This window comes from Eretmochelys imbricata, chromosome 13, assembly GCF_965152235.1.
Source record: "Eretmochelys imbricata isolate rEreImb1 chromosome 13, rEreImb1.hap1, whole genome shotgun sequence".
Lineage (NCBI taxonomy): Eukaryota > Metazoa > Chordata > Testudines > Cheloniidae > Eretmochelys > Eretmochelys imbricata.
Genome location: NC_135584.1, coordinates 4,688,304 through 4,831,190, shown reverse-complemented (window position 1 = coordinate 4,831,190; position 142,887 = coordinate 4,688,304). Strand labels below are relative to the sequence as shown.

General features: G+C 49.0%; 2 protein-coding genes across 2 annotated transcripts; both read left to right on the top strand.

The window, feature by feature from the left end:
• Positions 1–4,568: 4,568 nt before the first annotated feature.
• On the top strand, positions 4,569–40,211 carry SAMD10 (sterile alpha motif domain containing 10). The gene is made up of 6 exons (XM_077832483.1): positions 4,569–4,659; positions 9,051–9,053; positions 20,219–20,397; positions 33,001–33,169; positions 38,928–39,068; positions 40,189–40,211. The coding sequence occupies exons 1-6, from the start codon at positions 4,569–4,571 to the stop codon at positions 40,209–40,211; spliced, it is 606 nt and encodes a 201-aa protein (XP_077688609.1).
• Positions 40,212–87,191: 46,980 nt separating this feature from the next.
• Positions 87,192–134,515, top strand: ZNF512B (zinc finger protein 512B). Its single transcript, XM_077832118.1, has 16 exons — positions 87,192–87,315; positions 96,452–96,531; positions 98,180–98,308; positions 102,083–102,255; positions 102,445–102,698; positions 103,475–103,546; positions 105,765–105,899; positions 110,815–110,939; positions 114,186–114,278; positions 115,216–115,314; positions 116,577–116,747; positions 117,798–117,989; positions 126,514–126,615; positions 127,930–127,992; positions 132,983–133,081; positions 134,222–134,515. Exons 1-16 carry the CDS (start codon positions 87,192–87,194, stop codon positions 134,513–134,515), a joined length of 2,205 nt encoding a protein of 734 aa, XP_077688244.1.
• The last annotated feature ends 8,372 nt before the right edge of the window (positions 134,516–142,887 follow it).

Sequence of the window (142,887 nt, the reverse complement as noted above, 5' to 3'; positions counted from 1 at the left end):
CCAAGGCAGAGCTTCAGAAATGGCCCCTCTCTCCAAGTTTGGTAGCACTCACTCTCCACTGCAGGCTGGGAAGGGACAGCTCACGGGAGTAAGGGTCCAGAGGAAGTCCCCTCCCTTGCAGACTGGAGACAGGGGCAGCTGCTGGAGCCCACCAGGGAAGTGGGGAGACTGGGATCATGGGGGGGCTCTTGGAACCTGCCAGGGGATTTGGGCTCTGGGTGACTGGGTGCAGGAATGGGGATCTCTGGGAGTCTGCCAGAGGGAGTGGGGAACCTAGTGGGGTCAGACCCAAACCCAGGATTTATTCTTTGGCCTAAATATCAGGAGTGTTTTTTTTTTTCTTCTTAATTTCATGATCTTGGAGGTTCTGACTCATGACTGTGGAAATGCTGGGATTGGCAGTGCTGATTACCTTGCCCCAATAGAAGTGGCTTGGAGCTGAGACTCTGGAGGAGGAAGAAGAAAATATGAAAGCAATCATCCAAAATATCTTGATCAGCTCACTGCTTCCTTTTTAAGATGGAGGAGGGGATTTACCTAGATACTGAGCCCTGACTGCCTGCGACATTTCACTGGAGCAAACAGAGCCATTTGCTTTACTGGAGTGCGAGAATGGACTGAAAATAGCAAACTTCCATTGAAAAAAATCATCTAACTTTACAATGTCCAGAATTATTATTATTATTATTATTATTATTATTATTATTATTTTATTTATTTGTTATTATCTGATTCTGAATTGGCACCTGTGAGAAATGTATTTTTAGGGTCAGACTTCCTCTGATCGCTCTCCTCTCGGAGCAAATGCTTACAGTTGAGTTACTCGGTTTTATATAGGAAGTGTATAAGAGACACTTCACCGCTGGCAGGCACCTGGTTACCCCTGGGTTATAAACCCCAGGGTTAAAATGGAGTTAGGTTTATTATACAAGAGCCCAGAGCGTGTGCACGCAGAGCTCTTGTTCCAACAACTGTTTGCGTCTCTGCACTGCACACTGGCCCTTCGTTTCAGCAGCTTCCTAGATAAGGAATGTTGCGGAGAAATAAAATGAAATTACAGGTTAGTGAAATGCTGCTCTACCGAGACACAGTCCTGGACTGCAGCTGAACCTCCCACTGACGTCAAGGAATTCAAGAAAGGACCCTAGGTTTGCATTGCATAGACTGGAGTTCCAAGCCCTGTGCCCACAAACTTGTTAGAACTTCCCCCGAGACCCCTGATTGCTGCTAGAACAGTATGAATTCAGAACAGGGAAGCACTTATTTCGTAATAAACACGGTTGGGCTTGGTCTGCAAACATTTTTCCAATGGCGTTAGCTTCTTTCTCCCCAGATCCATTTTTTAAGCACAGTTTTCTTGGAAGACTGTGGACATGGTGTACAGACAGAGCCTTAAACTACTGGGATTTAAAAAGTAATAGATAACAGGGTCTCTAAACAGAGGGAGAGATGTTTACAGAAAGCTTTCTTTACCTATATTCCCCAACAGCATTACTCGCAGTGGGAAAGGAATGCTGGTAGCAACCGTGCTAGTGTAGATGGGATGTCAAGCAGCTATTGGGACCTCATCTAACCTGGCAGGTGATTAGAATGGCCTTTGCTACTGCTCCCAACATTGCAATCTCCAGTTCAGCTCTGTGTGTAGGAATGATGTTTGGAAACTCGGGACAACCCCTCCCCGCCCAAATCCTAGGCCCTGATCGTGCAAAGACTTACACTCATGTTTAACTTGACATTCGCAAATAGCCCCACTGACTTCAGTGACATCACACATGAAGCTAAGCACGTGCATCGGTGGTTGTAGGCTCAGAGCCCGCATGTGGATAACAGTTTCATGGTTTCTGAAAAACAAAAAAAGTTCTGTTTCTGAAAACCAGAACATTTCCGCTTGGCAAAGCTGCCGCGGTGGCTCATGGAAATTGCCTTGTGCCTCCATTTTTCTCTGTAAGATGGGCTCCCTGGTTGGACAATGTCTGAGGTGAAGGGTGGGGCCAGTAGAGGTCCCCAAGCCAAAGTCAGGGTTGGTGCTGGTTGAGGTTCTTTGGGTAGGGTTGGGTCCCCCAGGGCTCACTGGACAAGGGTTAAAGCTGGGGCCAGTACAGGTCCTTGGGATGGGGCCAGTAGGGGGCCCTAGGTTATGGACCGGACCGGAGGGTTAGGGACGGGTCTAGTAGGGCTCTCTGGGTTAGGGACAGTGGTTGGCTGGCAGGGGGCCTGTACTCAGACTAGGCTGAGTGTGGAGTATGGTTAGGGTTGGGCTCTGTTGTGGTCCCTGGCTATGTTTAGGATAGGGGCCACTGGGGCTATTTGGCCAAGGTAGTGGTGGAGGTGCTGTTGATACTGGGGCTGGGGCCAGTAGGGCTCCCCAGTCGAGAGTTACATTTGAGGTCAGTCGGTGGCTCCAAGCTAAGGTTATGGTATGGCTGAATACGTGGCTCCAGGCAAGGGTTTGAGATGGCTGGTGGTTCCAGGCTACTGACAGGGCTGAGGTCTGATTGTTGCCCTGGTCATGTGGCATCAGTCGCTGGCCTCAGTCTGGGGTTGTAGTTTGGAACAGTTGGTCAACCTTTGTCAGGGTTTTGGTTGGGTCCCCTTGGTAGCCTCAGCCTAGTATCAGGGCTGGGGTCGGCAGGTTTCCTCACACTACACTTAGCGTAGGGGCTGGTTGGTGGACCCTTCACGTGCGATTTGGAGCTGGTGGATGATCCTGGTCTAGCATTACTGTTGGTAGTGGTGCGGTTAGGGGTTGGGGTTGGGCAGGTTTGACGTCTCTGGCTCATGTTAATACGATGTCATATTTATTAATCTCCGTGTAAAAATTTGGAAAGTGCTGAGGGGTCTAATCACGTTTTAAAAAGTGCCTTAAACACTTATGGGCATAAGTCCCATTGATCTGGATGGATCTTATGCCATCATGAGATTGGTTTATAACCAATTCTAATAAAAGCAGTGGGATGCAGGTTTTCGCAGTATCCCGGTGCTTTCCCAGGGCCAGTATCACTGATTCGCAGCTGAATTCAGAGTACCCAGGAAAACACAGTGAAAGCTAGAAACCTACATGCCAGAAATACTCAGTTCTTGTTTTTATTACAGAGGCATTTGTGAAATATTTCCCCCCTTCCAGCCGCTTGCAGGATTCCTTTGTTGCATAGATCAGAAGAAACTATTCACTCCTCATTTCACTTCATAGCACCTTGTCAAGGAACTGCGGAAACTTCCAAGTCTGTAAATCCTGTACATCTTTCTAGATCTGGAGGGAGAGAATAGAGGCTTTGTGCCGTGAAGAGAATGGGCTTTCTGATAGGGAAGGGGGTTTAGTTTCCAGCACATCTGAGGATTAACTGCCAGTGTTTTGCACGGCCATGCTATTTTGTACCAGGCGGCTGGATGATTGGTTTTCACACACACACACCCCCAGGCTCGATGGGGAAGAAATATTTTGTTTCGATCTTCCTATCTGCCTCCCTCGCGGTGCACCGCCCCGCTTGCCGAGCACTCATCGATGGTGAACCGACCGGGCTTCCCTAATCATAGGCAAATTAGCGGATGACCTGTCCGACCGTCCCCTCCCAGGACGCTACCACAAAGGTCCTGTCCTTCCAACCGGCGCCTCCCCGCCCAGGTGGAACCGTGGGCGGAAGGGAAGTGGGTGTATCTCTTCCCTGCTGCAGGGGACTAATGCCTGGGAGCCCGGAGAATACCTGGGGCTCGGTTTTGCAGCTGTTGCCCTGAGGGGGTCAGTCGGGGGCAGCGGCGCACGAGAGAGGCGAGAGGGGGCTGCTCAGCTGGACACGGAGCAGCTTTCCCTTGTCCGCCCGGATCAAGCTCAGAGCCAGGATTAAACCAGCCGCGGCGGCGGCACGTGTGGCCGAGTGAAACCCACCAGCGCCCTGCAGAGCGCGCCAGGGAAGGGAGCGCACAGCCGCAAAGGAGACCCGCCAGACGCAGCGGGCCTGGGGGTGACCATTGCACCGCTCCCCCGATCCCCTCCAGCCCGGGGGGACCCCGGAGCAGAGAACCCAGGCGCCCGAGGGGAAGAGACCCGGCCGGGCGGCCCCCTGACCTCTCCGGATCCTGCGACCAGCTGTTGACGGACTTGCAAGCGCAGGGGGAGGGCGGCTGCCTGCGGACCCGGCGCCGCCGGCCGAAAGGGGCGAGCGGGCGCTGAAGGACGGACTGGCTCCCTTCGCCCAGGCTCCTCCCTGAGCCGGATCGGCCGAGGAGCCGGGGCCAGGAGGCGGCTGGGACATCGCCCCGGCGGGGCTGGGCTGGTGACCTTGCTGGGATGCCGGCGCCGGTGCCCCCTCCCTCCAGCCAGCCGCGTAGCGGGGCTCTCACGCCGGGGACACAAAGGCGAGGCGGCCGGGCAGCGACCGGGGCCGGGCAGGCGGATTCTTAGTGCCCGAAGTGGGATCCCCCTGGGGCGGGCGGGAGAGAGAGAAGCCGGCGCCCGGCTGGATGCCCACACGCCCAGCGGGAGGCGGCCGCGGCTGGACTCGGGGCAGCGGGCTAGGTCCTCCTCCTTCCCCAGCACGGTTCTCCTTCTCCCGCTGGGAGCCGGGCGCCTGATGTTCACCGACCTTCGAGCCAAGCTCAGCCCCCCGAGAGGCCGAGACGGGGCTCTGAAAAGGAGCTACGGCGACCCGAGCGAGATGGACGGTAAAGAGCGATGGGGCGGGCGCTGGCTGGCGGCGCGCTGGGTCGAGCTGGGGATGCTCTTCCCAAGCCACAGGCGCCGCTTGCGAGGGGCAGGGGGTCGGCGGGGGGCAGAGCCCGGCCTGGCGCTGGCGTGGGCTCTGGCCCTCCGCGGGATGCACCAGGTGGGGGGCGGTTCGCAAGCTTTCGACCCGGGGTGTTTTTCCCCCTCCCCTCCTTTATCTGGGCCTCCAGACCTTGCAGGGGTCGGTCCCCTGTGCAGCAGGAGCCCCAGCAGAGCAGGCTTGTGGGGGGGGGGGGGCGAGGTGTCTTGAGCTCTTTCCGGGCGCTCCTGGGTTTGCAAGACTGAACGAGGAGGAGTAAAGGCAGGATGAGACGGGGCGGGAGCTGGAAGCGCGGGCTGCGGCGGGCAGGGGCGTGAGTGCCAGGGAGGGAGGGAGGGAGGGGCCGGGGCTTAGCTCAGGCGTTAGGGTGCTTTGGTTGTGGGCGGGACCCCTCGGGGCGAGGGGGGGGTCAGATAGAGAAGAGCGTGTCCGCTGGAGCGATACGGACCCGGGGGGAGAAAGACTTCAATCGCCTTGCGGTAGAAGGACAATGAGGGAAGCAATTGTCTAGGCTCGGTGCGCTGGGCTGGAAGGGCTCGCAGAGGACATCCCCGGGGACCGGTTTCCATGCACAGTGGTCTCTGGCTCCCCCCGGCTGTGCTTTCACCAGACTCTGGCATCCATCACATCCAGGCGGTGCAATTTCCAGGAGCTGCCCTACGCCCTAGGTGCTAAAAGTTCGCCTCCCCTTTACAGCCCCGAGGGGGATGTGGCAGCTTTATCTAACCATCCGCGCTCCTTTGTCTGGGCCCGTCTTGCTGCTCGGAGTCAGGCTTGTCCAGGGCATCTTCCACCTGCTGTCCCCATCTCTGCATCTCACCCTGGCTGACCATCCTTAAGACAAGTCACCCCTCTGTAACAATACTTCCCTCCCTCTCAGCGTGTTGAGAAGCTAAAGGAATGTTTGTAAAGTGCTTTGAAATCCTCAGATGAAAGGTCCCTGTAAGTGCCGATGAAGTGAGCTGTAGCTCAGGAAAGCTCATGCTCAAATAAATTGGTTAGTCTCTAAGGTGCCACAAGTCCTCCTGTTCTTTTTGAGCATTATTTAGGACTCCACACAAGCCCAGGGGGCAAACACTGTTCTTTCAAAAGACTTTGATCCAGAGTCTAGATCAGACCTCCCTAATGCAGCAGCCTAATCATTGACTTCAGGCAAGGAAGGAACAAGACCTCTGGGCTAAATCCTGACACATACTGAGCACTAGCAAATCCCATGGTCCTGAGCGCCTGCCCGCATGTGACCCTCCATGCCTAGATTTTCTGTGGTCTTGCTCTAGGTGGAATGAAACACCAATTTTCCTGTCTGATTGTCAGGGCCTTTGAAATATTATACATACAGATACATTAAACAAAGGGCCTGTCACTCAAACCCAGCACAGGCAACTCATCCTGGTAGTGCCTGTCTCCACTTGGTGTGCCCACGTACTCGCCTTCTAGTTCTGGCCTGGTGGGAAATCTTCCAAAATTTGCAGCTAAATCAACCTTTGGGCCGGATGGCGCTCATTTCAGCGAGCACTCACTTACAGGCACAGTCCTGTTCCCTTTTGTCGTCATTCCTTGCATTTCACCTGGCTCCTAGCTTTAATTTTCAAACCAAAACCAGGAATTCAGTGCAGGAAACAGAATAAAGCAGGTGCAGTTTGTTTTCTTTCCTCTCTTCTTTCTTCCCCCTCAGATGAAATAGCAGGAAAAGGCATCGACCTGATGCCTCTTAATGTAAATTAATTTTAAAAGAACAAAATAATATTTACAATGTAAATATTCAATGAGAGAGCTTTAAAGGAATGGAAGCTTTAATGGAATATTGAGATTAGCATAAACCAAGGCGCTGATATACACTTAATGGGCCAAATGTGTCCATGGTGTAACTTCATTGACAATAGAAATGAATTGGTTCATTGGTGTCAAGCCTTCCCTTTAACGGCGTGTAATTTCACTGAAGCCAATGGGGATCTCTGGATACAGCGGAGGGTAGAATATGGCCCATATGTTGCACTGAAGCTTGGACTGGGGGTGGGAAGGCCATGTCATAATTTGGAGGCTTAGTGATCCAATGTGCTATGAACCACTCTTCTCAGGGGAACCACGTCACTCACGCCCTAGTGCCCAGGAATTTTTCCCAGAAAGCCGAGTAGAATTCTCCATCCTTTACAGCATTTTAAGATCAGCTGAAGGGGAAAAGTAAAATAACATGAAGGCCAATTTATTTTGTGGTTCACATGGTGAAGGTGTCGAAGGCCAGGCATGACCTCTGGGACCCATTCCATGAGTGAATAATGTGATTTATTCACCCAGTCCTCAGAAGCCCCAGAAGAACCTTGATTGTTTTTTCTTTCCCCGCTGCAAGCAATGAAGGAAATGCAATGGGCCTCTAGTTAATCAGAACCACAAATCCATCTTCTTGATTGCAGGCCAGTTTCTTGCACCATTAGGTGCTAAATGTCTCTTTCCCATGGGGAAGTTGGAAATGCAGCAAAATGACAAACCGTTTTTATTCGTCATAAAGCACACTTCTCTAAGGCATTGTATGAAGCTTAGCATTTCTGTTACTGGGTATAATCTATTGTAGGTACTTATGTGACCCCCATCTCCATAGTATCTGTGCACATCACAATCTTTACTCCTCACAGCACCCAATGAGATGAAAGTGCTATTATCGCCATCTTACAGATGGCGAACTGAGACGCCAAGAGACTAAGTGATTTGCTCAGAGTCCTAGAGGATGTTGTGGCTAAGTAGGAACTGATCCCAGGTTTCCCACAGCCTAGCCTAGCACGCTGACCACTGGACCATCCTTCTTCTCTGAGGAAGTTCAAGATTTTGGGGCCAAGATTTCCCAGAATGGTGTGTGAAAGAGACATTTGTGCACTCCTAACTTGCACACGCACGTATCACTTCACACAGCTGCAGTAACGGAGCACACAAAGTAGATGCAAAAGCTGTACCCTTGTGTTTTGTATGAGTTTGAATTATTTGCTTTGGGCTTTTTTTTTTTAAATAAGAGACTCTGAAATAAATTTATGGCCCCATATTTAGGCCTCCTATTGACATTTGTCCCAGGCTGTAAACCCCCGTGAAGTCTGGCATGGTTCAGAAGGACTGGCAATTGAGAGGGAGAAAAGGTGCATCAAAGGGCCTATCTCTGGAGGTGAAGGGAAGATTGGAATAGCAGGAGTGTCACAGGTCAAGACTGAGGTGCACTGGGTATGGAATAGCAGGGCTGCAGTACGTGTAAGACTTATATGCCTTTCCCCAGGTATTAGCTCTTCCTTTTCATGAACAGCAAAATCACTCACAAATTTTAAATGGAGCTTATTTCCCTGAGGCAAAATTCACCTCTCTGACTTGTGTGCTGATGTTCTGCTTTTCTAGATCTGCATAGGGAGAGCTGATCCCTACAGAGATCTGCCATTTTTATTTTGCACTTAACAGGCCCCTATTCCCATAGTATCTGAGTGCCTCTAATCTTTCAAGTATTTATCCTCACAACAGACCTGTGAGGTCAGGCAGATAAGGCCACTTTATAGCTGGGGACCTGAGGCTAAATGATTTGACCAAGGTCACATAGGAAATCTGTGGCATAGCAGGGAACTGAACCTGGGACTCTCCGAATATGTCTACACTGCAATAAAACACTTGTAGCTGGCCTGTGTCAGCTGACTGGGCGTCAGCTGTGGGGCTATAAAATTGCTGTGCAGACATTGAGGCCCCGGCTGGATCTTGGGCTCTGGGACCCTCTCCCTCCGCAGGGCTCCAGAGGCCGGGGGCTAGCCCACACCTGGATGTCTACATGCAACTTTATAGCCGAGCTCTGCAAGCCTGAGTCCCCTGACATGGGCCAGCCGCAGGTGTTTTATTGCACTGTGGACATATCCTTAGGTCCTAGGCTAGTGGTCTTACCACTGGGCAATCTTCCTCTTTGCCAGGTGATGGGAATCTTGCTCCTAATTTGTATGCTTTAGATATGAATTTGGCTGCTTGAAATTTCTCTCGCAAGGGTGGTTGGTAACATCTGCAAGTGGGTTGGCAAAACTGTCATATCAAGTCTGTTCCAAGCAAATTTACAGCAGCAGGTAGCGATCAAACTGCATCGACTCAAAACACGAGGCACTCCCTTCCCTGAGACACTGCCACTGTCTGTCTGTCTCATTCAGTGCTTTCAGGTCCTGGACTGAACAGTGGGATCTATTGTGGAGGACTCAGAAATCATACATTTCCCTCTCCTTTCCTACCCAGTAGTAACTGGTGTTGCATGAGCTCAGGTAACATCCATTTTTCATCAACACGTAGCTAGTGTTAAAAGTGACTTGGGGGGGGGGGGGAATTGAAGCTGCTGTATATTTTGAATGAGTTGAGTGAACTCCATCTTCCTGTGCTGTTCCAAATGGCAGCTCCCAACCTTCTCCTAGCCAGACTCTCGCCCATTCTGAACCCAACCCAGATGCATGCACGGTGAAGAAGCTCCCTAGGCTGTGAATGTATATGCAATGCCTATGTTCCTATCACCCGTCACAGAAAGCAACAGCTGCTATAGGTTTCCATGCAGCAGGTTAGCCTTGTTCAGTCTCTCTGGCCTTTCCAGCATTAGGGGAGAGGCACTGAAATAAATCAAAGGGCAACGAGAGAAAACTAGGAAGCAGTGGGAGATCAGCCAGTGTTTTTCTGTTCAGAGCACACATGCTAACCTGTTAGTTCTTTGTCCCCAGACTTCACCTATCTTCTAGGAAGATTTAGAACAGGCTTATCTCCAGTCACTGCTGGTGGAGGCTGAAATGCTAGAGGGATGGAATGAACCAGGTTAATAAAAAAATAACCCTTTTTCTTCCTGGTTCAACGCTGCTATTAATCACATCAGCTTGGCCTGGTAAGGAAAACGCAGCAAGAGGATACAAGAACCAGTGCTATCTAGAAATTCAGTGAAACCTACTCTAAAGGAGGGAGTGTTGTCTAGTGATTAGATTGGGGGGGCCAGGTCAGTACTGGAATTCAGGACTCCTGGATAGAGCTGGATGAATTTTTTTTGGAGAATAGTAAATTTGCTGAAAAAGGCATTTTTCAGGTCACCAAAACTATTCATGAATTTGGATCAAATTTGACAAATAGTTTCATGCAGGGAAAAAAATGTGAAGTGGTTTTTTTTTTTTAATTTGTCAAAAGTTCATTTTGAAATGAAACCTTTTGACTTTTCTTTTCAAAACGTTTCATTTTGACGTTTTTGTTTCAAAACAGCATCAAAACATAGCGAAAGAAAGAAAGAAAGAAAGAAAGAAAGAAAGAAAGAAAGAAAGAAAGAAAGAAAGAAAGAAAGAAAGACTCAGAAATGATCTGAAACCAAAACTTCACTTTGGGTTAAACGAAACATTTTGTTCAATCTGAAACGAATTTTTTCAGATTTTTTGGTTCAGCCCCAAACCAAGACATCAGTTATTTGCTCACTGCTGCTGCTGCGTTTTGCTCCTAGCGGGTTAAGAGGGGTGAGTTCTATCCCCTAGAGCAGAAGACTGAAAGTCAGGAGTCCAGGGTTCTAGTCCCACCTCTGCTCCTGAAGTGCTGTGAGGCCTGAGGAAAATTACATAATCTTCCTGCTTCAGCTTCCCTCTTTGTATTTAGCTCCCAAAGGTGTTGCAATATTTAATTAATGTGAGTCAAGTGTTTTGCAGTCTTGGGCTGGAAGTCGCTCTAGAAGTGCTAAGTATTATTATGATTACAAAAAGACAATAAATCAAAGAGAATAATTTACAAGGTTTTTTACTGCCGCGTTTCATTGTAGGCAAATAATTGGTTGACGGACCCCAGCAGAGATGTTTTGAAATGGCAAGACCTCCATAAAGCGAGGAGAGATCCCCTGCTCCAAGGCGAGTGGCAGCAAAGGAACAGATCAGGAGTATGATTTTTCTAGGAAAGGAAGCATGGTGGGAAACAGGTAGGCTTGGAAGAAGCATCGACTTTCCATAGCTGAAGCCCAATAGCATTTTAAGATGAGGAAGGCAGGACAGTGAGATTGTATAGGAAGAATAGACCAGGTGAGGTAAGTGTAAACTACGTGTGGGTAAGTGGAGATGCATAGGAGGCAGGAACTCCTGAGCTGTCACTCCATCTCTGACATGACCTCCCTCTGTCTATGGCCTTGGACACCATTTTATCTGTGAAGTGAAGCTAGTGATATTTGCCTGCCTTACCAGGGTGAGGGGTCTGGGGGAGGATCCTGAGTATGTAGGAGGCCCTCAAAGCAGGGAGTGTGGCCAGGCTGCAGGAGGTCCATACAGGGCAGCCGCCCCCATATGTGAGTGAAGAACTTGGGCTCTCTGACTGCTGTGGAGTTGGCTGTGGGCAGAGGGATTTGGGGTAAGAATGGGAGCAGCACAGGTGTAGCAAGTGATCTGGCCTCGATGTGCAGGAGCACAGGGGACATGGGTGTCCCATGGCACTGGGTTGGTGGAGGAGAAAGGTTACATCCCTCTGAACCCAGCTGAAGTCCCCTGGCTGAGGCTCCCTGGCTGTGTCTACACTACCGACTTCTGCTGGCATAGCTGTGTCGCTCAGGGATGTGAAAAGACATGACACGTTCCCCCTTCCCCCCCGCCCCCGCAGACCGGCAGAAACCCCTCATGTAGACGCAGTTATACTGGCAAAGCTCTGCTTCCAAGCTTGTTTCACTTGGGGATAGGAGGATGGAATTAGCTATACCAGTAAAAGCATAGCTTGGCCAGTACCACTGGGTCCACACTAGGAGCACTTTGCCGTTGCAGTATGCCAGTCACCCCATCCCGGCAAAGCACACCGAGTGTAGACACAGCCGCAGGCTCTGCCCACGGGTCCAAGACTTGACCTGGTGCTTTGGGGATGAGAAAGAGATGTGCTGGGTCATCAGGGAGACGGGATAAGCTCTGTTAATACAGGCGAGGGAGGCAGAAAGCTGAGAAGATTAACGTCTCCTACCTTTTTCTCTCTCTGTGTTTCATACATGCCTGCTAAGTAAAGAAGCCAAAGTCTTGCAAGCAGTGAGTAAAAATGATGACTAATACTTCCCATTTCTGTAGCACCTTCCATCCCAGCATCTCACACTGCCCAATTCGGACGAGCCCTTGCTCAGAGCTAGGAGGGGGAAATGCCCTTTTGCTCTTTGCACACCTGGACACTCCTAGTATTCCCGTGAGTGCAAGGACTGCTCCAGTTTAGTGGCGGGACCGAGGGTGCATTGCTACAGTGCTCGGCTCCTGGAGGCATTGTGTTGCACTGAGAAGGTCTCCCTCTGGGATGGTGAAGCTCTACGCTGATCCCCACCATAGATGCTGGAACTAAGGGTGCTGGGGGGGGCTGCTGCACCCCCTGGCTTGAAGTGGTTTCTGTCATATACAGGGTTTACAGTTTGGTTCAGTGGCTCCAAGCACCCCCACTGTACAAACTGTTCCAACCTCCCTGCTTTCCGCCCACCCCGGGCTCCATGGTGTCAGCACGCGGCAGCCCAAACCAGTGAGGCCGCACCACTAGAGCTGGGCAGAGCACAGAGATTCCGTCTCCAGGAGGATTTTGCAATTTCAGAATTCGATTTCATTCTGATTTGGAACGAAACCTACACATGTTTAAATTCTCCATGGAAGCCAAATTGCCCAAAGAGCTGTTTGTGTGTGGATCTCTTTAGAAACTGGAAATTGAGGCATTTTGAAAGGAAAAATTGAAATGTGGATTATGTCAAAATGGGACATAATCAAACTCACCTCCTCCCCTTTTGTTTGCCTCTGAATTAAATGTTGGTGAAATCCATATGATTTAGCAAAGCCTTCGATTCGGGGGGGCTGCGTTTTTCTCATGGAAAACTGTTCCAGCCCAGCGTTCCTGATTCAGCTCTACACAACACCCCCGGGGAGTCAAATGAAGAGCGGAACATGGGGAAACGGAGGCCCAGAGATGCTAAGTGACTTCCCCAGGAGCATTCAGCAAGTCTGGGATTGAGCCAGGAACAGAACTTGGGTCTCCTGTAGATTAGCTGAGGCTTTCCTAATTCTCAGATGAGTTCCGCTTTGCACGGGCAGTTGATGACCACTGAACTGTGACATGCAGGATTGCCACAGGCCCTTACCCTTAATTTTATTTGTTGATTTGGGTTTCTACTGGCAGCTTTGTCTCCAGTGTTGAGCTGCTGAATAGTGCTCCGAACAAGGCTCCTTCCCCTCTTGGAGAACACTTTCACCTCCAGGTATTCAAGCCCGTTGAAATCTCCACTTGACACAGGATTAGAAGGGGCAAGCGGAGGAAATGACAGGCAGATACTTAGGTCTAGTGCTAGCGGGTTAAGCCCTTTTCAAAGTAGTTTACATTCTGCTCTTCTGTGTCACTCCTGGCCATGTAAATGAAGGAGCTTAGCGAGAGGGCTGGGGGTTGTGGGATAGAAGACGGGATAATCTAAGGACAATGACGTGGGGGGAGGGGAGCTTTGGCTGGGCTGTCAGCAGAAGAGTGCTGGGTATAAAGAATGCCAGGGTCTTAATCCTCCTCTCTGCATTGCTGATTGGCTGGGTCGCTGCCCAGCACGCAGAACAAGCAGAGGGTACCGAGTGCTGCATATTGGCAGGAGGGCTGAAGCGCTGATCAGCAGGAGTCGGTCAGGTATGGCAGAGGGCTGAGGGCAGAAGGGACGCAGCTGCGCTCAGGACAGCTCGTCCTGAGCACTCGCCCAGCGCTGGCTCGCTCCCATTCATCCAGCCTCTTCTGAGGCTGCAGCCAGGGTGACCATCCCTCTCCCACGGCGCCGACATACAGAGCCGTTGTGGTGCACCTCGGGAAGGCTGGGTCTGGTGAACCTGAGGTGCAAGGGCCCAGTTCCCTGTTGGTGTAAACGGCTGGTGCTCCATTGAAGTCAGTGGAGCTCTGCTGACTTGCACCGGCAGGGAGATGTGTCTGAGAACAGGAAGGGATGGGGTCATGCCTCTTTGTGTTTGCAAAGATGCCTCTGCCCACCTCCGTACAAACACTGGCTCTGGAGAGGGGGGCCCAGGGGCAGCCAAAGCAAAGGGAGTTATAGTCAGTGCAGAAGGAGACAAAGGCCTGGCTGATTTTTGAATTCCTTCCTTTAGGGTCATCGTAGGAGGAAACCAGCTGATGCTTTTGGTTTTGTGGCTCTGCTAGCGAGCATTCATCTGTGCGTAATTATTACTGTATTTACTGTAGTGTATGAGAGGCATGGATCAGGGCGACACTGGGCTTGGCCTCAGTACTTGACTATGCAAAGACAGGAAATCTCTTCCATCGCCACCACTGTGTCCCGGTACAGTCAGGGGCTCAAAGGAAAAGCTAGGGATGGCTTAGCTGCTGGACCCTTCTATGGCTTGCTGATCTGCTTGTACCTTGAACCCTCTTGCTCTAGAAAGAATGGACTCCGGCCCTTGCTAAGCGATACCTTGACTTCTGCTTCTGTGCTGCAGAACTAAGTGCTGTTGAGTAACCAGAGAGTTGAAACCTGAGGGCTGGTTGGGAGAAGGGAGCAGAAGGTTTCTAAAGAACTGCCTCCGAGCTCTGGGATAATATAACTGGAGCATAAACCCATCGGAGTGCTCGGTATGCTGCCTTTATTTGGAGCTCTTTCATTTTTTGCCTTTCTCGCATCTGCTCCCTGCTCTCTGACACCATTGACTCGTCTCAGACCAAGTTTGAATACAGCTACCTGAGCTCCTGTGAGAGCCTCAGATACTGGGGGGACGGATGCAGAATAATGACCTTTGGAAACAGGCCCCTGTCTTTCAGCTTCTGGCCAGGACCAGGAGTTCTTTAACATAGCAGGACCCCTGCTCCCCTGTGTACCCCTTCTGTACTACATGCCGCATAAATGCAAGTATTTGGGAAGGCGGATGCTAGTCCTTCTGCGGTGAATCTGAAGCCAGCTTCTCCCTACACACCCAATTTTATATATGTAAATAACACACACATTGCGGGTATGTATGTGAATGGCATTACACGGTACATGAACTAAACTGGAGGGTTCCTGCAGTAGAGCTGTCTATCTTCAACAGCCTCAGGGTAACAGCAGGACCAGCTGCTAGCTAATAATGGGCTCTTCAATTTAGCAGGGAAAGGTCTAACACAATCCAATGCCTGGAAGTTGAAGCTAGACAAATTCAGACTGGAAATGAGGCGTACATTTTTAATGGTGAGAGTAATTAACTACGGGAGCAATATACCGAGGGTCCTGGTGGATTCTCCATCACTGACGGTTTTTAAATGGAGATTGGATGTTTATCTAGGAATTATTTGGGGGAAGTTCTCTGGCCTGTGTTATACAGGAGGTCAGACCTGATGGTCAGCATGATCCCTTCTGCCCTTGGAATCTATGAATTACGGGCCCATCAGCAAAGGAAGTAAACAGCCAAACATGGCATGGTGTGGAAATAGAATCTACTATCCCCCTAATGAGGGCGCGTAAAGACAAATGATACTAGACCGAGCATTCCATCTGTGGGTGCATCACGTCTATTATATAATTCTTTCGCTTTTAAAAGGGGAAAACCCCCAAACTCTTGTCAATTGGCTCTTGGGTTTCTGAGTGCAGCTGGTAACCTCTATCACCCTGGCTTGGAATGTTCAGCCACCAGCCGGGCTTTAACTTCTGTGACAGCCATCTTATAATGCTTAATAACCTGTGGATGAGGTCAGCAGTTACCTTTCAGCTCTTCTTTAAGAAAAGGTCCCCTCCTGTCTGTGATGTCAAAGTCACATTACACGGCACTGGCATCAGAATGGTGAAATAGCCCTTTACTTCTGAACCTCTGCACTTCTTCAGAACAGCCCTGTGAGCTTCTCATTGTTCCCAGTTACTGATTCCTTTTGGTATTTACCTGTGACTGGCTTCTCCAGCAGACCCCTCTTTGCAGTGGGGTGGCCTCTGTTGCTAGGCCCTTGCACGGATCTGACTTAGCTCTCTCTAAGTACCGGCATGGCCTCTGAGCACCAGGTTTCGCTATGCAGTTGCATTTCCATGGAAGACTCAGCTCCATTTGTTATATTCAAAGAAGAAGTAATCACAAGAGAATTGCTGCAGTGGTTTACCAAGCAATAATCTCATATCAAGGGCTCTGGTGCCAGGTGCTCTCATGACCCTGGGCGTCATCAGAACCTTCATGGCATATAGAGAGCAGATATATTTAGCAAGCCCATTCTTAGATCAGGCCAGTTTCCCATTCCGTTTTCCCTTATTCCCTTAGCTGGTTTATGTCGTAATTAATTGACGAGGGCTTTTCTCTATTTCTGAAAATTAATGAAGGGAGGACATTCCCTTTCAGAGACCCATGGTCCTTTTGAGCTGTTGGGTCATTTAGTTCCTCCCTTGGGGACCAGTGTAATATTGCTTTCCACAGTGTGTTCCCTAAAGGTTCCTTAAGTCAGATTAAAATGTCTCAGGCGATGGCATTTCCACCTCGTCCCTTGGGAGACCGTTCCACAGCCTAATCGCTCTCACTCTTAGGAAATGTTTGATATTTCTCTCTCAAATTTCCATTGCTGAATGTGATCCCATTGCTCCCAGTACTACTCCTTGGATAGGTTTAGTTCTGTACAACGTATCATTTGAGTGAGGGGCATTTTCTTAGATTTCCGTTTCCTGTTGCACAAGGGTTGATTTTTCTTTTCAAGTGAGGGCTCTCCCCTAGAGATCCCAACTATAGACATTAGCGCCCAATAGTGATGGTTTTTCTTTAAACCTTTAATTCCTACAGTGCATCAGGTATCCTTAGAAAGAGGCTTCTCTGTGTGTGGCTTCAGATTGTTCGTTGTAGTCTAAACAGCGAGATCTTAGTCCCTGCTTTGTGGGATCCACGTGGCTTATGCCAAGCCTCCCACCTTTCATCTAGAATAGATGAGCTTGTGTCTCTTGTACTGATACTTTATTCTTACAGAAGGATTCATTTTCTTTCCCCCCAAAGGAAAATGTTACATTTTAATTGGAACAAACGGAATAGCCCAAGCTTCTGAGCAACCAAACGGTCAATATCGAATGAGCACAATTACTTTTCTTTCTCACCATGGTCGTGCCTGGGCAGATGTGGGCAAGCTCGCACACCTACATGTGGTTATTCACCCACACACCCTTGTGTACATGTGTAAATGTGCAAATACACCCTTGTGTGCATGTACTCGTGTTCCCAGTGCATGCACACACACGCACACACATATGCTGGATGTGAATTCACATTTGCGTGTATCTGTTCAAAGTTCACATGTGTGCGTGTGCTCAGAGCTGTGTAAGTGATCACACATTCACAGACACACGGGCATTTCTGTACACGCTCTGATTGGTGTCTCGTAAGGATTTGGAAGAGGAAATGGGCAGGATCTGCTGGGCTTCATTATAATCTCAAGAAATCTCCTTTACCCCTGAATTGTCTGGGGATAGGAGGGCGTGGATGGAATTTTATCAAAGATCTCCAGGGGATGGATTGACCACTCCATAACACCAGTCTCACTCTAGGGAGGCAATGGGCCAGATACTCAGCTCTCATAAACTGGCAAACTGTAGCATTGTTGAAGTCAGTGGAACGACCCCAATTTACAGCATTTGAGGACCCGGCCCAGTGGATTCACACTGGCATAAAACTGGTGTAGCGAATTGGTGAATCAGATCCTGTGTGTCTCGCTGGCTGGAATATTGGTGTCAAAGCAAGATTCGCGGGTGCTAGCACTGTGTGGGCAAATGTCTCGGGCAGCTCTGTTCATTTCATCAGAGCAAGCTGGCATAAGAAATTGTCGTTGCGGGCTGTTCACGTCTCTTTGAAAAGAAAACAGGAGAATGGTGAGGGCAGGAAGACATTTAAACAGCATTCAGGGTATGACCCAGCCTGGGAATGGGTCATTGCTATCCCCAGAGTCTCCTGGTGTTGTTAACAAGAGCACGGGTTAGGGGCTGAGCCAAGAAGAAGAGTAATGTTTGTCACTTCTCTAGCGCCATCGGCCAAGAATTTCAAAGTGCCTCAGTTGAGGAATCACCTCACTGACTGCTGAAATGCAGCCACCTCAGAGGTCGCATGGACGCTGAAATGTTGCACAACAGCTTAGGGCAGGGAGCACAAAAGGATCCTGTAGTCACTTGAAATTGCAGTCGGGGGAGGTGTTTCAGGGAAGTAGAATATAAAAATCCGTGTTGGCATTTGGCCAAAGGATCGTGCTTTATGTCCCTACTCCTAACAACCAGTGCCAAGGGATCACGAGAGGCCATGCGGCGTCACTCAGGCCCATGGCTTTAACCTCATCCTGAAGGCTGTGCCTTTGCAGTTTGTATCGTGACCTTCGGCTATGATAATCTCTATGCTTCAGGCAAATCCACCATGCACCCAGAGTCGGGGTACGTACAGCCCCATGCATGAGCACCCTCAGACGATACATCCCTAAAGCCTGTGCCCAGGTACCCAGAGCCAGCGCACTCTCAGACCGCACCTGCCATTCCTTCAGGTCAAGGGGCTTCAGCCTGCTGCTCACAGCCTTTCGCTGGCTCACCAGTGATGAGAAGCTTGAGACCTCCCATCGTAGCCAAAATCTCTGCACAGGTTCCTCCATCAGGTGTTTTCCTTTGAAGGAAAACTGGGCTGGGCTGTAGGAAGGGAGGGGCTGTGGGGACTGGCATCAAGTGGTTGGGGTCCGGGGGGAGGGAAGGGGGGTTCGCAGCAGGACTGGGGTAGTGCCGGGAATGCCCACAGCGCAGACCCACTGTTACTCAGGTCGCAGAATCTGTTGCCATGGTAACAGCAGCCATCTGAGCAGACAGGATGGTTTCACAGGCGCGAGGTGGCAAGAGGCAGCTCCCCCGTCACTCGCGAGCCTCCATCGAGCCAGACAACACAGGCTCGTCCTGCTCTACCCACCAGGCCCCCAGCCCTCCTCAAGTCCGGCTCTGGGAACGGTCATAGCACTGAGCATTGGATCCTGGGTTACACAGACCCTGTCTGGCAGTTTCGGGAGCAGAGGTGTACGGCTGTTGGACACCCCCCCCCCCCCCCGACACCCTCCTCTTTCCGTCCTCCTATTTTTACTTTCTGCCCCTCTGAACTGGAGCGTGGTTTCCACGGCTCACGAGCCCAGCACGCAGCCCCTGGGATGTTGCCTCCTCAGCATTTTTGGTGCTGAAATGCCCCTGGAAAAGGCGCCAGGATTGCCCAGCAATGGTCCGAGACACTGCACCTGCCCCGCTCCGAGCCCTGGCATGTGGGCTTCTCACTGCAGAGCTCTCGGGCATTTCTTCATGGTAAGGTACGTCTTTGCCGGCAGTGCCCGGACTGGAGAAGTGTTCGGGGAGCCATACGGCAAAAAGGCACTCGGTCCCCTCCCCCCACACAGGAGAGGGGCAGGCCTGGCCAGCCTAAAGCTCAAGCCACAGCCGGAGGGTCCTGTGCACACTCAGAGCTCCCCACTGCACCTCCCCCAGGACTGGCAAGGGAAGCAGCTCTTTGTTCAACCTCCTCTTTGCACCTCCCATCACAGTATGGAGCCCCACGGACCAGAAGGCCAGTGCCAGGAGTTTAAGGCCCTGTCGCCTCTAAAGGGTTAACGGGTCCTAGCGGGTCACATGGCTGCTTGAGGCAAACTCCCCTCCAATAAGCCTTCATTTGCTGGGACACTAAATGTAATTGTATTGCCTGTGTGGGGCGGTTTCAGGCCCAGGGGACCCACTTAGCCAGCCCTAGGCTGCGGGGGAGGGGGGGCTCTATGTCAAAGCCTCCAGAATCAGCGCCAATGCAGCACCTGTGTCCACACCAAGCGCAGCTGAGTGAGGGGCTTAGCATCCCACATGCCAGTGGGAGACGAGCTCCAGAGCCAGCCCATTTCCTAACAGAACTGGGATTTGCGGTCGGAGCTCCTGCAGCCCGGGTGCGTGGGTCCTCGTCAGCGGCTGTGGCCCCATAGGGTGTCATTGTGCATTTAAGTACCTGCGACCAGCCAAAGCTGGTCACTGAGAACTGGGGCTGATTTCCTGCTCCTTCAGAAGACATGGGATTGCTGACATGCTGCAGCTGCTCCCTGGGCAGCCCACAGACAAGCTTCCTTCCTTTAGAATGGCCTCACCTGCTTCTTATTGGAAAATACCCCCTGTCCTCCCAGCAAGCCCTTCTCCTGGCCGCAAGCGCTGCCATAGCAACAGCCCTCTCCTGCATGGTTGCTCAATGGAGTTTTGCATCTGTGATGTGTAGAACAGACTTCTGCCACGTCAGCTAAGAGCAGGTAGCAGTAGTAGGCTGTTGTCCTCTAGTGGACCAGCCACCAGAGGGGAAGGCAACACAGGCTTTGCCAATGTGGTGCACTTCCCCATCCTTCCCAGATCCTTCGGCCTCAGGGGCAGAGAAGAAGACTGGAGGATGTGAACTCAGTCCTGTCTCTTGAGCAGCAGCGCATAGTGCAATCTGGGCAGCTGTGGGAGGACGCTGGTGCATGGGGTATGTTTGTTGTCTTTCTGATATAATCGTTCTCCTCCCCAGCCGCAGCCGCGCACTTCAGCTTCTGCCGGAACCTCCTGGAGCACACGGTGTCGGCCGAAAACCTCAACTACCGTCTGCAGCGGAACACGGGCAGCAGCCTCACCTGGCACGACGGGCGGAGTCAGAGGTCAGCAGGAGGCAGGACCGTCAAGCTCCTACAGCAGCCGGGAACCGAAGGCTCACAGGTACCCACCTATCAGGAGTGTACGTTCCTCGCCTCTTATGGGACGCTAGCCATGTCTATGTGCACTGCTGAATGGCCCTTTGTGTTAGAGGGGGCCATTCCAGCATATTTCCAGCATGCTGTCCCCCTAACCCCCACCCTCTGGCAGTGCATGAGGTGTCAGAGTCATAGGCTCTGGCTTGCTCTGATCTCCGACCTCACGCTCCTTTTGACTGCCTAGCAGGGAAAGAGAAGGCCTGTTCTCCCAGACTGGTCCTGTAATGTGGTGAGAACCCTCCAAACTGACTGATTTTAAGGGGAGTGTCTCTCCCGCGGAGCTCAGAACCTCGCAAGAGCAGGCTCTTGGTTTTGCTTTACGTTCTCATGATGACTTCATAACCTGCAGAATTTAAGAGATGATTACTGAAAGGAGATTTTAAAAAAACCCACCTTGTGGAAGGAGTAGGGGTGGGGAGTGGAACTTGCCTCCCCTTTCCCCCGCAAGCATTGTTAATTCTCTTTTTTTGCAGGGCTTTGAAGCTGAAAAGAGAAGAGGTACTTTGATTAGTCAGGCTGCACCTGCCACTGGAGTTCAGTGGCACGTGGGTGCATCAGCAGAGTGCATGCTGGTGTCCTGCACTGAGCAGACGTGGTGACCTGGAGTGAGCATGGGCTCTCTGTTGTACAGACCGTGCTGCAGCGTCCCCTTTGGGTATGTCCATAGTGCAATTGGAGGTGTGATTGCCGCTCCGGTAGACATACCCGCCCTAGCTTCAGTCTAAGTGGGATGGATACAATAGCCGTGAAGACACAGCCACCCAAGCTAGGAATGCAAGTATGTCCCCAGGGTTCCAGGCCGGCTTGGACGGCCTGAGCTGCCATGTCTTCGCTGCTATTAGTACCCGTGCTAACTAGATTAAAAGTAGTGCAGGAGAGAGCTGCAATCACACACCTCCAACTGCAGTCTAGACTGGCCCTAAAGCCTGCTTTGTGCACGGCATTCAGTACCTGCCACTGAAGCCGAGGGGGTGTAATGCTAGATCTCTGCAGCAGAGATGAGCCTGAGCTACAGAGTCTGGACCGAACTCCCCCAAAGTCCGGGGGTTTGGTTCTGGCCCCATCTCTGCAGTGACTGCCCCGGTGTTCTTTCTCCACAAAGCTGCCATGGGACAGCTCACTGCATTTTGCTCCAGCCAGGACTGGGGGCACCTGCTGTTCTTTCATCGTCAAAGGTCTCACTACAGTCCTGATTGGCCTGTTGTGGCAGGAAGTCAGCAGGTGAACCCACAGGGACATTGTATTTGTTATTACAAGCTATTAACGATAAGGCACTAGTCAGTGCTGCCTCGTCACTGGAGTATTTCCAGGGAGGGAGGCAAAAGGTGCTGACATCAGCAATTCTGCAACATCGGTTCTTTCATTTCCAGTGCAAACTCCTGTTCATCAGAGGCTGAGTTAAGGGTGCCAGAAGCATTTCGCTTTGTGTCTCCAGCTCAGCGTCTCTCTGTGCAGAGAGACGAGGACCGTGTCTCTCTCTGTGCTGAATGTCTCGGCCTCTGATTTAATTCTGCAGCATTAGAAACCAACCCCACCAACTACAACCGGGCTTCAGAGTAATAGCCGTGTTAGTCTGTATTCGCAAAAAGAAAAGGAGTACTTGTGGCACCTTATAGACTAACATTTATTTGAGCATAAGCTTTCGTGAGCTACAGCTCACTTCATCGGATGCATACTGTGGAAAGTACAGAAGATCTTTTTATACACACAAACCATGAAAAAATGGGTGGTTACCACTACAAAAGGTTGGTGCTTGAGGACCATTGAAGAGCTGGGGAGCCTTGCCATTGACTTTGAATCAGACCCTAAGAGAATATGCAGTGCGCGCGTCTGGCTTTAAACTTGCAATATCTCATTCCAGCTGCGTGTTCATCCTGCCTTCTCCTGGCCAGGGTGCCGCTGAAGTTTAATTTCCTTTCCCCGGTGTTCAGTACGCACTGTGAGTGCAGGGGGGACAGTTCAGTGGCTCCCTCCCCTTTGTGACATGAGTTTGGTGGGTTTCAGTCAAGTGCCCACAATCCAGTTTGTACTAACAGGGCCCACTTCCACTTGGCAGTGTTGGCAGAGAAGTCAAGGGCTAAAGGCTTGTCCATAAGGCAGCTTAGTGCCTGGGAAGCAGGGGTGTGGATCTCCAGCACGCTAACTGGCTGCGCGGACCCTACTGCCATGCACTGAAAGGTCCTTAGGGCACTTTGACCCGCTGCTGCTTGACGTGGGAGTTGGTGAATGTGCGCTAGGGGACTTTTAGTGCCCAAGAGCAGGGACCACCTGGCCGGTCAGTGCGCAGCAAATTCACACAGCCTCAGCTTGCCACGCACTAAGTCTCTGTGTCCATAAACCCTAGGTGACCCATGGAGCTTAAACTCCCGTTTCAGCCTCCCAGGCAGCAGGGCTGAGTCTCCACGGACGGGCAGGCCAGCCTGAGGAAGCTGCCCTGCTGCAGTCTGTGCTGAGCCCATTCTGTGGACAAAGAGAATCCACGCAGGTAGCTGACCCATCCTGCCCAACAGTGACCACTCTGCTCAGGACCCACAGCTGCATCCATGGACTGGCAGGCTCCTTTCCCCTGATGGAAATGTAATTTGCTCATAGGGGACAGGCAAAGGTCTCAAGCATTGGGTGAGATTAACAGAGTCTTGATGAGAAAATCTCCAGCCCATCCAGCTGGAGCTCTGCAGTGACCAAGCTAGAGACGGGTCTGATGGCTGCAGCATGGGTGGTTTTATTTTAGTCCCTGCAGTGAACCCAGGGTGGCCTCCGGAGATGCTCCCTGGAGGGCATTTTTCTCTGGGATTAGAAAAACAAAGTAGATCTCACTCTCTCCCTGTGGTGATCCACCTCTGGGTCCCTGAGTAGTGGTGACCCACAGACTGTCAGCTGGGGCAGTGGCTCAGTGGAGAAATGCAGCTGTGGTCAGCAAGGTCTCTTGCTAGGAGAGAGGAAAATTTAAGTGACTTACCATCAGAAAAGGACCAGGCAGCAGCGAGGGCTGCAGCCCTGCCCTATGAGCCCTGGGTGCATCCCCTGACTTTCCCAACTCTGTCCCAAGCAGCCATCCTTGTACCCCTTTCCTTGAGCACCTGTGCAAAGTGATGGGGAAGTGGAGCTGGGGTTGAGTCCTGGTTCACTGGGGACTAGGAAGCAAAGCTGCTGCCCCTGTCACACAGTCCCATCAGAAATGGGCTAGGGCATCCACTTGGTTTTTAATATTAACTGCTTTGAAGCTTGTCTTCTCTCCCTGCTGGCTGACTCCAAGTCCCCAAAGCAGGGATTCAAGGTGAGAGAGGTTTCAACTTTTGCTGTCCCTGCAAGCAAGAGAAGCTAATGAAGAAAAGCCTGGTGAATTAATGCAAAGCGATTTCACTGTATTCAAAACCCTTGCCTCGTAGCCCTTTCACATGTGACCCATAGAAGGAGGACATTAAAAGGCATCATACCTTGCAGATGGTTCCTTGGTCTCTTCCCAGTAGAACAGCCTTTAAGGCAGCCTCTACCTCGGTCCCTGAAACACTAGTGTTTGATATTCATGGCTGTGAGTTTATCAGAGAGACAGTTTAGTTCAGCCAGCTGGAAGAGGAGCCATTGATTCATTACACTTCCCCATTTACCACCTTCAGGAGCCCAGGGACTCATGCTGAGCTTCCAGCTGAGCAGGAATAACAAGAGAGAGAACCTGCAGATGAGTACGGTTCGGGGTGTGCTGTTCCCACCCTTACAGCCTGGTTCTCTGGACCCCAACTATAGCTTGAGGAAGTCCCATTGTGACTTTACTGCTCAGAACTGCAGCTGCCCAGGCCAGCAGAGAGAGTCCAAAGATCACTGGGGTGGGGAAAGGAGATTTGAAAGATTCTGATCTGGAGCAAGCAAAGGAAATATTTTATTATATGCTCTGAAAGAGTTTCCAGGTGCAAGGCTGCATCTGTTTGGCTTAGCGGTCACGTTCAAGGCAACGAGGTGTAATCTCAGCCAATTAGGGGGAGAGGTGATTTCAGACAGCTTGCCAATTTGTGAAAACGTGCTCAACCACCAAGAGTTTTGCATGGCTCACTCCTGTCTGGGGAAATTACGGGTTCCTAAGTGCCTATTACCCCGTGGGTGGGTTATTTGGATAAGTGGTGCTGTGGTCTCAGCACTGTTTCTTTGTTTGGTTTTAAAGAGCCATTGTTATGCTCGGGCACTTTGTTTTCCTTTTCCCATCATTGCTTGTTACTTGGATATCTGTGGGCAAATAGTGGTGTTCTGCATTAGAACCAGCCCCTGGTGTTCCATGGTGCATGAATGAGAATGAACTGTGGGGACTCAGGCTGATTTTGGCCATAATGAGGAAAGGCTCCATACAGGCACGTAACAATCTCCTTCCTGCCCATGGTGCCGTTGAGCTCACTGGAAGATTTGCCCATGTAAGATCACAATCTTGTGAGTCCTCCACGATGGGGAAGAGACATGCAAAGACGTGTGTGGCACTTAAATGAGCAACTTGCTTAACACATGGAACCGAATCCTGGGTGTTTTAAATAGCATTTTGCATCTTTGCTAATTCCTACCCCAGTGAATTCATTCTCCCAACAGCCCTTTGAGGGAGTAAGGGTTGTGACCATTGTTGTCACCAAGACACGGAGAAGTTAAGTGATTTGCTCAAGGCCACAGCAGGAATCCAAATCAGAGTCAGGATTAGGACTGTGAATTCTCTGGCTCCCACTCCTGTGCTCAAACCACTAGGTCAGGCCTTCATCAGAAAACATGTCAGGTGTTGGAGAGAAAATGTTAAAGCCCAAAGTCCTTCCCCTCCTCACTCACCTCCCCGGAATATGAACCTTTTGAATATGTCTTGTTGCATTAGTTTCCGTGAGTCATGGGATATCCAACAGAAACTCTTTGTGACTCCTGGGCCAGATTTCTGAAGGGTCTCAAAGCGTACGTCTACGTTATGCGTGCCGTTAATGTAACCTCATGCAAAGTGGGTAACTGCATGTGCAAATGCCAGTTCTGGTAACTAGTGTGTGCAGTTCCCCAATTTGCGCTCACAAAAATCATGGTAACAGTGCACACAAATGGAGTGTGTATTTAGGCTATTCAGTTGCTATTCAGATTCTTGGAAAATCTTTCCCTCCTGTACACACAGCACCAACACTCATGCATGTGCCCACACACATCTGAGCTATTTTCCCAAAATTCCCCCAAAAGATCTCGGGAGGGATTCTCCCACGCCTTATAGCCCCTGTATGATGTAGTGGTGTACTGAGGCCTTAAACACTTCTAAGATGGCCGGGGGGAAATTCTCCTGGTACAGGCACTGTTGGCAGCTGATGGCTGCTCTACACAGACCCCCCTGAAGTGCTGATGGGCACGGCTCAGGATAGAAAGGGTCATGTCGGACCCACGGCCATAATGCTGGGGGGATTCTGGAGCAGTGCTGTGTTGCAGAGCTGTAACTTAGCCCAGCCCTCTCCGGGGTCATTTTTGCCTTTGACTAATCCAAAATCAGGAGGAAGGAAAGATGGCTTCCCCCACCTGCCCCTGGGCTGTATCAGTGTGCATTATGCCACCTGGAGGCACAACACATCATCCCGCCCCCCAGGGCAAAGCTGCCGTTCAGCCTCATCCATCCTTGGATGCAAAATTTGCTCGAGAAAAAGCTCCACCCATCTGAGCACTCCTTGTGCATCCAATTGCCAATGTGTGAAGGGGGTGGATTTGGGGCATTCCTACTCTTGTTATCTCCAAGACGAAAAGTTGGCCGCACTCCAACACCTGCGGCTGCATAGAGGGGAGTCACAAAGGAGAACATTTAAGGTCATGGCTGATAAAAGGTACCAGATTGTCAGCAGGGACGGGGCAGCAAGTTCGTGTCACAGCTGCCCGTGGCTGGCTGGTGTTTGCCATTGCAGGGACATGGGACTAGTTTTAGTAATCCTGGAATGCCCAACTTCCTGGGCACTAATTGTCTCTCTTTGCCTGCTTAATTAGTCAGTGTTCACACAAGGAAGTTGATACTGCACATTGCAGTACAAACGCAACTGACCTTCTGAATCCTGGCATATTGCTACTAGCCACTTCCAAACACCACCCCCTACTTCTTGCTTACCTCGAATATGCCCCAGCCATATTCAGCATGTTTTGGCCCTTTCCTGAGCCGCAGTGGGCATTGGGGAATTCAGCTTCCTTCTGTCTCAGAAAAGCTGAATCTCAACAAAGACTCGGAAAAGAAAGCTCTTCCTTTCGAAGAGATGAGGACACGCAAAGGAGGAGGTTCCCTGTACAGAATCCAAACCAACTGGAAGAAGGGTGTGGGGTGGATAAGATCCTGCTTATCTAGGAGCAGGAGAGCAGTTCTATGGTCCTTCTCCCAGCTGCCCCCCCGACCCGCATGTCATCCAATGTGCTGTGACACATGGAGGGGCCGAGAAGTTAAATAACTCGTCCAAGGGCAGGTGGTAAGTGTGTGGCAGAGTCGAAAGCACAATCCTGATTCCCAATTCCCTGCTCTAACTACTGGCCCACCCTTCCTCCCTAACACAGTGGCTAATAAGAAACATGTAAAAAATTCAGCCCTGGGCCATATGGGCAGTGACTGGGACCTGTGATCATTGGTGGAAGCTGTTTCTGAGCACGGTTTGACTCAGTGCTTCTGTGCAGAAAGGGGTCTTCTTATGGCCCCCAGCCCAGGTAGTTCCTGCAATGAGCTCTCCCAGAGCCCCATTGCTGTACTTGTGGGCTGTGCCAGCCTCCAGCCAAGGCTATTATTACCTTCCTTTTCAGGAGCACTAAAAAGTAACTGTGGACTTTAGTCTCCCAGGCCTATTTCCCCACCTAATTCGGCTGACTCCTGACAGGACGAGAACTCCCGCTGGCCAGAAACATTCTCCGTGAAGGATTGGAATAGTCAGCTCCCTGATACTGCTGCTCATGACATGCTATTTGCTTTGTACTGAGCTTAATCCAGGTTGCAATGGCCTTGCAACGCTGAAGTTTCTGTAAAAATCAAATGGGAAGAAGAAAACTTTACCACAACTCCAGAGCCATCTGCAGGCTTCAGAACTTGGCCAGGGCAACGAAGACACATAATGTGCACCCAGGGCCAATGCTCCAGTCCCTGATGGGACATTCTGGTCTGCATGACATAGCGCTGTTCAGAATCAGAGTGCATGGGCCAGCTGCAGGAGGCAGCTTCTTCGGTGGGAGAGGGGAGACCATTTCCCAGGTGGGTGAAGGCGAAGGCAGGAATTCGGTGCCACAGGAACCCCAGTGAGGAACATATTTCTGACACAGGCTGGGAGGCAGGTTTAACCTTATCACATTGCCAACAGGATGAGTTTGAATCTTGGACTTTGTTTGCTGTCGAGAGCCCGCTAGAGTCAATGAAAGCGGGGATGCGCCACATTCCTCTGGCTGCACTGAAGCCATTGACAAGCCAGGTTCTACTGAATGTTGGCTGGAACACCATGAGAGTAAGGCCCAAAACTACTTGGGATTCTGGGTAAGGGAAGGGATGTGCCTTTCTGTCCCCCCATGGGGCTCTACAGTCTGACTGCTTTTCAACGAGGCCTCTTCCCATATTGACCACTAAGAGAAAAGCTTTGAGCAAGGTTGACAATGACTAAGGCTGACAGGTAGGCCTTTGCTCTGGCGTGGCACCGAGGGTCACTGAGTGCTGAGCCCCGTGTTTCTCCATAAGGAATCCCATTTAACAGCTGAGGAAAGCAAGGCACACAGCGGATGAGAGACAAACACCTGTCAGGGATTGTCTAGACAATACTTAGTCCTGCTATGAGTGCAGGGGACTGGACTAGATGACCTCTCGAGGTCCTTCCACTCCTATGATTCTGTGACTTGCCCAGGGTGGCATGGCCATGCCAAGATTCCAATCCAGGCTCCTGGCCTGATGCTCTTAACTACTAGACATGCAGCCTCTAAAGAGGGGGGAAAGAAAGTGGATGCTCTACGGTTCTCTGCCTCCTAAGGTAGGGAGTTTATTGATAAAGGGTTTCTGTGGGGATATTTAGGGGATCCACAACTGGGGTGGGGTAGAGGGTGAGTGGTCCCCTGGAGTCCCTGTTTTGGTGGGTTTCCAGTTGTTAGCAGCCTGACTACAGAAAAACTCTTCTCACCAGCAAGCCGGCAGGTCCACCAGGACCAAAAGAGCCTTTGCTGAATCTCAAGCTGTTCTTGTACTCTTTCCATCCTCTTTAGAACAACAGGGTCCAGGTGTAAGTGATGCCATTGCACCAGCCCAGGCCATGTGCTCCTAGCGCCATCAACAGGGTTTTTGCGTTTTGCTGGCGGTAACTTGCTGGTGCCTGGTTGACTACCGTGGACCCTAGACAGGTCTATTAGCCCACTCATTTGCAGGAGCTGTGAGCTGCAGATGCAGTTCCGGCCCCTTTCTTTCCGTTGCATAATGTGCAATGCATCTGTCCCTTCACCTCCCATTATTGGCAGCTGCTTCTTTCCACACTGAGCAGTTTAAATCAGACCAGTCCCTACAATCTGTGAGGGTGGCCCCCTTGCTCTGGAGAGACTAGCAAGGAGCTAGTCACATGTTCCCTCACTCTGACTCTTTGTGAGTGTCCGAAGCCTGGGATGACTTCACTCCCAGTGCAAGCGGGATAAAGAATTTGGGGATGAGATGGAGACCGAGAGATTCTTGAAGCCAAAGGGGGACAGCAAGGGCCGGGTGGCAAAGGACGGTGGGCTGCAGCTTCCGTACCCATCTCATGAGCATTGCAAAGCACAAGGCGGTTTTATGTGGCGGGAGGGGGTTTCTAGGTAGCTTTAATGTCTCAAATGTTGGGCTTAAATTCTGGGAGGACCATCCATGGAGCGGGCTGTGAAATGTCGCTCGAACTCCCCATTTGAATCCCTTGGCAGTATTTGGACCTCCCAGTCCGGTGCTGGGTATGTGCACTAAAACCACGGGACTGAGCACCCGGGGGGGGGGGGAAGTCCCAGCCTGTTGTTATTGTTTCCAGGTCACACGTGGTGCCACACACTCAGCCCTGCTGCTTTAGGACAGCAACTGGGGAGTCTTGCGCCCTGGCTTTGGGAGCCAGACCCTCTCTCAGAGAAGGGGTGAGTGTGAGGGCTCCTGGAGGTCTTGCTACCTGCTGGGTGGAGCTGCGCTCTGCTGAAAAGTTTATGGAAAATCCATAAGAGAGACTCTTTCCTGCATCAGGGGATGAGCCAACCTCTAATTGCCAGGGCAGGGAAGTGACTTCCCCATGAGCAAGCGGCCCCCATGGATGGGGTTTGCACCTTCCTCTGATTCATCTGGCACTGGCAGCTCTCAGAGATGGGATGTGAAACTCGGTGCATGACTGCTCTGCTCCGGCAATTCCTACGGGGACAGCAAGGCACCAGGCACTGCTGGGAAATGCCCTGGCTTGCTCAGTGGGGCATGTAAGCATTCAGGTCCCCTTTGGTCAGGGCTAACGTCTTGTGATTTGGAGATTAACCCTGTCCCCTAAATGATCCTGCCACTACAGTGACCCTGCACCACTGCTTTTCCTCCCCACTGGACCTAGGGAACACACTGGAGAGGGCGGCTGATTTTGCAGCTGATCCCCTGGGTGGGTGCAGAAGGTCCTGGATGAGCCCTGTAACAGCTAGACCTGGGAGCTCATTGCTACTTGCCTTTGGGTGCAACCCTCCCCCCCCCCGCCCCGGGAAGGGAGCTGTGGAAGGAGCTATCATCTCCTAGTACTATGTGTGACTGAGGCTTTCAGGGCAGGTGGAGGCAGGGGGAAGGAATAAATAAGTGCTTTCTGGCCTGTGCATTAGTGCGTAACGGCCCTGAGCATTCGTTGTAATTGGATTCCTAACTAGCAAAGTCACGGCTGGCTGGGGCATCTTCACAGAACGGTTCCCGGGAACGTCACATACGCTCTTCTGTGAAAGGGAAGGAAATAGCCCGTGACAGACCCCCCTTCCATCCCCCGTACCCCCATCAAGCCCCGGTCACAGAGATGAAATGAGAATTCAAAAAGATGGAGCTCTCCTGTTTATCCAGGGGAAGATGCAGCAGCCATGCCGGCATTAAATCACACACAGCGGGGGAGTGGGTGGTGTGACATCCTGGCACCCCCTTATTCACCATTGTCAGGTAATTAGGATATGTTTTGTACGAAGTATGCCTTGTGAGGTATCATTCTCAAAGTCTTGTCTGCTGGACAGTGATATTTCATTGGATTGTATGTGTTATTGTAATATGTGAAGTTATGGAGTTTGGCTATGTATGTGTTACCAAAATATGTTGGAGGTTGAAAACACCCACAAGCAGCCTTTCACGTACAACAATAAAAAGGCCAAACAATGTTAATGGCTTATTGAGGAAATGCACACAAGCACAAGGATTACCCCAGAAACTGGGCACAATAGAAACCTCTCAGAGATAGCACTACCCAATGGGAACTGTCTGACCCAGGTCACAGCAAAAAAGCTTTCCAGCAAGGGGAAGAAGATATAAAAAGGGGGAATGACATTGTGATGGTATCTCACTCTCCCTACAACAACACACCTGGAAACACCTGAGGAACAAAGACTGAACTGGGGGAAGTGAGGTCCCAGGCTAAAGGGATTTCTAGCCTATGTATGAAAACCTGGGAAACCGAGCCAGCAAAGCCAAGGCAGCTTGTGCCTTAAGAATCTGCCAACCTGTTTATCACTCAGGGTGAAAATTTGCTAATTCATATCCTACCTATCTAGTATGTTAAACCCAGTTTGTGGTTTTGTTTATTTACTAGGTAATCTGCTTTGATCTGTTGGCTATCACTTAAAATCTATCCTTTTGTAGTTAATAAATTTATTTTGTGGTTTAATCCAAACCAGTTTGCATTTGACTAAGGTATCTGGGAAAAATCTCCGTTTGGTTACCAAAAGTGTGCACGGTCTTCTTCACGTTGAGGGCGAGGCGGACCGGGTATTAAACCAGATTTGGCCAGGTTTGACCAAGGCAGGACGGTACTGCTCTGAGTCCTAGGCGGGCAAGCTGGTAGTTAGAGAGCCTGCATGTGACTGCAGCTGGGCATGTCCCTACCTGTGTAAATACTGGTGAAAGTGCAAAGCTTGGAGGGCTTTGCAATTTGTCACAGCAGCACAGTGTGAGAGGAAGCCCAGGCTGGTGGGTCAGAGGGCTCAGTAGTACTCCAGTTCCAGATAGCATCCCAGGGGAAACCCGTCACAGGTGGCTCAAGGACCGGCAATTGGAGAGATCGCCTTTAGGCCCTGGGTTGCTGGTTCTCATCCACCAGAGGTCGATGCTGATGATAAACTGTCTGCACCCTGTGTCAGGAGTTGGGCGGGTCTCAGCCCCATCCTCTCTGGACAGGTGCCTCCCGCAAACAATCCTCACCACTGATGGTGATTGGCAGCCTGCAGGGGAAGGTGCTGGGACTGGTGGATATGGAGGGAAGAGAGATGACAGAGTTATTTTTTTGGGGGAGGTCAGAGTATTGGCTTGATAGGCTTTGTGGGGCTCAGGTTGCAGTTACTCTTGGGAGCCTGCCTGCGCTTTTCTCTCCTCTCGGAGGCTCTTGTTCAAGAAACGCTCTGGCGAAAGAGCCTCCGTGATTATGGGTGCAAATCGGACGAGTGCACCTCCGAGGGCTAACGAGGCTGGGTCACGCCTCACTCGCCACGTGCAGGTGCATTTACCCCGTTTGCCCATGCAGCTCCGAGCACGTTGCTGGAGTGCTCTTGCAAAGACTTTTTTTTAAATATAGGTGCAGCTGGGCCTTGACTGTTTGAAAAGCAGCAGTAAGTTGTGAAGGTGCTTACTGGCGAGCAGCTGAGCACAGGTGCTATCTGCCTGTGCACTGAACGAAGACACGCGGTGTTTGCATTGCTCCTGGCAGTACCTCTCAGTCAGGGCAGTACCATGAGCGACAATGCTTCTGAGACAAATGTTGCCATATTGTTAGTATTAGTCTGTATGTAGGCAACCTAGGAGCCCTGTTCTGCACCCCATTGTGCTAGCCACTGTGCATACAAAGAGGGAAAGATGGTCCCTGTCCCACACAGCTTACAGTCTAAACACAGGATGAGGTAATGGGTGGAGAGAGCAGATGTGGGGAGGACAGACTGACAGGGAAATTATCCTGATTAGTACAGTAAGCAGCAGTCATAGCATGCCCATGCAATGCAGCATCCTTCCTGAATGCCTGCTTTCTGGGAAAGACAGGACAATGCAGGAGTAGAATATGCAGCTGGGGTGTGGTCAACAGGCTTGCCATGGATCCGAGTTCTCCTCTCTCCCTTCTGCAGTTGGTTTGTTAGCTTCCGTCCATGTATGGTTTCCTACAACTCGCCTGTGGCTGCTTCTGGACACGCCAATAAGAAAAAGACCATTAGGAGGGTTAGGATGATCTTACAAAGTATCTTGGGCAATGTTATGCAGGCATTCCTGCTACCGACTGTGGGGTTCTCCCTTCCAGACTATCCAAGCACCTCTCTTCTCCAGAGATGTTTCAGCCTGGCCTCTGTTCATCCCATGGCTGAGTTTTTTCTTCCTGGTGGTACTGAAGTCCATTAACACCCTCCCCTTTCTCTGTTTCCTGCTTCCAAACCTCTGTAGAGTCGTCCCTGTGATCACTATGGCATTTACCATACCAGCCCCACGCTAGGCAGCCTTACCAAGCCGGTGGTGTTATGGACCCAACAGGATGTGTGCAGATGGCTAAAGAAACACTGTCCCCATAACTATCTCATCTATGTGGAGGCCTTTTCCCATCACGCTATCACAGGTACAGTAGATGCTCCCTCTCCAGCTGGTACTAATTGAAAAATGCTGATGATGAGTAAAGACTTTCAGTGGTTGTTGCGTACAGGTGGTTTGGTTTATTAACAGAACTAGCCGAATGTGATTCACGTTTCCCCAACACCTCTCCCTCAAGACAGCTCAGTCCTCACCTGTAGCTAACACCACACTCAGAGCTAGAGGGGAGCCTTCAGCCAAACCCCTTGATCCAAATACCATTTCAGGGCCCAGGAGTTTGGAATCAACCCCCAGATCCGAACTCTGCACGAGACCCCTACCTCTATGAATCAAGCCAGAGTCATGCCTCTGTAGGGTAGGGTGCTGGGCCCAGCTCTGATCTGTCTGCACCCAAAGCCCAGGCCATTTAAAACCCTAGCTTACACTGCAGGGGGACTGTCTTTTGACAGGCAAAGTTGGTCTTTGGGTCCCATGAGGGCTTTGACATCCCTGATTTAAAGGGAAATTTCAGCTACTTTTCTTTCTTTAAATAAGTTTCTCTCCCATTTCCCTGCTCAGGCAGCCATGGGGAGCATGAGGAGAGGCAGCAGCAAAAACTGCTTCACACTCCCACCCCAGAATGCTAAGACCAGCTCTAATCAGCCGACTTTCTTCCTGGCCCTCTGCTAACCAACACCTGGGAGGAGCTCCTTAGCCACAATCTCTTTAAGCTGACGGGTTCTGAGAAGGGCTAGAGGCTTTGTCAGGATGTCACAGCAGTCTTTTAAAATAAACTGTAAGGCGAGATCTTATGTTCAAGTATCTGTCTAGGCACCTGAAGGTGACATCGTGAAAGACGGATCTTCCATTGTTGTTTGCAGTGTAGCTGTAGCCGTGTTGGTCCCAGGATATCAGAGAGACAAGGCGGGTGAGGGAATATCTTTTATTGGACCAACTTCTGTTGGAGAAAGAGACAAGCTTTCAAGCTCCACAGAGCTTTTCGTCAGGTCTGGGAAAGGTGCACACTCCATATCTGATCTCCTTCCTCATCCTCAAAGGAAACCTGCACAACACCTTCAAAAGACAAGCCTGGGAGCTTACATTCATAACTGTGCTAGACATTAAAAATCATGGACTCAGTAACAGACACTGGATTTATGGCTCATTATAACAATCTGTATAACACACTAACCCTCTTTGTCCTGCATCTGCAGAGGTGTTAGCTGCCCACTTCACCTTGAATGGTCTCTTGCAACATGTGTTAACTCCTTAAGTTTAACAATCTGTTCCACTGTGACCCTCTGAGTACCTTTCCCAGACCTGAGGAATTGCTCTGTGTAAGATCAAAAGCTTGCCTTTTCAATCAACAGAAGTCAGTCCTGTCCTCTTTAGAAGTCAGGACTGTCCTCCAGACAGTCCTCCAGAAGTCAGGCTGTCCTCTTTAGAATCCTTTCACTCCAGAGTCTGAGTAGCTAGGTTCTCCACTGTTGTATCTGAGCACCTGGTAATGAGTCAGAGACTTTTATCCCCCACACCACCCCTGAGAGGTAGGAAAATATTAATCCCAGTCTGTAGAAGTGGGACTGAGGCTAGGTTCAATTAAATGACTGGCCCAAGAGTCAGGCATTGAACCCAGGTCCTCTGAGTCCTTATCTTGTTCCCTAGTTACTAAGCCATTCTTCCTATCTGCCTTGCTGTTTATTGCTCTGCTCAATGCAGCAAGTAGACTCATCATCTCATATAATATTAATAAGGAGCCCTGATGTGACCAAAAAAAAATGGAAGTGGCTGGAAAAGTCAGTAGAAATGCAGAGATGATTGAGGATTAAATATTAAACAAATTTCCTGTTCCTCATAATATCAATTTCCTACCTCATCATTTGTTGCTGATTGCATTGCATGCCAAAAGCTGCAGGGTTAGACATGGGAACTTGTTCACCTTTTCATTCTGCAGCAGCCAAGGAAGAGGCTGAAAATGCCATCAAAAGCCTTTAACCCAATGATACACCAGAAAGTAGGCCCTCTGCACCTCAAATATGAGCAAAACGTGGAACTAAAGCTAAGGAACATTTTGCAGAATGTACATAATGTGTGAATGGGACAGTTTGCTCTGTTCTATATATTCAAATTCAGTTTACTTAGGTTTAGGTTGAGTTCAGATGCATCTACAAGGCAAATCATGCCTAGGTGGTGTATTAGAAATCAACAGTTGCAAAATCTCATAAGCTGTTCTTGCAAGAACGTTGACCCAAACTATCAACTATGATAATATCAGCTGGATAAAAATCTTAACAAATTGTTTTTTGCAAACAATTTCAAAATGTCTAAGTTGTTTCTGTTTTGCAGCATTCAAAACAGACCTATTTTTTTCATTGTCTGGGATTTTTAAAATGTATTTTGGTTTGTTTTTGCAAAACATTTTAATCTATTTTCATCAAAACCAGTTTTCAATACATAAAAATATTTGGATAATGCTTTTGATAAAGTGTTGTGAAAAATTTTGCAAAAGAAGACAAGCTTAAAAAAGTCACCAGCTTTTTGTGAATTTCTTTGTTTTCTAAAAAGGGCCATTTTTTGTTTTAAGAAAAATAAATGAAGCCAGCTCTGCTGATATCCTGATATTTTGCCCATCTCGGAAGACGTAAATCTAGTGAGATCAGCAGTTGTAGTAAGACTTCCACCATCTTCAGCAAAAATCTCATCAGCGACTGTTCTCGCAAGATTTTGCTACATCCAAACAGAAACCAGAAAATACCAGAGACCTCTCCCAGTTCTGGATCCAACCTAGAACCAAAGCCCTAGGCAGTGGGTTAATATGTGAGGATCCACCCACTTCTCCCTCAAACTCTCAAAGGCTTCAGATCTGAGATTCTGCTACTGTCCTATGTCCCACACACACATACTATAGACAAAGTTCTGCCCTGGAATGCGTACACATGAATCCCTTTCATTTCAATGGATTGCTAAATTAGCATTACCAAAGGAGGACTCTAATCAGCTGATGAAGGTTGTAGCCAAGCTGTCACTGGGAATAACCACAAAGGCCAGGGCTCATTAGTTTGTTACAGAAAGGTAGTCAACACCAGCTCTTTCCCTGCTCCAGAAATAACAACAAAGCAAAGCAATAACCTAGTTCAAGAAGTTTCATTATAGTAAATACCTGCCGTTCTCAAGCGGTTAAAGGGTCTTTGATCTTCAGCCTCATATTGCACAATCTACCCACATTATGCAGGTATTGGTAACACTGCACATCTGGCCAGGTGTTATTGCTTACATATGTATTTAATATCGAGGTACCTGATATGGTCACATAAATTACACTTTTTTCAGGTGTTAGACTGCAGCAGAGTATCCTAAAATAGTAAATCAGGGGCTGTTTGATCTGAAGAACAAAGGGATGTTTGTAGAAGAACATCAAGAAAGACAGTAAGCGAAGCTGCAGAATTAATATTTTAAAGTTTTCAATTAGCCAGCTGGGTGTTGGTAGTCAAAGTAGTGTCCGCTCCACGGGTGTGTCTCTCTGAGAGGACACCCAGAAAATGAATCAAGTCCCCACAAAGCAAACATAATTGACTCAGTCCCGGCCTCTTTTTCCTCCCTCTCTACCTCACACAGAACCACTAGTCTGCAGCCTGCTTTGTGAGGCAGAGATGGATAATACCATGCTTTGCCAGGAGAAGGCAGCGGGGAAGGGAGCGAGTGAGATGGGAAGCTGTATGCCTTTGTCTCATGCCCTAGAGGAATGATACGGCTCTAATGTAACAGCTCACCCAAGTCCTTGCATCGGAAATAAAGGAAGAATTAGCAAATGTACTCTGGGAGGCAGGGACAAAAGCTGGCTGTAAAACCCCTCTTCTGATAGCCCCTGGACTGGAGGAGAATGGCTGTGACTAAAAGCGCTGATGAGAACGTTAATGTGTTCTGATGGGTACTTCTAATTTAACTCCTCACATTGCCAGTATACCAGAGAAGAGCGGAGCCGGGGCATTCCAAACAATATGTCCTAATGCAGGAGATGGAGCTGACAAATAGAAAGCTCCTGCCTTTAGGGATTACGTGATCTGAGGGGCAAGCCCTTGACCCAAACTTTAAGATTAGGGCTCCCACCATGCCACTGTCTGACAACTGAGAGTTGTCCTTTTCAGGAATGCCAGAGGATGGTGAAGGGTGCCCAGTGACTGTTAGGTTCTGTTTGATTTAGCCCAGCCCTTAACAAGCAGGGTGAGTGACTAGATCTTTTGCTGAGACAGAAGATGGTCCTAGCCTTGTGTGAGTACTCGCACAGCCCTTGCAGCTGTGTCGTGGGAGAGCCCCGCGGGTTACCCTCTAGGGCAGGCTCACTGAACCCACAAATGGAATGTTTACACTGAGTGGCAGTACACACTGGCAGTTGTGCATTCAACAGTAAACCCCCTGCTGGGAACAAGCATGCCAGCATGGCTTTATTTGCAGAAAAACACCTCCCCCCATTCCTGATTTTACTTTCCATGACCACCTGGAATAGGCCCTAGGTACAGCCCAGGCTCCTGTACTCCTTGCACGGGGCTCTGAGCAATAGAGCACTTACTGCCGGCCACAGAAGTCATTTTGACAGAGACATAAATCTTGTCAGTGCCGGACTGAGACTCTCCCCATGAAGGGAGCTGGGGAGAGTCATCAATATACAATTCAATTTCCGAACAGTCTTACTGGAGGTGCATTACGATTCAGCCTAAGAACATGATAAGGCAGCAGCTAACACTACATGTGTGCATCTCTGGTATAATTCTTTTGTATTGTAGGGTTGCTGCTGAGGCTGTTGCGTAGCTGTGTTAGGTGATCACTGCTGGAGGGGGCTGCATTTGTCACCATTTCTTCCCCTCCGCCCTTCTTGCCTTTCTGATGAACGGAATTCAGGTTCTTATTTGTTCTGCATTTGGGGGATGAATTTTCAACATGCCCCTCCCCATTAGCAGATACAAATGCCAGGTTATATGTGTGGATGTTTGATGTTTTCAGCTTGATCATGTGGCCGTTACTCATGGGGCACTTTTGAAGCCTGTTTGGGTACCTGGCCTCACTGTGCTAGGACTCTTCCTGATGGCTGCCTGTTGGAAGCATGCACCTTTTGACCCAAGTGGTTAGCCAAAAATTCAAGGTCTTGTGGGCTGTTCCAGTTAGGAGGAGAAATTGGTGATGGAATCAGGTGATTCTCTGATGCAGTCCTGTTGATTTGCATAGAATGTACAAAGTCCTGTTTCCCTAAACCAGCAGCAATCAAATAACAAGAGATGGCGTCTTTGTTCTGAGCCCCTTTTCCAGCCACCGCTTAGCCCAAAAGCTCTCTCTTAGCTTTTCTCAGGGCCACGTTGCTAGTGCTTTTTCTGACAGCGTCCTTGGCTTTCTGCTGCTTCTCACCCTGCTTCTCTGGTCTACTTCCTGTGTCTCTGAGACACCCAGACACCCACAGCTCCACCAATCAATGCCCCAGCCCCTGTGTTTGCCATGACAGTTCCCAGGGAAACCCCTTGGGCCTCAGACTTCAATTTTTACTCAAGCCTTGCCAAATGCCTGTTTTGGGTGGTGGCTCCTATTGTTTCAGCTATCTGGTTATAGGAAGGAGTTTAGTGGCTTTTTTACATCCATCCTGGCAGCTGCTACACCCACCAACTCCAACAGTGGTTAACCCAGCACCTGCCTATGGAATCTGGCCGGTGTTCCCAGCGCCTGGCTTTCCTAAGCACTCACCATTTCACCGCTGACGCGAGTCAGAGCTATCTTGCTCCGTCACTCTGAATGAGCGCTGTCTCTTCGCTTGCGTTCGGCAGGTCGGGCACTGTTGCGGCTGAACGCAGAGAAGCTGCAGCGTATGGGCATTATTCACGAGTCTCAGCGGCAGGAGGTCCTCCAGCAAGTCCTGCAACTCCAGGTGCGGGAGGAAGTCCGGAACCTACAGCTGCTCAGCCAAGGTACTTGGGAGGGCGAGGAGGGGCTGTGAAGCAGCAGCCATGAATCCTTTGGTGACTGCAGTGGTACGTGCCTTGCTCTGCCGTCATTGGGTAAATGCCAACATTCTTGGGGCCTGAAAGGGGAAAAGGGTCAGATGGCTTGGGCTAGGTAATGGATTGTGGCATGTTTCGTCTGTAGGTCACCGTTTCGAATCCAGCCCGGGTCGGCTCTGACTGACAGTTGTTGTGGCCAATGGCTATGTGGTGACCTGCATGCAATCGGTTTGATGATGTCAGTTCCCTGGGGATAGGTGACCTCCTCCCAAAAGCAACCCCCATTAAGTACTACCTAGGATCCCAGGCATGAGAACCATTCTTCTGCCCTTGGCATCGTCACTGCAGAACAGGGCTCAGCTACACTGTGGAGCTTCTGCTTTCTTGGAGATTAGCAGAGAGCATCAGTCAGCTCCTTCCGCTGACACAGGCAATGCCATTGTTCCTTTTGCAACACTGTCTTAGACCCAAGCCACAGCCGGGGACCCTCCATGGTGCCTTAGCCTGCTCTCCCAGGATTTCTCAAGGCTCAAGCCCAAAATGAGGACTGCAAGGGAATAGAGGAGGAAACTTGAAACAATACAGGACTGAATTCTCTGACGCTGCTTCCTTTAGGGCCATATTCCCGACGTAAGTCATAGCAAAGCTGAGTCTGAGCCAAGGGCCCCTTCCATTAGCACTGAGGGACAGCTGGCTCTCTGGGGTGCAGCACGGCATTTGTGGCAGCTGTAAAGAGGCAGCGAAGTTCTCTGTGCTTTGCAGTGGGCACGCTCTCTAAGGCCTGGTCTGCACTCAAAAATTAGGTCAGCCCAGCAACATCGCTCAGGGGTGTGAAAAATCATAGTTAAGCCGACCTAGCCCATGGTGTAGATGGGGTAGAAGAATTCTTCCGTTGATCTAGCTACTGCCTCTGAGGGGGTGGATTACCTACTCTGACGGGCTCTTGGCATAGGTGGTGTTTACACAGGAGCACGATAGTGGTGCTCCTGTAGCCATTCCGCAGTAGAGTTTCAGGTGTAGACAAGCCCTAAGCTATTGCACTGCAGGCTTGGCGTTCATCCTCTTCTCTCTTTCCTCCTTATTCCAGCTTCTTTTGGAAACGTCTCCTAGCCGACCCGTCTGTTCGGCAGATTGTTCCAACACTGTGAACCGAGCACCTCTGGGATGGACTGTGGACCACAGATATGAAAACCTGAATCGCATGCTTGGAATATAAAGAGACAGTTTCCAAACCACTCATGGGTCTTCTCTCCCTCCCTTCTCTCTCTCTCTCTCTCTCGGTCTCTCTTTTATTAATATTTTCCTGTGCAGAGATCAGACATTTTCTCCAGCAGACATGGCTGACAATTAGAGGCAAACTAGGAAAATGGTCACCAGGACATGTGACATGCTCCCCTCTGGGATCCAGTCAATCACAGGGGGAAAGACCTCAAGATGAATGTGGTAGCTGGAGACAGTTCATTTTAAGGTCATTCTTAGGACTAATGACATGGTCATTCTTGGGACTAATCAAAACCATGCACCGTGAAACCACATGTGCCCCAATGACATGCTTTAACCAGGAGGGCCTCTGGGCCCAGCGGAGGCTGCAGATGTCCCCAGACTCTGCTAGTGTCAATGCCTCAGAGCTTACTGGGGAAGCTTTAGTTCTCTCTTCAGACTGGGCTGTCTTCCAGTGTCCTAGGAGATAACGTTAGCAGCAGCAAATAAGATGACTGGACAAGCCAGAAAAACTAACGGCAGAGCCAAACCCCCGGAGATTGGCTTCGCTTTGTGAATTAAAGAGCTGAGTCACTGAAGCCAGAACGCTTACCCATAAAAGAGAACATGCAGGATCCACACACTCGATAAGGTCACTGTGACCTCTGAGAAGCAGCACCAGGAAACATTCATTGGGCTGGCCTTGTCCTCATTTATGGGAATATGGAGGAACCCTGATTAGTTGGTCTGCTTTGGCTCCACCCACCTCTGTGACTGGTTTCTGCACTGCCGATGCAGTCAGAGCCGAGGGAGAACAGGCAGTCCTCTTTGTAAAGCTTAGAAATGTTGGCTGAGGGAAACTATGCTGTGGCCAAAGGCCTTGCCTGACTGTCAGCCTACAAAACGGCAAGCTCCTAACAGTTCATGAAGCTCACACTGGCTGTATTTATAATGCGGTGGAGCCTCCGGGGTAGTTTGGTGCAACAGGATGTGGTGGCAGGACTGGGCAGGAGACTGGCTTAAGGGCTGAGAATCAAGGGTTCTTTGATGCAATATTCCATTGCTTTTGTGTCCTCTCATACCCTTCATCTAGAGAACTCCTTATAAAACCTCCATGTTTGTTTATATTTTTTTCCCCTGGTTCATTTGCATTTCGACCTTTCACCCAGGGTTCTGTTCTGAATTCTGATTCTCCACCGCACACAATAATCCAGGTCTGAAGCCTGAACTGCTATCCAGGAGCATCCTGGCATTGCTGCTGCTTGCCCTGGCTCATGAAATGCAGGCGCCTTTCTGGCCTCCGTGACATGATTAGTACCAGCAGCACTCCTTTACCATCACATCTGGCCCCCTCCTTGCACACCCCACCCTGGTAAGGCAGGCATTGCTTCTGCAACAGTTGGCTGATATATCACATTTCACAAACTAGCAGGCAGGTAAGAAACTGTGAAACAAACCCTGGAATTTTCATCTGCGGGGTCTCTCTCTGGTATGTCTCAGACTTTCCATTCTTTTGTAACTTTCGGTGAATATGGCAAACCTATGCACCCAGAAAGCAGTCAGAAGTGTCATCAGTTCCTAAGTATCTGGGCCCAGGGCTTCTCCACCCACATTTGCTGTACACCCTCAAATTTCTCAGGCCAGAAACAAAAACCAAACAAGGCTCGTCTTATCTGCCCATTGTCTTATCTAGAGCTGGACAAACTATTTGCAGTGAAAAATTTATCCTATGAATCTAGCTGTTTTTTCGGTTAACAAAGGAATAGGCTTTGCTTTTTTGTATGGATTTGCCCATTATTTGATATTACTCAGCAGGTGATTTTGTAAACATTTCAGGTTACGCAGAGCAAGAACCAATAGTTGGAAGCAGAAGGTAGATAAAATTAAAACTGGAAACAAAATGAAAAATGTTAATAGCAAGGGTAATTGACTTCTGAAATGGCTTACCAAGGGCTGTGGTAAGTTCTCTGTCTTTTGAAGTATTTAAATCAGAATTGGATGCCTTTCTAAACAAGATGCTCTAGTTTAACCACAAGTTATTAAACTAGATGGGTGAAATATTGTGGTCTGTGTTATGCAAGAGGGCAGACTGGATGACTGTAGTATAATAGCCTCTTCTAGTCTTCAAACATATGAATCAGTCAGAAACAATTACTTTGAGTATTCACATAGCAATATCTGTGTGATTGGTCACTTAAGTCACATGGTATTCTTGCTGCATCCTGATTGGATGACTCATGAGCAGGTATCCTAGTTTTTGGTGATTGAAAAACAAAACAAAATTCTCTGATGAAAAAAACCATAAAAATCCACATTTTTCTGCGATTAAAATGAAAAGTTGAACTTTAGTTTCCCTAGCCACAATATATAGAGCTATCAGTTAAACACAATATTTTATTGATATATTTACAATTTTTAAGCCGACAGGGCCGGGCCCTGCCCATTCTCCTGATTATCTGAATTTTTGATTATCCGGTCTGGCTCCTGTTCCAATTAGATGAGATAATCGGGGTTCCACTGTTTATGTTTTTATTTGTTCACAAAATATAAAAACTAAAGATTCTCTGTAAAAATGCAAATTCCACATTTTTCCATGGCAGATGGTTTTCTAGGATCCCTGCTCATGCGTAGCTTTCAAGCTGGTTGCGTGAACTCTCCTGATCCAAATGCTACGGAAAGTACTCCTTCATAGGCGTATCCACAATTACTCTTTCCATGAACATCCTTGGGAATGAAATAGGCTTGCACACATCATCCCACAAAGGGCTAAAATAAGGTGTGAGTACCTTCAAAGGAAATTTGTGGGATTTATACCTAGATAACGCTTATGCCTCATTCACCCAGCTCTGGCCCTGTCTCTGTGCAAAGCAAACGGACTTGCACTTGAGCCCTGTTGACTCAATGCAATCAGAGTTTGCTAAGAGGCTATTTTTTCTTTTAAACAGCCCTGCACAAAATACTCAGAACGTCTGCAGCTTAAAAATAGACTGGACCAGCCTGTTGACTCTGTAGTGATGCAGAGGGCACCTGTATAGATGACATCCAGAAAAGCAGCACACTTCAGAAATGTCACGCGGGGGGAGATGCAGGCGGGAGGGACTTACAACTGTCTCAGAGTGCCCCGTGTGATGGGCAGGGGTGGCTGTGGGCATCTCAAAAGAAAGACTTGTCCTTTTAATTTTTGACTGTTTAAAATCCAAAACAATTCCACAGAAATGCTACAGAAAGGAGAATCAAGGAGCCTGTAATCTTTGCCCCTGTGGGAGTGTGGGGTTTATGTTTGCTCATAGTTTAACAGTTCAGTACAGCTAACAACACATGGGAAATGAAAGGCCGCCAACTTGAGTGGAAGCTGCATTTCCAAAGTTAATGTGTTGTGGTAAGCAGAGTAGGAGAACCCAGTGCTGCACCCACTGATTAACACATCCAACAGTGCGGGCTGCTAGTTGGCAGGGAGCTGGCAGGGACATGATCCCCTGAGTGTCACTAAAGAGGAGAATGTGATGCATTGAAAACTGTGTTAAAATTATAAACAATCACTCTAAATTCTGAGGGGGCTTCTTGGTCTTGCTTGCAGGCTAGGGGGCTCTGTAGGGAAGCGTGTGATCTGGATCTTCACTCATCAGAGTCAGTCTGCAAAGAGCCAGGCTAAAGCAAGATGGGTTGAGTTGTGCCTTGCCATAGGGAGCAGCCTGCTTTGTCTCTTTCTGTTTTTGGTTCTTAGAATATCATAGAATATCAGGGTTGGAAGGGACCTCAGGAGGTCATCTAGTCCAATCCTCTGCTCAAAGCAGGACCAATCCCATAAGAACATAAGAATGGCCTTACTGGGTCAGACCAAAGGTCCATCCAGCCCAGTATCCTGTCTGCTGACAGTGGCCAATGCCAGGTGCCCCAGAGGGAGTGAACCTAACAGGTAATGATCAAGTGATCTCTCTCCTGCCATCCTTCTCCACTCTCTGACAAACAGAGGCTAGGGACACCATTCCTTACCCATCCTGGCTAATAGCCATTAATGGACTTAACCTCCATGAATCCCCATCTAAATTATCCCAGCCAGGGCTTTGTCAAGCCTGATCTTAAAAACCTCTAAGGAAGGAGATTCCACCACCTCCCTAGGTAACCCATTCCAGTGCTTCACCACCCTCCTAGTGAAAAAGTTTTTCCTAATATCCACCCTAAACATCCCCCACTGCAACTTGAGACCATTACTCTTGTGTGTTAGGTTCTGAATAAAGTAGTGTTCCAGCAAGAGTATATTATCTTTTTATCTAATTTCTCTCTATGTATGTTATGAACATAACAGAGACCATTTAAGTGTCACTGGAAGGGAGCTGGAGATTCTCATGTGTAAGGAATTGGAAAAATTAAACCAGGTTTTGATGTTTTAGCCCAATATGGTGCCTACACCGCAGAGGTGCACCCTGCAAGCCATCACAGCACTGCAGCTGGCAATATCAAGGGTATCACAGAGGTGCAGCTAGCAGCTGAGAATGTGTGCAAATACCCAACACCCATCTGCCACTCCTGCACTCTCCCCAGAGCAGAAAGATCACTGCAGACTATAGCATTGCAACAGCTGGGCAAATACTGCAATTTTAATTTCCGCTTGTTAAAATGTTTAAATGAATTTGCTTTGGCTGCATGTGCCCCTTTTGTGTCTGCTCCCCGTGGATAGTCTAGCAAATAAGTTTACTGGCAGGAATGTTTGGGAATTTCAGCAAATGTTGTTGATTATTCAGAGATCATGAGTTTCAGACTCCTATTTACACCAGAAACTTGACCTTTCATTTATCCAGTCAGGGACCAGAAACATACCATGTGACCTGTGCCCAATCAAAACCACTCGATCACTAGTACTCTCTGTTAACTGCTCAGGGGGCGCTAGAGACAAAGAATTATTAGTGGAAATTCAGTGACTAATTCTGATTAACAAATAAGCTTGGGAAAATCACAATCTGTTTGTGGACAATTTGCAATGAGAAAAAGATGTGGAATTAATTATTTGTTATGAATTATTTGCCCAGTCCTAGTAACGACTGTGATCACTTACAGAGCTAGTGTTTTGCACTCACTGAAGTCAATGATAAAGCTCCCATTGACTCACTCTGGTTTCTCTTCAGATCGTATAAATCTTTAGAGGTGCAGTATCAGGGCCTGTGAACATGGAGGTCTAGCAGTGTGGTGTTAAAATACCATATGAAGTTGTCCCCAGTCAATGATGATGACACTCCGTGAAGCTATATGGCCCATCAAAGTTGGCCAAGAGAGCTGTCTTATTTGCTAAAGTAATAGCAACAGCTCACAGAAATCAAAAGAGTCGGACAGCCTTTGAAGTCCCCATTACTCCATACCTACTAGCCATCGGTCAGAAAGGGGACTAACCCAGTGATGGGTCCGGTAGGAGTGAGGCACATTAATGTCCCCAAAATCCCAGCCAATTTTCAGTTTTACATCTATGTGCCATAGAATCCACCTTTCCCCCCCTGCGTCTGGGGGAAAATCCATTCCTCACAATGCAATGAAGCCATGAAAAGTGGACTGCTTTGTATGCTCATAGTCATTCTATGAATGTTCACCAAACCTCTTGCAATGTGCAGCAAGGAGCAATCCTGTGTTGGCCAGCAGATGGATTAGACGATCCGACAGCTCCTTTACAACCTCTAATTTCTGTGACGCTCTGCAGGGCTGTTAAAGAGGAACGCCAGTCAAAGGGCCTGATTCTCTTCTCACACTGGTGTAAATCAGGAATAGCTCCATTGCAGCCCAATGGAAAGTGCTCAGATACTATGGTGATGGGCAGCAATATAAAACCTTCAGATAAGTTCCATGAGAGGAAAATTGGGCCCTGACCCTACCCTACTGAACAGGTGAGCTCCCTCCAAAAAGACATGGAAGATCTCCAAGCCCTGCATCTTCCCTGAGGCCTTCAGCATGTGAACAGTCAGATCTGTCTGTGCTTCTGCGTCTCTTTGCGTCAGTCACGGCACTGCTGTCCTGCACAAGGCCAAGCGGAGGATGAAGGGTCTCGTGGAGGGAAAGGGCTTGGAAGCTGTAAGCTCTTTGGGGATATTGTCCATGCAATTTTAATCAAAACGTAGTATTTTTATGTTAATTTGTTAATTCTGTTCTACTCTTGGCTAACCCCAGCTCAAGTACATTGGCCGGCCTGCCTGGCAGGAAATGGACTGAGGCTTGGGACTTGGGATTTTGACAGGAACTCATGTGTGTGTGTGGGTGGGGAGAGGGCTGCAGGGGTTGATTAGGATCAAGAAGGGAAGCTGTGTGGGGCCGGAATGTGTGCCTCTAGTCGGAAGTACTGCAGGCCCCAGGCTCTTATTAATAATGCACAGAGCAGGATGGCTGGAGCTTCTTGCAGGTCCCAGGCTGATTTGCTTCAATTGCCTGGTTTACTTAGTCATATTAACATTAGCAGCTTCAACAGAATCTTTGTGGGGGGCTCGGCCCCCTCTCGGCCTCCCACAGCCACCTGCCGCTGTCTCAGGTCATCCTCGGGGGACGGCAGCCCCCCCCCGGAGCAGCCGATGACTGCCATGGCTTAGAGATCCAGTAAAGGGCATTTTGGTCTCCGCAGTGGACTCCGTACCCCTGCAGCTCAGGACGGAAAATCTGATCATGGAAGCTGGGTGCCACTGCTGAGTCACAGCGCCCAGGCATTCAAAGCCCAGAACGGGGAACCGGGCTCCAGCAAGGACTCGGGGTGCTGGGGGTGCTCAGTGACCATAGTAAGGGCTCTCCTGGGTCAGCTGGCTGAGAGCCCACATTCGTGGTGTCAGCTGAGATCTAGCAATGCTCCTCAGCACAGTGCAGGTACAATGGCCAATGAGCTGTTGGGCCAGAGGGGCTCCCCAGCTGCATGCATGGCCGGTCTCCTCTGCAGGCAGGTCTCTCTCTCCCTGCCTGTATGGAAGAGATGGAGTGACCCTTCTGGAGCACTATAACCCCTCCCTTGCATGCCCCTCTCGAACCCCCGTCTGCCAGAGTTGGGGGATGGGAGCCAGGACTCCTGGGTTCTATTCCTGAGGCTGTCACCAGCTCGCTGTGTGGCTGTGAGCCAGTCCCATTAACTTCTCTGCACCCTTTTGTCCAGATGGGCACTGGAGAGGTGCGTGGTGCCACTTTGGGGTTTTAGGAGAGGTGTGCCCCATGCAGAGCATTGGTGGTGGGGTATGATCATGTTCGGTAGTAAGCGAAAACCAGAAATTTCAACATACTGTACCAACAACTGCTCCAAATGTTGGGCCCAATCCTGCCCTCCGTGTGCAGCTCCTTTAACTGCACAAGGCATGTGCATGGCTGGCTGAGAACCCATCTGGCTCAGGGGTCTTACAGTGCTGCCAACCATTGCAGTTTTATCACAAGTATCATGATAGTTTGTGGGCAGGGAGGTGTTCCTAGCCTCAGTTTGCCAGAAGCTGGGGATGGGCAACAGGGGATGGATCACTTGATGATGACCTGTTCTGTTCATTCCCTCTGGGGCACCTGGCATTGGCCACTGTCAGAAGACAAGATCCTGTGCTAAATGGACCTTTGGTCTGACCCACTATGGCCGTTCTTATGCATTTATTTAAGTCCCTGCTCCTAGAGGCAAGTGACGGTGTGAGAATTCCCCTGAGTTTCTAGCCTTCAGGGTTGCCTTGAAAATGTTGAAAAGATGACCGGAGTGTCCCCTAAAGGTTAAAAAAGCAGAAGGCAAATAGAAAGATCCCAAATTTATGATTTAAACAAAATCTCATGACTTTTAAGTTGATCTCATGAAGTTAGAGGGGGACAGGTTCATGGGTGTTAATGTCTGAGTTTGGCAAGGCTGGTATTAGTCGTTCTGTCTCCATCCATCTGAAACCTCTCCTCTCCCCTCCAACTCCATGGGAGAATCCGAGAGCTCAGCTCCCAAGCCCTGCAGATCCCTCCATCTGCATGGGGGCCTGGTGCCATCCCACCTGCTCTGGGGACCCCTACGGGTTTTCCCCCGGCTCCCGGGTGGCCCTTCGTCACTGGAGCTGAGCCCCTGTGTCAGGCAGCCGAGGGAACCCCTCGGGGTTGGGTGCACAGACCAAGCTGTGCCGCTCAGGCCCAACTCTAACATTCTGCTTTAGGGTGGGAGGAGGCAAGATCCTCCCCAAGTCTAATCCCCTAATCGCTAATGGCTGGACCATGGATGCACGCGGCGCAGAGACTAGGGTGTTCCAGACTGCAGGGATCTTTTCTCCAGGTGGATCTGGCTCTCCCCAGCTCCCACCCTTTTATGCTCTTACCCACATTGTCCTCAAGGCCTGGCACATAACCACACGCTGTCCAAATAAGACAGGGTCCTTCCAGGGTATGTCTGCACCGCAGACATCTCTGGAACCAGCGCTTGTGAACTCAGTGTTTCCAAGCCCGTGCTTGAGCATCCTCACTGCATGGTAAACTTGGGCTTACAATTGCTGGACCTGTGGGTCACAGCTGTGCCAATGCATCCGTACGGCGCTACGCAGACCTCGGACTCAGGTCTTGGGCTTGTGCTGCATCCACACTGCAAAATGATTGGACCTGGACGTGAGTCACGATGGGACTCAAGCTCTGACCCACCCCCTGAGCAGGGTGGTAGGCTCCGGGTCCTGGGTTCTTGCTGACCCAAGTCGGACTCAGGGGGCCTGGGCCTGGCCCTGGGTCACAGCCCAGGTGTCATGTGCAGTGTAGACATACGGTTCCTTCATGCTTCCCAGCCCCTCACTCTTCTGCAGAGGCCACTAAGCGCATCCCTCTCAGAAAGGGGTTCGGCAGAGCTCCCAGCCCCAGCACCCAGTGACTGGATGGTACGCTGGGCTTGCTCACCTCCTGGTGAGGTGCAGCGCCCTGGGAACACCAGCCTGGCTAGCCAGCCATGAAGAAATGCTTCTAATTAGCTCTCCGGCAATCCTTGTACAGCAGCTTCGTCTTCCACAATAACTATCCATTTCAAGCATCCACAGTGGTTTCCCTAAGTAGTCTCCCCTAAATCTCCCTAGGATTCCATATCAGCAATAGGGCAGCTTAAGAGAGGACAGCATAGCCCCCTGGGAGGCTAGCCACCTTCATTAATCGGCCTTGTCGCGCATGCCACCAAGAAGGGGGATTAGATCTGCACAGAGGACTCTCCCAGGCACCCAGATCCTGTTACGCTCGCCAACAGCTTTGCTACATGCTTTTCTGGCGTGGGCCAGTTTGGTTCTTCCAACGTGGTGTTTTAATGAGGACACCGGTTTTGCAAGAGTCACTGAGTCCTGCAGGACTTTTGAAGGAAAGCTGTGTCCTTTGGTGTGATTGGCCAGCAAAAGGCTTTTACCCAAGTCTAACCGCATTTTCCTCTTCCTCATCAGTGTCTGTTCTACCAGGAGGAAGAGGCAGAAGTCAAGGAGTCAACGGCACTGGCAGCAAAGGGCCAAAACCCCAGTGCTTCTGCAGTAAGTTGTGCTAAGTATGGCACCTCCCAGCCTGCTACGGTATTTCAAACTAGACAAGGGAACTAACTGCCCATCCCTGCGCCCATGGAAGTCACTGGGGAGTTCTGCCATTGACTTCCAAGGGAGATGGGGCATATCCTAAAAGAATAAAAGTTACGGGGAGACCTCTTGGGCTTTCCTATTTGAATGCCATTTCCCACTCTGTAAGTGAATGGAGGAGGCCTCCTGCTGCAGTTTGAGTCCAACATCACAGGGACAAGAGAGGTTCACACTGAGAGAGCCAGATGTAGGGAGTGCATCTCTCATGTGACCTTTGTCCTGCCGCATGGCCCTACTCTTGCTGTCTCCTAAGCAATGCTGCACGTGATGTAATGGCAATCATGGTCTTGGCTGAATGTACTTAAGAGAACGTGGTGAGAAGCAAGGTGTCTGCGAGTTTTCTCTCTTGCTTTGTGGTACCCAATCCTTTTCCTAGGCTTTGAATGTTGTGTGTAGGATTTGTTAATTTGGTTTTGGTTTCAGCAGGGTATTGGATTAAGAGATGGACAATAGCTGGAATGCTTCTTTTTATACCTGACACAGAGATCAGGAATAAAAACTGGTTCTTACATTGAACAGCTTTGGTTTGGTTAATTGCTTTGCCAGATGGTGCTTCGATCTCAGAGGCCAAATTCTGCTCTCAGTTCCTCCAGGGTGACTCCAGTGATTTCTGTGTTACTCTGCTGTCACCAAGAGGCGTTTATCATCCTTCAGCTTGGAGTCGAAGTTCTGATGCTGCTCTGGAGGCAACTCAAGGCTCAGATCAAACACTGCTCTGCCAATGCGGGGAAATTTGGATGCTGGTCCAAACCAAAAGACCACATCCAGGCTCCCCTCTTTCTCAAACGTTGGTTGGGTCCTGATCCCACCCCAGGGGCTCAGTTAATTTCTATTTGTGTTTGATCACCTGCAGCGGGTTGATTGGAAGAAAACCGCCAGCCTCCATTTGTAGAGAGTGGCTTTTCTGCTTAGTTGCTGGCAAAAACAATCTGCAGTCTGAATTTCCTTCTCTGCTTACTTTTGACCTTTTCAGAAATGCAGCTGATATTGGCTCCTGCCACCTCTCTAGCACTCCCCAAGGCAACAAGGCTGACTGGGTTGTATTTATTTATATATTTATTTATTGGTATTCAGCTTCACTCTGTGCAGCCTGAAGATCTCAGCAGGACTTCTCACAGCTGCGGAAACTGAGTTTATTAACAAGCTGCTGGGCAGACACCACCTGAACAGCCCACATGTTGCTCTGAGGTGCGTCAGGACCTAGCAGTCAGCAGCCAGCAACATGCCCTTAGTCATCCCAAGAGACGTCAGTATTTCCTCACCGTGATCCTCGTTTTACAGGGATGAAATTGAGGTGCCTTGGTTCATGCAGGGAGTCAGTTCCCTGTTGCCTCTCTTTCTTCCCACACTGTAATTTATAAAAACCCAATGAAGCTTTTAAACTGAAGATCAAAGCTAAATAAAAACCAAAGCATTGAAATTCTGTGGACAAATGCCCCGGCTCCATTCCCTGTCCACTGGCTTTTTCTCATTCTAAATTTAGCCTTCAGCCCCCCAGAAAGCCTCTGGCGGAGGGGGCAGTTCTTTCCTCAAAGCACAGGCTCAGAGAGAGTGGGTTTCTAAGCTGCTCCAAAACAGACCGTGGCCAAGCCAGCATCTGAAAGAGAGAAGCATAAAATTGCAGCTTCAGTGTGTGGATAAAGAGCTAACAAAACAAGCTAGAGCTCTGTGAAAGTTAGAAAAACACCTCTGAGCTGGGTGCAATAAGCTGCAATGGAAGGTGCGGAGAGGAAGAGTGTGAAAACTTTTCAGCTAAAGGAGTGCAGGGTGGGTGGTGGCAGCCCAGGGAGAGTTCAGAATGCAATTCCTTCTTGAGAACAGAATGGTTTTCCAGACAGAGAGCGTGAGTGATGGAGTTCATGGGGGAGATAAGTGCATAAAAGGTTTCAAGTACGTAAAAGGGTGTTACAAGGAGGAGGGAGAAGAATTGCTCTTCTTAACCTCTGAGGACAGGACAAGAAGCAATGGGCTTAAATTGCAGCAAGGGAGGTTTAGGTTGGACATTAGGAAAAACTTCCTAACTGTCAGAGTGGTTAAGCACTGGAATAAATTGCCTAGAGAGATTGTGGAATCTCCATCATTGGAGATTTTTAAGAGCAGGGTAGACAAACACCTGTAAGGGATGGTCTAGATCAGGGGCAGGCAAACTTTTTGGCCTGAGGGCCACATTCAGGTTTCAGAAATTGTATGGAGGGCCGGTTAGGGGAGGCTGTGCCTCCCCAAACAGCCAGGCATGGCCTGGCCCCTGCCCCCTATCTCCTCCCCCAACTTCTCGCCCCCTGACGCCCCCCCCCCCACAGACTATTGCCCCATCCAACCCCCCCTGTTCCCTGACGGCCCCACCGGGACCCCTACCCCATCCACACACCCTGTCCCCTGACTGCCCCCAATCAACCCCCCTGTTCCCCGCCCTCTGACTGCTGACCCCTATCCACACTCCCACCCCCTGACCACCACCCCAAACTCCCCTGCCCTCTATTCAACGCTCCCTGCCCCCTTACCGCGCTGCCTGGAGCACTGGCGGCTGGCGGCACAGACAGGCCGGGCTGTGCAGCTGCACTGCCCAGGAGCTCGCTGCCCACAGCATTGCGCACACTGGCGGTGCGGTGAGCTGCGGCTGCAGGGGAGGGGGAACAGCAGGGGAAGGGCGGGGGGCTAGCCTCCTGGGCCAGGAGCTCAGGGCCGGGCAGGAGGGTCCCGCAAGCCATAGTTTGCCCATCTCTGGTCTAGATAATACTTGGTCCTGCCATGAGTGCAGGGGACTGGACGAGATGACCTCTCGAGGTCCCGTCCAGTCCTATGATTCTGTGATAACTGCCGTTCTTGGGCATGGACGATGGCCCGCATTCTGGAAGAGAGGTCAATGTCGGGCGCCGAGGTCAATGTCGGGTGCTGTGTCTGTGCATCTGGGCATGTTTGCATGCACGCGCCTGGGCAGCAATCAGCAAAAGCAAAGCAAGCAGCTTCCTGGGCTCCTAATCTTTGGGAAAACCTGACCCCATGTGAAAGCTCCGCAACACACAGGTAGTCTTATTTCTGTGCCTGGTTGCCACGGTGATGGGCAACTTTATATCAATACCTAAAATAGATGGATTGATCAGATCTCCCTCTCCAGCAGCGGAAGCAGATAAAAGGAAGCAACTTGCCAGCAGAGCACAAACACATACATACACAGAGCAAAGGAGTGGAAGCAGGAAACAAGTCATGGGCTGAGTTTTCAATCCTGCTGGTATTTAAGGAACTTTGAACATTGTAAGGCTGACTGTATACACATGGGCACACAGGTATGTATCCTCACAGTCCAGGCACCCTGAACTCCACGCAGATCCATGGTTTCCCCATGGTATTTAGCAGAAAAGTTCCCTGGGAAAACAATCACATTCCCCAGCTGCAAAGTGAATTAAATATACACGTTGAATAAAGAAACAGGCCTGCTCTGTCAGGGGTCCGAGTGATTTCTGATCCCTTGCACAGCATCTCACTCATTCATTTTGAACTCTCTTGCACCCACGTGTGCACACGCACACCCATACCCAGCCAGCCTACTGTCATCTAGCCCCGCACCCCCCTCTGGGTATTGCAGACAGACACTGGGAGCCTGGATTTGTCTTAGACACAGTAAACTCAGACACTTCTACACAAGCACCATTTTCTAAGTCACATCACTTGAGCAATGTGACCATTATCCTTGTTTGTTTGATGGCTCACGCTACGCTTAGTGCTGTATGAGACAAAAATAAAAAGGATGTCTGCCCAAAGAGGCTACGCCAGGAAATCCAGAGCGTAAGTGACTTCAGGTTCTTTTCTTTTTGTGACCGTTACTGTTATTATGAACATGCAACTGGTGGGCGTGGCAGAAGAAATGAGTTATTAACAGGGACCTGAATAAGAAGAGGGTGGCGTTTTTGTGAACCAGGCCTGGGAGGTCATTCTCTACCTTGGGGACAACATGGAGAGGGGAATGGAAGAGGGAAGTCCAGGCTGGCATCGTTGGAAGAGCGTGGTGGGAAGGCAAATTGAAAAAACCATACAACAGGAGGATAGCATGAGTGGATAGAATCATAAGACTATAAGGGACTTCGAGAGGTCATCTCATCCGGTCCCCTGCACTCATGGCAGGACTAAGTATCTTCACAGCTGGAGCTGTGAACATCAGACGTGGCTCAGTATTTCCAGCAGCCCGAGGGACGTAGATCTAGGGGTTTGGGCTCATTACAGAGGTCGCTGGCCTATCAGAACACCGCTCATTCCTGAAATGGAGTAGGGCTGCTCGGCGGGCTGGGGGCTGGGATCTTGCACTGAGAGAACAACCAAACATTCTGGCAGAGGGAATGGCCAGGGTAGCCTCATGGGGCCTTCCCACACCCACCTGGGGAGCCCCCCCGGTTCTGCAGACAAAAACAGCAGTTGCGACCAGGTAGTTGTAGTGCTCCGGTCAGCCTGCACTGTTTCTGTGATCTCTTGTAACTCTGGCTCAGACTCTTACCTACCCTCCTCCCCAGGGTAACTCCGCTGTGTTTTAATGCCCTGGGTCTCCCCGTGACCGCTGCCCTGGGTTTTTGGACAGTGACATTACCGCTGTGTCTGGCCCGTCTCTCGCTGTCGGTGAGCATTGCATCATTAGCGGGAGATGCTGCGCTTTGATTTGAGAGCCCCTCCGACAGAAAGAGGAGTGACTGCATCGTTGCTGGGTTTGGCTTCAGGCAGCGCTACCAGCTAATCTCAGTCAGTTACCCTCCAAACACAACCTGGACAGGTGGCTGCTTGTTTCAAAATGATGCTTTCCCCGTGCGGCCTCTGTGCCTGCGTTGTTTCAGTTTGTGACCCTGGGACAAAGAGCCCGTGGTCAGCACCAGCCAGCTGGAAACTGGTAGGGAGCAGCAGGGAGACCAGCATGCCCTCCGCTTCACGGCACATTGAAAGCTAAGGGCCCAGCCCCACTAGGGGTCATTTAGAGACCAGCATGTCTGTTCTATCCCGTAGGTGGCAGCAGTGCGCTTCTATTCCTGCCCTGTGCCGCATATTGCCCCGTGGCAAAGTAGGGTGACTAGATAGCAAGTGTGAAAAACAGGGATTGGGGGGTAATAGGGTCCTATGTAAGACAAAGCCCCGAATGTCGGGACTCACCCTATGGCAAAGGGCTAGGGGCTTTCACTTCCCCAATCGGTGAACACGGGGGGGTGTGAGGGAGTTTGTTTTATCTGCTCTTCTCTTGCCTGTAATTTCTTCCCATCCCACACCTGGCTGGGTGCCTGGTGAGCGCTGTCTGCGTGTGCAGGGGGCGGGCCAGGAGTGCGACACTGGAAGCCACGCTGGGGCGGGTAGACGCTCACCACGCCCTTAACATGTTCAGCCCTGCTGCACCTGGCGGAAAGGTCCCAGCACTGAGGATCCAGGAGGCGCGCGCGGGAGCTAGTGTCTGGGACAGGGCAACTCTTCCCTGGGGCCAGGGGAAGCCAGGCTGCCTCCAAACAAACATTGAAACCACTCTGCTGTCCAGGCAGATCGCAGCTGGATCAGCCTGGCTGGGGTTGTGGGGACAGCTGGCTGGGTTGTTGTGGGTCCATGCTGGCGTATAGTGGCCTGGGTCACCCCGGCTCACTGATCCAGCCAAAAACCAGAGAGATGCAAGGTGGACCTAACATGACCCAGTCACTGCTGAGGGGCAGGCATGTGGCCTTGCAGGACACAGCACTTCCTGACAGGCAGAGAGCCTGACACCAGCGATTTCCCTGCCCTTTCTGGCCTTGATCTTCTAGCGCTGGTGCCCTCAGGGCTGGGGTCCCCCCAGTGGAAATAAATCCCAGGGGTTTATGCTGGGTCAGCTTCCAAGCTGGCAAACGGTGGCCCTGAGGGAGTGCGGGCGTAGCAGGCCCTGTAGGCTCTGCCTCCCGCCATGGCCAGCCTGCAAAGGGGCTGATGCCCTTCCCCAGCTGGCCAGCTCAGGCCATTGCCCCGGGACCCGCTCTGCTGTCCGGAATTAAAACACGCTGCCCCCAGGCCCTTTGAAGGCCGTGGCCAGGTTATAAAGCTGTGTCCCAACAAGCCAGCCGATTACCGGTCCCAAGCAATGAAATGCCATTGCAGGTAAAGCACGGGCCGAGCCTCTACCTGAGCCCTCGTCGGGCTCTTTCTGCTCCTAAGGAAGAGTCTCAATACCGGCCCGCCCCAAAGGAGTAGCTGGCAGGTCCCCAGTGAGGAAATCCTGCCTCAGTGCTGGGGGCAGGCACCCCCATTAGCAGCCAGGCTCCTTCCTTTTCTGGAGAAGGTGACTGTGGTTGGAACAGCTCTGGCGCCATCTAGAGTCCCCTGGTTTCTATGGCCCCTTGCCAGCTGCTTTCAGGCGTGGATACGGTGAATGGCTCCTCTGGTCCCTCTGGCGGACCATTTTCTAGCAACTGCCGGAGGTCGGGGGCCCATCATGACCCTATAGCACTACCAGCCACCTTGAAACTGCTGACCACGAGGTGTGGGTCAGTTGACAGCAGATGCTGGCAGGGTGCCACCCAGTGGCTTCATTCTTGGCTCTCTGGGGACCGCAATGGGTGATGCTGGGCGATTGCCTGGCCACCGCATGAGGTTGGCGCGTGGAGCCCTGCAGGGTTCTGGTCTGTCCCACTCCCCATGCCCCCCAGGCACCGTGTGTGCGTGGCCATGTAGGGAGACTGCCAGGTATTCTGCCAGGCCCAACGGTATGTCTTCTCTTCGGGCACAGTCTGTGCCACCTTGCTTCTGCCCCAGTGCCTGACTGAGAAGTGGAGATGAGCCTCTGGAGGATTTGATAGGGGCTGTGTCTGTCTGTCCTCTCTACTGAGGGTATTTGTCCTTCCTTATTAAAGAAGGTCTCCAGTTAGGGCGCCTCTGTGTCCACACTTGTGGCTGGATTCCCAGGTGGAATCTGCACCCAGACGTCTTTTTCTCTGTCTGTCTGGCCCAGAGCTCGTGACCTTCCCTCTCAGACGTGGATTGAAGCAGTTACTCATGGCTGTCACCTCAACATTGAAGCACTGCTCTGCCCTGTGCCTGATGCTACTAGAGATCTTGCATCAGGACTGCTCAACCCACACCCTAGATCCTCCCAGAAAACTTCTCCCCCTCTCTTATCTCCTGAGGGGGTAACAAGTCAGCAGAGCCCTCCTAATCCTCTCCCAGTAGGGATCAATGCCTGATAACACAGTGGGCTGTTTCAGGCAAACACTGCCCACCTTGATGCCTGTTTCAAAGCTTCAGAGATACCACCATAGGGTCCTGAGGAGCAATGAGAAATATAACCCCTCACCAGCTATGGCAACTACTGTAACAGCATCATGAACTCACATTTGTAGACACATTCTGCCCTGTTGAATGGCAAGTATATCAGCACAGCCCCAGGCATAGACATGTATTCCCAAGGTCATGAATCCCCTTTGTGCAAATACTATGTGAATGGAGAGCATGTGCACACTCACACACCCTCCTTCCTCCCACCCCCAACTCCTCAAACCCTTCTATATTCTTTTATTTTATATTTTTGGCATGATGCCTCTGCCATTGCTCAGCTTTCCCAGAGCAATAATAATGACTTATATTTATCTAGCGCTTATCTGCCAATAGCATTACAGGCCCTGCACCAAAACCAACACACAAGCCAATGAAAGGCAGATTAATAGGGCTCGAATTCATGCAAGATTAAAAACAGACAACAATTAAAATAAACATAAAGCACCAAAAATCAAATCAAATCAATGCCGTGCGAAGAAAGACTTTGGCAACAGAAAGGCTTTTTTGAAAACAGAACATTTAAAGCTCAGCCTAAAACAAACAGAACTGGAAATGGTAGATATTGGGGGCTGTTTGACTTTGCATTATATCTGATTGACTTTTTCTGCTTTCGGCTATTTTTTGTAATAAGCTGGAAAATGCACCATTGCATCAAATCTAATGGCTATCATTTTCTTTTCCCTAAACAATAACAGTCTCAGTAACAACGCTCAGTTATAAATTGTAAAGCTATCATGCTGGGTTTTTGAGCAAGTAAAGCAATGCAATTACATGTGCAAAATAAATGCCTAATTTGCACACATAGTTACCAAGATTGCCTGGGCAAATTGGGTATCTGCATGCCTTACTTGCCTGCAAATCTGGTTGATTATGTCTCAAATTCAGCAAACACTCACTCGCCAGCAAAACACTTAAGTACCTGCTTAACTTTAGGCACGTGCTTCGGTTCCAGTCACTTCAGTGGAGTTTAAGCATGCTGAACGATTTGCTGAATAGGGATGGACATAAGTGTGTACTTAAGGGCTTTGTTGGATCAAGGTCTGTTAGTACCTGGAAGACATTCCCCAGCAGATTAGACACCAGATCAAATTTAAGGTTTGAATACCTAGACTTAAATTAAACAGGTCTCCACAGGAAATGACAATCCCATACTTTACCTAAACAAAACCATGTTCTTTTCATCTGTATTATCCTTCTTGTAAAGGAATTTGTACACATGCAAAAGCAGTGGGGAATGCAAGGCAGCAGGAAATAATATAACAAACTGACAGGTAAGAAACAATAAAGTCAATATTACAGTATCACATGACAGAACAGGAGAGCCCTCCAATCCCCGCAATGCATAGCATGCATCTGTACCAGACAGGTAATTCTCTTTGGTGGTAAACATTTATATATAAGGAGAATCTCCTCTGGGGAAAAAGCCAATCCCTACTCGCAATCATTTTAAGGTATTTCTTATCAGATGGTGAACACACTGGAAAACCCAAAAGGCAGAAGCACGCATGAAGCATGTGCAAATCCACCGTCACCAACAAAAATACTAAATGCAGATCCTAAATGCAGATATTGATTTTCTTTAGAGTTCTTGAATACAAGGACAGCTGCAGTTGTGTATCTAAATAACCAGAGCGTGGGGCAGGCTTTAATGCTTTTCACCCATAAGCAGATCTCAAAGCCCTTTACAAAGTGAGTGAGCAACATTCTCACATCTCACAGATGGGGGAACTGACAGGCCAGAGCTAGAGTTTGTATGGAAAAGCTCCAGCTGCACTTTAATGATCCGATCCAAGTTACACCGTGAAGCACTCATTCCCCTGAAAGACAAAATGTATTCACAGAAGGGCAGCGGAAGGGCTGGCTTCCCCCACATCACTTGCCAACGGATCTGAAACATAGGAGTATCCTCTACGCTGATGACTGAAAATGAACATGTGCAGGGTCAACCAAATTCACCAGCCATCGTAGCAGAGCGTAGTCAAGTGGAGAGTCGAACACACTTTGCTACCATACAGCCAAACCTCAGTGGCCCCAGCCATAACAATGACAGAACCATATTAAAACATGAGCTTGGAGACAGTCCCCTGAGAACCCTGGGCTCAGGTCTTCAGAATTGCTCATGCCCCTTTCATGCACACCACATCTGAGACATGTGAGCAACTGTGGGGGTTGTGCTCCAATAACCACCCATGAGCTGTCAGCAAGGTCGGAATGTGGAATTTACTGCTTGAGCTAAAGGAATAATTCTGTTACCCAGTAGCAGTAGTAGGCTGTCATCCTCCAGTACTGTAGCCACTGGAGAGAGAAATAGCACACATTTTGCTAAGGCAATACACTCACTCTTAGGCATGTGCATGCAGAAACTTTGGCTTTGATGTGCCTGGCATCCAGTGCTCCTGGGCACGTCGGGTGCACACAGAAGTGCCTATTCATGCTTTCATGCACATTATTTTTATTTTATTTATCTATTTGCATCATGGTAGCACTGAGTGGCCTCAGTCCGGGAGTGGGTCCCACTGTGTGAGGTCTCCACATACAGATACCTAGAGGGCTTGCAGTCACTTTCTGATGGCCAACACAGCCATTTCTGTAATGCAGCCACAGCCTGACAGTGAATCCACTGAATGCATCCGATGAAGTGAGCTGTAGTTCACGAAAACTTATGCTCAAATAAATTGGTTAGTCTCTAAGGTGCCACAAGTCCTCCTGTTCTTTTTAGTGAGTCTCAGTCTCTCTTTTCTCTTCTTTCAGGGCTGTGACTCTGGTGGTTCCATCCTAGTCCTGAGTAGGCATTTCTCCACATCACAGAACTGCCACCCGATTCTGCATACCCGGGGCCCTTCCCCTAGATCCAGACTGGAGCGTTACAACACTGGAGTGAGGGCATTGCTGCACCTCGCATGGCTGCAGCTCACGCTGTGCTGGGATCCTGTCAGTCGCATCTGTTCATCAGCAACTACCTTCCAAAGGATCAAGCTGCACCATCCTCCACTTCAGCAATGGGAGCAGTCACGCCGGTTCAGTGCTGATAGGATGGCTCCATTCTCCTTTACTCACGGCACAATGGAAAGAGGCTTGATAGACATCCATAATGGAGACTAGCCTCCCCAGGGGATTTTACTGGCCTATCTGTCTTAGGGACATGAAACTCCTTGGAATGGATTTCACCGGAAGCCTTACAAGTTATAATGTCCTTGCTGGTATTTCCAGGCCTAATCAATCTCGATTCCTTGCTAATGAACTCAGAATGGTGCCGGGATGGATCAGATGCCATTCAGGACGAGATTGATAATATCATTAAGACTTCCTCAAAGGTCCTTTCTTTTTTACCTTGTTAATGAAGCTGGTGCAGGGGAGTCCACCACGCAGAATGCATAATAAGGCTTGGCCTGCTGAAGAGGGACCCTGCTGTTAATGGGACACAGAGTGGTTTCAAACTCATCAACCTGTCTGCGTGGCAGGGATAACCTCGCCCGGGTGGCTGAACGGAATAGTTTTTTCACAGGGGTGGAGTGGAGCAGGATCTGAGAGGGGAAGTGGCTGAATCTTTTGCTCTGTACACAATACAGCAACATGAAGCAGCCACACGACACAGAACTGCATTTACTAAACAGATACAAACCTGGAAGGCCAGGTTAGGTACGCACTGTTCTCTGGCTGCTTTCTGGAGGCCTCTAAAACCACAGAACCTGGTGAACTCCACTGGAGGGCTCACAAACTATTTAAAACAATACTACCCTATTCATAGTCGCTACAGAGGCACCCATAGGCATCTTACTGTTCTGCTTACAGACCTTAGGCCAGGAGGAATCTTGCTTATCAATGGGGATTTCTCTCAGCCAGGATTAAATTATGCCTCACCCTGTGTGGTGGTGTAAGGATGGAAGTGGGTAAAGGAAGTTTGGCTCTTTGCTTTGCAGCGTTCTGGTTGGACCCTACAGAATCTTGGCTCTTGCACTCCTGATGCACAAAACCACAGGGAATGAGGCCCTGATCCTGCGACGGGACCCAGGCAGCCAGAGCCCTGTGGCAAAGCAGGACCCCCTGAATCATGATGACAGCCAGCGAAGAATGCAGTGTTGACTGCCCCTCACATGGCAGAGAGAGGACTGGCTGTAATAAACAAAAAGAGGATTCTTTATTGAGGTCACTGACCATGGGCAGGGCCCTCTAGTTCCTTCTAGCTAGATTCCCCAAAGAGAAGGGTGGGAGCAGGGACAAAGTGTTCACCCCCCTCCAACTCCCATGCACACCTTCACCAGCCAGTGTGGAAGGGTGGGCAATGGACTGCTAGCCCCTCAAGTCTTCCTTGGCTGCCATGCCTCTGGGAGCAGCAGCCAGCATACAGAGTAGCCTGATCCCCAACATGAACAAGTCCTAAACCCAGAGGTCTGAATCCTCTGTTGCACTGAGCCAATGCACAGTGCAATTTAGTGGGTGAGAAATGGTAGTTTTGCTTCCTGTGCAGGCTAGAAAACAGCTACAAAACAGCCCACGCAAATCAGAGCTGCCTCAGGGCTGCTCCAGCTAAAGCCAGCAGGAACAATCCCTAGGATTGTTTTGCTGGTCCAGGATCACTGGAGCTACACAATGGCTCCACCTCCTCCCACCCCGATGCACTTCCTTCCCACCCTCCCAACATGTGCCTACGGGAGTGCGGAGAGGAGGTGACATGAAATATTCCAAATTAGGATTCTCCCCCCCACCAGTAGAATCTCAGCCACCTATTTAAGAATCTCTTTGCACTGCTCAAGTAGCCAAGGAACCAGCCCACAGTCTTGCAGGCGTTGGGAGGTGTTTTCGGAAGGGATGTGGGCAAAATGGAGGAGCTCATAGAAATTAGGGACCAAGTGTTTGGGAGGTTTTAAGCTATCTTGATAGTTTTGGAATAAAAATTCCAGTAGATGTGGATGGTGAATTAATGGGCACTAAGTAAGGGGGAAAGTTTCCTTAATTGGAATGCATCGAAGCAGGGATAATTGTTTCATCAAGGTTGGGAGTTTTTTTTTAAAGGAGTTCCTTCAATTTTAGACTCTCATTTTCAGCTCCTAATTGACCATGCTGAGAGATTTCTCCTTTGAACCATTCTAATGAGACTCCCAGAAAGTTAGCAGGTTTGCAGAATGAAGTCGCATGAATAGGAATGAGAGGCGGTCAGGACCGGGAGAGCTCAGCATTCTAGCTAGAGATTTCCATCCAGGTAAACTATAATCAATACACACAGATCAAAACAGGCATCTTTGGGGAGATCTTGATTTTACTGGGACTGCTCTCAGGGCAACATAGGACTTACAGTGAGTCTGGGGGAAACTGAGGGGAATCTGGCATTTCATCTTTACCACCTGCCCTGAGAAATTTCACAGTCACTTAAAAAATGTAAAATAGGATCTGGAAGTCCAGTGGGAAGTATTTGAAATAAGTAATTCAACTGGGTGGCCATTTATGGGGAGCGTGGTCTCAGCCCCGCCTGTGACATGCCTAATTTGACTTCCCAGATGGGGAAAATGGGTCATGTAGCTCTATCAGACATCTGGGATAACTGCTCGAGAAAGCTGTCAGAAGCAGAAGGCTCCTGCAGGACACCCCTGAGACCCTGGGGGAGCAAAGACTTCAGCAGGTAGGACTGGGAGTAGCTTGAAAGACTCCAGGCAGGAGGTCATGGGAGGGGCTTGGTGAAGAGTGGGATGGGATGAATATACAAACTTTGAGGACTTTATTATGAATGGTCTGTGATAATAAACCAGGGTATTATTGGCCAAGGGAAAAGCCTGTGTGGAGTTCTTAAGGAGGCCTGGGGAGAGGGAAACTGAGGCAGGGATGCCTCAGGCTACAAGGGAGTACTCTGGCAGCAGGGATCCTGTTACATCAGTCTAGGAAGGACTTTTGTTTGGGGCAAATTCACCCTGTGCAGAGGGCCAACAGAAGGCCTCTTCATCAGTTAAGTTCCAGTTAAGCCCTCATGATAGCATGTATTTTGCCTGTTAAAAGACTTAATCCTAGTTCTCCAGGAAAGAATCAAAGACATCCAGCCTCGTGAGGCTTTACTCATTTGGGGGGGAGGGGGGAGCAGAAATTTAATTCACATAATTCCTCTCATTCTGGAGACAGGAATACTCCTGAATCAGTAACTGAGCCCTGGATCTGGCCCACAGGGCAGGAACAAACAGGGGCCTCTGATGATGAGAGAGAGAAAGCAACTCCATTTTACCTAGACTAATTCTAAACCTGGCTAAGAAGTCAGAGGTTCCATGTGCCCTTACGATGCCTGGCCGAGATAAGGGGACTGTGGTGAATGTGTCATCACAGTGCTGTGCTATTTTAAGAGCTGTCTGTGATTTACAGTAAAACCTGAAATTTTCCTGGTGTAACTAGGTCAATGGCTCTCAAGTAAGGGTAAAGAAAAGGTAAAAGAGGGGAACCCTGTCTAGCACTTCCAACTAGCACAAGCCACTTGACTAGCACCCATTGATATTTATATTGCTTTTCGGGTTGTGATATATAATCCACTGAATAAATTGTGGGCCCAGGCTTGTATCCTTAACTGCCATAAAGAGGTATGGCCACTTCATCCTGCTTCCAGAAGAGGAGCTCTTTGTGGGAGGAGCTGGTTAATCTGGATACACTAGCCCCAAGAGAGGGTAAATATTGTTCTTTAAGATGCTGGATGTAAGTGGTCTATTCTTGGAGTTCAGAGGGAATCTGAGGCCAGGGGCCTGCAGGGCCATCTTAGGCCATAAGGGGCCACACTGGGACAATAGCTGCCTACACCCACATTCTCAGAATTGTGCCCAGCTGTATGTGCAAACATACACGTGAATTTGCAGGCCAATGTTTATATTCAGTTACTGATGTGCATACAACTGTAGCAAAGTTTTGCCTGAATAAATAGACACTGAGTTTAAGTCCCACTGAAAATGTGGCCCCTTTACGATTAATCTAAATGTTTTTTTGCGGAGTTCTGTGAAAAAGCAAATCCGTTGGTTGAGATGCAGCACCGTTGCCAGTGGTCCGAGAGGCTGTCGTATGCCGGAGGCATGCACTGCGGTGGTGGGATGGGTGTGTATGTGAATGTGTGTATGTACCCTGATTCATGGTGTATATACCCAGTAAATAACACCCAGAGCTGTTTCAGAAATGCAGAGAGCGGCTTCTCCCATTCAGTCCCAGTCTCTGGGGCTTACAGCCTCCCGTGAGCTCCTGCTGGCATTTTACTCTGTGAAGAAACTAGCTTTGCCTACCGGCCTGGGTGCTCCTGCTCCCTGCCCCCGTGACTAACCAGAGCTCCAGAGGAGCAGCTGCTCCCAGTGTTCGGTTGCTGGCAGGAACTCTTGGTGCATGCCACAGGACCTCCCAACTGTCACCAAAGATAATGGAGCGCTCGCCATGCAATTCCAATACGGACCTGCACCCTGCTGTTACTGCGTGGATTCATGCCAGGGCAGGGCCAAGGCAGGCAGCAGACAGAGTGACGGAACTGCCTCCAACCTGTGAACCCTCCCTTCTCTAACCTGCCTGTAAGTTGTCATTCTAGCTACATAACAGCACACATCTTCTCAGCTGAACCACCATACCTGGAAGTGATCTTTTCAGCCAAGAGTGACAGCAGCCAGACGCCGGAGGGTGAAGTCTCAGTGGGAATCCATGGGTGTTCTACACAGTTTCCGGGGAAGGGGGGTGGGGGTGCAGCATGGGGCCACTTGCTGAAGTCAAGGGGAGATTTATTATTGGGAGGCAATGTGACCTAGTGCCTAGAGTACTGAGACTTAGAAAACCTGGGTTCTTTCTATGCCTGGGTCTGCCACTGGTCTGCTGGATGATCTTGGGCAAGTCACTTCCCTGCCCTGTGCCTCAGTTTCCCATCTGTAAAATGTGGGGGGAGATAAATAATTTTGTTCAAATGTTTCTATGACGTATTTACCTATTGTACTTGAGACAACAATTCTCGAGGAAATATTTTCAAAATATTTCATTTTATTTCAGTAGAGAAAAATAAACTCTGCTCACTTTCACTTTTTTTAAAAAACTTTCTTCCCCTGGAAAAGGGGGAAGGGAAGTCTAGAAGTAAGGTAAAGGGGGATGTTTGTTTTGTTTCCCTCACCCAAGCCAAACAATTGTTCAGGGCCAGGGAGGGGAATCCAAATTTTTCTTTTTGAAAGATTGTCCAAAATTAAAAATAACTTCAAAGTGATTTTTTGGGTGTGTGAAAATGTTCATTTTGGTCAAAAAGACATTTTCCATTGGAAGACAAAAGTTTTTTGGAGCGCTTTTGACCAGCGGTGGTAAAAACCTTCCCACCACTGAGAGAGAGAACTGCTTCCCCAGGGTAAGGGTGGAACCCTCTTGCTTGGGACCTTCATAATTCAACTGGATGAAGCACCAGGAAACATACGGGACAAACCTGAAGTATCAGGCTGCTGGACAAGGTGTGGCAGAGCAGATCAGTGCATTTCCATCTCCAAGCTCTGTGGCATGCACAGACAGAGGAGAGTTTCTGGATGCCTTTGACACAGGGCTAAGTGTATTATGCGTTTAATGAGCACCGGGCAAAGATCACTGCATCATAAATCTTGATTAAACAACCGCACTTCCACCCACCCCCCTTGGAACAGTCAGCACTTGATTTACCGAGGCTGCCGGGAAGCTGTTGAAGGAAGCTCAACAGCACGAGCTTGGCAAACATAATTTATCCTAACAGCTTTGGCTTGATTCATTTGTAGGAGAGAGACGGGGCCGTTCGTTTCCAAACAATTATCCAAGCAAAGGGCAGGACCAGCTAACCTTCCCACCAGCCCTCCATAAGTCAGCCCTCCCCGACCTGCATATCCACGCACACTGATGCTCGGGTAGGCCAAAGACTCCTGGCCTGCAAGGTGGGCAGAACCCACTAGGTCACGAGCCCGGAGACACAGACAGACATTATGTGGCTGACCGAGAGGCCGAGTTTTGTGAGCAGAATCACAATCCTGGCTCCCCATGGTCCATGAGGACGGAGCCCCTTGCAGACATGAATTTTCTCAGGGAAGAGGTGTTTGTTGTTTTTTGGGAGGGGCAGGGAGAAGCTGAGGAAAAACGAGTAGCATCTTCAGCATCCCCCGTTGGGATGATGTTTCGTACGTGAGTGTGTAGAAGTAAAGCTTAGAGCATCTGCCCCATTTGATAGAGGTGCCTGTGTGCTAACTATAGGGAATTCCAGATCTCTGCATTCTGGCTCTGCTTCCACTGCCCACTCTCTTTATGCCTTTTGCTGCCAACTGTAGACTTCAGGTGATATTTTAAACAAGTTGTGGCGTGCACTTACCTGGCTTGTGTGGGTAACTGAGTACCAGTCCCAGCAATTGTGCATGTCAGGTGGGTAACTGTGAGCAGAAACTCAGGAACTGCATATGCAAATCAGATAGCTGTGCAATTCTATCCCAGCAATGATGTGAGTAAAACTGGTGGGCAATTGCATACTATCTTATTTGCAATTCTGTCCCTTTATCGTCTTTCATGCTCCCCATAAGCATAGAGCAGCCTCTCATTTCATATTCATCAAGCTCCATCACTTCCTAGCTTTGTAAAAATGCCTCTAACCACATCTGTCCCACAAAGCATTCCAACTGTAATGCCATGTCCCCCCTTGGGTTCTGCATTGCACCTTATCATACCAGCTTTTAGACTGTAGTTTCTTCAGGGCAAGGGTCTCTATAGATGGTCTATCTCACCTATCATACAGTGCACTGATAATGCCACATAAAGAATAAATAACACGGTGATTTGATTTCTGGGGCCTTATTTCTCTCTTCAGGGAGGAACATTCTCCATTAACCTTCCCCTCTTTTCACTTCTCTGTTTGCATCACAGCCATTTTGCCTCCTCGCTCTATCTAAAATTAAATCTGCTCGGGTTTGGGGTTGGGTTTTTTGGTTTTTTTTTTGCTTATATTTGCTGAGTGCATGCAAGCACAGGAAAACATCAGCATAATTCATACCACACACAATCGTATTGGCCTCGGTTTGCAATCAAAGGCACATGCTGAGATATAAGTGCCTTTCATAAGGAGGTCTGAAGATAGCCCAGGTGCTGTTTCACAAACCATTAGTGATTCTCTCTTTGTTCTGATATCGCACTGCCTCAGCCTAAACCATGAGCAACCTCAAATGTTTCTGAGCTGCAGCTACGACACTGCCAAGCTGCACTATGTTGATTTTTTTTTTCTTAAGGGTGATAGCAAAAAGTGACTGTGGTTGCTCCATTTGATCACTTACTACCAGTCTCTCTAATCCCTGTGAACTGGGCCGCTGTGGTGAACAAAAACTATCGTGAGGTCTATTGCTTGCAGGGAACACAAACTCCCTATAGCAAGAAAGTCTGATGTGAGGGACGTGGCTATATGCTTTATGATTGTGACTGCGCTGCATGGGAGTCAATGCGTGGCCAATGAAATACCCCAGCGTCCTGGCCTGGGGCAGGCAGCTACCATTAGCACTGGCCCGGACGACGGAGAGAGACTTGGAAGCAGCCTGACCCTGCAGCATCACACAAAATCCGTTACGCTGTTAGCGGCGCCATTCCTTGAATGACCCACTTGTGGCTGTGCAGCCAGACGTTCACTGCTCTGTTACTATTCCCACAGCAGCCACCGAGTACTGACATTCCAGTGACGTGCTTTAACCTGCAGGCAGGACCTGCCCCGGTTCCCATGAGCCCAACGGGAGTTTTGTCATTGACTAAAACTGGAAGTAGGATCAGGGCCATCTTGGTACATGGGCAGCACTGGAGGAGTTGTTGCCTTGTTACGTAGCACTGAAGCAGCTAAAGGTCCCTTTGCACGGAGGAGAACAGATGGCCACCTGCCCTCATCAATGGTGTGTACGTCTGTGTGCGCTCTTCACGGCCACTTCATTGCCTGTCCAGTCCCTGCGCTCCTAGGAGTTATTGTTACTTTGTAAAGTGCCTTGAGAGTGCTGGGGTATGAAAGATGCTCTATAAATCTAAATTCTATTTGATTCCAACAGATTTAATGGGTCTGAAAGAAGCTGTTACAGCCTATTGGGTATTAACGTGTGTTTTAAAATTATTCACCGTGTAACAACCTACTTACAGGATAGTTTGGGGGAGGTGGGGGGGGAAGGGGGAGAGGAACCGTTCCAGTTTAATGAAGAAATAATACACGTTCCAAAACTGGCTTAACACCTACTTGTGCGTGTGAGTAGATTCTGAATTTTCAAAGATTCATCTCTGTATGTTATGAAATAATTGTTCTGGGCTATTGGGGCATGTTTCAGACTCCAATATGGAAGATATTTCATTTGTTTTTAACTCTCACCCAAGTGTCTTGCCAAGTCAGTCTTGAACTAACTAGAGAAATCTGGAGTTACGGTAAAGACTTGGGGTGTTACTTTGTCCTTAATTCACCCTGTTGTGGAGGGTTGTGTCTTTCAACTGATATTGAGGGCCCAATGTTGTGAGTCATTAGAAGTGGAGGGTGCTTAGCAGCTGGCAGGAGGGGGTCCTAAGAATGGAATTTAATTTAGGGTGATATAGCTCTTACTCTTTGCACAACAAAACGATATGAATAAACCACAGTGGCACAGCTGAGTCCCAGATAACCATGTTTAGTAAGTGCACACAAACATCGGAGGCCTCACTACATCTGTGCTGCTGCTCTGACTGATTTCTAGTGGCTTCTTGAACACAGTGAGTATCGCAAGAGGGCTCATAAACTTTTTAAAGAGCTACTACCCTAATCCAGTTGGGGAGAGGGTGGAGTGAGAGAGCTGGACGGGAGAAAACAAAGAAGGGTGAAGTTCGGAGGAAGTTAGGAAGTTAGGCCATTAAATATGGAATTCATCCGATCCATGTATTGTCTACAATCTGCTATTGGGCTTGTTTTGTTGTGCGCACTTTGAGTTTAAGTAATACTAAATATTTTTTGCTATGAAAAAATAAAAATATAAATTATTTTCAAGATGCATAAAGCACCAGCACAGAGTTCGCGACACATTTTCCAAAAGCTCCAGCAGGAATTGAGCGCACCTGTGCAAAACCACCACATTCGTGATGCTGATCTAAAACTGTGCATGCAAATCGGGTGCTTCTGGCTTTCTGCAAATTCAGCTACTTCCCTGTTGGCATGTCCAGTTCTCCAGTTTGCTTGGGCAGACACGGGCACTTATGAATTCTGCTTTCAGAGTTTGTGACCCTTTGTCCAGACCCTCACCTGCTGCACACCGGTTTCGCTCCATTTAAGTCAACACAGCTGCACCAGCTTTCTCCAACTGAGGAGCTAGAGTCTGAACCCCGAAGTTATTTGTTACTTAAACAAGCGAAATCAATCGCTCTTTACAAAATAAATAAAATAGGGCCAGATCCTCAGCTGGTGTAAATCAGCATAGCTTCTTCATTGACTCACTGGAGCTGCAGAAACAGGGTTTCAATGGTGAGTACGCCCTCTAGTGGTGCGCACTATGTTCTGTGTTTTTTTCAGACGCTGCTAGAAATCAGTTGAGGATTTGGCCCATATTTTTATAAATAGCTTGAATCAACTGCTGGCCAAAGATGCCAGCTTGACAACCCTGGAGACTGGAGTCCTCTCTGTATCCAGAGAATAGCCGGGCAGTAGCGGGGCAAGCTTCCAGAGACTGCCCTGCCAGTGCGTCTCACTCCAGACCCAGCTTGGAGAGGGGAGTTCAGTCTCAGTGCTCCATTCAGTCCTTGGCCTCTCTGCGACTGCCAACAAGGGAGCAAATTAGTGCCAATGGCAGCGGTGTTCTTGTGAAGTGGATCTGAGACCCCCTGAGCCATCCGCACAGGCCACCAGATGGTCAATGGACAGGCCACCAGATGGGGACAGTTTGTGGTCAATGCCATGGCAGGCTGCACTGTGCCAAATCTTGTGGGTGGTTTTGTGATATGAAGCAGAAAAGGCTGGTCTGAGATCACCAAACTTCTTGACACTTGAGAGCTAGAAAGGAATCTCAACTCGTCTCCAGCGCTGGCAGAAGAGTAGGACTTGAATCAGGGAGGTACTGAGCATTTTATGGGGGGTAATGAGCACTCTCCACTCCCACTGAGTGCTCAACACCTTGCAAGACTGAGTCTGTAGGGCACTGTCCTTCTGAGCCATGGAGATCCCTCCACTGGGACAGGAGTGAGAAAAGCATTCAGAGACATGGGTGTGAAGAGGCATTTGTCCCATATGATGCCTTTTCAGGTCACAGTTTTAGCTCTCAGCAAAATCCTCCCTTGCCAATAGTTAATAAATGATGAGCTGAATGCCCGTGGAACAGCAGGGTTACTAGCTGTCAGCAAAGGCTATCTTTAATATCACTTTAATTTTCCTTTGCCTCTTGAGATGATAGTGGCTGTTTGTTTTGCCCCTCTCTGACTAATGCCCTTTTCCCTCTTCAAGATCCTCAGCATCACTTCTCCCTCCCGCCTGGAAATGCACGAGAGCCACTGCAAGAGGAAGGGAAGGAGCCACAGATGTATTTTAGGATAGAAGAGGATGTGTAAAAATGAAAAGACTTAAACAGAGCATGGTAAGACGGTCTCTGTGCAAATATTTATCTGATCCTGGCCACGTAATTGCTTTCCTCTTTCCTCGTTGCAGGGTCTGCAAATCAATTTAATTTACATCCTTTGACTGCTTCATCCTCCACTGCCTTGCACCTTCTGTAGTCATCTCCTTCTGCCCGAAAAAATGGGTGCAAATTGCCACCATTCTAAATTGGCTGCGTTTCACACCCAATTTTCATGTAGTGTAAATGGTGACAAAGGTGCAAAGCACTGGAGAATCAGACCCTCTATGTTATGGGCCAGATTTCCCCACTCCAGTTTTATGCAAAAGTAAATCAGGCATGAACCTAGAGTAAGACGGACTGACTTTTTCTTCTTCTTTTTCTGTAGAATAATATAAATAATAAGAAGAGGCCGAACTCTGATCTTAATCACACAGTGTAAATCCAGAGTAGCTGTTGATTTCAGTGGCGTCACCTCAAACTTACACTCACGGAATGGATCAGAATCTGGGCTGCAGCTCTCACAGCTGATCTCTAACAATGAAGCTGCAAAGCGCCTTCTCCTCCCCCTGGCTGTGCAGGGTGATTTGCCTCGATGAAATCCCCCACGCTGTGTGGCTCTGTTTTTATGTGCATAGGTTATATGCCAATACTCTTTTTTACAAATCCAAGGAGAGGGGGAAGCTAAGCAGTTCCTCGTGGCTCATTCCCCCTTGCAGACCTCTCGCGCTCCTCCAGCACCACCTAATTGCTCCATACAGGACCTCCGAGGTTTCCTTCCTTATGGCTCCTGCCGCCCCTCCTGGAAGGCTATTGCACCTGGTTACAATTCTCTGCCTGCACACAGCTTCCCAACATCTGTTCTAAATTTGCTGGGGGGATTTCCAAGTTAATTTCTTGCCCTGCTTCCCCTTGTCCCAGCATGGTCTGAAAATAGTATAATATAAAGTCCATCAGGGTTACTATTTAAGAGTTAGGTGCCTCAGTCAAACCTGCTGTTCGCTGCTACTCATGCTGTTCTAGGTGGTTGGGCTACCTTGTGCTCATCGCTCAGACGTAGAAAATGCGGAGAGCAAACTTCACGGCACTGAGCAAGGGCTCCCCTACATCATGTCTGTAAGGCAATGACGAGGAAGGAGAGCCCATTCCAGGTGGGAGGGTACATTCTGTTTCCCTTAGACCTCCAGGCTCCTGCTCTGCAGGCCAGTCGGCGGGTGCGTATTTCTCAGGACGGGTGCGCGTGGTAGGCCTAGCCAGCAGTGGAGGAACGGGTGGCATAGGAGCGTTTAAGGAGGCAATCTGCACTCGGTTTGCGACCTTGTCCTGAGGAGGAGTCTCTGAACGTGCTCAAGATGATCCACAGTCCCACTGGGAGCATGAAACTGTCTGACAGTAACAGCTTTCCCGGCTTCCCTGACTGAGGCAGCTTCATGCCTCTCTTCACATCCGGCTGCTTGGCTGGGAAGTAAGCTGCCCAAGATATGCCTCATATTATAGCAAGAAGGTGAGCTGGTCCTTCACTTATCGCCCTCTGCTCTAATTATTAGGTATTATTATTATTATACACTTATATGCTCTGCACAGATGTTAATTAAGCTCTTTCATTGGGATGGAGACAAGAAGGGAACCCACTAGCAAATTCCTGACATGGGATTCCTTAGGTGGGACTCTCCTCTGCACTTTCTCCCTGAAAATGGTGGAAGCCTGCCTACTGTGGCCTTGCCCAAAATGAGAAAGAAAAATTAACAAATTAAAAGTTGTTTTGGTGCCCTTTAAGGGACTATTCACTATGCTGACATCTGTGTTTTACTGTGTTCTTGATGGCCGGCTCCAAGCCAGTCTCAATGCATTATGAGTGGGGCCCTACCAAATTCACGGCCACGAAAAACGCGTCACGGACTGTGAAATCCGGTCTTCCCCTGTGAAATTTGGTCTTTTGTGTGGTTTTACCCTATGCTATACAGATTTCAAAGGGGAGACCAGTGTTTCTCAAACTGGGGGTCCTGACCCAAAAGGGAGTTGCAGGGAAGTCCCAAGGTTATTTTAGGGGACGATTGCGGTATTACCACCTTTACTTCTGCGCTGCCTTCAGAGCTGGAGCGCGGCGGCTGCTGGCCAGGCACAGAGCTCGGAAGGCAGCGCCCTGCCAGCAGCAGCACAGAAGTAAGGGTGGCAATGCCACAACCCCCCAATCACCTTGCAACCCCCCCACAGCTCCTTTTTGGGTCAGGACCCCTACCCCACAACACCGTGACAGTTCAGATTTAAATAGCTGAAATCATTACATTTAATGATTTTTAAACTCCTATGACCGTGAAATTGAACAAAATGGACTGTGAATTTGGTAGGGCCCTAACTATGCGAGGTTCTGTTACTTTGCTCAGAAAGTTGCAAGGGCTCGGCTCGTACATCTAATTTCCCCACTAACTGGGTTAGTAAAGCAGCTCTTGTTTTAGCTTTCGTGTCATTAACACCCCACTGGCCCATTTCATCTCTGCCATAACTCCACTGGCATCCATGAAGTAGATGCCAGGGATGACTCTGGCTCTAAGTTTTAACACACAGCTGCAGAGTATCTTCTGAGATCTCGTGGTTGTTAATTTCCACTGCCACCATCAAAAGGCAGTGTTGGGGGGGGGAGTTAGATATTCATCTGCACGCCACATTGTGCCAACTTCCCCCAGCAAACGAAAATCCCTCCCTGTTCTCCCCCCCACCCCACGCCCCCGCTGTAAGCTGAGCCTGAGCGATCTTGTCAGGGCCATGAACCATGCAGGAACTTTTCTGAGGCTTTTTTACTTCCAAGGCTTTTTGCAGCAGAAATTGCAAAATTTGGATCCCCTTCCCCATGTGTGCTGCTTGCAGCAAGAGGTGGTGGAAGAGTCTTTATAGAGCCCATGGCTGGGGTAGGTTAGTGTTAGGACATAGGACTCAGACACCTGGGTTCTGTTACTGGCTTTGCTAACCTGGGGTTGGGGCAGTCCTTATGAGCATGCGCACACATATGACTTTACTCACGTGAGTAGTTCCTGTAAGTATTTTCAGGATTGGGCCCTATTTTAATCACACGGCACTGTGCCTCAGTTTCCCCATCTGTAAAACGGGGGTAATAATACTTCTCTCCCTCAGATGGGTGGCATGTGGCTTAATCCACAAATGTACCTAAATCATGTGGAGAGTCAGGCATGAAGGTTCAGGTATAAATGCAAGGTGTGTGTGGTACTACATGGACTGTGACAAAAGGTACTTAAAGGATGGGGTCTGGGACACTGAATGCCTGGGGAAAATCTACCAACCCTTCTGCCAGTCTGTGAGAGTGCTCGTCTTAAATGCCAGCCACGAAAGCCAATGGCATTTGTCCTAAGGAGGAACGAGACTGGAGATTCCCAACATGACAGCTCTCAGTTTCTGGGTACCGCTGTAATTTCTATTATCTTTACAGTAACAATCTTCAGCACTTATACAGCACCTGGTATTATCCTCAGTGTACAGATGGGGAAATCAAGGCACACTATACTGATGGGGAAATCAAGGTAACACATGTTCAAGGTCTGAGGTTTCTTAACTCCCCCTTCCCTGCTCCCTAATCACTTGACATCCCAATATGCACAGAGGGGTCATGGGCCTCACCTTCCAACCTACCTTCTGACTCCCTTCTAATTAACCCCATCTGAGGGTGACTCTCTCTTTTCAGTACTTGACACTTGGTGAGAAGGAGGACTTTTTTTTCCTCCCCGGAAAATCTCAGTTTTGGATGCCAACAGCTGAGCTTGATTTAGCCCTTGCGTGCATTTGCACTAGCAATAATAATCATTGATACCAGCGCAGTGCTGGCTTGGTTCCACCTTCTTCTGTTCAGAGTTTCACTGCACTCTTTTCCCACCCCCGCCTCGGGTCAGCTCATGAAGATCTGCTTGCAAGTAATCTGCTCCTGGAGGGCATGATCCTGCAAAACCCTCCCTGCTGTCCTACTCCAACTGAAGTCAATGAGGCCCTTGGACTTTGAACTCTTTGGAAGAGTGGGCTTGATTCTCCACTGCTGAGCACCTGGCCTATTGACAGCTGGGCAAGGCGGCTGTGAAGCGTTACCCTTCTGATGTGGTGGTATCAGTGGGCACTCCCTTTCCATAGGGTTGTATGAGGCCACAAGCTACCTGATAGAGAACAATCCAGACCATTGTCTTATACGCTTGCAAAGCACTCTGCGCACACAGGCCCTCCTCCTGCAAATTCTTATCCATGTGCTTAACTTCCCTCCTTGGGTGCCAGAGAAATACTTGGGACATTATGGCCAGGGGTTGTTTCTCTTTTATTCCTGATATAGAAATTGCCCTTTCATATCTTGCTTATTTAATCCAGATTCCTGGGAGCATATCCCCTAATTGCTAGGCCTACGTAACGGGTGTGTATGTACCAGGGAGTCGACTTCTGCTGAGGTGGGACCATAGGTGCTGGAACTGGGGGTGCTGTTGCACCCCCTGGCTTGAAGTGGTTTCCATTAAATACAGGGTTTACAGTTTGGTTCAGTGGCTCTCAGCACCCCTGCTATAAAAATTATTTCCGCCCCCCTGGGAGGGACATCCTTAGAATTAACCAGGGTCGGGCACAGCCCCTCTGGGTCTAGCCTCACTGAGGGAAAAACTATGGGGAGCCAGGGTCTGTTTGCAGGTTTCAGAATAACAGCCCTGTTAGTCTGTATTCGCAAAAAGAAAAGAAGGACTTGTGGCACCTTAGAGACTAACCAATTTATTTGAGCATAAGCTTTCCTGAGCTACAGCTCACTTCATCGGATGCATCGAAAGCTTATGCTCAAATAAATTGGTCTGTTTGCACACACACAAGACACACCCCCATTGTAAATTAAACCCGGAGTCTGGGAGGACCAGCGTCCCCTTTGCTCCGGGTGGGGGCTGGACTATCCCCTTGATCCAAGGGGGCCTGGGCAGAGCCACCCTCTGCCAGCCGGCACCAGTCCCCTGCGCCCTCGGGCGCCCAGGCAGCGGGTGCCTTGCACCTCTGCCCCCACGTTTGCAAGAAGAGGGCCCCGAGCGCTGGCCACTTCCCACCTTTGGCCGTTTCCAAGCGCGCTGCTCCGGGGCGCACCTGCCTCCTGCGCCCTGGGCGCGTCGCAGGGTGCCCGCGCTCGCCTCTCCAAGCCCCCCGGTCTCCACCCAGGCGCCCGGGGTGGAGCGGCAGGGGGGGGGGACGAGCCCACTGTCTCCGAGCGGAGGCTCCTTGCAGTATTAAAATAATAACGCGAGAGTTGCAAGTTGCTTCCCTCTTCCCCGACCGTAAAACTGTCAAAGGTAGCCGGGAAGGGGGGCGCGGGGGATCGCGCATGAGCCAGCGCCGCCTCGCCCGCTCCAAGCACGCGTGTGTGCGTGCGTGCGGGGCCCTGGAGAGCTCGCCACAAGCACCGAGGTAAGGAGCCCCCCCCGCCGGCAACCCTCCTCCCCTCCCCCGCCCTCCCCCGGCCCTTTTCCACCCTTGGCCCTGCTTTTACTCCGCCCGGTCGCCCCCTCCCCGGGCCCGATCGCCCCCTCCCGAGGATTTTGCTGCTTCCTTTCGCGGCGCGCCTGGGATGCCTCCCCCCCCCTTCTCTCTCCCTCTCCCTCTCTCCTCCTTCTACATAAAAAAGTCGCCATTTTGCTTCACTGCCTTTTCCTCCTCCCCTTAATTATTTTTCCCATGCACAAGAAATAAAAATAGTTTTTCGCCCCCTCCCTTTTGCCAAAAACAAACAAACAAAACAACAACCCAACCCCACCCCACCTCCCTTTTTTTAATGGAGGGTAGACAGTACGCCCAGGGGGCGGAGGAGGCGATCTGGAGGGGCTGGGGGGGACTGGGAGTTGCAAGGGGGTATTTATTTCTTTATTTATTTGCAGCGTTGGCACTTTAAGGAAGGGGGCTTGGAAGTTGCTCCTCTGCGTCTGTCTGCAGCCTCCCCCAACGGGGCTGCGCTCTCCTTGCCCCAGGCGGTGACAGGTGACATTCACATGGGGCTGCCCACACCTTTGCCTGGGGGAGGGGCCTGCGGCCAGCTAAGCTTCGAAGAATGGGGGGAGTACAGGCAGGTGAGCTCAGCTCACACCTGGGCAGGTCACATGGCAGCCAGGTGGGCAATGGGAGGGACAGGGCAAGGACACTAAGGGCAGGTGGGCACAGCCGGGGAAAGGCAGGCAAAGGTCATGTGAGCCATGTGGCCGCTAGATGGCAGAGCCCAGGGGGATGACAGCCAGGTGGGCACTGGGAGGGGTAGGTCATGCAAAGGGCAAAGCATGCAGGCAGGTAATGACATGAACAGACAGGGACATGACAGCCAGCTGGGCTCCCATAAGGATGGAGCAGATCAGAGACAGTACATCCAGGTGGGCACTCCCATGGGCCAGACCAGGGATGTTATATTCACGTGGACATTGACATGGGCTGGGCAAGGCAGGGGCGGAGCACTCCCAGCAGGGACATGGCAGCTGGTTGGATGTTTTCATAGGACGGGCTAGGTCAGAGACATTACAGCTAAATTGTCTCTTCTATAAAGCCAGCCCAAAGACGTTCTCTCCAGGCTGTCGTGGGCAGGCTAGGTCAGATCTGGGATGTTACAGCTGCATGAGCACTCACAGAGGCCGGGGCATAGACTTCTATGCCAGGTGGGCAGTTGGCTAGGGAGGCCAGACAGGGCTGTGAATCCCGTAAATCAGTTTAGGTTAATTCTGTTTAATGTCTTTTAGGTTTCATGCTTTGCCATCAGCTTTGGTGCCAGGGGGCAGGAAGCAAATATGTTTGAAACAGAAACTTTAAACCCTCAGAAGCTTTTTGCGTACGTGCATGTGCACACATACTCATTGTGATGAACGATGGGCACATCTATACCCATTTTAACCTGGTTTTAGGTCTGTCCTTTCAAACTGCAGTACCGAATGGTACACACGTAAAAACTACCAGCCCTTAATTCCAGTGCAGCTTGTGTGTGGCTGTGTTTTTCCTCCACTGCTCGAGAAAGAAGGGAATTAGTCTGTTAAGTGCCGTGTGCCTATAGAAAGCGTAGGGATGTCTGTGTACTACACAGAACGTTTCTATAAGAAAGTTACCAAATAGCGGATCAGCACGTGATTTGGAGAGAGACTAACAGAAATTGCTGTGGAACTAGGGAACTGCTCAGTTCATTCATCAGAGTGTTGCCCTGGTTCCCGTCTAAAGCCAGAAGAAACGATAATCAATACTGAGTGAAAGTGAATTGTCAGAAACTCACAAGAACAACAAACATCAGTTTCGCCCATTGGTTTCTGCTAGCTATTGTTTCTGACTCTCTCCTCGTGCCTTTAGCTTCTGTGTTCTCCAGGGCAGGGATCTGTGACCTTTTCGGCACTGTCCTACCCCTGAGCAACGCCATGAACATTTGCAGCAGTTTATAAATTATTAATAATAAGTAAAGCAAGTGGATATCAGCCTGCTGCACATCAGGCATCTTCTTTGTACCATGGTTAGCACTTTACCTGAGAAGGTTACGCTGGTATGTCAGGGGAGAGGATTTATTAAAGACCTACAGGCCATTAGCATGTGGACTTACTGGGGACTGTTAGATCGTGGCAGTTAGTAGTTAGTGGGGATCAAGCCAGGAAATGCTGGGTTAGATAGTAAGGGCCAAATTCAGGTGGCAGTGGACGTAGCTTGACCCAGCGTATTTAGTGATGAGCAGAAACTGATGGGTTTTTATGCACGGCGCTCTTTTCCCTCTTATAGTTAGTGTCAAATAAATTCAAATAGCCATAAATTTCCAGGAAGCAACATGCCAACTTCCTAATTGCTACCTTAAAATGCCAATATCTATGTGTCAACACTGGTCCCCCTGGACGCAGTGACCTCTACGTCCCCCTACACCAGATCAGTTCACAAGACAGAGAAAAAATTGCCTGAAAAAGTTAAGTAACTGTGGGAACAGATTTACCTGTGTAAAACACGACAGACTTTAATAGGGCTTGTGCCAGCTTATGCCAGGGCTGAATATGTCCTGCATTAGAGTGAGAGATGCTCTCCAAGCCCCACTTCATGCTGTTGAGAGGGGCTATGGAAGCAATTCATGCTAGCCAGACACTTTTGCATGAAAGCAAATTTGAAAAATATATGTAGATTTTGTCACCTTGTACGATTAGATTTTTCAGAGCCCTCTTGTCAATAGTATCTCCCTCATTTGCTTTCTCCTCACTCCCATCCTTGGTCTCTGCATTATCTGAACTCCCCATCCTGCTGAGCTTTTTGAATCTTTGCTCCCCTCTTGTTCCACCTCATCTGGCCACTTGTGTTGGTGAGCGATGGTTCGGTTTTGGAGTAAAGTGCGTTGCTTTCTCCAGGGTAGAATATGCTGCTTTAAAAGCCTTGCTGGCAACTCCTGGCCCAAGCTGCTCAGGAGAGAGCTGGAAACTTGAACTCGGATTCCCTGTGTAGCAGTCCCCTGTGATATCTCTAAATCACAAAGCTGGTCCATCTCTTCTACGCTGCAGGGAGTCCGCGGGATCCATTTCTTTGCTCCAACGTCATAAACATAACTCCTAGCGCTGCTATATTTAAGATGTCGATTTTCTCCCCTTCCCCCCTCCCCCATTGTGAATCACAACAGGGTTTCAGCCAAAAGTTAAGGAAAGGATGGAAAGAGGTTTGAAGTAATTGATCACCTGGTTCCAGCATGTGTCATAAAAGAGCGAGAAGTTTGGTTAAAATATGATGGGTTGATTTCTGCTCTGTTACCCTGGTGCGACTCCACTAAATCCATCAAGTTGTACCAGATTTGGCCTCCACGAATATACAATAAATTGATTGTTATTATTGTAGGCTAAATTAAAAGGAGGAGGAAAGGTTTCAGAAAGCAATTAGGTGGAACATAAAATATGCTGGAGAGTTTCTTAGATCCCCCCCCAACCCCTAAGCAAGAAAAGTTTGTTTTAAGAGAGCGTGTACATTAAATGGAGGGAACAAAGTTTCCCTGGTTTGGTGTACGGGTTAATTTTTTGTTTAAAACCTGTGATTTAATTATTGGAAGTGAAGTTTTTCGTGGCATCAATACCCAAACTTCCCCAGGCTCTCATAGTTTCCTTGATATTATTATAATTTTCAAAGATGCCAAGGACCCACAATTCCTATTGAAGTCAGTGGGAGTTTTCAGGTGCTCTTCATCTAAGACCCCCCCAATTGCCTGGGGGTTGCCCTTGTGTGTTCGTAGCTGCTTCATGTGTCTGGGAGTGAAGCGCCCACTCTGGCATTCACACCTCACATCTGCAGCCTGACAGGAGACCAGATGGTTGCAACCTTGGTCCATCGGAGGCTGATGCCTAGAGAATCTTTCATGGGTCCTCCATTCCTTGGGTGAGTTTCAGTATATGTGTATGATGGGGCTAAGGGTAGAACCAAGGGAGTTCCTGAGTGCTGGACATAGGCTCAGCCCAAATTTTCTTTACCCCTCTCTTGCGTCTGTGTCCTTACATAGCATGTGTCATTCGAGGCAACAAAGTTCACACAGTGAGAGAACAGAGAAAAGAACCCAGGAGTCCTGACTCCCAGTCTTCCAATCTAACCACCAGATCACACTGTCTGCTTTGTAATGGTTTCAAAGGAAATGTTGCTGTCTATCAAGTAAATAATAGACTCTTCATTAAAAATTGTCTAAGTATGTACTTGATTTATGCAACAAACACAGGTATTGCATGTCTCATTAAAATACTATAAATATGCAATACTGTGGTATACCTGAGCTATCCTAGTCTGGTAAGGAATGTGCAGTTTTATGGTTTATTGTGTTAGCAGGTTGAGCATAGCCATGTCAGGTTGTCTTCTGCTGGATCTTTGTCGGTACAGTTATTAATAGTAGTATTTAGTCTTGCACCTCTGCCCCCACGTTCGCAAGAAGAGGACTCTGAGCGCTGGCCACTTAGTCGTGATCCGGGACCCCATTGTGTTAGGGGTTGTTCAAATAGAACATACTATTCTGTGTATGTGTAGCCAAATCAATTCAATCACAAAGCAGTTATATATAGACGATGTTCCGGGTTTGATCTGAACCTGCGCTGGGTGAATATCTCCACATTCTCTCTTCGTATTTCGAATTTTCTTCCTTTTGGTGTTTGCGTTTCTGCGCATGAATTTACTGGAAGGAATTTTCAAGGGAATAGCAGATATTAGAAAATATTTGTGGAATGGGAACTTTTAAATTATTAACATGAGCATTTGCTCTAGAAATGGGATTCTAGCTGTTATGTTCATCGGGTCAAGGAACGGGAACAATACCATGTAACCTATGGGCCCAGTCAAAGCTAATCAACATGGCCTGAAAGTAGAATATTGAATGCATTGCGTGCAGGAAGTCACAGGCATACTTTGTGGATCAAATATTTAGTAAATCTCTGTGAATAATTATCTCTAATAACCAATACATTTCAGAATAGCAAGCTGCTCACAGACAAGGATGCTCTTTGATTAAGGCACTGGACTTGGGATCTCTGGTAAATTCCCAGCTCTGCCACAGTCATTCCCCGTTCCTCAGTTTCTCCTCTGTAAAATGAAAATAACAAGGCTTCCTTTTTCCCACCGTTTCAGTCCCGTCTGCTTGGACTGTAAGATCTTTGGTCCAAGGACTGCCTCAGGCTGTGTGTGCAGTGCCTAGCACCATAAGGCCCTGATGTGGGTTGGGGCCTCCGGACACTGCTGGGCTACAAATAATAACAATTAAGAAATACATCTCAAACAGACAAAGAGGCTAAGTGAGCTGAACAAATGATTCCTTCTGTTCAGCTCCAAATGCCAGAGACTTCAGAGTCAAGGCTGTAATTCCTCCTTTTATCTGGAGACTGATTAACCCTGGTGTCTGTGCTCCCGATCAAGCTTTCATCACCAAACACCACACGCTGGAGAGTCTCGGCATGTTACCACATCTCCCAGAACAAACCACATGTGCTGCCCTGACCCACACCGGGAATCCCATGAAAGTCACATCGCAGCCTCTTAAAATTCTGTGTGACCCTGCACGACGTCTCTGTGCCTGGGAGTTCTTGCCTCGACTTCAACGGCAATTCCATACGTGGAGAGCTTGCAGGAGCAGGTTGCTTTGCAGCATCTTTTTGCTCCCAGCATCTTTGGAGGCAGAACTCCTGAAATGTCTCCTGCTTTCCAAAATGACACTGCAGTAGAATGTCATGCTGTATCTGGTACATTGGGCAGCGCTGCGGGAATGTTTTCTGGTATAATGCGCATGGCACAATATGATGATAATAATCCCTAGCTCTTCCATCGTGCTTTTTACTGGTAGATCTCAAAGTCCTGGATAAAGAAGACCATTATCATTGTCATCTTTGGAGAAACAGACACACAATGAGGAAAAGTGACTTGCCCAGAGTCACCCAGCAGGCCAATAGCAGAGTTGGGAATAGACCTCGTGAATCCCAGTCTCATGCTCTTGCCATGGGGCCATGCAGCAGCAAGGTCAGGTGCCTATGCGCCAGCTGAATTCCAAATGATTCTGTTCCCTAGACTTTTGCCGTTACTTGGGATGGGACTTGGGTTGAGTCCTTACCACATGATGAGCAGTCCAATGAAAATTCTTTTCGTGTAACTGTGGGGGAGTTGTGGCACCTCAGATGGGCCAGCTGCTGAGCTGGGTGTCTACTGGTGTCTGTTTAGGGACAGTGCTGTGTAGATTCTTGTTAATTGAGTTAAGGCAAACAGATACAAAAAAAGGAATTTTGTAGGAAGTTCTGAAGTGAAACATCTGATCTGTGGTTTTTAAAGTTAAATGGTTTGGGGTTTAACTGGAGAACAAACCAGAACTGATTTTGCAGTTCCTTAGCTGTGCCACTGGCCAGAATGGATGAGCATAATTAGTTGCACCTTCAACACATGCATGGTCATAGATTCATAGATCTTAAGGCCACGGGAGACCATTATGGTCACCTAGTCTGATCTCCTGCAGGCTTCAGGCCAGGCTGTTGCATCCGGGGCTCCAGGAACGACACGCTGGGGTGAAAGAGCCGTCCACGGCTTTTCAGCTCAGCGAAGCTGCAGGGTTGTCTGGGCCGAGGAGGGGAAGCGGTATCTTTTGGGGAGTCTAGTGCTGATAAAGACGTGGGATTCGGTCCTAACTCAAGGCCACGTCCTGCTCGGAGAGGAATCCTGCAGAGGATGGGAAACTGAGCATCGCTGCTACATGGGAACGCTTTGTCAGAGGGAATTATGGGGCACTTGAGTCTACCCAGCAGCCTCCCTCCCTACCCCTCCTGCAGGTGTGTGGAGCTCCGAGGCTGTGTGGGGACATGGCTAGGTGGGCTCAGGGAGATGGCTGCTGTCCTCGGCATCTGGCCCCCTTCATAGCCAGGGGGTTTCCCCACATCAGGTAATGCTGAGCCTGTGACCTTCTCCTCCCTGCTCTGAACCTCTCCCTCCCACCGGAAGGGGGCCACTCAGAAAGGGACCCTGGGAGCCAGGCTGTGATGGGAGCCCTGCTGCTACAGAATAAGGGGGAATGTGGCACCTCCCCACAAATGCCCCGCTCCTCACAGGTGCCCCAGCTTCTACAGGCTGGTTGGGGGCCAGAGCAGGCAGAAGCTAGGCATGGAGGGGTGTTGAGTATTTAGAGATGGAGGTGGGAGACTGATGTCAGGGGGCAAGACACATGGGTGCTGCGGTGTTTGGGGATCACTGAGCATTCCTTCCTCTCCTGAACATGCGCCCCATCTTTGGCTTGGCCTGTTTGGACTGTAAGCTCTGGGGGGCAGGGAGCATGTGTTCTGTAAAGGACCGTGTGCATTTACAGGGCTATACAGATGTTTAATTTAACAGCAACTCAGACTTTCAGAGTATGAATAATAACTGCAAAGAGCATGTCTGAATTTTTAGGTGTTTGTAGTTAAAGGTCTCTCGGCAAGAGTGTGGCCTAGTGGATAGAACACTGGACTGAGACTCAGGAGCGATGTGCGTTCTAGTCCTGCATCTGGCCTGCTGGGTGACCTTAGGCAAATCACGTCACCCCTCTGTGCCTCAGTTTCCCCATCTGTAAAATGGGGCTAATGATGCCTCCTTTGTAAAGATCTTTGAAATCTACTGAAGATAAGAGCTAGGTGTTGTTTACAAAACTGCAGCATGCACAGTGGGTCTGATTCTGGTATCACTCCAGTGACTTCAGTGGACTCCTGATGTAGATGTGTGTAACCAAGGGCAGAGTTGGGCCCAGTAAGTACAAAGGGGCCGCTTGCCCAAATAAACCCAAGAGCAAAACAAACACCTAAGCATAAGTAAATACAAACAAGCAACCCTACAATAAACACCACAAACCAGGAAACGTTTGAAGCGTGATGTCCATCCAGAGAACAAAATATTTGCCCACTAGCTGACGGCACAGAATCACAGTGTCCATTCATTGTGCCTTGCCTCAGTGTCTGTTAATTGTTTGGCAGCATGGCTCTTATGGGCTAGCTGAGAGTGTCTGTGTCTAGGTGTGTGTATGGTGGGATAACGTTATATCTGCCTTAAAAATGGCAAAGCCGTTGTGATCCGTGCGTGTCAGCTCTGTGGGACATCAAAAGAACACAACTCGCACCCCCCGAGGGAGAAAAGTATAAAGCTGCTGATGTTTATATTCCATTAACTTTTATATGCACTGAAGGATCTGTGCTCATGTGAAGACCCCTGTTAGAGGCACAGTAGCTTTTGGTAGAGGTTCCTGGACCTGGGCTATTTCTTCTCCTACTTTCAAACACACACACTCACACACACACACACACACACCCCCCTTCATCAGAGCACTCAACAAACATTCGCTAATCAATCCTCCCCCTGCCCCTGGATAGTGGGTAAATATTATCATCTTTGTCTTGTGACTTGGGAAATTGAAAGGTTAAATTACTTTCCCGTGGCCACACAGTAAGGGTGAGTCGGCCACAGGGCCAGGCAGGTTGGTCTGTGTCCACAGGAATGTTTTGCCCCTATGTATAAATGTTCATCCTTCAGCCAAGAAAAATAACTAGTGGGGACTCTTCAGAGCCCCTCCTACTGTTTCTGGGCTGTTCCCATTGAAGTCGATGGTGAAAACTTCCCTGTAGGGCTTAAACTGGGACACGAGGCATCCCTCACACACTGAGTGTGCTCCCTCTGCAGTATTGTGAGCCAGCGAGAGACTGGCCCAGGACAGGGAATTGAACCAGGATCTGAGGACAATATTGGAAGATATTGCTCAAATCAGATATTTTAAACCTGGGGTTTCTGGAGTCTACCTGTATTACCCATAGCCAACCTTTTAAAAACTCTTTGTAGCTATGAATTGTCCTGCACTGTGTATTCAAAAAGGTGACATGGGGAGGTTTATTGTACTCGGCAAATTTGGCCTTATTTTGGAGTGGAGGCCTGCAAATCTGCATCAGGGCTTCTTGAGGTGCTGGACTGCGTCTGCTTCTGCTGTTCCCTCTTGTTCATTCGCTGCATATATTGTTAATCTTTTACCTGCAATAAAAAGTGAAAATCTGCAAGACGTTCATGCAGACTACAGAGTTGTCCTAGTAGTCAGAGAAGTGGATTGGGAACTGGATGCTAATCCCAGATCTGACTCTGATTCACTGTGGGATCAGGGCCAAGTCAATCACTTTGTGCCTCAGTTTCTCCCATTTGCAAAATGGATATAGTGACCTCCCTGGTTAATGAGTGTAGGCTCACAACTGTGCAATGTTGGTCGAGTGTGTAGCGATCCTCAAGTGACAGGACTAGGGAAATGCAAAGTGCACAATGTATATAGGTGATTTGGGTAATAGGAAGGGAGAAGGAGACAACCATACACACTGAAGTGTTCTATTGACCCTGCAAGGCATTGTGTCTGGATGCCTGTTCCTCCAGGGGTGTGAGTTACAGCAGTGGTTCTCAGCCAGGGGTACATGTACCCCAGGGGGACGCAGAGGTCTCCTAGGGGGTACATCAATTAATCTAGATATTTGCCTAGTTTTAAAACAGGCTACATAAAAAACACTAGTGAAGTCAGTACAAACTAAAATTTCATACAGACAGTGACTTGTTTATACTGCTTTATATATGATACACTGAAATGTAAGCACAATGTTTGTATTCCAGTCGATTTATTTATAATTATATGGTAAAAAAGAAAAAGTCAGCAATTGTTCAGTACTAGTGTGGCTGTGACACTTTTGTATTTTTATGTCTGGTTTTGTAAGCAAGTAGTTTTAAAATGAGGTGAAACTTGGGGGTACGCAAGACAGATCAGACTCCTGGAAGGGGGACCGGAATCTGGAAAGGTTGAGAGCCCCTGAGTTACTGCACTTGGCCATGTCCGGGTGTTATGGAATTGCCGTTTCAACCCTGCACAGCCCATTTATTTGAACTGAGGACCAACCATGCAACCTTTATTCACCTGAGTAAAAGAGGTAGGGTCAAGCCCTCGGGTCCGAGAGATTAATCGGGCCTTCTCTCTTAGATCCCAATTGGAAATTGACTTGTGCGTCAGAGGAACAAACTGCCAATGTAAACAGATGAACCAAATTCATCCCTCATTCAGCCCCATTGATTTCAGCTGAATGACATCAGGGATGGGTTTGGCATAGTCTGTTTAATCATCCTTTACAAGAGAGGCCGGGCTAATGGGAAAGAGCTATGCTTCAATTGACTCCCATCTACTTTGTCTCCACAATGCAGCTAATTATAGAGACGTTGCTTGCCTCTCCAGTCCAGCCTTTAGAGACACCTGCCCCATGCTGCCCTAAAATCACCAGTTACTCAACACTAGCAGATTCATTACATACCTTAAGAGGCTTCCAAGCTATAAAAGCAATAAGGACCTCTGCAGCTAATGACTTCTGGAGGACCCTGTCATCTCTGCTGCGTGGGTGGCCTAGTACACCATGCGTTCCTGCCACTTGTTTTAACCCCTCCCTCCCTCCATTCATTTTATTGTGATGATTTTACAGTGTGTTTGAAAATGCTCCCACTCGGGCTGGAATTGTAAGAGCCAGCAATTCCAAGGACTCATCCTGCTGCCATTGAAGTTGATAGAGTTTCGCTGTCGGCTTCTATGGAAGCAAGATCGGGCTTCTCGTGATCATTTTTGATGTTCATTATTTACAGAGAAGCCAACCTGAATTATTAATCCGGGGGATCTAAATAACATTCACAATTCTCAGTTTAGACGGGTTTGCCATTCATAACAAAAATTGGAAATTTATCGTGGGATCTGTTCATTAAAATTCACCTTTTTTTCCTTTTGTTGTCTTCTAATGAAAGCAGAGAAATAAACAAAGAAGAAAAGCCGTTTGTTCGTTGTTTCTTTGTATGAATCCAGCCCGTCACTTCTAATAAAGTCTTTGCTCTTGTATGCTTAGAGGAAACAGGTTTATAATGAAAGCAGCTCCTCAACCATGTCTATAGTATCCCTCAACCATAAAACAAATATTTGCAAATGCACCCCGCTTCTTTTTTTAAATGAGAACATTTAGTCCTGTTTAATATTTTTTCCACTGTAGATGCCATTCTTGCTTGCAGTGTATGCTTTCTCTGTGGCAGAGGATTTTTGTATTTTTAACATGTGTCTTCTGCTCGTTCTAGAGATGGCGGATTCGTATTCCTTCAGAGGTGGAAGGAGAGCTGCAGGGTCCAGCAAAACCAGTGCAAGCAAAGAAGGCAGCAGGACAGAGATGAGGGTAAATCCGACCCCTGAGCCCCCCAAGCTGGGTAAGGAATTGGGTTTTCTTTTCTCAAAGCTAAGGGGGTGGCGGAGACGGGGCATGCAGTAGGTCTTGGAACTGCCACTTTCCAAACCAACGGGAAGGGGACTTGCCTCTCAGCATTGCAAAACCTGCGTGTGAGGCAAAGATCCAGACTGAGGGACACACATTTTACATGCAGACCTGGGAAAATGCTGGAGGATTCGGTTAGGTAGCGTGATGCTTTCTGCTGCCTCAGTTTCATTTCTATTGCTGATATAAATGTTTTTCCACAGTAAAAGCGAGGGGTCCCTAGATCTGTATAGAACGTAGGGAAATTGGGGACGGAAGTGAATGATGTTGCTTGAAATGAGGGACAGCTGAGAGGTAGAAAAGGAGACCTCCTGCTTGTTGTCTGTCTAACTAGTCTATTGTGCCTGAGGTCTCATTTGTCACACGCACACAGCCCAGAATGCTGGGTTTGGGAATATGTGAGGCCAGTGGGATTTGTTTGCTAAAGGTTGTCATTCCAGTGAAAGCTGTTTTTTTTCTATCCAGGGATCTATAAACCTGCCATAAGTTTGAGTTACTGTCCTGCAGCTTGCCGTCTTGGGGCAAATGCCCTGGCTGTGCAAGACCCAGTCAGGAAGCTCAGCCTCCCCATTAAGTGACCTTTCATCAGCACTGCGTGACTCACATGGCCATCCATCACCATAAGGGAAGTCTCTGTCATCCCCACAGTGCAGCTCATTCAGACAGCCAGGACCGTGCCCCTAGGCTGTCTGGATACAGCACTCTCGTTTATATGAATTCTTGGTCCTGATGGCGTGTAATTCTTTTTATGATTATTTATTTATTTGTAATGAGATTTGTCACATGGATAGTTTGTGCCAGTCCACGGAAGAGCCTGAAACTCTCCTCCCGCAGCTGGCAGAATGGAGTGGTGCATTCACTGATGTCCCCGTCTCTTTCCAGGAAAGGCTATTAAAAAGTTCAGCCAACTAGGTGATCTACTGGGCTGAAGTTTGTTGGTGCTTTCACTCCTTATTTAGAATGCAGGCACTCGAAGATAGCTTTTTTCCAAGCGGAAGTCGTTGTTGGCTAATCCAACTTTGGCCCGTGGGCCACAATTGCAATGCACAGAACGGGGACTTTGCCTATGCTGATGGCTGGTGGAGGCGACATGAATCATGTGGCAGTGATGAACAGTTACTCATTGAGGAAGTTCCCTCTGGGGCACCTGGCATTGGCCACTGTCGGAAGACAGGATGCTAGATAGACCTTTGGTCTGACCCAGGATGGTCATTTTTATGTTGTAAAACTAGCTGCTTACATGGAGCTGGGTCTTTCCAGTGATTTTAGGTGCCCAATTTGAGACACTTTAAAGGGCCCTAGGATGGGTACTCAGCACATTATGAAAATCAGGCCCCTTTAAGATGTCTCAAGTTGAGTGCCCAAAATCAATGGTCACGTGGTAAAATCTTGGCCTAAGTGTTACTTTTCCTTGTAGGCAATTGCCATAGTTGCTACAGGGACGTTATTCAATCGCCGGTGGGACGGGAGGTGACTCCCCTGACTGTACACATGCAGGGGAGTGTTCGCGAGACACGCTCTGGATTAAACAGTGGTCCAGGCGCTGAAAAAGTTTGAGAACTCTTCTCAAACTGAGATGAAATCACCCTTGGGGTAAAGAATGAGACATTCCATTCCACAGGTCAGCATCCATCCCACCCCAAAACTAGGTGTCAGAGACGCTCCGACGGGCAGCCCAGTTGTCTGAGCGCTCACACATGCATGTAGCTGCAGTGAGGGAGAAAATAATTAATTATGGACATATAATTGCTATCTGAGTGGTGTTACTCAGAGCTAAGTAGAGTGAACTAAATCTGTCTAAAGGCCTTTTTTTGGTTTTTGCTGTATCAGCTCTTGTCAATGTCTTTAAAATAAAATAAAAACGCCCTCCATTTTTGATTCCTCCACTTCCTGGTTTAAATGAATGTGATGGAGTGAAAACTTGTAATTATTCCCGCTGTGGGAGAGTTCTGTGGGGTGTTAGCTCCTAACAAGGTTAACTTCACAGGTGGGAAATTAAGCTTTGTGCAGATCCAGGGAGAAGCTGTCTCCGCAGTAGTAGCTTTGCCGGCCCTCTCTGGCTTGCTGTCTTTCCAAAGCCCTGTGCCCAGCTTGTCCGTTCTGTGATCCATTTCAAGGAGAGCATGGTTTTCATGCTGTGGATTTGATCTTGACCACGAGGGCTTTGGATACCTAGAGAATCTGCACAGAATGCCATGTGCCTTAAAGGTACAGTGTTTGACCCTGCCTTTCAACTTCTTTTAGAAGATATACACGGCATTTCTCTTCACAGCTGCGGGAATGGAAGAGCAAGGCACTTGCCACAACCTGGATCAGGCAGGCTTGTTATAGCAGCCTCCCTTGTACATGACTATAAACAACCTGGGTTTAACACCCGCAGTTTAATAGAGTACCTCATCCCAGCACACTAACCACAGCTGGCTTCCCTGCAGCTGTGCTGTGGAGCTGGCAGGTGGTGCAGATGGGTAGCTGTGAGCCCAGATGTTGGCAAAATAAGCGATATATTTTCTATTCCTCTGGAATAGGCCTCCAGTTGCTCCCTCTTCTTGACGAAGAAGCAGTTTGCATCTCTGCCCGTGCTGGAAATGGATGAACAAGGATTTAAATAAATAAAATAGTTTTTAATGTCTTTAAAAGTTTTTAAAAAAATAGAGAAGATGAAGTGTCACCAGCCATTCCAAACATGCCAGGCCTCCAACTGGCGTGCTTCTTTTCTTGGGAAACTTCAGAGAAAAATGGGGGGGGCATGCTGTTCTAACTGCTTTGGAATATTTTGAACTGGCAGAGTGTTTTGGAAAAGTAACAGATATTTTTCAAAAAGGACTATCCCTCCTGACAGGGGAGAACAGTGAAGTTGCAGGGTTGCCAGCTCTTGCTGTTTTACAGTGAGTCTTGCAATATTGGGTGTTAGTCTTAAAGTCCCAGCTCCTGGAGTCATGTGATTATGTGAGAATCTCAGCTTTCACTTACAATAAAGTTTCTAGCCCTCATGGTTGCATAGAAAAACTTGAAAATATTACCTGTGTGCACCTTACAGTCTCAGAATCCAGGAGGCAAAGAAAAACATGTAACCAACACTTTCTAATAAGTGGAAAACTCTTAACAGAACTTTGGTAAGGGTTTTGAAAGGGGACCTGCAAACCTTACTCCAGAACTAAGAGGATTTCAAAGCAACCATGCAAAATTCTATTAACCCACTTAATCAGGGCTAGTAATTGTTTTTGATGGGCAAGTGCATAACATTCATTTTTTTTTTCATCATTCTCAATCATCCTGGCAGGGGAAGGGCAGGCAGAGTTTCCATCTGCATGGGTGTGTTTTCATGACAGTTCTGCGAGGCTGTTTGTAAAGTTTGGGCCTGAATGGGATGAACAGCAGCAAATACATGGTTGTGAAGTAACCTGGTTTAATGTGCTCCGGTCCCTACTGTCACAGCAGCTGGCTCCTGATTGCTCTGACCACTAGACTGCATCATTCGGTTATATTGTAGCTATGGGAGCTGTGCTGGAGCAATGAGGTTACCTTATGGGAGGGGCGGGGGGTCAGATCTGTGGCTTTATAAGGCAGAGAGCTCAGCTTTCGGCAGTTATTTTATATTCTGTTATAACTGTGCCAGAGACTAAAAGCCACATATTATACACACACATCGTTAGGGATCAGCGGAACGATGGGTACATGGCTATCAATGCCAAGCAGAACAGCTGGTATGACTTTAAGGAACTAGAACTAAAATACTAAACTGTCTTATTTTCTAGATGCCTCTTTGCCCCGGGGTATTTGGGGCATACAGCATAAAACTTGAGAGTTAGCTTATTCTGGGGAAAAGTTTTGTAAACTTTTGTAAACAGGTAGCCTTTCATTTAACTTGTAACAGTTGTTCAAAAAAAGGGAAAAAAAACCCCACAACCCACAGATCTAGTTTCTAAATTAGAGCCAGATTTTGAGCCGGAATCTTTGAATTCTCTGGCAGCGTAGCATGTGAGTTTGCAGAGTTTATTCTTGGGTTGTTTTTTGTAGATGTAAATTGTTCTCCACAAGCTGTTTTTGTTTACCCTTCAGATGGAGCATTTACTAGCAGGGTTTTTTTTCCCCCTCCTCTGCATCTAAGCCTGAATCCTCATTTTACTGCTTCTGCTGGCCTATTCTGGATATTGCAGAGGGACATCTTTTAGAATAGAAGCCCATAGAATCTCAGGGTTAGAAGGGACCTCAGGAGGTCATCTAGTCCGACCCCCTGCTCAAAGCAGGACCAATCCCCAATTTTTGGCCCAGATCCCTAAATGGCTCCCTCAAGGATTGAACTTACTACCCTGGGTTTAGCAGGCCAGTGCTCAAACCACTGAGCTATCCCTCCCCCTTTTCAACCTGCCTTTGGGTTAAATTCACTCTGTGCACCACTTAAGTTGCAATTAAGCCCTCAAGGAAGTGCTTAAATGGGACAGGCTTTGTCCTGGCCCTCTGGAGCGGGGATGGTTTCACTTCTGGGGCACGTACACTTTTTTGCACACTCCCACTAGCTGATGCAAATGATAAGATTGACATGCTCAAAACCCATATGCGTTTGGCTTGGAGTTGGTATGTGTCAGTGTTCTTAGGTTAGCAGCAGCGTGCCAAAAATTGTGCATGCAAGTGGTTGTTCCGGCAGAGTTGCGCACGCACACAGAGAGGCCCGGTTTTGACAATTTGGTCCCAAAGTCTTTCGAAGTTTTTATATCATGATTGCAGATATTTGCACCTTTACAGTACAGCTGCAAATAAGGTCTAATTTAGTTATGGAAAGCGTTAAGAATTTGTTTCCACTCTTCATGTTTTTTCTGCTATACACTGGGGCCTGCATTTTCAAAAGTGGCTTCTAATTTTGGATGTTTCCATTGTGGTTGCCAAATTTTTAACAACCTGGCGGCTGGCTTTTCAGAAGTGCTGAGCACCCTCATCTCAGAATGAGATATCCGTATATAAGCATGTGCCAAGCAATATGGATCATATCTAGTATCATATTTTTAGCACAACTCTCACAGTATTTTTCTTAGAGCCCCAGCTCCTGGAGTCATGTTATTAAATGAGAATTACATTTAAAAATCAAAAGTAAGATTTAGACTTCATGGTTATGGACAAACGTGACTCTTTAAGGCTCAGACACCAGAAAGCAAATAACCCCCACTCCCAGCCCCCAAATGTATTATTTTTAAAGTCAGTCTCATGACTTTGGGGGCCCTGACTTATGATTTTTGAATGCTTGCCTTAAACTATACCCTGAGTAGATGGAGGAAGCAGGAACAGAGGGAGAATGCTAGCAGTCAAAGAAATGGGCACATGGAAAATGTAATAAAAATCACTAAAATGTCCTTTAATATAACAGAAAAACAGGCATTTGCCATTTTTTGTCACTCTTAGTTGCTTCTGCCATCTTGCACTAGACCAGTGGTTCCCAAACTGGGGTTCGCGAACCCCTGGGGGTTTGCAGAATGTTACAGGGGGTTCGCCAGAAAAATTTCACTCATGGCGACCAGAGGACCCCGCGCATTGGGGGCAGCAGGTGGGACCCGGATGCAGGGCAGACAGCCCGAGCCCCAGGGAAAGCAGGGCCAGGCAGTTGGGGCTGGCAGCCCGAGCCCCAGGGAGAGCAGAGCCGGGCAGTTGGGGCTGGCAGCCTGAGCCCTGGCGGTCAGCGGGACCTGCAGCCCAAGCTCAGTGGAGCTCAGTTGACCGGAGCGGTCAATGGGGTCCAGCAGCAGGAGCCCCACGGAGTGCGGAGAAAATTTAAACTTAAATCCCTGGAAATATTCATTTTTAGGAGGGGGTTCACGAGATTTCACAATTTAGTGAAAGGGGTTCACGGGCTGTTAAAGTTTGGGAACCACTGCACTGGACCATTGCTGTACCTGACGCTATATTAAATGAAAGAAAACAATGTTTTTACCTGGAGGTTCCTGAACTGGAAGTTAGAGAGGTATATTGCGATACCAGACAGGCACAATCAGGACGTGTTTTGTGGTCCATTCGTACCCGCTATCTCTGGCACAAGGCCAAAGCCTCTAAGGTAGGTATTTAAGGCCCCCTAAAACTCACTCTGCTGTGTCAGCAACTGTATTGATAACAAAACCAACAGCCAGTGGTTTTGTGGGTGCAGTAGCTCACGGTGATTCACACAGCCTGTTCTGTGATGAAGCGAGGGAAACTCGACTGTGGCTTTCGAGTGTGACTGGAGGCTCTTCTGATTCCTTGCCAGTAAATAAATACTTCAGTCGACTCCAAAAGCTCCTGTTTTCAAAATAAGCAGCACCGTCCACAGATTGGAAGGATGTCAGCAAAACTGTCTCCCTTGCCGTCTTTCGCAGGGCCAGGCCTCTTCATCCTAGAGGAGGTTCCTGGCGTGTCCTGTGTTAGGAACCCAAAATCCTCAGAGGCAGGCAAGGAGGAGAAGGAAACTGCCCCCCTCCTCTTGCAAGGAACTCACATCTGTGCCGTTAACTGATGTGATAGGCCGGGAGAACAGCACGTCGGTAGTCTTGTCTGAGTGTTCATGAGGAATTTAAGTAATTGCCCCATCCGTGGGGTATGGAGTAGACCCCTGAAAAATCTTTGCTGCACAAAAAGAGCCCAACCGGGACACTGACAATCGGCAGTGGAGGAGGAAGGGCAGAGCTTCACCCTGCTGTGGTGATGCTGATTCTCTGCGGCACTATTCCTGTCTTATCCTAGAGTAGCTCCATTGATTTCAGTGTAAAACTGGAGCAGTGCCGGGCAGGCCCCCAGGCTGCTAGCTGGAGACCATACGTTATGACCTAAGCAGTTAGATAGTGCTCAGCCCTGTGATACGTAAATACGCATTGCCATTCTCTGACCGTTCAGAAGGGTTCTGAGCTGGTTCTGGCAGGCCCATGACAATAATGAAAACTTTGCTGCTCATTAGGGTTAGGCCAAACCGGAGCTTTGTTTTTGTTTTCAAGGGGGGTTGTATGAAATTAGAAAGGAGATTGCCAGTCCTGCTTGAAATGATAGGAAGTTACATTGGGACACACGTGCAGCAGTTGGCAGAAGAACCCAGGTCATTGAATACCAAAGGAGCTCGACCTAATGGAATTTTCAGAGGATTAGCTCTGTTGATGAAGGTTATATTTGAAGGGTCCGTTATGCTGGCTGTAATGCAGGATGCTCGTGGATCTTATGAAAATACAGCCCTGTGGGACATCAGCTTGGCAGACGGACTCTGCAAACCAGGGTCATTTGGGTAGGTACCTTGCTGCTGTTGATGCATTCAGCAAGTCTGATAGCAGAAAAACGGTGATAATCCAATCTTAGTTCACATGGGATGAGTTTTAGAACTGGGTGAAATTTTTAGGACAAATACTTTATTTGGTAAAAAAAAAAGGCAGTTTTGGGCTGACCAAAACTATTCACGAATTTGGGTCGAATGCAATGAATAGTTTTGGCTGCAAAAAATGACTTTTTCTTAATGTTGAAACATTTCATGTCGATGTTTTCAAAATGAAAATGTCAACTTTTCCGTTCAGAATGACGTTTCGTTTAGAAATGTAGCTCAACTTGTTTTTAAAAAACGAAAAAGGGGAAAATAACATAGAAAACTATCCTAAAAAAATGCAGGGGGGTGGGATTGTTTTTGGTCAACAGAACCAAACCATCAATTCTTCATTCAGCTCCAGCGCAGTTCATCCCTGGACAATGGAGCCAGAACAAGGGCTAAACATCATGATAGTCCCACTTAGGCCTGTGCTGGAACTTGCCCTGTCTGTCTGCGCGTTACTGCATTCGGGCAGTGCCCATTTGGCACACTCACAGAACATGCTCCCAGCTCCCCATGGAGAAGTGGAGCTTACACTGGCCACAGAAAGGGCGGTGTTCCCCAGGGATTGCTAGTGAGCTCCAGTAACAAGGGGAGCTCAGCCTGGGGCAGTTGCTAACCTTTTCCTTCAGCCCCCCTGTTTGAAGCAGACTGATCCTACAAGCTAGATGTGAGCGAAAGCCCTGGAGGGCTGCTTCCAGCAGTGACCTGGGGTGGGTCTTGGGAAGCCCGCCAGGAGCTAGAGACGAGGTCACTGTAAATAGGGCTCTGAAAAGACCCCAAGAGTGAGCTGAACTCCCGCTGGGACCAGTAGGGATTGCCCGGGAGTGAGGGCTCTTGTAGGGAACCCAGGGGCAAGAGGCTCAAAGCTGCTACGGCTTGAGACCAGGCTGAGTTTGGGCCAAGTACAAAGCCCTCAAGAAAGGATGTAAGCCGTTTACAGGCTACATGCTGGCCCCCCTGCAGAGGGGTGAACTTCGCCCCTAAACAGCCTCACGGAGGTGATATGCAGCGTGTAGTCTCTCCTAGGCCCCATCCTTTTTCTCCATCGTCTGTTCTTTCTTCCTAGCCTTACTGCCTCACCTCCAGTCTCTGCAGCTCCCCATGATCAGCTCCATAGCCACAACTCATCACTCTCCTCTACCCGTCCCATCTCCTCCTACCGCTCACCTCCTCTGCCATAACGCTTCCGTTCTAAGCACACCTGTAATTGCCACGTTGCTGGGAGCGATTGTTGTGCAGGCAGAGTGGGAGTGCACTGGAACTTAAATGCATTAAGGTGGGGCTGGGCGATTCCTGTGTTTTCCAGCCTGGCTCGGGCTACACGGTCCCCTTGTTGGATCTTTGCCCACGGTTCCCTTCACTGGGCATCAGGGTTTGGCCCCTTTTTCCAGCCCAAGTCTGTTTATTGTTGAAGACAAAAAGAAAAGGACCAGTAGGGCAGAGATTTCAGGAGCACTCTGCTTCGGCCCGGCTCTGCTCCCGCTGAAGTCAGTGGGTTAAATGGGAGCAGAGCTTGCCCAGAGCTGAGCGTTTTGAAATTCCCGCCCTGGGAGTTTGGCTGCTGGCGTGCACTGGATTAGATACAGGCTGAATCGTGGCGGTGCGAAGCTTGGACAGTCACGGCACAATCAGGAGGGAGGGTTAGGAAATGGTGGGCTATCTCTGCCGGATAATTGGCCGGAGAAGTCTAGTGCAGCAACAGAAATCAAGGTCTCGAATTGCTGGCTGGGTAGCTGTGGGCCACATGTTCTGTGTTTGTTTGCAGGAAATGCAACCAGCGACAAAACAGAAGGCAAGAAGAAAGGGAGACCTAAGGCAGAAAACCAGGTGCTGAAAGACATTCCTGTAAGAATCCAAATCCATTGGTACCCTGATTTCCCCCCTGCCCTCGTCTCTCTCTCTCGCTGTGATTCTCTCCTTCCCTTTCTCTCTTCCTCATCCTGTCCAGCCCCCTGCAAAGGAGCTAGTAAAAAGCCCAACCCCAACCCCTACGTGTCTGAGGTGGGGCAGGGCCAGCACCAGGTACCCAGGTGGTGGTCCTGATCAGCCGGTTTTAATTCCACTGACTGTGAAAGAATCTGGGGAGATGCTGTTACAGAGCCTGTGTGTGCATCTGCCAGAAAGAAGGAGAGCGACAACCACCAGCCTAACTGAAAGCAACTCCCCCTTCCAGCATGAGGCTGCTTTGCAGTCTGGGTTAGCAGTGCAGGCAGCAGTCCGAGTCCTTACAGCAGCCCGTCGAGATAGGTGAGACGTCACTAAGTGAGATGTCCCTCTTTGATCATGGACGGTGCAATGTGGGACTGACCTGCTGAGTGCCCAGTGGACTCAGGACCTCTCAGGAGCAGGACCTAGGGATGCCGCTTTTAAAAAGCGGACAGCGCAAGTCTTTGTTCATGCAGTTACCACGGTTGCACATGCAAATGGGATATCGGCAGACACAGATGTCAGCCATCTCGCTGCCCCTTGGGAAGCGTTTTTGCTCAGGCTGGCCCTGCTGTTGCATGTGCTAATGAAGCTCTGTTTGCACACACGTCTGTCTGCACGGCCGGGTGTGTCCCCTTTGAACAATTTGACGCCAAGGGTGATGTGCTTATGGGAGCGACGTGGGTGACAGGATGATGTGAGCTATGGTTTATTTATGGGGATTATATATAAAGTACGGCTTAACAACTGGCATGATCCACACTGTGGTTTCTTCAGTAGGGTTGCCAAAGAGAGGGGTGTTTGATGCATGGGTTTGGAATTACTCATTGGCATAACGTGAAAAATAGACGCAGTCCAGATTCCAAGAAGTGACTGGCAGGTTGGATGCCACGCTTGAGACACCCGTGCAGTTACTCGGCACTTTCTGGGTCTCTTCCCGGTGTCTCCAGTTGGACACTCAGCATCGCGAGTCACCTGTATAGGCTTTTGCATGTCAAGACAGTGCTTTCCATTAGGCAGGTTAGAGATCTGGCATATTCATCGTGGGGGTGTCAGAGCTGATTTAATTATTGGGTGGCACTTAGTAAAGTGTGAGTTATTCCCTGGGGAATTGTACAATTTAATTTCAGTCCTGTAGCATGGACAACATATGGAGCAGGTTGTCATTAGACTAGGGTGCGGCGTGATTTGCTGACCAGATGAAATGTGGGGTGGTTAAATCACTGAGGTGACTTTTGATGAGATTTATGGGGCTGGGCTAGAGTGTATTTTAGTCATCTGGGAAACACAGTGAGAGATGGGCTGCTTCCCTTTTGCAGGTGCAATGTGTGAGTGCATGATTGCATCCCCAGTTGAAGCAAAACTGAATGCATGTACCTGACTGAGGGTAGAAAGCAGGCGGTGACAGGTACAAGTAGTTCATTTTGCAGGTGCACATTTTGAGGACACGCTGAGCCTGCACACTCTGCCCCAGCCCTTCTGAAATGTTCGCCCCAGCGTGTGTTGTGTTCATGGGATGCTGGAAGGTGTTTATTCAGCTGCGGGCCACCATGTCTCCCTTTCTCAGCTGCCCCTGATGAACCAGTGGAAAGATGAGTTCAAGGCCCATTCCAGGGTGAAGTGCCCCAATTCAGGCTGCTGGCTGGAGTTCCCCAGTATTTACGGCCTGAAGTACCATTATCAGCGCTGCCAAGGGGTAAGGAGGATGGAGGTTTGTGTTTCATTTTGATGATCCATGCTTGTGTGTGTAATTTTCAGCATTCCCCTTTGCTTCCAGCACAACACTCAAGCCTGGACGATTTCTCAGCAGTAGGGCTAAATTACCTGGGGGGTCTCAAGTTTTCGCAGGCACCTTCATATTGAGTCAGTATTTTATCCCCACCCCTCCTCTAACCGTCTGCCCATGTGCAGTGCCACCCTGACGTCTGGCCTTTGGCTGGAAGGGAAGGCTGAGCAGTACCTGTCTGGGCCCACTGCCCCTCTTCCCCTCCTTCATCACATGCTCTGTCAGCTATGGGAATGGGTTTCTCCAGGTTGCTTTCCATGTGGTGGCGTGATGTTAGTGAGCGGCAGCCTTCTGCGTTCCAGTGGTTTCATGGCCACCAAAGCTGTGTAACTGGCTGGCTTGGATTATTGGGCAGCTCTCAAGAAGAACACAGAGTTGTCTCCATTAGGCACTTGAAGTTGTGGCTTGGGCTGGAGCGCGGGCTCTGAAGGTAGGGACGAGGATGGGCTTCACAGCCTGGACTCTAGCCTGAGCTGCCACTTCTGAGCGCTGTCTGCACAGCTATTGCGAGAGCGCAAATGCAAGCCCCACTAAGCCATGTCTGTGGACCCCCCGCTCGCTGTGCAGACATAGCCTAGTGACTCATCTGCCAGCAGGGCTCTAGCTAGCTTGCTCAAAGTATCGGTGAGGTGCAGCGAGGCGGGCTCCACCATGAGGTAGCAATGCGAGTACGCACCCGGGGAACCTGGGGGACTTACGCAGTTAAGTTTGATCTGAACGTAACCTTTTTCCTAGTGTATGTGCAAGGTAACACCTTCAGACTGATTTACCGGCTTGAGCTATAGCCTAATGAGGGCTACCACTTGATCTGTTAAATCACACACATAGGTGCTGGGACTAGGGGTGCTGTTGCACCCCCTGGTTTGAAGTGCTTTCCATCATACGCAGGGTTTACAGTTTGGTTCAATGGCACTCAGCACCCCCACTGTACACATTGTTCCAACGCCCCGACCTTGCATATACACTAGGAAAAAGCTCACAATTCAGGTGAGGCATAGTTAACCTGTGTTAGCTAAGCCTGACCTACACTCCACCACTTTTCCTCGTTAAGACAAAGCTCTCTTGTTCCTCAGAATATTGACGTCTTGAATATTCCTTGAAAATCTATGGAAAGGTCGCAAAATGCCCTGGGTTGGTTCATTTCAATCATAGACGTGCAGGACGATCTCAACAGGTCGTCTAGGCCAGTCCCCTGCCCTCGAGGTTGGCAATGAATGGCAGGGGCATGACAATTGAAATGAGCTGGACCTTTTAAACCATTAAAAAATCCAAAACCTCCCCAGTGGAGCCACCCTTTGAGCTGTTGGGGGGGAAAATATGGTTGTGGTTAGTTCGAATGACTCCGCTGTTTAAAAAGGAAACGAAAAGTTCATTTAATTAGGCTCTTCCTTATCCAGGAAGATGCAAATTTTGTTTGCGGTTGTCTTTTGTGCAAGTATCTGTGCGTGTGTGTGCAGGCCCACGCCTGTCTGCGGAGCATGGTGCAGAAATCCAAGCTGAATTACCATCCTGCAAAAGGAAATTGCTCGCCTGGATTACGTGACCTCCCCTCTAAGAAGAAAACCACGTTGCCCACAGATGCCCTTTTCAAAGAGAGGGTGGCACAATCCCTGCCCTGTGCAGCTCAAAACAGGAAACAGGCTAGAGGAGGAAATATGTTGTTCTTTTTTTCCCCCCCCATTTCTATATGAGCAGTTGGGATTGTGCGGAATTTCTGGGCAGGCTCCAAACAGGTGAATTTGTTGAGATTCGAAGGCAACAGAAACTGAGCCGCGATGTGTTTGCAGAAACCTTTCAGTAATCTACAATCTCCCCTCACTTTTCTGCCCCGCATTTATGGCACTGAGGGTTGCTGTTTATTTCAGTCTCTAATAGTTCTGTAGTTTATTAAGAGGTGGTGTGAGCTGATCACATGGGGGTAGGTTTGCTTTACCTGGCATGGCATGGGTAGCTCAGAGGACGGGCAGAGAACATTTTGAAATATGGACTACGCACTCCCCGAAATGGGATTATCAAATGTATTAGCCTCTCCAGCTGTCGTGTTCCCTTCAGGTCAGATTGTGCAAGTGGAGGAATTTTGCGTGATCCTGTGCAAAGCTACATTAGTACCGGCTAAGTGCAAATCAGCAGGAAACTCCGCTCACTGCGGGCCCAGGCCAGTATCCAGCCCTTAGCCCAGCTGACTCGACTGTGTGCTGGGGACGTGCGAGGGAAGAAAGCCACTCTGCGGCTGGTACTCCAGCCTGAGGGCTACAGAAACCCCTTTGGCTGCTGCACTGCCTGCCTGTGGTGAGGGACGGTGGGTGGATCTGCAGTGATGTGCATTCGCTCCCTCGCCCCAATGCATTGCTGTGCTGGGGCACAGGGAGCCCTGGCATGCATTCCCCACAGGCTGCTCAGCCTTCTCCCACCCCATGCCAAGGAGCTGCGTTGGTTCTGCTGAACCTAAGGCCCCCATGGAGGTGGGCAATAGATTTTCCCCAAATGTAGGGGCCAGGCCAGAGCCTGCTATTGCCCTGTTTGAATGTACAATGGAGGAGTCAGGGGAGGCAGTGCACAGGGTTCTGATTTCCCAGGAGGGACCTTTGCATATAAAGAGGCAGATCTAACACTGCATTTCTTGACATGTCCCAGTATAGATGTGAGGTGAAATCCTGGCCCTATTGGAGTCAATGAGAGTTTTGCCCTTACTTTCACCAGGGCCAGGGTTTCACCCATAATCTCTTGAATGGAGACGGTGAGTTCTCGTGCTCAGTTGCTGTTTGCGTCCATTAAACTCCAACTCCTTCTACCCAGGTGGGCTGGACTAATGCTGCATCCCCTGACACTTCCCTTGTCTGCACCCGCCTCTCCGTGCCAAGGGTCAGCTCTTTCCTTTAACCCAACAGAGTCCTTCCGTAGGCAACCCCACCCCTGCTCCCATCCCCCTGGATTCCCATTGCCTGGGGAAAGGCTGATAGAGAACTTCAGGTTTTTCCCTAGCAAAATGATCCAAGTCCCAAATGGCCTAGTCCCCGTCAGAATTGTAAAGCAAGGACTTTGCCTAAGAATTAAATTGACGTGGAGCCCAGATTGCATGGCTTGAGGGAGTGAAAAGAGAATGGGAAAGGAAATCACACTGCAGGATTCACCCTCCAGTTCAAAGCTGCAACTTGAAATAAACTGGCCCCTGTTCTCAAACAGCAGCCATCTGAATTGTGCACAAAACTCCAACTTTTTAGCAACCTTGCAATTGCACGTCTCTGTGCCTGTTTGCATGTGCAAATGCAGGATTTGTGCTTGCAGTTTAGGCGGCTGTTTGCATTAGGATCTCTGTTATGCTTTTATTTTAAAAACGGTATTCTCTTTTCATCCCCACGAAGGATCAGATTCCCCTTTTGATGCACCAGGGTATGTGTATCTCACCAAAGCACTCCCTGGCTCCCATTTAAAATGCTGGCTGGCATTTCCAGTGGAGCCAAAGAGAAATAACCCTCTAGTTCCCATTGAAAGTCAATGGGGGTCAGGTACCTACGGCCCTGGCGCCTTTGAAAAGCTCGCCGGCTGTGGCGTGTTGCCGATGGCGCTCGTGGGAAGGGATTCTTCTACCTCCCAGTCTTGGCAGTGTGAGTGTGCGGGGAGGTTCTTGCACTTGCAGGGGAAGGGCTGGTCCTTTCCCTTTCCCACCTTTCTGCTCTCTTGCAGGGGGCGATCTCGGAGAAGCTGACTTACCCTTGCTCTTACTGCGAAGCTGCCTTCACATCCAAAACCCAGCTGGAAAAGCACAGGCTCTGGAACCACTTGGATAGGCCAGGACCAGCTAGCAAAGCAGAAAACAAAGTGCAGAAAGCCGTGGGCAAGGCCAGTGGCAAGAAAAGGTACCGGCGCACGGCTTAGCTGCTTGCCAGTGGTTTGGGGAAGGCCGGGAAGAGAGAAAGGGGAAACTCCCAATTCTCTTCCCACTGGGCACTGTGGTGCAAGCCGGGTTGGCCGTTGGGTTGGAAGAGGTGTCAACAGCGTTGGTTTCTTGACTCCGTTTTAAATGAGCCCTCTATGCTTTGCCCTAGAGCTGCTGAGAGTTCAGATTCCCCCACCATCCATCCCAAACAGGCAAAGGTGGAGAAGACTGTGGTCCAGGAGCTCCCCGAGAATGGAGAGTGCCTCGTGGAGAGCAGGAAGAACAAAGCATTTCAGATCACGGCAGTGGAGACAGGAGCAGCAGCTACCCCGACGGCCAAGTCTTCGAGCTGCAAGGATCCCAAACAGCAAGGGGGCACGCAGGCTTCCCTCCAGGAGGAGGACCCAGAGAGGATGAAGCACAGTAAGATTAGAGCCCGGGGCTACACTGGTTCAGGAGGCTGGAGAGGGTGGTGTCCCAGGGCGAAGGCCGGTCTCCAGTACAGCAACGTGATGGAGGGGGACTCCGTTGAAAGCAATTGCATCGCTCTCCGTTTACACTCGTGCATCTGGCCCCCAGGCAGCAGGAGGCAGTGAAGCTGCACAGCACCCCTCCCACGCCCCGTGTGGGCCCCAGCCACAGTCAGAAATCAAAGCCACGTGCACAGAGCGGTCGGTCGGAGGGGAGAGTGCATGAGACTGACATGGGTCACGGCTGCATTGGGGATGGAAAATGGTTCTGTGGAGTTCCGCTCCCAAAGCACTTAATGAGCCATGAGCTAAGGAGACCATACATGCAGAAACCGCGTAGGGGGTAGGGGAGCCATTAGTCACGCGACGCCAGGTTGTTCAACAGCCGTCAGCAGTCAGATCTGCCTTATGAAGATAGGGAATAACGTCTCAGATACTAGGGTTAGGTAGTTTTAGTTTAGGGTTAGGTAACAGACCTTTTAGCTGCCACGGGATCTGGATCTAATGCTGTATGAGGGTGTTAGACTGAGGGTCCCATCCATAGCTGCTTCATTTCAGGGCAGTAAAGCCCCTTGAGGGAGGGAGGGTAAAGTGAGGTTGGATCCCTTACTGCTCACCTCCTGATCCAGAGTTCATCCAGGTTCCTTTGCACCGTGTGTATTTAAAGCCACGCTTGCAGTGCAGTTATTTGACCAAATTTTTATCTCTGTTTTCTCTCTCTCGAGTCAGGAAGGAAACAGAAAACTCCTAAGAAATTTACCGGGGAGCAACCGTCCATCTCAGGGACGTTTGGATTGAAAGGTAACAGGCAGCCCTGTTTCAATTCCACAGCCTATAGCTTCCCCCTCTGTGTTCCCAGAATACTGCCTCACCGACCTGCTCCTGTGAAGGCAGGTATCTGTGATCTGTTCATTACCCAGGGCACCCCTAGCAGAGCCTCCAACAGAGGCATTGGTTAGACTCTGTTTCCAAGATGGGCCCTAAAACTTCACCTGTGAATGGCTTATGACTGAGGGCTAGGCTACACTTATATTTTATAGCTCTCTCACTGGCTGGCTCAGGGGGGTGAAAAATCACCCCCCTGAGCACAGCAAGTCAGAGCGCTTCAAAGCGCCCGTGTAGACAGGCTCCGAGCACCGGGAGCCGCGCACCCGGCGCTCGGAGCTCATCCCCTCGTGGAGGCGGATTACCAGGAGCGCTGGGAGAGCTCTCTCCCGGCGCTCGCACGCGACCGCACTCGCACGTCAAAGGGCTGCCGCAGGAGCACTCCCGCGACAGCGCTTCGAAGTTTCCAGCGTAGCCATGCCCTGAGGTTATCCCCTCTGACCTGCCACCCGAAAAAGGAGGGATGGGGCAGCCCCAGAAGTATGGCTGCATCATACTGCCTCTGATTTAATTTTCTACCCGCAGCTCCACCCCAAGTATGCTCCAGCATCCTCATCTCCTTCCCCATCTCAGATGTCAGCAACTGGTTACAGGATCCCTAGTGCCCTTAACAGCCAGTTGGGGCCTGGAGTTCGCCGAACATTTTTGCATCATTTCTGCATGCGCGGTTCCTGCCATTGCCTGAGCAAATCAGACGTCTGTGCTCACAAATACGCATCTGCACTTGCAAATGCTCAGTTTTCCCATGTAACTCCTCCCGTGCGGGCATGTGCAGGAAGAGCATGAAACCGATGCCTAAAAATGCACGTGGCTCTCGGGACTCGCATTCTAAAATCCCAGTCTGCAGGGGTTGCACCAAGAAGTGATGCTGGGCAAACAGGTCTTGCTGCGACCCACATCTGCCCCTGTTGGCCAGATTTTCAAAAGTGGCCTTTAAAACTGTATCTTCCATTTCTTGCACGCACCCAGGTGGATAACCTTCCTGTTAACTGCCCATACAAGGTGGGGTTGTGCGTGTGCAGAGCGGAGGGGCATCAGACAGAGCTGTTATTATTACTATTTATTTGTTGGTCCATCGGCTGCTTGTCTGGCACTATACAGTATATAGGGGAAGACACGATCCTGGCCCCTTTCCTCAGTGGATTGTCGCCAAAAAGAATCACCTAAGAAGTGTGTCTTGAGGGACCAGAATGAAAAGCGAGTAATCGCTTGTTCCAAGTGTGGAACAAACTGCAAAGATGAGGTGGGAGAAAGGACACAAAGGCATGATTAAGCAGGGAAGCTGGACTGAGTGCCGTTCACTCTGTGTGTATAGAACTCTGCCTGCTAATCCCTTTTCCACCAAGAGCAAATTTGTTGGCCTTTGCAGTCAGACTTGGCAATGCAGCAGCTCACTCAGCAGCGCAGATGGCAGCAGCCTGGTGTCCCAAAGGGATTTCTGTTCCCATGTGTGCCTGGCACTCACTCTTACACTAGCCCTCCTCTCTGCTCTCCTCTTCCCCTGCAGTTTCACACAGTCTGACAACACGGCATGTTTAAGGAAGTCCCAGGATTCACGATGGCAAATTTTTAAGGCTGTGGGGAGTAAAGGTCCCATTTGAGATCCCAGAACTGTGTTATTTCATAGTAGGGACTCTGGATTCCTTTTGCGAGCAGTTCCCCAAAGCTGTACCCTGCACGCGTCTCTTAGCGGAAACAGCCCTTTAATATTGCAGTGTCTCTGAAGCGGATCCTCTTTCAAATTCCTCCATCAGGCGTCAGACAGAAATCCCTCCCAGCTTGTACCCCTCGCCCTCCATCCCTTAGCTGAAGTGATGACCTGTGCTCTGTCTTGGCTTGGAATTTCCCACGCTGTAAACTCTTTGGGAACAGGAAAAGTGTCTCGCTTTCTGTTTGCAAAATTCTACGTGCATGCGTGACTTGGCATATCATAGTCATGGGTCAAATCCTGCCATTGCTGCTTAGGCAAAACTGCCATGGACTTCAGTAGTCATTGTGCCTAAAGGACTGCAGGATTTTTGCCTAATGAATCAGTTAGATAACGTTCACCGAAAGAGCATCCATCAAATCTCTTTGTCTTGAGGCCCTGGTTTCATGGTGTATGTCTTTAATAAAGGTTGCTCTCTTTCTACAGGCCTGGCAAAAGCAGAGGACAAGGCAAAGGCCCATCGAGCCAAGAAACTGGAGGGGACCAGCAGCACGGATGAGCTGAAAAAGAAGCCACCAGGAGCCAGTGTGAAAAGGGAGGCCGTCGCGCATTTATCGTCAGGTGAGGCGTGAGGATTCCCCCGGCCTGCTGAGAACTGGGTCACTTGGTGGTAACCGCCCAAGAGTGAGGGAGGAGAAACAAAGCAACAGTTTGGTTAATGGAGCTAGGATAATAAGAGACCAAAGTCATTTTGCCGGCGTGAGGAATGACTAGTGGTTAAGAAAACGTTTCAACACTTGTCTCAGTGCTTGGAGCACTCAGCCATAGCTTATTTTTGAACCTTCCCATTCACTATAGACTCGGTTCTCAATGTGGACTTTGGGGTCTGAGTGACATTGAGGCCCAGATCTCAAGCCGAGGCTGAGGAGTGCTGGGCAGAGCTCAGGAGAGGGTGGCTGAGAAGATTATGTCGCTGTTTCACCCCCGTGATCCTGGGCTGGTCTCCATTGTTCCAGTTCCCCACGACAATTTAGAGCAGCCAATAGGCTGCTCTGCGTTACCCCAGCTGTGCCTGGCTCTAAGGGGCCATTTTAGCAGCAGGCCATTCAGCAGCGGGGTGAGGTGTCCTTGCCACAACCCCTCCCAGTGATCCTGCTGCACAGGAGAGATTGCCCAGTGGCCAGGGAAGATGGCATTAGGGCAGCTCTGTGCCGGGAAAGCATCACAAAACTTCCCCAAGGCAGCCTAGAATCTGCCCTGCGGCTTCAAGTAATGACACGATAAGCAATGGGAAATGATATAGACGCAAATCTTGCCCCTCGTGCATGAAGTCGCTAGCCAAACTCCCACTGACGTTAGTGGGACCAGCGTCTGGGCTATCGGCTGGGCTTTGTGCACAGTTCTTCCGCTACTAACTGAATGAACATACCGACCATTTGATGTCTAGAGCCTGCGTTTCGGAGTTCTTCCTCAGGCACTTGCTTTCGCTGGCAGTCTTGACAGGGAGAGGCATGCAGGAGGCGCAGAATAAACACAGCTGCAGCGCTTTTCACCGATTGCACATGCAAATAAGTGGCTCTCTGAGCTCATCACAATGCGGAGATGTTCAAATAAACAAGCTCAATGGGTCACATGCTGACCATACTTCCCCGGTGTAAAAGCAGAGTCACCCTATCTGAGTCAACGGAGAGAACTCCAGATTTACATCAGTCTGAGATCAGAATCTGGTCTCCTGTGGGGGGTTTTTAAAATCTCATTTCACACATTTAAATAAACACACGTTGGAAACTTGGCATGCAGACAGTAGCTGCCTATGTTTGTGCAGGTGGCAGAGATACCAGTTACAGAGCTTACATGCACACAGTCGGTTCGGAAGCCTGACGCTTATGTTTCATTCCTTCTCTGAGTTTCTCTTATGGGCGATGAGTTGCTGGGGGGGAGGAAGGATCACTCTCAGCCGCTCTAGGGGCCGTCTGTCTAGTGGCCCCAGCTTTCCCCTAATGGCCCACTAAACTCTATTATACCATTCAGCCACTAGGTGGCATTGTGTGTAAAATACCTTCTTTAAATGAATCTCAGCCATACCTGGCAGAGCATTAAAGGATCTCATACACAGCAGGTGTGATCATCATAAGCAAGCTCTGAAGCCAGGCCGTATCTGGTACAGGGACATGACATGGTATCAGGAGTAAACTAAGATCAGAAACAGAGGAACAAAGCAAAAAGATTGCACAGGTTGCAGAAATAGCTTATTTTTGAACCTTCCCATTCACTATAGACTCAGTTCTCAACATGGACTTTAGGGTCTTAGTGAGCAAGAAAGGTTGCAAGATCTCATCAACATGCCACTCTTCAGTGCTCCCAGAGAACTCCAGCTTTGATAGGCCTTCCCAGTGGACAGACTGGAAGCAGTGTTTTGCAAGATTTCAAACTGCGAACAAACTCCGCAAAGAAACTGGAGATATACAGGTATCTTCTTTAATTTGTGCTATGGGGAAGCAGGCAGAGCATATTTTTAAACCCTTTGACTTTACTGAAGACAGTCACAAAGATGTTTATGGAAAGGTTTCTGCCTATATTTGACACAGATGTGTTCACCAGAAAATTCAAGAACCAAGGGGAAATGTTGAATGTTTTATAAGAGCTCTGCATACATTGGCTGAAAACTGTAATTTTGAGCATGCAAAACATGAGAATATCAGAGAGAGACTCGTTATTGAGTTAACAGATAAAAACCTTTCACAGCAGCTACAGTTGAAGAGAGATTTAAACAGAGCTAGAGCTATTCAGATAGTAAAGCAGTCAGAATTAGGGAAACAACAAAACAAAAGGCATGAGCAGTCCAAAAAACCTGAAACTAGCTTAGAAGCTATGAACAGACACTTGAGAGTTAAAAGTCATTATCATACAACTCCTGAAGGAAGGTGAGAGAGCTCCCAGGCTAAGAGGGACAAATTCCAGCCTACATGCACAAGGTGTGGGAAAAGTCATATCCCAGGAGATGATGCATGGCCAACTGGAGACACACGGTGTAATACATGCACAAAATATGGACATTTTGCGGCTGTTTGCTGCACCGAAGCAGTCAGGGAGTTGACTCAAATTACAGACACTCAAGAGGCATTGTTTCTGGGATCTATCACTTGTGATGACACAGAGCCTGCCTGGAAAGTGAAATTGAATATTCATGGCAGAACTATGGACTTTAAAATTGACTCAGGAGCTGATGTCACAGTCATCTCAGAAAGGACTTAGAATCACCTTCAGCTCGTCCCAGGCCAGAGCTGAAGTCACCTGACTTGGCTCTGAGTAGCCCTACAGGGATTCTGAACTGCATGGGCCAGTTCATCACAGAAATAATTTACAAAGACAAAAGCTTTGCATTCAGAGCGTGTGTGATCAAAGGATCAAGGACCAACAACTTTCTCAGCTGAAAGGTGGCAGCTAAGATGGGCCTAGTAAGAAAGGTGGAAGTCAGAAGAACTCTATAGGGGATTTGTTGATACTGAACTTTTGAAAGGAGATCCAGTTCAAATCAACGTAAGAGGCAATGTACAGACTCCGCTTCCTGAGAGACCTAGGAGGAGATTTGCTGCAGATTTCTGCAGATTCAGAGGACATAATTACCTGGTGCTTGTGGACTCTTTCCAGTTATACCAAAATAATGTACTTGAAAGACATAACAGGTCGCAGTGTTATTGAGAAACTGAAGTGCCCTTTAGTTCACTTCAATATTTGAGAACAACTAATAACGGACAGTGGACCACAGTTCACTGCGGCAGAATTTAAGTAAGTCCAAACAACACATGATTTTGATGCTATTACTAGGAGCCCACCTTACCCACAAGCAAATGGAGAGGTGAGAGAGCTGGACAGATAGCCAGGAAAATCCTACAGCAGGGAGATCCATTCTTGCTCTTCTGAGTTACAGATCGACACCAGTAGTGGCTACTGGTTATAGTCCAGCACAACTCCTGACAGAAAGACATCACAGAAGCACTCTTCCAACTTTGGAAAAAACCCTATCTCCAAAGTGGCCAGACATGAAGAGAGGAGCCAAATCTGGTAAAAAAGTTAAAAGAGCTTATGAACACTTCTACAGCAGATATCACTCAGAGAATGGCCACATCGAGAACCTGGTGACCATCTTCATGTCAAATTGGATGTAGCAAAAGGATGGGCAACTCCAGCTGTCTCAAAGGAAAGCTCGATCATACATGATCAAGACCAACAGTGAAGAGTGCAACAGCAACAGCTGATATCTCCAGTTTGCTCCTCAAAGAACAGCACAGAGCAACTCTACAGATGACAGATGCAGAACAAGAAGAAGAATCCAGGATTCCAAACCAATCACAGCCAGTCATTGCAACTAATGGACAGCCAGATGAACAAGTTGTTACACTTTTGGGTCATGTAATTAGAAAACCAGTATGATCCTGCAACACGTAACAGATTGATCTGTACTGAACTACAAAGGTAGCATGATAATGTAACAATGGGAAATGGTAGGCGTGTAGAACTTTAAGGGGGAGAAGGCATGGAATGCTAAACTGTATTGTACTGGTTTCAGAGTAGCAGCCGTGTTCGTCTGTATCCACAAAAAGAACAGGAGGACTTGTGGCACCTTAGAGACTAACAAATTGTACCGTTCAGCCACTGGGTAGCGCTGTGTGTAAACTACCTTATTTAACCAAGTCTGAGCCATACCTGGCAGAGCATTAAAAGGATCTGATGATGATCACACCTGGTGTGTATAAGCAAGCTCTGTTGCCAGTCCATATCTATGGAACATGATACTGGTCTCCCCCTGTTCATCTCAACTTAACCTGAAATGAGTCTGTCAGCTCTGAAACTCCAGGGCTTGCAGTCTTCCTCTGTCTCCCTCTCAGTTTCTTAGAGGCAGCCTGGCACAGGGCTGTTACCCTCAGCTATCCCAGTCCTTTCGGCCTCCCCATCTTCCTCTGTTCTGCTTCCTTTATAGCTGGGCTTGTTTTCCTTATTGGTCCCAGGTGAGGGTGCATGCCTCCATGATCGGCAAGTCTGCAGCTGTGCTGAGCTGTGTTCAGTCTGGTCTCCTCTCCTTTCTGCTGGTGCTCAGTATGGGATTTGTAAACCACATTGAAAACGAATGGCCTAGCAGCCTGACTCTGTGAATGAAACAGGAACATCCTGGTGCATGAATTACCCAAGTGCAGAAACTTCCCAGCAAGACCAGATACTGGAAATATGTATTTTTCCCCATTGCGCACAAAAATGGGCATGCAAATGAAATGACTCTGTGCACATGGCTCCGTTTGCCCAAGCTGTTACAATAATTTGAGGTGCAAATTAGGCACCCAACTGCCTTTTTGCACCCAGAATTTTGGGAATGTGGTCTGCAATGTGGGGTTTTTTTCTACGAATGATTTGTTGCATTTGACCATTTCAATGGCTTCCAACCTTTTGAACCTTGATGTTTCTCTTATTCATGAATCCTGGAAAGGGCTTTATTTTAGCACCAACGGTTTACCTGTTTTGCCGTTCTTCCCCCCTCTAGCAAACCCAGAGGATCAATGGCAGCGGGAGATCAATGAGAAAGGAGAAGTTGCCTGTCCTACGTGTGGCGTTATAACCAGGAAAACCATTGCTGGGCTCAAAAAGCACATGGAAGTCTGTCAGAAAGTAGGTGCTTGCAATCAGTGTTCAAATTTAGCTCATTTATTCTGGTAGGGAAGAAATTTGCACACCCTAGAATGAAATAATTGATAATAATAAATACCTACCTCTTGTGCAGCACCCTTCCTTGGGAGACCTCAGAGCGTTTCACAGTTGTTAATGGATTTATCCTCATGACACCCCTGAGAGATAAGATAAGGGGGGAGGGATAGCTCAGTGGTTTGAGCATTGGCCTGCTAAACCCAGGGTTGTGGGTTCAATTCTTGAGGGGGCCATTTAGGGATCTGGGCCAAAAATTGGGGATTGGTCCCTGCTTTGAGCAAGGGGTTGGACTAGATGACCTCCTGAGCTCCCTTCCAACCCTGGTAGTCTATGATTCTATTGTCCCCATTGTACAGATGGGGAACTGAAGCACGGAAAAGCTCAGGGACTTGCCCAGGGTCACACACAAAATCTGTGGAAGGGCAGGGAATTGAACCTGGGGCTCTCAGGTCTTCGGTAGGGGCCCTAACCACTGGGCCATCCTTGCTCTTGTTTATTAATTAATAATTAATTAATCGTCTCTAACTGATATTGGTGCTCACTAAACCTCAAGCTGTGGGACATCTACTGGTTGTCTCCAGAGAGCTGACTCGGCGCTTCAGGCTGGCTTCTCCGCCTTCATTTCCAGCTGCTAAATTAATAGATTTTTAAGGCCAGACATGCCCACCGTGATCATCTAATCTGACCTCCTGCATAACACAAGGAGTTTCACCACGGGACATTCGCGCACTGAGCCCAATAACTTGTGGTTGTGGTCGTGCACATCTCTCAGAAAAACACCCCGCCTGGATTTAAATTGTATTTAAAATAAGGCAAACACACACTCAGTACCTCTATCCTAGTACTTTTCTACGTGGGCTATTGCGGCCTCCGGAGACCTTTGGCATTGTCAATGGGCGGAGGTGGTCCCTGGATAACGAATGCAAGTGGAGGCATGGATGAGATCATCTCTGTATTAAAATGTGGCCCGTTAAACTTCAGTCTCTGAAAAACCAACTTACTCAAAATCCGTTTCAAACAGAAGATGGGTGCCCGATTTTCAAACTGTTTCGGCGTGCGACTGCACACGCAGCGTTTGTGTCTAATTTATCTGTGCAGTTACTGCCCTGGAGTGCACATGTTGGATAATGGCGGCAGTTTTTCCAGGCAGATCCCCAATTTGGACACACAGTTGCAGTAATTGCACACGTAAAGGTGCCCCAAAAGCTTTTAGGAAACTGGTCCAGTACATTTTTGCATAAGCTGCTTTTTTTTTATTGGCTGGACACAGCCGTCAGTTACAGCTGTGCGACACCCCCGGTGCATGCGTACGCATTGATACCCATTGTATGCGTGCTGCTGAGGCCAGACTTTGGGGCAACGAGGTGTGTTTAGTAAGCCTGTCAAAGTGCTGTCGGTCAGTCATGGTACCGTGAAAAACTGACTCTCCTCTGCATCAGCATCCATCAGACAAACCGATTCCATCTTCATCAGGCTCGTGGTGGGTTAGAAATAAATCCATCCTAATAGAAAGACGACATAGGATCAATTCCTCCCACTTGGAACGCATGCATCGCGGCTTGGCACCTCAGCCTGGCCTCTGCATATATGCAGCAGTGGGATACTATTGTCCTATGAACTCCTGGTTCTGTTGAAGTCAATTGCAAAACTCTCAGTGGCGTCAGGATTTCATCCATTCTCTCTTACTTTTACAGTGTGCTTTGTGACAGTCTCCCTAGACTAGTGGGTAACATAAAGGGCCATGAGACCGGCCAGTCTGCTTGATGCATGAATCCACATGAGGGCAGTAAAACTTGCCTTTCCACATGTAAACAGGCGTGTGGGTGTGCAGATGAGGTAGCTGGGCCTCTTGCTGCCTGCTGGGTCACTCAGAGGGGCACCATGCTGTGGTGCTCGCTGCTAGCTCCCATCACTCCTGGCAGAATTTCATCTGGCCGATTTGGCCATGATTTAGCCATGGTTTATGATTTGCAGTGATGTTAGAGCCGTGTTGGTCCCGCGATATTTTAGAGACAAGGTGGAGGGGGTGGGCAATATCTTTTATTGGGCTAACTTCTGTTGCTGGAAGAGACATGCTTTGAGCTTCTTCATGGTTTCCGATGTCAGGAAAATCTCCTGTGATGGAATTGTAGACCCAGAGCTCAGCTCAGGATAGGGGTGCAAAAGCAGCTTTCTACTCTCCCGATCCTAGCCAGCTATGGGCCCAGCTGGTCCCTGATGTAGATTGGGCCTGCTCCTGACTTGAACCAAGTTCCAGTCCACAAGGGCCTGCTATGGTAGTCAGAGATCTCCTGGGCACAGGAAACTCATGACCACACTCCTGGCATCCATGGAAGGGAGGTGGTTTAAGGAGCTGGTGTTTTGCTACTGGGTAATCCCCCTACACTTTATACAGTTAGATGGACCATCAGGCTAGCTGTTTGAACGACTGGAACAATGACATGCGTTGACTTCTCGTTTTGGTGGCTATTTAGACTTATTGTCTGTTGGTTCACTGCCATGCATATTTGCCTCTGGGGTCAATAAATCTTGATATTCCCCTCAGTGGAAGTCCATATGTGCTTAATCACTTTGTAAACTCTGCTTGTCCATCAGCAGGTTAGAAGTTGCAATGCAGAGTAGTTCATTTTCATTGCATTTTTTAACAGGCCACATGGAATGTAGAGTCAGGGGTCATATGGCAGAGTAATAGAATAGCAGGAAACTATTCTGCTGATGAAATCTCGGTGACGTTTTCAAATAGTTCTTCAGTTTTGGATAGTCCAGTAGCAGAGGGGAGTATATCACCTTCCAGGACTCATCATGATTACAGATGTCTGCAGAGTGCAGTCTCTATGAGACCAGTAGATCTACATTCTGTATCCCTCTAATGAGCTGAACTGAGACCCCAGGTCCAAGTGCACCCAAGCCTGGGGGGGTTGAAAATCCAGGCCTGAAATCAAACTTCTCCAAAGTTTGGGGCATGAGGGTTAGAAATCCATATTTGGTGGTGCATTGGAGAGAGAGGATCAAGCTGCCAGCTCAGACTGGGTCTCAGGGCTGGAGGTTCTGATCTAAAGTTCTGGTTCAGGTCCAGCGCCATTCAGTAGCCTTCAGTATCATCTTATGGGGCCTACATCAAGTGTTCCCTGTTGGGTTGAGGCAGAATGCACGCTTTGGGAAATCAAAAATGAAATGGCCGGTGTGGTGACTCTCCTTTAATCTGTTCAGCTGCAGGATGCCTTGAAATGTCAACACTGCAAAAAGCAGTTTAAGTCCAAAGCTGGGCTCAACTATCACACCATGGCTGAGCATGTCAACAAGGTAAGGGCTCCTGGAGCAAGCACTGATCTCCAGCTTTCATTCTCTCTCTCTCTCCGGGAGATGCAGGCGAAGAAGAATAAACAAACAATTCTTTTTTTTTTAAATGGTGAATTTGTTGCTTATGCAAACAAAGGACTGGAAGCACCAGCTTTCCACCATCCCACACACAGCTCCCAACATGTACCTCAGTCCAGATCTGCAACATGCCCTGCTTTCCCTGTCCTGAGCACTGTCCATCCTTAACACACAGCGTATATCCACATATACAGCATGGATACCCACTGGACTCCGCATGTCATAGCATGACCAGAAAAGACTAACATCGAGGAGCCAAATTTTCAAAGTGCCTAAACTCTGCCTCCAAAATTGGGCTTGCAAAACCATGGGAAATGGGTAGTTACTTACAGAAATCACATAATTGGGCATTTAACCACCCAATGGGCATGAAACAAAGTCTACCTAGGATGTGCAAATGTGTGGTTTGCACAAGAATGTATCTGAGCTCATAAAAGCTGGCAGGCACAAACTTTTTGAGGCCGCTCTTAAAAATCTGGTCCTGTATATTTCTGGGAGACCAGGGCAAGGCATACCCGTATTTTCTGTATGTCCTGAATTTACCAATTCCATCTTGCCCTTTTGTTATGAATCAGTCTATTGTAAAAGCAGATTTTTTCACTTATGAATTGCATATGGATTTTCAAATTAGCCGTTTGCATGTGAACACATGCTAACTGTATGGGCAAATTAAGCAAGCGGTTTCAAGGGCAGTGAAGCTCTGGAAAATCCAGCCCATGATTTTTAACCCGAGACTCTCCTCTAAGAGTTGAGAGAGAGTAATTCCTTGCGAGGGTGAAGTTTGCGACAGCACTCAGGGTACAGAGGACACGAGTGAATGGCTGACTCTGTTGCTTCTGTTGCTTCTGTTACTTGTTTCCAGCCTGGTCCCTTGGAAACCGCTGTAGTTGGTGAACAGGAAGAGCGGGAAAGGCTGAGGAAAGTGCTAAAGCAGATGGGGAAACTGAAATGCCCCAACGAGGTACAAGAACAATTCCTATTTATCGTTCTGCAAAAGGATGAAAGGAATTAAGAGCCCAGATACGGAGGTGGACAGAGACATAGCACAATGACACTTTGTTTGTGGGCGTTTTAAAATGAATTCCCCGCAGCTCAGTTCTCCCCGGGGTGTGTACGCTCTGTGTCAGTTCCTGGCAGGAATGGTCAAGGAAACAGGGAGGTTGAGGAATATTCACGGAAGGGGAATTCCCAACTGGTAAACCCAAGTATCTGCCCCAGAAAGCTGAGTCTCCTCCAGCCAGGGAACAGAAACATAACACATGTGGGCCAGCATGTCCAATCGGATCTAACCCATCCAGTGGGAATTTTGAATACTTGCAACCAAGGAACTGTTCACAAGCAAGCTCCAGGGCAAGAATTATTCACTGAAGTTCTTCAGTGAATAGCTGCAAGTAACATGTACCGTGAGCTATTTGCAGGCACGTTGGGAACAGATAAAGGGGCAAAATAATTGGCTGTGAATGGTTTGCCAGGTTGATCCCACGAGCAGCAGTTCTTTCCACCCCAAGACGTTCACTTTACACCCTGTCTGTCATACGCGTTTCTGAGAATCCTCGCACCTGGGTCTGAAGTGCTGCAGATGGCACAAGTCCAGCCTGAACTGGTCTCCTCTCTCTATTTCTCCTTGTCGGAGGTTAAATGTAATTTTTTGAGGATGTTTTGGAATGAAGGTGCCCATTGGGCAGGCCAGGGGCAGGTGCCATTGGCTGCTTTCCATTTAATTGTGCGTGCTCTAAACAAGTGGAGAGCTCGGGTTGCTCTGAACCCAAGTCTCAGAATTGTTCCTTGGGCAGGTTTGGTGGATGGTACGAAATTGTATGGGAGGTGGAGCACGCCAGCTGGCAGAGCAGAGATCTTAGGGACGTAAACTAGGACAGATTCCCCAGAAAGTGAGGAACGTCTGCTCCATTCCCAGGGCAACAAGCAGAATGGGTGTGGGGCACAACATCCTTGCACAAAATGAAGGACGTGATAAGAAACCTCCCAGACTAGTTAGAGAGAGGTTGCGGGGATGGTGCAGCTGCCCTGTGGTTCGCAGCTCCCACAGGAGTTACATGGGGAAGTCCAGGGTCCATGCCGTGGAGGTGCAGAACAGCGTGGTAGATGGTATTGATGTGTTCCTCCTTGAAATGTTGGAGTGATGGTTCTATGATCCTTTCAACCTGTTTGCATGCATGTGCAGTGAATGCACCATCTAACCCTCTCTTGTTCCCATCTCCATAGGGCTGCACAGCCAACTTCTCCAGTCTGATGGGATACCAGTACCACCAGAAATGGTGTGGGAAGCATCCCTCTGAAGTGGAGAAGCCCATATTCACCTGCCCACATTGCAGGAAGAAGTATAAATCCAAGGCGGGACATGACTACCACGTGCGGTCGGAGCACACTTCTTTGGTGAGTCTCAAGAGCAAGGCTGAATGTTAAAGCTTGTGTCTCTGTTCACTTAAGCAGATAGTGCGGTAGGTGCAGCAAAGCCCCACAGCCCCCGTTATGTTCATAGGGCAGCAGGAAACTCTCATTACATTGGGACCAAACTGTCCCTGACTTCTTTAAACACTATCTTGGAGTTTTGAGACAGATGAGAAAAGTTCCTGAGTGGAACAACCAGGGTCAAATGAAGCCTCAGTTCTCTGTTGTTTACACGTCTCACTGCCCATTTAAATGTTCAGCCAGGCATGTAATTTGAACGTGAAACTATCCTCTGATAGGGCATGAACCCATCCCATCACAAACCCAAAGAGAGTCCCCACTGGAGGCTATTCTTGTGAGTGACTGCTGCTCAGTGTGAGTAAGGCTGGTAGAACTGACTTCTGAGGGATACATCTCTCCTGGAAGTGTAACTTCCATTTTAGCTTACCATACACGTGCTATCGGTGAGCAAGCTAGTGTGCGAAAAGTAGACGTGTGACTGCAGCGGCGTGGGTTAGCTAGGGTCCCGGGTGGGATTGTGCTCACGGTGGCCAGCCCATCCCATAGTCAGCGTTTCATACGTTTTGTTGAAATCTACTGATGGGACAGTCACTCACTGCTGTAACTTGCTCAGACTGAGACATTAATATACGTGGGAACATGGCTAGGGTTAAAAGACCATCTCACAAAAGAAGTTAGCCTTCTAGCTCTGTTAAGAAGGGAGCTTCACTCCAGTTGGAGGGCCAGATTTGCAGCCTCCAGCCTCTAACTTTGCATGTTTGCGGAGAAGGCCTGGGAAAGGGCTCTTAGCGTTTTGCAAGCCCAAAACTTACCTGTGTGTGACAGTTTTATTTGCAGCCTGCCGTGCAAGTAACGGTGTGTGCAAAAGTTGGTGTGCAAATACGCAGGCCCTGAAAGCTCCAAAGGCAAGATCTGAAGTTCCCTCACCAGTGATAAGAAGACTTTCCTTTTCTCATAGGTCTTTCCTCTCACAGCTGTTAGCCATTCTCTTTCCTAACCCTTTCCATATTTCAGCCTCCCGAAGAGCCAGAGGTGAAGCCAGAGGCCACCCCAGTAGAAGATTTTGAAAGGACTCCTAGTGGTAGAATCCGGCGCACATCAGCCCAAGTAGCGGTCTTCCACCTGCAGGAGATAGCTGAGGATGAACTGGCCAAGGACTGGACTAAACGAAGGATGAAGGACGACCTGGTACCTGAAACTAAGCGAGTAAGAACTCGTGTTTTTTCCTGCCCTTACTCTAGGTGTGAATGGAGACACTGGGGTGCCACACACCTCTACATGCCAGGGAACCAGTTGGCAGCTGGGGTGGATCATTTCTCCCTTCTTAAATGAAATAATAGTGCTTGTGTGTGGGCATCTGGGGAGCCATTGCTCTACGCAGATGCACACTTGCCGAGCCTCGTCTCACCCTCACCAGCTCCAATCCAAGGCAGGATGCATCTCCATGCTTGGCTGAGAGGGAGTGGGACTGGAGGGAGCTGGCGATTCAGGGTGGGTCTACACAGCATGTTAAGACCAGGCTCTGACTCAGATTTGAGCTCAAGGCCCTTTTCCATCCCCACACACTTCAGTCTGACTTGGATCAGCAAGTACTCAGGACCCAGACCCTAGGACTCTGCCAGGGGGGTGGGTCAGAGCCCAAGTCCTGCTGTGACTCGGGTCCAAGCCCTGTCATTTTGCAGTATGGAAGTAGCTCAAGCCGCAGTCAGATGGTCTACGCAGTGCAATACGGACGTGTTGGCATGGCAGCGAGGTCCAGGTCCAGCAATTGTGAGCCCAGGTTTACGATGCAGGGCGGACGCTCAAGCATGGGCTTGGAAGCACCGAGTCCACAAGCCCGGTTCTTACAGGGTGTGTAAACGTACTCTAAGAAGGACATGGTGATTGGGGATCAGGTCTTGCAGTTCCATCCTCCTCCTCGTTGTGCTGCCAAAGGGCATGAAAGTCTCAGATACGATCCACTTCCTTCCAGTTCTCTTCCCTTGGCCACTGGGAGAAGCTTCTTTCCCAGAGTCCTTGGAGACCAAAAGGATTATATATACCCAGCTCTGAGCTAGCGCAACGCCTCTTGCAGTTTGCATGAAAAACCTGGCCATTTTCATCTCTCAGGGCTGAAGCACAGAACCCTCTCGCCGATGACAAGAATTTATCCCAGTGCTGCAGGATCTTGACAGTGCACTGGAGTTCCCGGGCTGCTTTGCAGTACTCCACAAAATTAAAAGTCACATGCAATTAAATCGAACATCCTGTCCCAGATCCCTGGGGATGCAATACCTGCGAAAGCTCCCAGATGACCCTCCCCGGGAGAGACATTTTCCTCATCCTGAGCCGCAGCAGGCAGTTACTCGAATCAAATTGTAAAGCTCATTTAAGAACAAAGAGAAGAAAAGGAGCTCTTCAGTCTTTCGGTTTGATGGCTCAGCAGTCTGAGGGGTAGTCAGCACAGCCAGTCTGCATGCCCTTCTGCCAGCGGTGAACCTGCTTCCTGAGTAAAGAACTAAGCAAGGCAGGTGTCCTTGCAGTTCGACTCTGGCCTTCCTAGCTTGCTTGATGTGCTTGCAAGTTTTATCAAACGCTCTTAAATCATCCCTGTGCAGAGGCATATGTGCCATTCCAGCCCTGTTTTGAGGGCTTAGGTGGGAGTTGTTTAGGCCTGTGCTAGCCCTCTGCATCTGTGAATTCCCCGAAAGTGGGCTTCTGCTCTCAAAAGTGACTCTGAAAATGGTTCCCTCTTGTCATCCCGCTAACAATAGTGACTCGTAAGGTTTTTTTCCTGCTCAGCATTGCAGAGCTGATACAGTCACGGCAGAGTGAGTGGGATTCTGGTCATTATGATTTTGATTACAGTAGCCTCGAGGCCCCACCGCGCTCTTCACTGTACATACGTATAGTGAGACACTCCCTGTCCCAAAGTCCTTATCGTCTAAACAGAAAAGACGGACAAAAGACGGGGAGAAACAGACGCAGAGAGCAGTGAAGTGACCGACTGAGGAATATGAGTGACACGGCTCGCAATAACAGCCAAGCTTCCTCAATCCAGTGTCATTTCAGTAGACTCTGCCTGTCTGTTCTAATCCGTTCTGGCTCTCGTGTTTTCAACAGAATCGTTCAGTAAGTTCTGACTGCAGAATGTATCCTCATTTGCGATGCATAAGCCCCAAAGAACCCAGCCTGACTCTCAGATCCCAGCCTGCATGGGCAGAGTGGGCAGTTAGAAAAAACATCTTCCTTCTCGCTCCCTGAGCAGGTGACATCCGGGCATCACTGAGAGGCAATGAACAATGCACCATGATGCCTTTTGTTTTCACAGTCTGTTTTAGAGCCGAGCTGTGCTGGAAGCCTGATTGCTAGAGCGGGTTGAAATCTTTTGTTATTGAAAAATTCCGTTTTGCCAACATGAAAGTGCTTTGGGAAAGCATTTTTCAACCAAAGAAAAAAATTTTGAAACAAACGTTCTGTTTTGTTTCAAATATTTTCACTGAAAAACTGAATTTTTTTTTTTTTTGCTGAAATTAAAAATGGATTTTTTTTTGCCAGCTCCATTTCTGACCATTGCTTGAATTAGCTGGCGAAAGAGCCATTCAGCTCACTGTGAATCACTTGCTCACATATGGGCTTTCACGTTCTGTAAGGAGCTTGTTAGCAATCACTTGTCTCTGCTACCCAGCTGAGTTTCCCTGCTCTCCTTGTATTGCTTTGCTTTGACTCGTGATGATGATGATGATTTGTGTTGCCATAGAACCTCGGAGTCCCAGTCATGGACCAAGACTTCAGTGTGCTAGGTTCTATACAAATAAATATTAAGAATGGGAGGAACTTCCCCTAGAAATAATGTTCCTTTTTTTTTAAGACATTTTCATTTGTTTAGATTTTATTAATATTTTCCCTTGTCTGATTGTAACCAGGGACACGAGCCACAGCCCTTTGTTAAGAAACCAAACTAATTTTTCAACAAGCCTCAAAGGGGAAAGGGCATTTATTGGTACATTTAAAGCGATACTTAGAACCTCCTCCTGTAAAACGCTGAGTATCCTCAGCTCCCTTAGACGTCAGTGGAAAGTGATGGCTCTTAGTGCCACATAGACGGTGCTCAGCCGCTAGCATGATCAGACCCCTGTTCCACAAGAAATGGGTTTGAATCTGGATTGAGGCTTTCCCAGACTTTGGGGATCAGGAGCCTTGAGGGGGTTCATCATTGCGTCCGAGAACCAGCTGTCAAATTCAGATCTGGGTTTGAATTCTGAAGGTGTTCCATTGGGCCCCGCTCCACCGTATTCCTGCCAGAGTCCCACTCCCTCTTTGGTGTTTTTTTGTTTTGTATTTTGGGGTGGGGGAGTGTGTTTTATTTTATATACAGGGCCCTGGGCCTTTTACCAGGCTGCAGTTCTGTGAAATCCTTTTCTGATTGTTCTGAATTTCAGTCTCTGAGTGCTATGATCTCTAAAAGAGAGGTCATTCCCAGGAATGCGTGAACGCTGAGTATTCCCCATAAAGAGGAGTTACATCTTCCCCCATGTTCTTAGCCCAAAACACTGATGTCAGCCTCTTGTGGGAAAGTCACTTCTAGTTAATACTTTGTCTAAAAAATATGGTTAAAGGGCCTTAATGCAGATTCTGGGCTCCAGAGAAGGGTCCTTGATCTCAAGAAGTCTGACTGCAAGCTGACGTATCCAGGGGATTGTTATGGACTTGACTTTTAGGTAGGGTCGATATCACAAAGATTAATTTTTTCTCAGAAAGCCTTGAGTGTGTTGCAAACAGGGCCTCGTTGCCTTGACAACTCATCTTTTCAAAAAGTAAATTCATCATACGCCCTATTCACTGGCAAAATAAACAGCCACGAAAGAGGCAGGAGGGTCTTCGCTGAGCTGCTGATAGGAGTTTTGCTGACTTTAAAATACACTGCTAGGCTCTGCATTGCTTTGCTTGCTTTTCTTTTCTTTTTCTTTTTTTTTTCCTTCTTTCTTTCTTTCAGAATTGCCTTTTCCCCCACCAAACTGGCTCGCTTCTCTCAGCCCTGGTCTAAACTTAAAAGTTTTGCTGGCATTGCTAAGTCAGTCAGGAGGGTGAAGAAATCCCTCCCCTAACTGACATAGCTGTGCTGGAAAAAGCCCTAGGGTAGGCACATTCATACCAGCAAAAAAAAAGTCCTTTTGCTCATGTAGCTTATTTTGTTTGGGAAAGTGGTCTGAGCTGTCCTGGGGGATAAACGGCATCTCCACTGGGGAAGGGTTACTGTAGCTACAACAGTAAATCCTCTCTAGTGTAGACAAGGCTGCCATTTTCAAGGGTTATAAGGGAATTAGGTGCCCCCCAATTTTCAGTGCCTAAGGCCTTATGCTCTTTCCTAAAGGCCAGCATCAGATACATGCCATCTACTTTAGAAAGTGACCCCTCAGTCCTCGGCCTCTCAGAATTCCCAGTCTATTAGCCACCACTTTCACAGCATTTGGAGGAAAAATGCCCATGAAAAAGGGAACACCTCCCATCTCTACCCCTTTCAGGGCAGCGTTGATAGTCCTGGGAACAAAGTTTAAATCCTGGGAGTAGTTTGGTACGTCACAATTGCAAAATAACTCACTGCAGCCTCTTTATCCCTTAGAGGAACAATTCAGTTCTGTCAATTCCCCCAGCTGACAATTTGTTAGCTGCAAGCCCCAGTGGAAAGTTTCTTAAATGGATGTACCTCTCTTTACATTCATAACCCAGGTCTACTGCTTGCTCGGTGTGTGCCACATTCCCTTCTAGTGACTGGACTCCCCCACAGAAGATAACAAACTTCTACAACTACCAGCTGATTGAAGTTCTCCTGTAGCTCAAGTAGTGGTGGGCTGCTATAGAGCTGAGACCCTAAATTCAGATCCTGTAGCTGGGGGTTGTTATAATGGCTCTGAGACAATTTAACAAGCTCCTCATAACCCAGGCTCTACGGCACTAGAGAAAAACGATTCCTCCAAAATTAATGCACTTTAACAACATGTTCCTCTCTGTGCTAAGCAAACCCATGTTTCTAAATATCGACTGGAGCCTTGTTTTCTTGACCACAATCTTTATATGACTCTGGTTAAACTGAAACGGATGACGTGTTCCATGCTAGGTGGCTGCTGGATATGTCACGCTTTGAGGGCACGTTCTGGGAAAAGCCAAGGAAGACACTGTACAGATTTCTCCTTGAACCTCCTCTGACATTACTGGGACTTAATGAATCTAACATTTCCAGGATGGGGCATCACTCAGATCTCGGACTTCATTCGCTCCAGCTCCAGGCTCTGGAGTGATGTGTGCACATACCTCAACGCTTTGGAGGAAAGAAATCGCACAGTGCTACCTCTCTGGAGCACAAGGACACACTTCTAAAGAGGCAAGGTGACAGAAGATCTGTTTCATGGTTTGGTGCCCTCCCTCTGTGGACCGGTTTTATTTGGAGAAGCAATTCTCTGTGCAGGAAGCCCAGAGCGACTCCCCTGTCCTAGATTTAATGTGCCTTATCTCAGGCAGGGACTCTGCCATCCTAGCCCTGTTTTTCTCAGGTCTCTGTTGTGGCCTTTTGGGAGCTAAACTGTGATTTGCTTTTGTGGTTTTGCTAGTTCTTTGCGCCTGCAAAGAAATGGCTGAGTGCTATGGCCTGTTCTGGTGAGCGCTCTCTGGCTGCATCAATGTCTTGATTGATTAGTTATTATAAAGACTGTGGCTTTCAGGCAGGGGTGGGTGGCCTACCAAGGGGTGCTAATTTTGGTTGGACGTATTCCTGGAGGTTTCATCCCATGACATAATCGTTAATTAACGATTCATCTTTAATTCCTGGAGACTCCCAGGCAATCCTGGAGGGTTGGCAACCCTAGGCCTAGCGTTCGGTGAATAAGCCTTGTTCACTCCTGGAACTGGAGGCTCAAATCCTAGCTGAGGTCACATGTGTAATGAGTTGGTTGGTCTTGCCCTAACCTCTTGTGAGCATCTATCCGCACCATTGTCCCACTGGCATCTCTTTGGAGGACGGTGAGTGACGTTCTCACACCGATTGAGGCTGAAATTCGCTAGCAAAGCTGCTGGTGTAAAGGAGGAAACACGCCTCAAGACCCCTCCGTGCATCCACTAATAGGCAGCAGCCAAGTTCCAGTTCTGGCCTTTGGCTGAACGAAGAACTATGATGAGTTTAGACCTGGGCTCAAGCTGTGAAATCCAGACCGGGATCTAGATTTCCAACACCTCCAAAATCAGGCCGGGTTAGATATGGACATTTGTCTTGGCCTATTATAAAGCAAGAGAGCAAAATTAAATCTGGGTTTGGATTTTCCAACAAACCCAAGGTGGAGGCAGGAATGAGTTTAGGACACAGGATGCTGGTTCCAGCCCATCTCAAAAAACAGGGTTCTGTGCTCTGCACAAAAGCCTATTAATTGAAGATCTAGGCTGAGACTCACAAACTCATTACGCTTGTAACCCAAACTAGCTTTGAACCTACATCTCCAAAGGTGAATTGCCAAGTAACTGTCTCCTCTTCCTCCCAGAGTTTTTGCTCTAGAGAGACAGCATGTGATCAGAGAACAGTGTCTTATGCTAAGAACCTCTCTGACTCATAAAGCCAGCTTGATTTGCAGTTTGCTGGCTCTAGCTTGGGCAGTAAGTGTGGTTTTGATTTGCTATGGGGTATTTTAGGGAAGGAGAGCTGTCTAGAGGGAGAGGATTGAAATATGAAAGCTAATTAAATACAACTGTCAGTCAAAACGCCTTCTCACCCCACTCCATCCTCCCACCCCCTGTTATTCTCCTGAAATGATGATGGGCCTTAGCCAAATACAGTTGTAGCTGTTTAATGATTTGGTCATGAAGATTTTTATTTACAGGCCGTTTGAGAAAATAAATGGAAAAAATAAAAATATTCCATGCCTGAGGCTCCTTCTTAATACAGACATAAAGATGATGCTGACGTCTCTAGAACCACAGTGCTCTGGGGAGACATGGGCTTAGCTAGTTACTGTGACACTGATTTCTCTCTGGAGCTGGGAAGCTGGAGTGACGAGAGATGCTGGAATCTCGGCGCCCCTTGTGAGGCTGTGGGGATGGGCAGTTGCTGGCTCCATATCCAGTTGCCATTAGCGTTCGTTTGTGTTATTTATTGATTTTTTTTTTAAGTTTTAATTAAGGGGGTGGGACCCTTTGCTGCCCAGCTGTAGGCACCAATGACTGAAAGGATTTCAAGGGCAGTGGGCATTGCTTTGTGTGCTCCTCCCCACTCAGGTCTGGCATCCCCACACAGCTCCAAGCAAAGATTCCTGTCAGGAATCTTTGTTGGCTCCATCTGGCTGCCAGTTATGGCCTTTTCAAAAGCACCATGTTTCTCCTGGACAGAGCTGAGCGCGTGGAGGTTGCTCAGTGGTCTGTTCTGAGATGTGGCTCTTTCATTTTTCAGTTACATTTGATTGGCAATGAAAGCCCCGTGTTTGAGGACAGACCTCTTGGGTCATTAAAGTCATCTGACCTTGGTGGGACACTGGCATCCCCTTTCTCAGCGAGTGCCATGTTTCAGAGCAGATTGCCGGAAGGGGAGCATGTCGCCCCATCCCAGGTAGAAGAAGGCAAGAAGGCAAATTCAGCATGTTCAGAAAAGTCACAGATGGGAAAGAAATGTAGACTGTCAACTCCCAATTCTATTGGAAAATGTGATCTTGAATTCCTTTGGGGAACACTTTCAAAACAAGTCCTGTTCTTTTGCAAGCACAGTTAATTTATGCATTATCACTTGTGAGCACAGATGGTAGAATTTACACATACAAAATCCATCAGTCTAAATTTTCAGAAAACTGCCTGCAGTTCCACACACAAAAATGCATGCATAAATGCAACAGCAGTAGCTCCATATGCAGCTAGCCAGTTAGACTATGTCAGTCCCCATTTATGCGTGCAGTTACCACAACACAGCATGCAAAGTAAGCATGCAGTTGTGTGTACATTTTCCTGAAAACGTAAGCCACCAGATGCACGTGCAAGAGTACAGCACAGAAATGGCCCATGGACGTGATTGTGTGTGCAGTGCTGCGCATACAGAAATGGAGTCCACAGTGAGGTCCATTTGAAGGTTTGGTCCCTTACACGAAGCCCCAAAGTTACTAACAAAGCTGTAATTAAAAGCACTTGGAATGAGAGCCCAAGCCAAAAAAGAGAGCGGACAGAGACACAAAGTCTTTCATTGTTTAATGGAATAGTCCTGTTAATCCGTGGATGGAAGCCATATAGGCTGTTGAAAGTTAGACATCACACCCTCTGCCAACAATAGAGTGTTGTTTGTTAATTGGTTAGGAAGTGCAGCAATTGCTATAGGGGCATCTTTAGCACAAAGCAGTGGAAATGTTGGGCCCAGTACTGCCCCCACTGAAGTCAATGGGAGATCCGACTCCAGGGCAGCTAAGTTTCTGTCTTCAGAAAACAGCTGCTTCAGATAGCACTGGCTGGCACCAGTTGTAGTGGTGACAATTTCTCCCACGCGACTCTGTCATGTACCTTAACCAGCCTCACTTTCATTCCCGATCCCTGGCCACTCCAGACCGGAGACCGACTCTCACGCTGGATTGCGTTCTGTATGTTCCGTGCTGAGGATGACGTAGCTACGAAGGCCTTGGCTGAAACCTCCAAACTCATTGTTCAGCCCTCTTCACGGCGGGGGGGAAACCCATTCAAAGGCCCACAGGGCTGGTGCACGCAGCTCTGCTAATAATGTTCCATTGTTTGGCAGCTAAACTACACCCGGCCGGGGCTTCCGAAGTTAAATCCGAGGCTGTTGGAAACCTGGAAAAATGAAGTGAAGGAGAAAGGACACATCAACTGCCCCAATAACGTAAGGAGGTTCTCTGTACGTATCACGGGTGTGATTTTCAAAAGAAAACACACAGCTGGAATCTTCAGTAGAAGGAGGGAATTCTCAGTGGGAAAACCCCTGAACTGAACACGGAGATGCTTGCTCAGGTTTTTATTCAGCCCATACTTAGGTAACACTCCCAGGGAAGTTAATGGAGCTTGGCCTGAATAAAGACTTCAGGATTTGGCCCATTGATATTTCTTTGTTCTCGTTTTCCTGTTAGTTGCCTTGATGACTATTTGAAGCATGTCCAATCACTGTGCACTCCTGGGGTACTCATTATAATACTGATGGACATAATTACCAGCAAGAGGCTAGAAAGCAGAACTGGGAATCTGGGGCTCATTGTTCTAAGGGGAGAGCTCTGCTTGTTGAGCTAAACCAGCGGCTCAGAGGGACCTTCCTAAGGATTGCAAGATCTGGGTTATGGGAGCTGCTTTTTGAAGTCATGGGGAGTTTTGCCTAAATAAAGACTGCAGGTTTTGATCCAGGGAGTTTCTTTTTGTACAGGACCCACATTTCCCTAGACTGTCCCTTATTAAAGCAAGTCAGGGTCTGATTTTTACTCTGTTAGATGTGACTATAGTAACTGATTGTGCAACTCAAGTAACTGAGTGTGCAAAGAGCGAAGATTAGCTGTTTGCACGCAAAAATACCCTATTGTGCATGCATGGCCACCGTAATTTCCCCTGTAGATTAGGGGCATGCATTTTGTGGGTGCACTTCTGCATCTAACCTCTTTTGAAACTCAGGCCTTGCCTGACCTTCCTCTGGATGTGAACTGCCCCCATCTCACTGGGCCATTGATTTATAATCTGGAACAAAGCCCTGCTAATGGGAATTTTAAAACCAGGATGTTAGCAGGGTGAGACGCGTTAGCTAATTAATGTCATATACACGCACTTTGAAAAGACGTTGCTCAGAACGTCAGCTGATTATGCTACTGCCTGGGTAATTAGCCTTTCTGCCTGGATCTTCTGCTGCTGCTGTAAGAACTCCAGGAGCTCTGCAGGGCTTTCTAACGGCTAGAAAAGGTACATTTTTCACAGAGACATTTAGGGATAAATTTTTCAGCCTTGGTGCAGAGGAACGTAGCCACATGACTCCCATTAGCACTAATAGGAAACGTGTGGCTTGATCCCTGTGCATCCCACAGAAAATTAACCTCATGCTGATTATCCAGGGCTGGCTATCGAAGACAGCCTCCTGGGTACGGTGGGCTGCCGTCCATGAAATATAGAAAGACAGGAAGCAAGTTGCTAGCCCTCTCTGCCTCTTCATTTCTTTCTGCAGAGCTGTGAAGCCATCTACTCCAGCGTTTCTGGCCTGAAAGCCCACCTGACTAACTGCAACAAGGTAAGTCCATCTGAAAATGGGTCTAGGCTTTCTGCCGCTATTTCTGTTTAGGGCAGGCGGTCTTCTCTCTCCTTCTCCTCCCGCTCGTTAGGGGGAAATGGGCCAGATGCCCCCGATCAAAAGTAATTCAGAGGGTGTTTTAAAAACTATTTATCGTATTGGGTCCTTGGGAAAGGTTGATGCCACTGGGAGCCCAAACCCTCTGCTCAGCTCCCACGCAGGCTGTGCTAATGCAAATATTTCAACGCTGCCCCACGCACTCGCTTTAACACAGCCCTCAAGGAGCCACCTGTAGGGGTGAGGAGAGGCGTGCCCGTCTCATGCTGACTGAAATCAGGGGCCTTGGTTGCCAGGTAGAGCCGGCTGGGTGAAGGTCATCCTGTGCAGTGGTCCAGCAGGAGGCCAGGCACTCCCTGTACCCTGGACGGGCCCACAGTCCTTGTACAGGGCCAGTGCAGGGGGAATTGCACCCATTCTTGGGTGCAAGGTCCTGTATTGTCACCTGCCATCTGTGAGCTGGATGGAGAGCACCAGCGCCTTTCACACAGTCCGCCTTGTGATGCTGGCCGCTTTCAGTGGCTCCCAGCCTCTGCCGGATTGGAACAGGAAGTAAAAAGCTCCACGTCTCACCAAGTCCCCTGGACCATACCCACTGCCCAGAGATGGCAGCAGTCGATTCGTTAACTCTTTCATCCAATTGTGCTGGGGATGGGGAGCCAAAATTCACCAGCTGAGTTGGGACAGAGTGTGGGACCGGCATAGCCTACTCCCGCCTCGGGGATGTACTCACAGCCGCAGCGCAGGGTCTGGTCTGCCGCTTTCCCCCGGCATTCCTGCCTGGCCACTGAATTCATGCTGTCACGATCCCTCCCCTAGCCTGCTACTACGTCATCGTCATCATGGCAAGTCCCAAAGGGGCGTGGCCTCCTTGGAGATTGAGCCCCACCCCGCTCGATCTCTGGCAAGGGGCTTAAGGCGGTCGGGTTGTATATTCAGTTTGTGTGCATCACTAGCCATCTTGTCACACCACCAAGCCTTGGACGCCCATATGATCACCGGCCAGATAGCAGCATCCCTTGGTGTGCACACCTTGGAATTGGTTGGTCTTCCATTTTAATAATACGTCCCATACCAGGCGAGCTGCCGAAACCAAGCCAGTGCTGATGGAGGCAGTTGCTGGGTTCACCTTTCTGATCTTGTCCTGCCACTTAATATGAAGCAGCTGACAAAGCGGACGAGAATTGAAAACATCAGTCTGGTGTTCATCAGCTTCCCTCCGCACCCACGTTTCACTTCACTGCAACGGAGCTGGTGTCACTGTGTTCTGTAGAGCAGCGGCTGTGTAGCAAACATGATGTCACGACGCCCCCACAGAGGCTGCCGAAGGACCTGAAAGCCGGCAGCAGCGGCTGCTGGAAACATATCCGCATCTTTTGAGCATCTTCCAGCACGGCCTACGAGGCTGCCCAAGTATTTGACAGCTGCCACCAGTTCAATACACCGGCCGCACAGGTTAATACTGAGCTGGTTGCAATCTGGAGTTGGACACTGCTTGATGGTAGTGGCCTGGCACTTATCTGGCTTAATAACCAGACCAGCACGTGTTGCTTCTTGCCCAGTTAGACCAGCCCTCAGCTGCAGCGACTCACCAACCTGAGCCAATAAGACAATGTCCTTGGCCTACTGAAGATCTCAAAGCAGAACAGGGTTCAGCTCCACAACAGCTGCCTTCACAAGCTTATCCATCAACCAGTCAGTGCAGAGCTGATGCCGAACAGCCGTGGTGACAGCCCTGCCACACACCCATGGAGATGGGGAACCCTGCTGTGTATCTGCCATGTATCGAGCCTGATACAGCGCATCCTCAATGCCATCCGCCATGCCACCTTATTCAGGCAGGTACAGACCCCACCCTCATGGTCAGCAGGGCGTAGAGAGAAACGCCTTAACATGCCAGCTAGTTTGTCAAGCACTGGGCTTAAATGCCTCTGGTGTCCTCACTTCGGCCCCTCCTTAGACAGCGTGATTCTCATCCTAACCATCTAGCGGGGTTCTGACACTTAACACACAGTACAGTAAATACAAAATAACCCGTCGTTCAGTGCCAAAGAGGAAGGTGCTAAAGGAATTAGACACCTAACTCCTATTGACTTGGGCGCCTAACTCCACTCATCCACTTTGGAAATCCCAGCCTATAGAAATACAGTGTGTCATATAAAGAACAGAACCAAGGGCAGGAAAATGGCCACATAGTCACATTATCTATTTAGGTAAGTATCTGACCTCCACTGGAGTGAAACATGAGGGCTATTACACCCGATAGATATAGCAATAGTGCTTCCAGTTTAAATTAACTCCAGGAACGTTGTCCCACAGCAAGAAAGGGCGACTCAGTGCAGAACCATGGAATTGGAACCGAGAAAGAACTTGTAAAACTTTATCTCCTGAAATCCTTCCAGCTCTAAATCACAGTGAATGTAGTAGATTCCAGAAGGCAACTCTTCAGTTCCTGTGGGCCAAATTCATACCTGCTGATTATTGAAAACATACACAGCCCTCTCCCCTCTAGCCTTAACTAGAACACTAATGAGAGAATTTAGAAAATCATATGCAGAAATCCTGCACAAAAAGCAGAGTTTTCACAAAATAAAATAGCATATGCATGAGATTTTAACTGTTGTTTGGATCGATTACAAAATCACCCTGCTTGCCAGAAAAAGAGGCCCCTTCACAGCAAAGCCAACAGACTGCTCCAAACCATGCAGGCCTGCATTTGCAAAAAATATGTCTGCAGTTGCACCCTTAATTGTAGGTTGAATTACCATGGCAGTGCACAGGCAACAAATGCACAAATGATCTCTTACATCCTTAGCTGGTCATTTCAGTGCACAGCTGTGGTAACCGCCCTCACAAATCAACCGAGCAACTGCCCATGTATTTTTCTAAATGCACAAATTCTTGTGCCTTATTCTGCAATCTACAGGCTTGCCTCTAGCATCCTGGGTACAGATCAAATCATGTAGTCCTGAGTCAGAAGCCACCCCTGGTCTCCAACTTGTGCAGGGAAGGACACAGACTCAGTGCAGTTCCCTGGCATGGGGAAAGCATGGGGAATTCCTGTGCAATCAGCCTGCAGGTGTCCTCTACCACTCTGTGGAGATGTAGTTTGGGAGCTGAATGTGGGACAGGCAGGGCAGGGGACGTGTGGCTCCCACACACAGACTAGAGGCCATAGGACAGCTCTGGAGGATAGTTGGAGAATACTATGCCCCATGGCTGCTATAGAACTCAAAACACACAAGGCAGCACTAGTGTGAGGAACTGGGCCTCAGCTCTTACTGTAGCATTGACTTCAGAGGGAGTTTTGCTGGAAAAAAGACTGCAGGATTTAAACCTCCAATAATCCTCTCTACTAATCAATGGGGCGGGTGAGGGGGGGTGTCTGGCAGATACCAACAGTAATTCTTATGAAACCCAAGGAGCTGGACTGAATTACATCTTTCATGCAATCCCAGTGGAGTGTTTTAGAATATATTTATGGCTCATTAAGAAGGGTCAAATTGACGCAGAATCATTGCACTGGGGTCAATATGGATCAATGATCTGTGATTTTTGCATGCTCACTTCTGGGTTATGTGCTAAGTGGGAGTCTGGGCTGGCCAGGCCTGCCTGTCTGCAGACACAGCTAGGACCTGTCTGCCATAACATTTACAACATGAACCCAATTATGAAGAAATTCTCACAGAGCCCATACATTGCCCAGAGGGCCTAATATATAATTCCCTGGCCAATGGAGAACGCATTATCTCCTCTGTGCCAGTGGACTGAGGCAGAGTCAAAAAATCATTCATTTTCACAAGGACTCTTAATAATGAAAATCCAGCAAATTAATGGCCTGTTCAAGAGTATGAAGGCAAAATTAGGAAAGACCTGATGATCATAAATTAGAAGTTTCTCTCCCAGTAGGTGTTCTTAATGATCCCTGAATTTGCTGACAGTAAAGAAATGGTGCAGCTAGCGATATTAAATGAAAAAATAAAAGTCTGTTAATGTAATATTACAGTCGAGATTTTAAATGCGCGAACACCCAGAAATTCACATTTTCGCTTCCACAGAAACCATCATTCATTCCCCGTGGGGTGCATATGTGGTATTTTGTATTATTGTAGAAGGGGTTACTTTCATGCCTTGATACACAGGTACAATTACAGTTGCCGTGGGAACCGTAGCTTTGAATTTCCTGGCTTTCAGGCAATTAAAATCCACACCGTTATGGAGGAAAATGTGCCTCTGTTTCTGTGTGAAAGCTCCCCTCTCTCCTTTGCTTCCCCAGGGAACGAGTCTTATGCATCATGTTCCCTGAAGTTTTTCATGGGTGTTCCAGGGAGTAGGCCCAGGTTTTCAGGTACATGTGCAAAGCAGGTGCACAGATGCACACATGTGGTGTGGGTAATTGCATGCACAAATGTCTCATTGAGCAGGATAATGTTTGCAGCTTTACCATGGTTGCATGCAGTCTTGCAGTAATTGCCCATACAAGTCAGATACGCGAATCTGCATGCGTCTGCACCCATGCCCAAAATTTGTCCTCCATTTGTATCAAAGGAAGCTTCTCTTCCTTTTGGATCCTTCTGAGGAGAAGGAGCCCCCTCACTGTAACAGATAAAGGGCCGGATTACATGGTAAGCTCCTGGCCTACAGCTCCAGGAGCAATGGCGTGTCCACATAACCGTGGATGCAGTATTTTAGAAATACATCTACTCCTTTACCTTGAAGACAAAGTCTTTGAGCTCTGGATGCTGAGGGGGCATTTGTGGCCTTCGGGTGGCCCTGGACCCATCATCATGGGCCCAAACATCAGGACATTTTCTGCAGACAATGCCTAGAGATTTCCAAGGGGCTTCTGGGTTGTGAGAGGAGAGGGAGGCTGTATTCTCACCTGAAGTTTGAACGTGCTTTGGCATACAGGAGGCTGCTCTTTGCCTTTCAGGGAGACCACTCTGTTGGGAAGTACCGGTGCCTTCTCTGCCAGAAGGAGTTTAGCTCAGAAAGTGGAGTCAAGTATCATATCATCAAGACTCACTCAGAGGTAAGGAAGTGGGCGGGGTGCAATGGGGCTCTGGGGCATGGTTGAGGCTGTTTCCTGCTAAGGTTCACCTGTGTCCACTAGAAGCTCCCGTTGGAGCTCGCAGAGTTTAGGCAGAGGTGGGGGATGAGCTTATGCCTCTTTGCTTTTCTGGCCGTCCCTCCCTGTCCCACCTGTTTGACCTTCATCTGAGGCCCCAGGGCACCCGGTCTAGTCTCTGGCACGTCCAGAAACACGGCACTCCTATGGCCTTGTTTTGCACACTTGGTATTCAGGGTGGGCGTTGGCAACCTCATTCAGCCTCACTTCCACCCCCAGGCTGAAAAGCTTGACTCTGATTTGAAGGTTGTTGGGTTCCCGTTCTGCTTAGGGGAGACTGAGAGAAAGGGAAGAGAGAGAACTGAAAACAGAGGCAGAGGGAAAGTGGAGTGGAGCCTGAGAGGTGAGGAAAAGTAGAGAGAAACTGGGGGGATGCTGGGGGAGAAGAGGAGAGAAATGTTAAAGTGAAGAGAGATCCAATCCACATCTGTATAGCACATACAGAGGGCACCATTCCTTCTGTCCTTAATACCCTGGACAGATTTTTTTCCCCTTTCGACGGAAAAATGGTTTGAGCTATAGGAGGAAAAGCTTTGCCGCTCAGGGCCCTGTTATGAGAGGCAGTGTGGTCTAGTGGGTAGGCACTGGGCTGAGTCAGGACATCCAAAACTAATTTGTGGCAGTTGCAAAACTTAAGCTTCCACAAAGATTTCCCCCCTTCTCCGTTTCCCCTTCCCGCGCGTCCATCATTACATGTCAATGCCTCTGTGAACAGAAGCTAAGAGAAGCATTCAGGCTGTGGCAGGAGATGTACTGAATCATTGCACAGCACCCCACTGGCAAGTTGAAACTGGAGGAACAGGGGCAGGAGGGTGGAATAAGGGGGATTTCCCAGTGAGAGGTAAGAGAGGGAAATCTGGGGGGGTTTCCCAGGTGTGTAGGGAATACAGGCGTTTTCCCCGGTGAGAGTGAGGCCAGGAGGGAAAACGGGGGTTCTCTATAACAAGGAAAGGGGGGAGGTGTAAATGCGGTGGCTGGGACAGTGCTCGCCGGCCTGGGAGGGTCGCTAACCACCAGTCCTGTTCTTTTCCCCTTTGGACACAGAACTGGTTCCGAACCTCTTCAGAGGCTGCCCGGAAAAAAAAGAACAGGGACCAGATTTCCTCCAGCCAGGAGGAGAAAACGAAAAGCACAAGTGGGAAGAAAAGGGGGAGAAAACCCAAGGAAAGGCCCCCGGAAACGTCTCTGAAAGGCAAAGAGAGCACGGCAGCAAAGACTAATCTTAAGAAAGCCACAGAGAACTGGGAAGGGTCCAACTGCAGCCCCGAAGGGAGAGAGAGAGGCACCAAGCTGCCCGCCAACAGGAAAGGGGGAGCCAGTAAGATGCCCGAGAAATAAGAGGTTCAGAGACTCTCTGAGGATTAGTTTACAGCCCAGGGTAACGGGGTGAGGCCCTCCCAGTTTTCTCTCCCCCACCCCCTGCTCATCCGTTTTGTTTTAAAAACAAAAAAAACAAAAACCACTTTAAGCAAAATCACGGACCGTGTTTCACACTGGAAAAAAGGAAAAGACTGCAGTTGTCCATCCATCACCCGCGTGCACACGCCCGTACCCCTGGACTCCCCTACACACACACACACGCGCACTTGTGCGTTCACTCGGGCTGCACAGCTCTTCCGCTGACATGTCACATAATGCAGCCAAACCTCTGCGAAGCAGGAACCCCTCCCCGCCCCCGCTGACCGTTTCCTTCAGATTCTGTGCGCTGAACCGGTGATGCTTGAGCAAGAGGAAAGTGCAATAGAGGCAGGGTGTAAAGGCTTTTTATTTGGGATTGCTTGTCGGATTGCAATGCCAGCATAGGAACCGGATTGGTTTCTTTTTGGGTGGGGCCGGGGAGGGAAGAAAATGATCTTTTAGACGCTGTCTGTACCACACCCACAAACGGTGCTTCAGCCTGTGGCTTGTTAGTTGTGATGAACTAGGGGTGGGGTTGAAGAGGTGTCTCCAGTGAATAGGCTTTGGCTACCTGTTGCAGTAGCTGGTGAGGCTTAGAAAATGGCAATCCCAAAGCCAGATGCAGAACATGGTTATAGCCAGGATCCAAAGCATCGCGCCCTTAGGAAAGATTTGGGGTTTGTAAGGCAAGCTGGTGCCCTGTGGCACCCACCCGGAAGAGCTGCAGTTAAGTCCACTTTGTTTCTATGAATGATGCTACTGCTGGATTCCCAAAGGGAGAGCTGTAGCTCGGAAGCCCACCTGTTGCTTTCAAAAGATGTCATGGATCCGAGCATTTAACCCATGTTCTGTTGGTTTCATGGCCTGGCCAGTGTATTGGGCGTGGTTTCTTCTCCACCATTAGGGTAGGCAGGTGTGGTGACCGTAGGTAGCGGGGCGTTTGCCGTAGCACAAGGCGTTTGTCTGGTTTGGCCGTTGTCGTTCACAAGTAGCAAAGAATGTGCAGCGAGGCAAGAAACATGCCTGTGGGGCATGAGGAAAAGATCATGACTGTCAGAGGTGCAGCACACTTGTGATTCCAGCAAGCGTCCACTGGAGCGCAGGTGCCCAGCACCTCTGGAAATCAGGCTCAGTGAAACCAGTCCCAGGGAAGAGTTTTTATATGGGGGGAGGAGGGGCATTTGTTTTATTTTTTTTAATTGAAGGCCGGGCAGTTGCAAAATTATCTGAGCTCCATTGCCAGATTGAAGGGGAGAAAAACCCTCTGGATTTTGAGAACTTTTCCAGACTTTTTTTTTAAAATGTACATCAATATAAAATACTGTATCAAATTGATACTGAGCTATTGGTACAAATAGCCCGTTAGCAACAGAGCTGGGTGACTGCTGCAGAAAATATGCATGGACATTTCTTTGAATTCCCCCTTTCTGTGCTCGCTTTCCGCTGGCAGGAATATTCACTACAAGAGCAAATGCTGTGGAGGATTGGTGGAAAGAGACTTTCAAATTCGCCATCATGAGCCTTCACCCCGGACAGCTGATTCTAAGAGTGAGGCTGATTCAGTCACGGGTCAGAAACAAACCGCATGACCTATCTGTCCGATCAAACCAGCTCCACTTTTGAATATTGAAGACTCGCAAAGACACAAGAGGATGAAGAACTTCCGATAACTAATCCATTTGAGAACATTGCAAGATGTTCACGAACAGAGAAAGAGGCAAAATTCATCCAAGTGCTCTATGAATTAGTCACCCAGTTCTGTTCACTAGGCCAATGAGATCTCTCCAGCCTGAATTTGGTGCACTGGATTGGCACCAAGTGACAATCACAGGTCATGCTTTATAGTCACACCTCCGTGGCTTGATGGATGCACTCCTCTCTTGGCTTGTTCTCAGCTCCCTCCCTTTGGGAGGAACATGCCGCAGCCCAGGGGAGCAGCCTCTGATCCCCTGAAACTCATACTGACCTCAGTTCATCTTCCCAATTTGTCATTACTGGGAGTCCCTTTTAAACAAACGCACTTGTTTTGCGTTCATATTTCCCTGAGCTGAAATTCTCATAACACCTCGCTCTGGGCTGGAGGAGAAACTTCCCCAGACCAGAGTCCATCGGCTTCGAGACAAAAACCAGGCTACCTCGCTCCTTGATAAATACATGGGGCTCGCTGCAGTTCATATCACAAGGAGGCTTACCAGAGCATTTTTGTAACACGTTTTTCACTTACCAGTGGAACAAAGCCCAAGTAGCTTTTCCCTCATTTGTTCCCAATTGCGGATTTTGGAAGGTTACGTTCAGGGGGAAAAAATTCTGCTTATTTAGTCAATTAAAACCTTGACCTTCACTTTGCTTCACTGCATTTCACAGCCTGTCCTCCATCCCCTTGATTCTTAGTATTTTTTCATGCTCTGAGGAGCCATTCAGTAATAATTAACGTCCTTCTCCGGTGACACATTATTACTGCCGCAGAGATAGAGCCGTCTACTCCTGATGTCATGTCAACTCCGCTGCGGAATCCTTGCTTAAGTGCCCACCATATATCTTGGCAGCTGAATTAAAATGTGTGCATTTCCCCTGGTAGCACTACTAAGGAAGTGTGGCTAAAGCCTCCGCTACTTGCCCCTGAAAACTGTGGCCTAAAGATAAAATCCCTCCCTTGCATTTGGCCATTGTTTACGGAACACTGTTAGGCCACATTTTAAAGCAATTAGTGAACAAATTTAATTAACCGGCACATCTGGTCCTGTTTGCCTTTTGGGTGTCATCTATTCTGTTGTTTATCTTGTTGTCAGTAGCGCAAAGTACAGACCTTATCCCCCAGAGGAAGAGAATGCTTCTTAGTAGCCAGAAGGTCTGCGACTCCCTAGCCTTTGCTACAGGACAAACTGGAGTAACTTTCCTCACAACTTTTCAGTGCATTACAAAGAAAGTAGGAAAAAGATGAGCAGTTGAAATTTTGCAGTCATTTTGGTGATATTCTAGCCAGACAGAGCTCAACGGTAGGGCTGCCTGTTTCAAACAGAGTCATCAAATCAGTAATTACCAGAAAGCCATTTGCACTGAGGGTTATTATGCCCAGGGTGGCGAAACGCTGTTAAACTGTATCCCACAGGGAGGCGCTGTCCTGTCATTGTTCCGTGCTCCTATTGCCACTTGCTAAAAGGTCCTGGAGCAACAGTCGCATTCTGCCGTGCCCTTGCAGGAATGGAACGCAGCGCGAGAAGGGCTGTGAGAAATAACAGGGCCTCGGATTTTCAAAAAGAGCACATCCAGTTATGCTTCTAAATCAGTACATAGGCTCCTAAATAAAGTGACCTGATTTCTCAACCATGCTGAGCACCCAGCTCCCATTGACATCAGTGGACGCTGCTGGATACTCAGCACATTTGAGAAATCGGGTCACTTTATTTCGGAGCCTAAATCTGGACTTTAGCAACTTGATTTCAGGCACCTGCTTTTCATAATCTCAGTGAGAATTGTTTGAATAGTTACAGATTAAACACCAGCTGGAAGATGTTCAGATAAGGATGCTGACACAGCAGAAAGCATGGCTGAAAGGAACAGAGGAAAGGCTGGGGAAAGAGACGAGGAGAACGCCTACCGCATCATGGCACATACAGTACAAATAGCAAGATTACACTTAAATGCAGTTGGTATTGTGTAGGCCCAGGCCTTGAAAAACATGGATCCCAATGCACACTTGCTGCACCCTCAAACCCCGCAGGTCTGATTGTGCACATTGGCTGTCACACAGCATGATTGCGTGTCTTGTGCATGCTTCTGTACACATGCTTTTGCAGGGGCACCCACAGCCACCTCCTTTAAAGAACTGAGCCCGTAGGCCCAAAATCTTCCCCTCAGCCCAAGTAAACGGGCCAGGCTCCGAGGACTCTCCAAGGAGGAGTCCTCTTCTCATGGCACCTGAGCAGCTACTCAAGGCTAATGGCTCCTGGCTCTAAATCCACGTGTCCTGCTCTCCTAGGAGACCTCACCGATCTGGGCTGTGCAGCATGTCTGGGGTTCCAGCGGTTGGGCTTCCGTTTGCACGGGGTTCTGTGCACCCTGCAGAAGAGGAGGCAGGACTGGCTCCTTAGTACTGGAAACACCTTAACCTTAATTTTCAATGACAGTCGCACGTTTTTCATTAATAGAATTGCAGGAGGACACTTCGGTTTTGTGACGTCCCAGATGTACAGACTAAAGCAGCTTTTGTCAGATACTCTCAGCACTTTGGGGGTCTCGCCCAGCTCTGTGCAATTCAAAATGGGATCTTCTGTATAGCCACTAACTAGGGAGCTCCTCTCATATGGTCCGGTACAGTCTCACCTGAGGCCTTTCTCGAGTGTGGAATGGGTTGTGATTAGACAGGGGGCATTGCAGTTGTTTATATCTATTACATGGGCATGTCTGAAATAGGCCTGAGCCACAGAATCTGGATCTGAAGCCAGGTCTCCAAGGCTCCTGTATCTGGGGGTTCCATTTGCATCTGGGGGGTTCCATTTGGTCTGTTAGAGAGAGGGAGTGGAAATTTAGAGCCGGGTTCCAACTGGGAACTTTCCTAAAGTTTGGGGGCTGTTTGGATCTAAGTTTTGGCTTGTGGCCCGTTTCTGATTGCACGGTATATGTAAGTGACATACATCCGCCGCAGCTGTGTGAGCCTCACCCAGCTAAGGCCTGAAAACGTAGGTCAGCGCTGTTCTCCGTGACAGCTGATGGGGGAGGGGGGGTTTCTCCTTAAGCTCAAATGGTAGAGCAGCTGCTACTCTGCTTTTAGATCTCCCGTTCCTCGGTTCAAGTCCCAGAAGGGATGGATTCCATGCAGTGGCAACCCGTTCGTGGTTCAGTCCTGCTGGTGGCGCATTGTCTGATGCTGGTTCGTGTGTGAACAGCAGTGGGCCAGGTTCATGCTGCTGAGGGAAGAGCTGGGTGCTAGATCTCGGGCATTTGAGGGTCTTGTCCTCTGTGGCTGGGGGCTTGAAAAGTGACACGAGTCTGTGTTGATAGTGGGGCTTCTCCCTTAACGGAAGTGGTTGAGCTGCTTCCCTGGGCTCTCTGCTTCTCCGGTTCAGCTCCCCGTGGAGCACCGGTGGCCTCCCCCAGTGGTTAGCACATGGGCTGGGATTTGAGCGTTCAAACGTGCACAGCAGTGGCTTGAATCAGACAGGAGTTGATAGCACCTCAGTACGGGCAGAGGAGGGGAACATCCGGAGGCAGAATGGGCCTGTAGGAGGTGATGTTTATCAGTACTACACAGCTCTCTCTACCCCATGCAGCTGGCCGGTTCGGGGTGGAGTCCTGGGCCGGCCCTGTGGGGCACCCTGAGGCGTAAAAGGTGAGAACAGGCCTCCTGCTTCGAGTGCTTGCTCATGTCGATTCCATTCTAGGCGTGTGCGCACCCAGGTGCACAGTTATCAGAATTTTTTGCCTTAGCAGTATCCATAGGGCCAGCCTCCAGAGTGCCGTGCTCATGCGCTGGTATCCAGGGCCACCGGGGGGGGGGCAAGTGGGGCAATTTGTCCCTGGCCCCGCAGGGGCCCCCACAAGAGTTTTCAGGGGCGGGTCCTTCAGTGCCGCCGAACACACCTGGAGTGAAGGACCAGCCGCCAAAGACCTGTCTCCACTTCTTCAGCTCCGGGTCTTCGGTGGCAATTTGGCGGCGGGGGGTCCTTCCACTCCATGTCTTCGGCGAAGCGCCCAGAAGAACCAGAGCGGAAGGACCCCCGCCGCCAAAGACCCCAGGCCCCCTGAATCCTCTGGGCTGCCCTGCCCTACGCTCTCTCCGTTCCTTCTTGCTGCCGTGACAGTTTGTCAGAGCGCCTTCCTCTTGCCTCGCAAGTGGACAGTCGTTTTTCCTAGTACCTACTTGGTCTATAGTTGCTTACTGTAGCTTCATACCAGCCAGGACATGTACTTACCGGTCTTCTTCCCGAAACCTCCTAAATCAGATGAGGAGCGAGATTACACTCTCTGGACATCAGGAGGGTGCCGGCTTTCACCATAGAACAGCTCTTCGTCGCGGTGGCAGACAGGATGAAAGGCCTTCCTGTGCCCACTCAGAGAATCTCCTCTTGGATCACCGCCTGCATCAGGTTTTGCTATGAACAGGGGAAAGTGCCACCGTCAGGGATTGTACCCGCCCATTCAACCAGGGTGCAAGCCTCGTCGGCAGCCTTCCCGGCCCAGGTGCCGATTCAAGATGCCTGCAGGGCTGCGACCTGGTCGTCCGTCCACCCATTCACGTCCCATTGCGCACTGACCCAGCAAGCCTGGGATGATGCTGGCTTCGGCAGAGCCGTATTGCAAGCCGCACGACCGTGAACGCCGAGCCTCCATGAATGCCGCCTGTGAGTCACCTGGAATGGAATCGACATGAGCAAGCACTCGCAGAAGAAAAAATGGCCACCTGCCTTTCGTAACTGTTGTTCTCAGAGACGTGTTGCTCACGTCCTTTCCATTACCCGCTCCCCTGCCCCTCCTTGCCAGTGAAAAGGAGCTGAGAGGTCGTGAGGCCGGCAGCGCCTCATCTACCAGCATGCGAGCGCGGCACTCCAGGGGGCACCACGGCCGGCCCTACGGATCCCGCGTGGGCAAAAAATTCCGACAACAGTACGCACCTCGAATGGAATGGACACGAGCAACACATCTCAAAGAACAACAGTCACGAAAGGCAGGTAACTGTGTCTATGCCCCTCCCCTGAGCTCAAGGCCTGCAGTTCTGTCTGCAGCTCCTGCAGAAAATCTCCCCACCCCCATCCTCCTGCCACGCACCTGTGTGCGGGCTAGGCAGTAACAGCCCCCTCGTAAGGGAATACAGTGCACTCAGGATCCCGGGTGGGGGGGCGTCTTTACTATTCACCTTTTCCACAAATCTGCCCCACCAGTGGCCTGCTTTTCAGGGGCTCTGATCGCATGGCAGTTACTGGGACCTGCAGCTGCCCAGCCCTTCTGAAAAGCAATCGGTTATGCAGCACAGCGGAGTGCATGGGTCAGTTTGTACCCACACCCTGGGGCTGGGACTTAGTCCCACAGACATAGTTTCCATGCTGCTGTTAAATATATTTGTTTTACAGTAGCCGCCAGATGCCTCCGTCTGGATCAGGAGCCCAATCAGGATCAGGGCCCCTCTGCACCAGGCACCGTAGGAGACGTATAAGAAGGCACAGCCCTTGCCCTGATCAGAGGCCCATTGCACTTGTCATGTACAAAGCACATAGGACCCTGCCCTGAAGAGCTTACATTAGAGCTGCTCAAAGAGGGTTTCATCTGAAGCACAAATCCATAGTGCATGTCTGAGCATTGCCTTCCTCTTGAGCCTTACAGGCTAGATGCATGCAAGTGGGGCGGGTGCAAAAGTGCGCTCCCAAAGATTGGGGTCTGAAGGACTTGGTGCTCCTACTCTGTGGGGTTCTGTGGTATGAACCCAGTTCCGAGCACTCAGCAATGTTAAACTTCCTGCCAATGTTGATGATGCTGGTGGGTGTGTATGTGTGTGTTCATATCTAGGACCAACTAGAGGGGAATTCTGGGGTTACCCTGTGCATGGAGGATTAGCAAAATAGCCTCATTTCATTTTGGCTACTTCATTTCATTCCTGGTCACAGCTGCGTAGATTACAGTTGGTGGCCTTTGACCTCCATCATCTCTATCCAGAATCTCATGTGTTACATTTGGGCTGCCTGATCAGACCACTTGAAGCATCATCTGCCCACCCTTAAAAAAAAAAATCTTATTAATCTCCCTTCCCAAACCAGGACACTTCCATTTGCCCTTCTCTTTATTATGCCGCAGTTTCACCACCAGTCCTGAGAAAGGAAAGGAAAGTCCCAAATATTTCCTGTCCCAGGTGTGGGAAGGCTGTGGCTGTAGAGAATGGAAAGGCTACAAATCAGTGGAGTGTCCTTAGCCCACCAGTGGGGAAGGTGTATGGTAAACAGCGATTGCTGACGTGCTTGATTCCCTTCCTTTATAAATCCCGCTTCCCAAGAGGAATGTGGCTTAGGAATAATTTCCCAGGCCTCGCTCCAACTTGCAGAATGCCTAAGCAGCTGCAGCTCTATTCTTCTCAGCAGTGCAAACAGTGTTGCCTTAAGAATAGCTTTTCATTGCCCTTCACCCTTTCTGGTTTCACAGCACAAACAGCTGCAGAGCAAAGGAAGCAGCCCGAGACAAAACCTAGGAAAATGCACATCAGCAAAATGAATGTGAGCACAAGATTCAGTGCAGAGTTTCAAATGTGTTAGGTGTGTGCACCTGCATATCTAATTTGCATGCACTGGTCCCGCAGTTGTGTGCGCACACTGAGTAACTGCACGTGC

Coding starts and splice junctions, on each gene's coding strand:
- SAMD10 (XM_077832483.1), top strand. CDS start 4,569: ATGTTCACCGACCTTCGAGCCAAGCTCAGCCCCCCGAGAGGCCGAGAC. Junction 33,170..38,927: donor TTCCCATCACGCTATCACAG/GTACAGTAGATG, acceptor TGCGTTCGGCAG/GTCGGGCACTGTTGCGGCTG. Junction 39,069..40,188: donor CCTACAGCTGCTCAGCCAAG/GTACTTGGGAGG, acceptor TCCTTATTCCAG/CTTCTTTTGGAAACGTCTCC.
- ZNF512B (XM_077832118.1), top strand. CDS start 87,192: ATGGCGGATTCGTATTCCTTCAGAGGTGGAAGGAGAGCTGCAGGGTCC. Junction 87,316..96,451: donor CCCTGAGCCCCCCAAGCTGG/GTAAGGAATTGG, acceptor GTTTGTTTGCAG/GAAATGCAACCAGCGACAAA. Junction 96,532..98,179: donor AGGTGCTGAAAGACATTCCT/GTAAGAATCCAA, acceptor TCCCTTTCTCAG/CTGCCCCTGATGAACCAGTG.